Source organism: Spermophilus citellus (assembly GCF_964194105.1).
Source record: "Spermophilus citellus genome assembly, chromosome: 1".
Lineage (NCBI taxonomy): Eukaryota > Metazoa > Chordata > Mammalia > Rodentia > Sciuridae > Spermophilus > Spermophilus citellus.
Genome location: NC_138182.1, coordinates 124,819,403 through 124,963,581, shown reverse-complemented (window position 1 = coordinate 124,963,581; position 144,179 = coordinate 124,819,403). Strand labels below are relative to the sequence as shown.

General features: G+C 38.6%; 1 long non-coding RNA gene across 1 annotated transcript; it reads left to right on the top strand.

Moving 5' to 3' along the window:
- Positions 1 to 42,228: 42,228 nt before the first annotated feature.
- Positions 42,229 to 117,925, top strand: LOC308647982. Its single transcript, XR_014021753.1, has 4 exons — positions 42,229 to 42,353; positions 50,018 to 50,058; positions 50,584 to 50,671; positions 117,807 to 117,925. It is a non-coding gene; the product is annotated as an uncharacterized lncRNA (long non-coding RNA).
- The last annotated feature ends 26,254 nt before the right edge of the window (positions 117,926 to 144,179 follow it).

Below are 144,179 nucleotides of genomic sequence, written 5' to 3'. Positions count from 1 at the left end.
GAAGACCAGCTTCTGAAAGTCATTGTCTTTATACCCAGCAAGTGCTGTAACACCTCGTAAGCTGGCTGCTGACACTGCTCATTGAGAAGAACGGACTGCACTTTAATCCAATGGCTTTTATCTATGGCTGCATGTTGCAAACACTCAGGGAGGGTTAAAAACCTACCCCTGAGTCTGATTTAATTGGTTTGAGGGACAGGCTGCACATAGTGTGTCTCACAGGCTCCAGAGGTGATCTTAACATGCCATCAGGGCTGAAAACCACTTTCTCCACATTCCCAACTCTCTATGTATACATTATATAAACACGGTCTTCAGTTTTCTCCTCTACATAATGAGATAATCATGATTATTATTGTTTGGGCGAGTATCAAGTCAGTTAATAAATATAAAACATTTAGCAATGTGCCAAGCATCTAGTAAATGTTGTTGGCTGTGTTGTCATGATTGCCGCTGTAGTTAGCATCTTTCCTCTATCCATTTTTTTTTATCTGTGTGTTCTCATTATCATGGACTCTTTTACATATAGGCAGGATTTTAAGTCTTTTCTACACTGGACTATATTAAAGCCTCCCGAATTGAATAGTGCCGTGTGTCCCCTTCAGCCCCATCTATCACATATTCCTTTTCCCCAACCCAAAAGAGGCTACTCTCTTCTTTCTGTCAATGTTGTTTAGTGTTAAGAACACTGTACTGGAGTCAGAAGATGTGGAATTTTCTTTAGGATATAAATTCCAAAGCACCCTTGTTAAAAATCAATTGACCATAAATGTGATAGTTTTATTTTGGGACTCTCAATCCTATTCCTTTAAGTTATATATCTATCCTTATGTCAGTGCCACACTTTCTCAAGTAATGTAGCTTAGAGTAAGTTATAAAATAAAAAGTGTGAGCCCTACAACATTCTTTTTCAAGATTGTTTTGGCTAGTCTAGTTCCTTTATACTTCCATATAATTTTTAGAATCAGCTTGTCAATTTCTGGAAAGAGGCATCCTTGGATTTTGACAGTGATTGCATTGAATCTGTGGATCAATTTGGGAAGTCAGTAATTATACTTCCCTAATCATCTCATGGCTTTCATGAAGAAATGTCTCAAAGGCTATAAGAAAGTATGGAACTTCTTTTTTTATCTTTCTCCCCAGTTCTCCCCCCACCCCCCTTGACTTAGTTTTTTCCTAGCCAATTAAGGTTTCCCCATTCTACTTAACTTTATATTTTCACAATGAAAACACTTGTATATTCTGCAAGGATGTTTCAATCGCAAAGTACCTGGATATTATCTGATTGGTTTCAGTTAAATATGTCCATTAAGACAGTATGATTGGTCACATAGTACAAACATATCCACCCCTGGATCAAGGTAGGGAGAGTTCTTAGAGAAGAAGTATCTGGGTTGGTTAGATAGATGCAACAAAATATTAGTTATGGTATCTGCACTGCCATGTCAACCATGGCTTTAAACTCCCATTTTTGTGCACTGAAAAATTAACTCTCTCACCTCTCAAATGAGTTTTTCCTTCACATCAGACTGCCAATTGGACTTCCCTTGGAAATCCTAGATCTCAATACATCACAGGTTGGATTCATCATCTTACCTCCCAAACCTGATCCTCCCTCTTTATTCCCCACTGCAGTGAAAGGAAACTTAATCATTCAGTGAACCAACTGAAAAATATGAGAATTGCCCTAGACTCCTCCCTCCACCAAAATCCCTTTCTTCCCATCTCATCACTTTTGTCTTGAAGGCCACTAATTCAACCACCTGTAGTATCATTTGCCTTTGCCCCTCTGCTCCATTTCCACTAATGGCCACTGCTTTAGACAGTATTCACGCCTTCCAGACTTCATTACTGCCACGCCTCCTACCTGTTCTCTCCTAGTTTCAGAATGTGTCTTCTGCAATTTATCCTCCACACCTCTCATCAGAGCCCCCTTTCTAAAACAATGTTATAACCATTTCACTTGGCTGATTAAAATCTTTCAATGGGTCACTGTAGCTTTCAGGATAAGAGTTCAGACTCCCTATCTTAGCACTGTGGTTTTTCACCATCTGGCTGCTGCCCACCTCTCCAGCTTAGCCCCATCTCTCTCTCACAGTCAGCGTATTATCTGGTCATCCAGAGGCATTTGCAGTTTCCCAAATTTGACAAGTTATTTCATGCTTCTCTGCCTCCGTTCCCTCTGCTCTTTCCACTATCTGGCATGCTTTATTTCCCCTTGCCAGTCTTTTTCTTCCAGCCAATATCTAGTGCTGCTTCAAAACTCTACTCAACACCACCTTCTGTGAAAAATTTCCTAGGAACATGTTGAGCTTCCCTTTGCAGCTCCAGCTTAGACCCAGTGCCTGGTATAGAATAAGTGCTCGATATATGCTTGTAACACACATAAACTGAAGAACCAGTTAAGTCTTTGGGCAAAAGTGCCTGGGCTTATTTCAGCTGAAATTTGTAGACATACTGGGCAATGCAACCCATCAGCTCCTCAGTCATTATAAGATTCCTCACAGGCTTCTCCGAGGGTTTCTCTTAGTTCATTGTGTGTCAGAGCACTGACCAGAAGCTGGCAGGAGTGAACCAGATAGCCCAAGAATCAGCTTGGCTCCTGGGCACCAATGCACACAGAGGGGGGATTTTGCAGGCATGGGAGAGGGAAGACAGACTCCCAGGAGCACCAAGAGTGCTCAGTTATGGAAAGTTCACAATCAGAGACCTTGATCTCCTGGGGTTTGGAGTTAACAGTCCTTATCATGGGGCCTTCACTGATATCTGTAGCCCACATTGACCAAGTTTGTTTGTGTCTGCCATTCCTTTTAATACCTGACTACACTTTATACAGTTGTCTGGTTACTGTCTACTTTCTCTCAGTCTCACATAGCATTTTATAGGTTAAAAAAAAAAAATCATTGTCACCTTTCTTGATGGAGGAAGTGCCAGAAACCTGGGAAAGGATAAATATTTTGACTTTTTTGAAGAAAAAAAATGCTTCCAGATACAAACTTAACATGCTTAAAGTTAAACTTGGCAAACAGATTTAAAGGTGACTTTTTAAGTGTATTGAAAAGAAAGGTGAATTTGTAGTTACTAAGTGGGTTTACTGAGGACAAATCACATACATAATGAACCTAATTTTCTTTTTTAGTAGAATTTCTTAGTGGTAAATTAAATCATAATAACAGTTCATATCAACCCAAATTTTTATGATACAAAGTGTTTTTCACATATATTATCTCAGCAAGGTAGTCTTTAAAAAAAAAATCTTTATTTATTTGTTTTTATGTGGTGCTGAGGATCGAACCCAGTGCCTCATGCATGCGAGGCAAGCGCTTTATGACTGAGCTGCAGCCCCAGCCCCTATCTTTTTTCTTTTTTAGTCTAGTTGTTGAAATAAAATAATATCTGTAACTATTACAATTTCCATTCTTAACCTTCTCAATAAATGAGGAATAATGTACTAGTGTTGTCTTTTTTGAACTTGAGCAAAGAAATAATTTTCCACAAAGCATATAGCAAGTGCACCCAGGTGTGGTGATGCATGCCTGAAATCCCAGCAGCTTGGGAGCCTGAGGTGGGAGGATCGAGAATTCAAAGCCAGCCTCAGCAAAAGCGGAGAACAAAGCACCTCAGTGAGACCCTGTCTCTAAATAAAATACAAAACAGGGCTGGGGATGTGGCTCTGTGGTACAGTGCCCCTGAGTTCAATACCTGGTACAAAAAAAAAAAAAAAAAAAAGAAAGAAAGAAATCAAAGAAAAGAAAAAGAACTGAGATTCAAATACTTGTTCTCTGCTATATTCTTTCCCCTGTGACATGATGGAATGAGATCACCTCCTCATTTCCTCGTTGTTCAAGCAATGAGTATGTGAAACTGTAAAGAACTGTAAGCTGGATGGTATTTCAGTGTGGAGTTTGCAGCCATGTGACCAGATCCCCATAATGTTGGTCAAAATCCATCTAGATTTCCCCCCATGGAGATTTGACTTGGTCTGTTCTCTTTAATAAGTTATTTACTTTAAATTAATAAGTTAATTTATGTGAACAGAGATAGTAACAGATCATATGTTGAATATCAAATATAGATTTATTTTTAAAGGAATCAGACAAAAATGGGTCAAATTAATAAGAATGATTTTTATCAGAGGAAAAGAAAAAATACAATCTACAGCACAGTGACTGTAGTTAAGAACAACATACTATCCACCTGACATTTGCAAAAGTAGTACATCTAAGTATTCCTAGCACACACATGCAAAGGCAACCTTGTGAGGTGATAGATGTTAATTAGCTTGATTGTGGTGATCAGTCCATAATGTGTGCATATCAAAACACTATGTTGCATATTTTGAATGTATACAATTTTATTTGTCATTTATACTTCCATAAAGCTGAAAATAAAAAAACAAAAATTGTCCTATGCACATGATTAAAAACAAATTTCATGAGTCTGGAGCTGGGAGGCATGGCTTACCAGCAATCAATGTGAAAACGGCTGTAGGGTTCAAGGTGATTGTGGGTGCGACATGGATGAACACCATGGCAAGGCTTCTTTGGCTGCTTTCAAAAGGTCTCAGTGTCACATTCGATGAGAGTGATAGTCTCCAAGCACTCTGCAGACCAATTTTCACATGGAGTTGCAAATTTAAATCTGACAATCACATTGTCAAAGGAACATTGAGAATCTGAAGGCCAGCTAGGGAACATTCCCAGGGTAAGAAAAGGTCTTCAAAGCCCCATGTGAGAAATGCCTTGGATACATGGGCAGGTCCACAGCACCGGAGGGAAGAGCTATGGGAGATGTTGCAATGAAGTATCTACCCGAAATAAAGGTTTGACTTTGTAGATCTAAAATGTGGACAAAATTCTTTGCCAAGGAGGCATCCAACAAAGTCGACCATGTACCCAGCTCAGGCACAGAGCCCAGTTCTGAGCTCATATGTATCTTCTGTATTTAATTCTTGCAACAACCTTTTAAGAAGCAACCACCACCCACTCAATAATGATGTAGGCATTATTTCCATTATTTCATTTCCAAAATAGCCTGAAGCCACTAAATTTGGTAAAGGTAAAAGGAGACTCCAGGGAAGAATTGGCTTAATAAGCACTAAGTTTGTGCTAGTACATGGACAATAAATTTCAAAAGCATACTTTTAATACAACAGTCATTTGTGTGATGAGTTTAATTTTCTTTTCATATGATTAAAAAAATGGAGACAGAGCTAAAGCAACGATCTCAAGATTACACATATAGTGACTGAGGTAGGACTGAAACTCAGGATTGTGTGGCTTAACCATCTTGCTATGCTGTCTGTTTCAGAGAGCAGAAAGAATTTTGTATGAACAAAAGTTGTCTTTTTTTTTTTTTTTTAAGTGCCTCCGGAGGTGTCAACTCTTCATCACTGTAGTGCTCTAAGCAGAGACTGAAAATCCTTGCATGAGGGTACAATTATGAACCGAGATGCTTGCAAATTCCAAGCCTTTATGATTTTGTCAATTAGCTTTTCAGAATTCATTATACACAGGTGTGCTAAGCACCAAGTAGATGCTTAGGGAGTAACTACTGACTGAATAGAAGTCCATGTTCTAGAAGGAGACCAACTCAGAGCCCTGCTGTGGGAGTGTGGGCTTTGCAAGTGAGCTTTCTAGCTATTTGTGTCGAAGCTAAATTAGAGGGAGGCGAGCAACCCAGCAAAACTAGCAATTAAAGTCCAACCCACAAATTCACACACCAGACTGGCTTCTGGTATGGGAAGGACAGGGAAGGAGGCGCCCTCAAGGGGCAGTGGAATAAAGTAAGGGCAGCCATGGGCAGCAGCAGTGGGAGCAGTGGCCACAAGAACAGCCTCAGTCTTGATTTGGATTACAATGTTTATTCTGCTCTGCCTCCCAGGCCTCTCCCTTCCTGTCCTAAGGGCTGTCCACTCAAGTGACTGGCAAGGTGATTAACTGGATATAGACTCTTAGACTCAGGCAGTAAGCATTCTTGGGCTGAGATGCACACAGCGGGTTAGAAGTACCCTCCCTGCAGTACTATATAGAGATCCCTACCCCCTGCCAGTGCCCATTCCTGTAGGCCAAAGGTCATGATCCATGAAATCATTTGACTCAAATGCACACTGCACTGAGCTGATGCCTGGGCACCAGAATGAACTGAGGCAGTGAAAATGGTGACACAGAGAGGACACAGAACTCAATTCTTGACTGCAGGCTTCCTGGAAACCAATGTTCTCAGAAGAACAGGCAGAGGGTGTTCATTTGCTTTTTGGAGGGAGCATATAAAGTCCTCTTGGTCAATACCCACCCCACTGGTTTATAAAAAAACACCCAAATAATCACTTCCTCTAATTAAACAGTGGTTTCAAACATTTGGTTCTCAAATCTCCTTTACAGTTTTAAGAATAATCAAAGACCCCAAAGAGACTTTATGTGTGTGACTTAGATCTCTCAATATTTGTCATCTTTATAACTAAGGCTGACACTATTTAAAAAGAATAATTTGTTAATTCCTTAAATAATTCATTATTACATGTAAACCTAGGTTATTTTTTTCAGAAAAATAAACATTTTCAAAACAAAAAATATTTGGTGAGAAGACTGGCATTGTTTAACATCTTTGAAAAGCTCTTTAATGTCTGTTTTAATAAAAAGCAGCTGGATTCTAGCATCTGCCTCTGCTTTCAATCTGTTGAGATATGTTGTTTGGGTTGAAGGTGATGAAGAAAGTCCAGCCTCACACAAAATGTAATTGGAAGCGGGAGGAGTGCTCCACTAGTCTTTTAAGATAACTGAGGAGGCTATTTTTTTTCCTTTTTAACAACACTGAAGCAGATTAGTTGTGCTGTGGAATCTGTATCCACATCTGTGAACTTTTCATACTCTATTTCTTTAAAATCCATTTAATTGTCTTGAATTTTGAATGGATCTTTTTACCCAGGCATGATTTTCTAACATCACACTTGATCATTTGGAAAGTATGATTTATGCAGATCTTCTGAATATTGACATATTTTATTAGACAAAATATAAAATATTACAACCATTGATATCACCACTGATCCTATCAAAAAATCTTGAATTATTTGGATCCAAGCTTACTTTGGCAGATACAAATTTTTCAATATTCTAATTTTTGCTTCAACATTCAAATTTTATCATTGACATCAAGTTCTGTCAGTTGTTTTCCTTGAAATGACAGGCTTACTTTGTTCACTTTTTTTTTTTCTTTTTTGGGAAATGTCTGCCAAGTCTGAATAACCAGTTTGTCTGTCAGTCATTTTTTTTCAAGAGAAAAAAATGTATTCCATGACAAAAATGGCTGGTTCAGCTCACAGCTCAAGCAATTGCACAAATGCATTTCCTGGGAGAAATCAATATGCTGCAAAGTGATTTATGTGTGGTTTCCATTTCATCACAGAAAATATTTTGGAAGTCTGTACACTCAGGGTTCAAAATTCAACAAAATTAACAATACTTACTGCTTCTTCACAAGTAATCTTAAGAAAACATCCCCATGAGCGCAGTGTTGAAGTCTGCAATGACAGTTGATTACTGTTGCCTTAATTTATTCTCAAGTGCCAGCAGTTAGATCCACCATTGCTTTTGCAGCATCAGTGCAAATGTTAACTTAGTGAAAATGGCCAATAATATCCTAGTATTATTATGAAGATACTTTTGACTTTGAAGACCTCCTGAAAAGTTTGTAGGGCCCCAGAGGCCCATGGATGACACTTGGAGAACCATTGAACTAAAGTGTTGAAGGATCTTATTAAAATGCAAATGTCATCTGGGAGGGATGGGTAAAAAAGTAAGCTCTTGGAAGTCACCCTCAGCTTTTTGAGAAGCAGGAGAGCTCAGCACTGTGACCCTCACCTTTAGAAGTAAGATAAATCTGGGATGGAATGCCAGATCCCACACTCAACTAGCTCTGTCAGTCATGTTATTCTTGAGGGCTTATTTCTTTTCATTTGTAAATGAAACCTTTAAATTTTCTATAAGGATTTTATATGATAAATAAGTACCTAATGGATCATATATACTCAAAAACTAACTGGATTTAAAATTTATGTTGCTATAATCTAGTAAGAGTGGAATGAAAGGTGGCTATATTTCTGTGGGTTTGGGACATCAGAAGCTGTCCGGAGGCCACAGAATAGGTGAGCTATTTCCTGAGTATCAACCAATATTAGTCATCTTGAGGGTAAATAGAAAAACAGATTAAAAGGGGACCAGAGACAGCCTTCACTTTTTCAATCATTCATTCAAAAGCCATTTGATTATTACCTATTGCATGTCAGACTTCAATATTGTACTAAGAAAGCCACAAGGCAATGACAGTAACCAGTACCACAGACAGGAAGTGAGATTCCAATTAGGGCATCTAGATTTTGGTTCTAATTTTGTACTGGCTATGTCACCTGGGACATGCCCTTTAAATTATCTGAAATTTGGTTTCCTTGTTTGCAAAATGAGAAAGTAGTAAATACTGTGATATTTTAAAAAAAACATAAAAATGTGGTTGAAGCAGTATTTAATTATTTTGGTGCCTGTGGTCCTTGAAGTGACTCCCTTCTTAATGTCTTAGAAAGTGGCATTACATAGAGGAAGGAATTCCTTCCGACCCTTGGTCTCTTGTACTCTAAATTAGAATTACACATGCTTTTAGAATTTTGGGACATACTATGTCACTATAGTTAATAATCAACACAGTAAGTGCTCAAAAGAAGACAGCCATGATTTAGGATGTTGTTGTGGAGTGGATGTACTTCCCATGAAAGCTAGAGGAGCAGCACATCACATTCTGTGGAAGTGAATGGGAGGGAAAGCCTTTCAGACACCAGAAGCCTATAGCTAAACCCCAGGCCCTTAGAGGAACCAATGCTGATGAGCAAGCAGAGAGGACTTCTCCACTCTGCCACAGGGTAGAGGATGCAGAAGACAGAAAATGTTACAAGACTTGAAGATATGATACTTTCTTGTTTCCACAGGAGCATGGTGGGCTGGCACATCATCCATTTGGTTTTTGTCTTCATTTTATGACATTTTAAAACAAATATTCATACAGTATTTGTGAAATTCCAGGAGATACTTTATTCCCTTACACATTAATGCTTTTAATCCCCTAACAACACTGTGACATGGATGATGTACCCATTTTATAGACAGAGAAACGGATGCAAATTAACTGATCAAAGTCATTTCATTCATAAGGGTAAAGATTTTCAGGAGCCAGGAAATCAATATCCTGTATTCAAAGGCCTAACCATTTGGTTCTATCATCAAAAAAGGAGCAAATGACTTTGGTGCTGGTAACCATGATTGGTGGGGCTATGTTGATACTAAGGGGTAGGATGGTCCCATTGTCAATGTAATCTTTCAACAAAGTAAGACTCATGGACCGGAAACACAACTGCTGTTTTCATTCTTCAAACTGAAAAGCAGTTCATTTCAACTCCCAGTTTCATGTGCTGAGGGACAAGGGTCCACTCATGAAGTAAGAAAGTGAGAGAGCTTAGTAACAGCCTCTTTTCCTATTCAGTTCTTATCCTTAAATCCTCACCCCACCCCCCCAAATCCCTGTAGGACTTAATGAGGCTTACAAACTTGCTGCCAAAGAAGCCTCTAAGGCTGGATGGGATCTCATCCTTCGGGAACCACCCATGTCCTATTTTTTTTTCTGTTTTTTTTTATTTGTTCTAATTAGTTAAACATAACAGTAGAAGATACTTATGAACTTTGATATATCATACACAAATGCAGTACTGTTTTCTTGATTTTACACCCATGTCCTATTAAAGACGAAATTGCTGAGGATTGGCGAATGAGAGCTGTGAACTGCATTTACCTGGGGGTGGCTCAGCACAAAATGAATTCTTGAAATAGATCTGAAAATATCATTCACATGATCCTGTGCAAGAAAATAACCTCCAGAAAACCTTCCTTATTGTGGCTGCCTCTCAAAATAGTCTCTCATCCAAGTGACCACTCATATTCCAATCAGCCAGCACTGAAACTCTTGTTCACCTGACCTAGGGGCTTAAAGAGAGAGAAAAAGCTCAAGAGGATCCTCTTTATTGGAGCCAGCAAATCTTTCCAATCCTTGGAGAAGAAAATCTCTTTTGGAACATATGTAAAAAAATATACCAGTACACCTGGAGCTGATTTTACCACAGTCCAGTTCAATGAGACTCCCTATGGGTAGGGCCTCACCAGCATTCTTTTCTAAAAACTCTCTATGTGATTCTTTTATAATGCAAGGTCAACAGTTACTGCTATACAAGTTCAAAAATTCTCCTGCATGGCCAGGACCTTCATGTAGTTTTCAGATTCCTGAAAGCTTCCCAGTAGAAGGGGACATATCGTCTCACAGTAGCATGAAAAGAGCCAGGCTTTGCAGTTCTGAGTTCAAGTTATTATTCAAATAGTTCCCAACACTGTATTACTTAAGGTAGTATGTTTGTCAGGTACTGAGAAGCATGGCAGATATAAATCCAACATGGAGTCTGCCTTGAAATGAAGAACACTGTGATGGAGCCTAGGTTCCATCAGTCACTAGTTGGGTGATCCCACACCTGTATCTTTCCATCTGCAGAATGGGTATATTACTGCCTCCTGTGCAGGAGGCTGGGGTTTGAGATGATAAAACTTATCACTAAATCACATAGTATAAGGCTGGGCACCTTAGGATCTCTTACATATCCTCCCCACCACAGTCTGATACCAATATTAAGCCAAACCGCCTGTGAGGGCTGCAGTTTCTTAGAGGCTGGGCTAGGCAGGGGCTAGATGTGAGTTAGATTGAGTAGATCACTGGAATCACTGTGAACATTATGATAATTTATGCAAATGAACAATAGCTCAATTTATCTTTCAGAAAGACCACTGAGGCAGATGTGTGAAGTGCAGGCTGGAAATGAAAAGAGTGGGAGCCAGGAGACTCTTTAGAAAACATTACAGTAGTGCTGAGGAAAGATGACAAGGTTGGAGGACAGCAGTGGCAGGACTGCAGAGAGACCAGGAAACAAAACTCAGTTCTCCTACTAGTCTCTGCAACACAGAATGCTTCTGTGATCCCAAACTTTGTGGGGATTTCTCACCTCCAACAAACAATCTATTCTGCATGGGACTCCAGGTAGCATTCTTTAATAAGGATCATTTCGGATACGACCTACCTGGAGATAACATCAGATCCCACGAGGTGAGGGCTCAGTCCCACAGGGAAGAGCCCCAGGGATGATGCCAGTCACAAGCCACAAGTTGTTTTACCTGTGCTTTTTTTTTAAATGACAGGCTATGAATCAGGGTTCTTCACCCCATTTCTTGGATTAAATTAATTTGTTGGAGTGGTTCACAGAACTCTGAGAAACATTTACTTATTTTTTGTGGTTTATTGTAAAAAATATTAAAACAGATAAGGATGAAGATCAGGTTAAAAATGCGCAGGGCAATGTATGGGGGAAGGATGTGGAGCTTTTATGCCCTCGTTGGGTGAGCCATCCTCCAGGAGTCTCCATATGATTAGTTATCTAGAAGTTCTCAGAATCCTCTTCATTTGATTTTCTTAATGGAGACTTCATTTCATAAACATGGTTGATCAAATTATTGGCCATTAGTGATCAACTAAATCTTCAGACCCTCTCCCCTTCCTGGGGGTTGGAGGATTGGGTTACAAGTCCCAACTTGTAGTCCAACAACCAGCCCTCAACCTGGGGACCATCAGGTATCAGTCAACTCATTTCTTACGCAAAGACCTTTATTGCTTTGAAGATTCCAAGGATTTTAGGAGTAGTATTACAGGAAATGGGGGTGGGGATGAAGAGGTTGGAGTCAAGGCCAAATATGTATTTCACAATATCACAGAGACATAATTCAATGAAATGATCTCTGTAAGTAGCATGATGAGAGCTTGTGGATTCATTGTAGGTAAGAAGGAAAAAGGAGTTCAGTGCCCCTGGTTTCTGATTTGGATTCCCAGGTAAATGGAATATGGGCCCATTTACAAAGATTGGGGAAAGATTTGTGAGAACAATTGAGAGTTGAGTTTTGGACATGTGAACACGGTAATTTGTGTGAATCATTTAAGATAAGAAAATATTATAGACAGGCATATGGGTGTGAAACTCTGAAGAGAGGGACTGGACAGGGGATAGATATTTGAGAATCATATTCATAGAAGTGGTGTAAATACATAAGCATGGCCAGGCTCACATATGTGAGAATGTAAACGGAAAATAGAGAGGTAAAGGGACTCAGGATGTATCTGTGCACAACACCAAAGGAAGTCTACTCTGTTTCCTACCAGAGTGCCAATTTCTCATGGGCAAGGACTGTGTCTTACATACTCCTGGGGTCTTCATGACTGATACACAGTAGGCATTTGCTAGATTATTGAATGAATGAATCAGTTAATGTAGCAATGAAGCAGGTAAAATCCCAAGCATCTCTGATTCAGATAATCTATTCTGTGAGTGTGTATGTGTGTGTTTGTACTTTGGGTGACATGGGAGTAGAGTGTTGGAAGGAAGACTAAGCCCTTGGGGAAATATGAGGACTGAGAAATCATTCAGAAAATTCTTACTACTGCAGCTCTTGCTTCTTTTGCCTAAGGAAGTTATTTGATGGTCAGGCCTCCACACAAATAGGTATTTAAGGCATTAAGGAGAACAAAAATGGTTTAGCTTAATTACATGCTTTCAACCATTGGTTCTATTTAATGAGATTCATCTCCTGAGACACTTTAATCAAGATGCAAAATTATCCTGTTTGAAAAGGACTGACATTTCTGCAGAGACCAAGATGGAAGCCAGTTCATTTCTGATAGCTGTGACCTCCTACAACTCTCTGGTAACCTCTTCATGCCCTCTCTGAGCCATGGCCTCTCTCCTCTTTAAAATTCAATGAACTCTGCTATAACTTCTTGTGCAGCCCTGGCTCCAAGGGAAAAACGAAGAAAGAATTCCCCTCCCATGTGCTCTTTAAAAAATTGACCAGCCACCTGGTTTTGATTTGCCAATAATGGTATGTTAGAGACCCAAAAGGAGACTGTTCAGACACCCTGAAAAAAAAAATAAAAATTATAAGGAAGAACGTTCCAGCTTTTTTCTTTCCTCCTGCTTCCCTGGGTAGGATAGATGGAAGGATATTGCAGTGGTTAGGGGTGCTGACTTCCAAGTCAGACTGAGTGGCTCTATGCTCTCTTGTTTCTTAGATGTGGTACCTTGAGCACATTGTTTCATCTTCCCATGCCCAAGTTTCCTCATCTATAAAATGAGGAGAATAAAGAGACCTCTAAGCTTTAGGAAAGAGGAAATAAGATAATGCATATAATGTATTATTAATTAATTAATATAGTACTTGGCCTTAAATGAGTGCTTAGAAAATATACACTAGCATGACTTAAAGTATCTCAGGTTCCTTTATCCATTAAGCTGCTAATTTTTTAATACAAACTTGACTTAGCATTCTAGGTATCTCCAAAGCTGAGACACAGTGACTGGAGGACCCAAACTGGGCTTTTACAAACTGGTTAGTATCACTCTATATCTCTCGATTGCTTTCCTATGCTTTTAAAAGTCCAGCACACATTTGACATACATAAGCAATCAAGCATATATTAAAAAGTATGCATTTGACATTAATAGAACTCAACCCAGCTACATACAGATTAAAAACACACGTTCATCACTCAGAATGGGAATCATGCACCCAAGGTGTCTGCATCCTGTCCCTGGTGCAGAATATTTGTAACAACTAAGAAGTCTCCTGGCGCATACATATTAAATTAAACCTCTAGCTGCCTGAAACACCTTGAGGGAGAAGAAATCCCAGACACCATGTTACTCATGTCTGGCATTTATATTATATGCAGGGTCCTATCTGGGTACCATTTTGAAACTCTATCAGGTATATTTTACATTACTAAAGCTGTTTTCTCAGCCTTCAATATGTTCCTTCTGGGAGATCTATGCCAAAAGAGACATTAGCAACAATTTTTAAAAAGACATATTTAATAAGGACATCCAGAGGAAAGAAGAATTGAAATCACATTATAAGTATGTGGCAGGGGGGCTGTTAGAAAGGTAATTTTGTTATTTAGGAAAATATTTTGATAAATAGTTTTGCCATGGAAGAAAAGACTTTGTGAGCATGAGTTCGCAGAAGAGAAATTTATGTAAGGAATAAGCAGGTATTTGAATGTCATTAGAGAAAAGAGTAGGAAATAGGTAGATCAATGAAGAGAAACAGTGGTGGCAACATGCTAAAAGACATCATCTAAGGAGAAAGATGACAACAAATTCCCAGTTGCAGAATGAATAGTGTTAAATATTTTGTTTTCAATTTGTTTGTGTATGGCAGGAGAAACTGCCTCTGTTAACACCATTGGTAAACTCTGCCATGCACCCAAATGTTGTGTGTGAGCGGTTTAGAGGATTCGAGGCAATGAGTGCCATATCAAGACAATCACATGAAGGGTCAAGAAGATCCAAGGCAAAAGAGCATGTGTGCAGCAGAGTGCTACAGAATTAGGACCCTAAAACCAAAGGTCACCTTAAAACAAATCCCTAGGAATTCACAAAGAAGAATTGAAATCACATTATGGGTTGGGCATTGGATTTCCCACAGGATGTGGGATAAGAGGCTCTAGCCAATTTTATTTAAATCTCAAAGAGCAGAGTGTCCTCAGCTGACATCTGGTTTACATGAGAGTAATAGAAGCTGCTGAGTATATCTGGCCTGAAAAGGAAGGTGCTAAGTGAAGCTGTAGTGCAATATATGAAGGCCGACTCAGGAAGGAAGGAAGGAAGGAAGGGAGGGAGGGAGGGAGGGAGGAAAGAAGGAAGGAAGGAAGGAAGGAAGGAAGGAAGGAAGGAAGGAAGTTTATTTCATGCACTTCCAGAGGACAAAATCAGAGCTAATACCCTCATCTTACAGATCATTTATTTTCATAAATATAAAGAATGATTTTTCTAAGATTAGAATTCTCTAATCAAGTTCTCTATCAAAAGAATGGGTTGCTGTTATTGTGTGGGTCTGGAATGTCCCCCAAAGGCTCATGTGTTGAAAGCATGGTCCCCAAGGCAGCAAGATTCAGAGGCAGTGCTTTTCGGCAAAGATTGGATCGTGAAGCTCTAACCTCATCAGCGGATTACTCCCAGGGGACTCCCAGTGGAGGTGAGACTTGGTTGGAAGAAGCAAGTCACTGGAGGTTTGCCCTGGAAGGGTTTACTTCTCCCCAGTTCTTTCCTGCCCCACTCTGCTTCCTTGCTGCCACGTGCTGAGCACTTTTCCTCCGATGCGCCCTTCGACCATGATGTTTCTGCCTTATAGTCACCATGGACTGAATTTTCCAAAACCATGAACCAAAATAATTCTTTCTTCCTCTAAGTAGCTCTTCAGGTATTTTGGTTGTAGTGATGGAAAATTGACTAACACAATTGCCTTATGAAAATGGTGTACTAACTGCCTGCCCTCCCTCTTCAGAGATCCCCTGAAAAAGAATTCCTTCACTAAATCATGCTGCATTGATATCTTCCACTGTTCTTATTTTACTCTAAGATTTAGGTGATTACATTTTGTCAAATACTTACTGGGCACCATTACTTTCTCTGGCACTGTGCTAGGCACTGAAATACTACAATGATCAAGATAACCCACCTGAAGAAGAAATATTCTAGTGGACTCTACCATTCTGTGACATGTCTATGTAAGCAACCCAAAATACTGAATGCTAATTACACACAAGGCATATTATCCAATCATCCCATCAAAGCTAATCACTATTTACCATTTTACAGGTGGAAAATATAAATTTAGAAAGGTTAGTGAGAACTTACTAAATGTGTGAATTTGGATAACTGATTAAAATTTTGTTGCATTTATTTCTTCATGGGTATAATCATAATTTCCAAAGTCTAGATTACTTAAATGATGATCACAGTGAGTTAAAATATGCAATGTGCTTAGTCATTGATGCCAGTGATTATAATAATAATTTTTATTACCGTTGTTATTGCATAGCTTTCAGTACAAGATCTAGAAGTGGAAAACAAGTATGTTCCTTTCATAATGATTTGGTCTCACGCTGAATGTGGCAGGATTTGCATTGAAGGGCACATGATGCCCTTTATTTCTCTTGAACAGGAAAGCAAAAGCCATTAGAGCTATTGGTTATGGGAGGAGAGGTATCTAAATCTCCAAACTGATATAGTCTCATTTCAAGTGTCACTAAAGTTGGCAGTCACTCCTGCCAGTAGGGAACTCTTTACAGAAAGACAAAGGAGGAAATTAAAGTGCCCTATAGACTTCATGACCTTTAGTTCATTCCATATTTTAGGAAATTAATGCACTGTGTTGCCTTTCCTATAGGCCATATAATCTGGGAAAATGTTAAGTAGATGGAGACCAGAAAGGACAATGGTATTTATTTTCCAGAAAGAAATAGAAATTAAAATACAAACATGATTTTTAAAAAAAGAACAGATATCCATCCATCTCTTTTATAATTAATGGGCAATTGGCTGAAACTTCTAAGAAGAAGAGTTCTAACCATTATTTGTCTTCCCCTCAATCCTTTTCTAATCTTTTCAGTAACAGAAGTATGCTTAAGTAGGAAATGTTTTCTTTCCATTTATATACCTTGAAGTTCTCAATGAGGTGCTAATTATATAATTACCCAGAGAAATTTAATAATTGCTGCACAGATATAATAATTGGTAAGACTCAGTACTTCCTAATAAAATAAATGATAATTATTATTATTATTGTTATTTTTAATCAAGAGTTCACTATGTACTATGCATTTTTGTTTACATATTTGAGTCTCATAACAAACAAGATCAATTTTTATGAATGCTATTTTACCATATGATAGTGGATTAGGGGATCATACTGTTGAGAATCAAAGGTATAAAAGCTATACTGATTCATTCTCCTTCCCCAAAGTTCAGTTACTGGGTATGGTGGCATACACATGTAATCCAGGCAGCTTGAAAAACTGAGTCAGGAGTATCACAAGCTCAAGGTCAACCTTAGCAACTTAGCAAGACCCTAACCATCTTAGCAAGACCCTTTCTCTCAAAATAAGAAACAAAAGGGGCTTAGCAAGATCCTGTCTCAGAATAAGAAATGAAAAGGGCTTGAGATATGATCCAGTGGTTGAGTGCCCCTGGGCTCAATCCCTGGTATCAAATGATAGCAAAAGGAAAACCCTGGTATCAAATGATAGCAAAAGGAAAAAGGAAAAAAAGAAAAAAAAGTTCAATTATGCTAATTTTAAAATTCTAGAAGAATTATGGAAATCATTACCATCTGAAGGCATTAAAGAGCAATCAAGTTAAAATGGAATCATTAAGCAAATAACTAAGAGAAAATAGACATCCAGAAAAGTCTATATATGGATATTTACTAATGCAACAAAAGGGGCCAAGAGGTTGAGCAGAACTTTTTATATATCAAATAGGTTTGGGAAGACAATGGTTAATGTCTAAGGCTTGCCTAAGTTAAGGTTCTAATAAAGTATACTACACTAGTGTTGGGGTGGAGGCTCAGACCCCGAAAACAGATTCAGGATTGCAGCAGGTGAAAGACAATGTGAGGCACAGTTGGGATAGACATTCTTTATTCAGAAGCAGCAGCATTCCCTACCCTCCAGTTTCAGACTATTTTCACCCCAGTCAGTTCTATTTAGTCCCCAACTAGTTTCATTTAGCCCCCCTAATCCATATCCATAGGCCTTTTCTTATATGCAGGCCAGACAAAGAAGACCCATTGCCAATAGGTTGCATAAGTGGGCACATGCTCGCTAGCAAATATTTATGACCTTAAGTAAGGAGCTGAATCAGAGTGTTCATGACCTTGGTTACATATTAAAAACATAGCCTGCCAGAAGCCTCAGTGAGACAATCTAAATATAGCCATCTTGGGCCTGCTCTACAACTAGACATTGGTACCTGGAAAGACTAGATCCTAGAATTAATAATGAAATCACATGCATAAGGAATGCAGTTTGGTTTTAAGTCCTCTGAATGACCCAGAAAATCTCCAACCCTAAAGTTAGATTGAGACAATCTTATATTACTAGTTCCCCCAGGCACCTGGAAAGGGCAATTGAGAATCATCTTAGTTTAAAAATAACAACACAGTAGTCATCCAATTATTTTTACAAATTAATTCCCACATACAAAGCCAACACACAATCAATAATAACTAAATGAAGTAGAGATTAAAGTTCAACATAAAAGAAAACCAGAAAGCACAAATAAAATAGATCACAAGTACTTTGAGTAGTGCAATTTCCAGACATGGATTGTAAAAACAATTACCCTACTACTTCCATAGATATAAAAGTCAGGCTTAATATTTTCAGCAAAGAACTAAGAATTATAAGTGCTGAATTTGCAGATTTAGACAATAACTAGAAATTATAGGATTTTTAATAAGTATGAATTAGTTGGATTCAACAGTCCATTAAGTACAGATGGAGAGAGAAAAGTAAAATGGATTTAAAGAAACTATTCAGGAAATAGCACAATGAGAAAGACATAGATAAATGAAAGTAAAGCAGGTAGGATCCCAGAGGATACAATAAGGAGGTCTAATATACAGAAACTGAAAACCCAGAGGGATTTCAAAGAAGAAAAGAAAAAATGGGAGGAAGAGATGATGGTTGACAATGGTCCAAAAGGCTTTAGATACCCAAACAGATTTTACGTTTAAGTCAATTGCAAATCACATCATATTGAACTTTTTAAAAAGGAAATGTTCTTTGAAGTGCCAAAAGAATACGCAGATAACCTTAAAGAATAGCAACAAGAGTGACAGGTAATTTTCATCAGTGATAGTGGTGGTATCAAAGCAAGACTGGAAAATTAAGAGACAAAGTACAATACCTAAAACAAAAATGAAGAATAAGATGCCCCCTTCTACTCAAACCACAATGCTTTCAATGAATGGCTACTGGACATACAAAGTGCAGCACATATGTGAGAAAAAGCAGAGGGAAGCAACTGAGGGTAGCCCTTAAAAGATAGACCCCAAATCTCCAATAGTTATTCTCTGAAAAATATTAAAGCCTTATTTGAAACTTAGAGGCTTCACAGGGAGGAATTTCTTACAAGATGACTTAACAGTTGAGGGCAAGAATCTGTGGTAAAGTTGAATTGGCTGGAGGAGCATGGGCCCTACAAATTCTCAAAACTAAGCAGCTCAACTTTCCTTCCAGGATGAAACCCCACAGTGGAGAAGAACTGCTAGAAAACTAATTCAAATTGAGTAGGACAGAGTCCCTAGGGGTAGAGAAAAGAGAAGAGCCAGATGAAAGTGGGGAAGAGAAGAAAATCCAGGAGTTCTCAGAAAAAAAGAAGAAATATTTTTTTAATACTTTACAAAAACAGGAGGAGGAGCTCTTGAGAGGCAAAGGTAGAAATACTAGACTGATGGATTCTTTCTAAAAGTTCTATCAGACTAATTTCATATAAAAAGAAAAGAGACAGAATAGATCTGGACCACTATCCTATAGGTTATGATTTATACAAAAGAAAAAAACAGCAGAGAGCATTCCTTGATACAATGAAGTTTTACCAGAAAGATATGGCCACACACAGAGCTGATAACCTAATTCATTAAACCAGATTAAAAGGCCTTTTTAAAAAAGATATAAAAGAATGGCATATATAAGACATTGAGGGGCTGGAGATGTGGCTCAAGTGGTAGCGCGCTCGCCTGGCATGCGTGCGACCCAGGTTCGATCCTCAGCACCACATACCAACAAAGATGTTGTGTCCGCCGAGAACTAAAAAATAAATATTAAAAATTCTCTCTCTCTCTCTCCTCTCTCACTCTCTCTTTAAAAAAAAAAACAGTTAAAAAAAGACATTGAAAATTCAGAAATAAGTGATATAATTCAAAAAAGAAAAGGAAAACAAAAGTATTTCATAAATAAAAATTAAACTAAGAAGAACGAAAGAGTAAACAAAACAGATAATAAGAGCTAGAAGAAGAAGAGTAAAAAAAATAAAAATCAAACTGAAATGAAAAGATTAAAATATTTGAGAGAAAATAAAAGATAGAAAAGGTAGGTAAAGAACAATGAATGTATATTAAGAGACTCTAAAGAAATAAGATAGAAATCCAAGGTAAGGACAAAACAAATATTAAATAATACTTAGCTAGAATAATCAACCTGGAACAATTAGTAACAAATATATTCTAGAGAAACAATAGGAATTTATAAAAGTAGCAAAAATCTTTTGAACATCCAGAAAAAATTACCAAGTCACTTATAAAGAAAAAAATTATATAGTTATCTGGCTTTTAAATAACTATGATTTATTCCAGAAGACAATGATGTAACATATCAAAAATTTCTAGGGAGGAAAATATGAGCTGATTAATTACTCAAACTATCTTTCAAGGATAAAGGCTGCAAACAAACCATAAATGTGTAAGACTATTATTTTTCTTACCACTTCTTGAAGAAAGTACTAGATGAAAAGCTTCAAACAACCAAATTGAATAGAGAGCAATTGATATAAAAAGGATAAAGTTGATTATCAGTAACTGTTATCATAAGAAAAAAGAGGCAGATATTATGTGTCTTCTTATGGGAGAACTCAATATCACATATGAATCCTTTTACCAAATAAATGAATCTCCATCAGTAAATCCTTCAACTATCAATTTGTGGAAAGTAAAGAAGAGAGAGAAACACTTTTGGGGGCACACTAGAGTTGACATCAGCAAAACTAAGTTTATGGGAAACTCCCCAGGACAAATGATAGTAGCTGCAAAAAAAAAAAAAAAAAAAAAAAAAAAAAAAAAAAGAAAGAAAAAAAATGAAGAGAAAGTTATAGGTTAAGAGAATTAAAAGTCTTAACAAGAATTTGCTATTGGTAGACTTTATCAGAATCCTGATTCAAACAAATGAGTTGGAAAATGTAAAGACAAAACACAGACATTGTCACACCAATAAAAGCCAAGAGAATTTGCTGCCATTGCACTAAATGAAATGCAAAAGAAAAAAAATTAAATTGGTTAATATGTCAGATGACCTAAATATAATAACTAAACATAATAAAACTAAAAATGTCAATATATTTAGATATAATATATATCAATTGCATTTGTAAATTCAAGTGGCAGTTTGAAAATGAGTTTTATAAAAGAATACCATTCACAATAGTTTAAAAATATCAAGTTGATACAAATGAATCTATCAAAACCTGTGCAAAACCCACTCACACAATATTATGAAATATAATTAGAGAAAATTTTAAAGTACTAAATAAAGGTATATGTCTTGGTAATAAATTATAAGACTTATTACTACAAAAATATTTAATTCTTCCCAGACTAATTTTGCTTTAAAATAAATCCCAAAATGTTTTTGTAGGAATTTTCAATATGACTTTAAAACAGAAATAGAAATTCAAAGAGATATGAATAACAAATACAGCTTAAAGAAAAAAAAAACAAGGTAAGAACACTTTTTTTAAAGACACAGTTATTAAGATGATATTTTATTCACACCAGTTTAGACAAATAGACCAATGACTCATAATAGAAACATATCTATACAATGTAAGGACGTTTGGTTCAGGATAAGTGTCATTACAGAGCAGTGGGGGAAAGATGGCCTTTTCATTAAGTAATATTGTGATAATCAGGTATGCATATGGCAAAAATGAGTTTGAGTCCTATGTTAACACTGTAAATAAACAAACACACACCTCCCCAGATCAAAAAAAAAAAAAAAATTCTAGGTGGATCATGTACCTAAGTATGCAAAGAAAGCAATAACGTTTCAGAACAAAATAAAAGAGACTAAGAATTTGGTTTAAGTTAAAATTTTGTAAACATGACAATAAAAAGCAACAAGTTGATAAATTTGACCACATTAAGAACTTCATTTCCTCAAGATGTACCAGTAAGCAAATGAAAAGGCACGTAACAGAGTGTGAATAGATATTAATACAACTTTACTCACAAAGGGCTCATAACCAGGACATGTAAGGAATTCTTACAAATCAATACAAATAAGACATATAATTCAGCAGAAAAAGAGACATGGAAATGAAAGTAAATTAGAAAAGAAAACTGCAGAAGAGACTTTAACAGTTCTTCTACAAAAGGAAGGCCCAAGCAGATAATCTGTAAACATATGGAAAGGTACACAATCTATCAGTAATCAATGCAAATTAAAATCCGCCAAATAGAATGTCTTAAAGTTAAAAGATGGACCATATGAAGGGTCATGAAAATGAAAATTACTAGGAATTATTACATACTGTTAGTAGAATTATAAACTGGCACACTTTTGGAACACTTTGCATTCTCTATGCATTTGAAGTTAATTAATGCCTATGGCTAAACAGTTCCATGCACAGGAGGAAATCTGCACCCCGGGATAAAATCCATGACCTCAAAATGGAAACAACCCCAATATGTAGCCAGTAGACTGGCTATATATAAATTGAGGTATGTTGATACAATGAAATACTATACAATGATGAAAACGAATGAATTACAACTATGTATAATAAAGTGCCTGAATCACACAAATACAAAATTGAGGAAATGAGCCCATGCAAAAAAGAATGCATACTACAGAATCACACTGTAACAATATTCTAAAAAGGTATACTAAACTACAATACTTAAGGATATTTAGGTGAGAAAACAAACAAAAATAATTTTAAAAATAATTGCCATATAATTCAGAATTACAGCTACATCCAGGTAAGAGGGATGAAATGTCATGACAAAGGGCATAATGAGGTCTCCTTAGGTCCTAGTAAAGTTCATTTTCGTGCCCTGGTAGGAAGTGACACATTCACTCATAAGGACTCATCAAGCTGTACATGTATGTCTTATGCATTTTCTTTTTGTGTCTACTAAGTATTATACAATTTTAAAAGGGCCTTTAAATGAAGATAGAAAAACAACATTCAGAGATTTAATTGAGTTTTTCAAAGTGAAAGACTCATTACCTGAAGTCAGTTCTCCTTGAGCTCAAAGGCTGTGTTCTCAAGTCCTATCTATAAGTTAGTCATGGGATAATAGCTTTATCTATAATGCAAAAAGAAAAAATAGGCAAAGATATGAAAGAGGAAGAGAGAAACTCAAACCAAGGAGAAGAGCATGTCAATCCTGATTGTGGAGCAGGCTTTATGGAAATGATATTGCCTGAAGTAAGTCCAAAAGACATGGTTTTTGGGTTTATCAAAGTTTCTGGGCCTAAGTGATATGATCCTTCTGACTTAGAAAGACCGATAAGGTGCAGTATCATATCTGGTACCTGGTGACACAGCCAATCAGACCTTCCTGAGATAAAGAAAACTTCAATTCTGGAACAAGATGCCTGAAGAACAACTCATCTTGGACCTGAGTGCTCATGTTCTGCACAAACTGGAAATGGTGGCTGCCAGGAGTGAACTCTGGAGGATTTATAGCCATAAAGTTGTTCTCCTTAAACAACAGCCTAATGAGTTTAATGAACAAGACACATGGATTATATTTCTCCTCCAAGTATATACCTGGATTCAAAGAGCTAAGAGGGAAAGCATAAGAATAACCATTTCTAGAGAACTGGTCAAACCTTGTGGGACTAGAGAGAGGAGACTGAAAGCTTAATTCTATTTAAAAACTAATACAGATGTCGCCAGTTCTGCTTTCCTCCCCTCCCCACTCTCAGCTAATGCCCCACCCAGCCTCACGTTTCTTCACAGGCAGCCAGGAGCCTCTGCATCTTCCATCTGGTGCACAGAGAAGTGACTCAGAGCAATAAATACCAAGAGGAAAGGAGCCCTTCATAAATAAAAGCGAATGAACAAGACTGGCACAAAGCACCCAATTCTCCTTTCAATAAAGCAAATAAATAAAGCAATGCCAGCAACTTAAAAGATATGTGCCTTCTTTCCATGATCCCTGTCACATGCCCAAGTGTCTTCACTGCATCTGACAACATAACAAGGCAGGAAACTCACTACTTCCTGTCATTCTGGGCACAGAGATGTGGTGTAATTTGATGAAATCTCCTTAAGTCCCCAAACCTAGCAGAGTTGGCCCAGCTTCTGTGAAAAGAAACACTGTCAATAAGCAGCACAGTGAAGCCAGATTGCAGGGTTCCATCTTGATTTTCTTTTTTTTTTTATTGTTGGTCATTCAAAACATTACATAGTTCTTAATATATCATGTTTCACAGTTTGATTCAAGTGGGTTATGAACTCCCATTTTTACCCTGTATACAGATTGCTGTATCACATCAGTTACACTTCCATTGATTTACATATTGCCATTCTAGTGTCCGATGTATTCTGCTATCTATCCTATTCTCTACTATCCCCCCTCCCCTCCCCACCCCTCCCCTCCCCTCTTCTCTCTCTACCCCCTCTAATGTAAATCATTTCTTCCACTTGTATTATTCTTCTCTTACCCCTCATTTCCTCTTATATGTAATTTTGTATAACCCTGAGGATCACCTTCCATTTCCATGTAATTTCCCTTCTCTCTCCCTTTCCCTCCCACCTCTCATCCCTGTTTAATGTTGATCTTCTTCTCAAGCTCTTCGTCCCTACCCTGTCCTTGGTTACTCCCCTTATATCAAAGAAGTCATTTGGCATTTGTTTTTTAAGGATTGGCTAGCTTCACTTAGCATAATCTGCTCTAATGCCATCCATTTCCCTCCAAATTCTATGATTTTGTCATTTTTTAATGCAGAGTAATACTCCATTGTGTATAAATGCCACATTTTTTTAATCCATTCATCTATTGAAGGGCATCTAGGTTGGTTCCATAATCTTGCTATCGTGAATTGTGGTGCTATGAACATCGATGTAGCAGTGTCCCTGTAGCATGCTCTTATTAGGTCTTTAGGGAATAGACCGAGAAGGGGAATAGCTGGGTCAAATGGTGGTTCCATTCCCAGCTTTCCAAGAAATCTCCATACTGCTTTCCAAATTGGCTGCACCAATTTGCAGTCCCACCAACAATGAACAAGTGTACCCTTTTCCCCGCATCCTCTCCAGCACTTGTTGTTGTTGGACTTCCTAATGGCTGCCAATCTTACTGGAGTGAGATGGTATCTTAGGGTGGTTTTGATTTGCATTTCTCTGAATGCTAGCGATGTTGAGCATTTTTTCATGTACTTATTGATTGATTGTATGTCCTCCTCTGAGAAGTGTCGGTTCAGATCCTTGGCCCATTTGTTGATTGGGTTATTTGTTATCTTACTGTCTAATTTTTTGAGTTCTTTGTATACTCTTGATATTAGGGCTCTATCTGAAGTGTGTGGAGTAAAGATTTGTTCCCAGGATGTAGGCTCCCTGTTTAACTCTCTTATTGTTTCTTTTCCTGAGAAAAAACTTTTTAGTTTGAGTAAGTACCAATTGTTGATTCTAGTTGTTAACTCTTGCGCTATGGGTGTCCTATTGAGGAATTTGGAGCCCGACCCCACAGTATGTAGATCATAGCCAACTTTTTCTTCTATCAGATGCCGTGTCTCTGATTTAATATCAAGGTCCTTGATCCATTTTGAGTTAACTTTTGTGCCTGGCGAGAGAAAGGGATTCAGTTTCATTTTGATGCAAATGGATTTCCAATTTTCCCAGCACCATTTGTTGAAGATGCTATCCTTCCTCCATTGCATGCTTTTAGCCCCTTTATCAAATATAAGATAGTTGTAGTTTTGGGGATTGGTTACTGTGTCCTCTATTCTGTACCATTGGTCCACCCACCTGTTTTGGTACCAGTACCATGCTGTTTTTGTTACTATTGCTCTGTAGTATAGTTTGAAGTCTGGTATCGCTATACCGCCTGATTCACACTTCCTGCTTAGCATTGTTTTTGCTATTCTGGGTCTTTTATTATTCCATATAAATTTCATGATTGTTTTATCTATTTCTACAAGAAATGCTGTTGGTATTTTGATTGGCATTGCATTGAACTTATAGAGAACTTTTGGTAATATCGCAATTTTGATGATGTTAGTTCTGCCTATCCATGAACAGGGTATATTTTTCCATCTTCTAAGGTCTTCTTCTATATCTCTCTTTAGGGTTCTGTAGTTTTTATTGTATAAGTCTTTCACCTCTTTTGTTAGGTTGATTCCCAAGTATTTTATTTTTTTTTTTTGAGGATATTGTGAATGGAGTAGTTGTCCTCATTTCTGTTTCAGAGGATTTGTTGCTGATATACAGGAATGCATTTGATTTATGCATGTTGATTTTATATCCTGCCACTTTGCTGAATTCATTTATTAGCTCTAATAGTTTCTTTGTAGACCCTTTTGGGTCTGCTAGGTATAAAATCATGTCATCTGCAAATAGTGATAATTTAAGTTCTTCTTTTCCTATTTTTATGCCTTTAATTTCTTTCGTCTGTCTAATTGCTCTGGCCAGTGTTTCGAGGACTATGTTGAATAGAAGTGGTGAGAGAGGGCATCCCTGTCTTGTTCCAGATTTTAGAGGGAATGCCTTCAATTTTTCTCCATTCAGAATGATGCTGGCCTGTGGCTTATCATAGATTACTTTTACAATGTTGAGGTATGATCCTGTTATCCCTAATTTTTCTAGAGTTTTGAACATTAAGGGATGTTGTACTTTGTCGAATGCTTTTCTGCATCTATCGAGATGATCATATGGTTCTTATTTTTAAGTCTATTGATGTGGTGAATAGCATTTATTGATTTCCGTATATTGAACCAGCCTTGCATCCCAGGGATGAATCCTACTTGATCATGATTTATAATTTTTTGATATGTTTTTGAATCCGATTCGCCAGAATTTTATTGAGGATTTTTGCATCTAGGTTCATTAGAGATATTGGTCTGTAGTTTTCTTTCTTTGAAGTGTCTTTGTCTGGTTTAGGTATCAGGGTGATGTTGGCCTCGTAGAATGTATTTGGAAGTTCTCCCTCTTTTTCTATTTCCTGAAATAGCTTGAAAAGCATTGGTGTTAGTTCCTCTTTAAAGGTTTTGTAAAACTCTGCTGTATACCCATCCGGTCCTGGGCTTTTCTTAGTTGGTAGTCTTTTGATGGTTTCTTCTATTTCCTCTATTGTTATTGGTCTGTTTAGGTTGTCTATATCCTCCTGACTCAATCTGGGAAGATCATATGACTTAAGAAATTTATCGATGCCTTCACTATCTTCTATTTTATTGGAGTATAAGGATTCAAAATAATTTCTAATTATCTTCTGTATTTCTGAAGTGTCTGTTGTGATATTGCCTTTTTCTTCCCGTATGCTAGTAATTTGAGTTCTCTCTCTTCTTCTCTTCGTTAGCATGGCTAAGGGTCTGTCTATTTTATTTATTTTTTCAAAGAACCAACTTTTAGTTTTGTCAATTTTTTCAATTGTTTCTTTTGTTTCGATTTCATTAATTTCAGCTCTGATTTTAATTATTTCTTGCCTTCTACTTCTTTTGCTGTTGTTTTGCTCTTCTTTTTCTAGGATTTTGAGATGAAGTATGAGATCATTTATTTGTTGGTTTTTTGTTTTTTTAAGGAATGAACTCCAAGCAATGAATTTTCCTCTTAGAACTGCTTTCAATGTGTCCCATAGATTCCGATATGTTGTGTCTGTGTTTTCATTTATCTCTAAGAATTTTTTAATTTCCTCCTTGATGTCTTCTATAACCCATTGACCATTCAGTAACCTATTGTTCATTCTCCAAGTGATGCATGATTTTTCCTTCCTTCTTTTATCGTTGATTTTCAGTTTCATTCCATTATGATCAGATAAGATGCATGGTATTATCTCTACTCCTTTATATTGTCTAAGAGTTGCCCTGTGACATAATATATGATCTATTTTTGAGAAGGATCCATGTGCTACTGAGAAAAAAAGTGTAACTGCTTGATGTTGGGTGGTATATTCTTTATATGTCAATTAAGTCTAGGTTATTAATTGTGTTATTGAGTTCTATAGTTTCCTTATTTAACTTTTGTTTGGAAGATCTGTCCAGTGGTGAGAGAGGTGTGTTGAAGTCTCCCATGATTATTGTATGGTGGTCTATTAGACTCTTGAACTTGAGAAGAGTTTGCTTGATGAACATAGCTGCTCCATTGTTTGGGGCATATATATTTATGATTGTTATGTCTTGTTGGTATATGGTTCCCTTGAGCAGTATGTAGTGTCCCTCTTTATCCCTTTTGATTAACTTTGGCTTGAAATCTATTTTATTAGATATGAGTATGGACACTCCTGCTTGTTTCTGTAGTCCATATGAGTGATATGATTTTTCCCAACCTTTCACCTTCAGTCTATGTATATCTTTTCCTATCAAATGCGTCTCCTGTAGGCAGCATATTGTTGGGTCTTGTTTTGTGATCCATTCAACTAGCCTGTGTCTCTTAATTGGTGAGTTTAAGCCATTAACATTTAGGGTTATTATTGAGATATGGTTTGTTTTTCCAGCCATATTTGTTTATTAATGTTACTAAACCTGATTTGTTTTTCTCTTTGATTACTTTCCCCCCTTTACTGTCCTACCTCCCACTGTTGGTTTTCATTGTTATTTTCCATTTCCTCTTCCTGTAATATTTTGCCAAGGATTTTTTGAAGAGATGGTTTTCTAGCTGCAAATTCTTTTAACTTTTGTTTATCGTGGAAGGTTTTAATTTTATCTTCCATCCCGAAGCTTAATTTTCCCGGATACACGATTCTTGGTTGGAACCCATTTTCTTTCAGTGTTTGAAATATGTTATTCCAGGATCTTCTAGCTTTCAGAGTCTGTGTTGAGAGATCAGCTGTTATCCTGATTGGTTTACCCTAAATGTAATCTGCTTCCTTTCTCTTGTAGCTTTTAAAATTCTCTCCTTATTTTGTATGTTGGGCATCTTCATTATAATGTGTCTAGGTGTGGATCTCTTATGATTTTGCACATTCGGCGTCCTGTAGGCTTCTAGGATTTGGGATTCTGTCTCATTCTTCAAGTCTGGGAAGTTTTCTCGTATTATTTCATTGAATAGATTGTTTATTCCTTTGGTTTGGAGCTCTGTGCCTTCCTGTATCCCAATGACTCTTAAGTTTGGTCTTTTAATGTTAACCCATATTTCTTGGATGTTCTGCTCATGGTTTTTTAGCAGTCTTGCTGAGCTGTCTATGTTCTTTTCAAGTTGAAATACTTTGTCTTCATTGTCTGATGTTCTATCTTCTAAGTGATCTACTCTGCTGATAGTATTCTCAATTGAGTTTTTAAGTTGGTTTATTGCTTCCTGCATTTCTAGGATTTCTATTTGTTTGTTTTTTATTACCTCTATCTCCCTGTGTAATTGATCTTTTTCTTCCTGGATTTGTTTATGTAGTTCCTTGTCAAAGTGATCTTTCATTGTCTGATTTTGCTGTCTCATGTCTTCATTGAGACTCCAGATCATCTGAAGCATGTATATCCTGAACTCTTTATCTGACATTCCATCTGTTGCAGCTATTACCTCTTCTAAAGTTGAGTTGACCTGCATTGCTTGTGGTCCTTTCTTTCCTTGTCTTTTCATACTGCTGCGTTTCTTTCTGCTTGGTGAAACTGTTGTGTTTTTGAAATTTTCCCCCTATTTATTTATATTGGTCTTGTATAGTTGGAAAATCTCCCTTGCAGGGAGGGTAGTGGCTGTGCTCCTCCTCTAATTAGGGTGATCTGTCTACCACGCTGGTCGGTCGCAGGTCTGCCCACCCTGCGGGCACGGGTGGCAGCTCTGCTCTGCCCCCACTCCAATTGTGGTGACGTAACTACCACGCCCTCAGGTCATTGGTCCTGATCCGGATGTGGGCGGCGGCTCTGCTCGGCCCCTACTCCAATTGGTGTGATGTGTCTACCACGCTGGCAGGCCTCTAGTCCTGTTCCGCCGGTGGGTCGCAGGTCTGCCTACCTTGTGGGCTCGGGTGGCAGTTCTGCTCACCCCCACTCCAAATGGGGCTACCTGACTGCCTCTCCAACGGGTTGCTGGGCCTTTTCTGGACACGGGCTGCGGCTCTGCTCCACCCCCACTCCAACCAGTGTGATGTGGCTGCCTCGGTGCTACGTGTCCACCACGCTGGCAGGCTACCGGGCCTGTCCTGCCAGTGGGTCGCAGGTCTGCCTACCTTGCAGGCTCAGACAGCAGTTCTACACAGCCCCTACTCCAAATGGGGTGACTTGGCTACCGCGCCATCGGGTCGCTGGTCCTGTTCCAGGCGTAGGCGTCTACTCTCTTCGGCCCCAGCTGCAGTTGGGGTGTCGTGATACCACGTCGGCGGGTCAGTTGGCCTGTTCTGGGCGCAGGCGGCAGCTCCACTCTGCCCCTCTGGCCCCCACTGCACCCAGCAGGACCCAGACCGAGAAGCAGTTACCGCGGGGTCCCCGTCCCTGTACCAAAGCCGCTCCGGGATCCAGAACCCGGCCTCTCTGAGCCCGGTGCATGCTCCGCTAGGAGCAGGCTCCAAGGAGCGATCTCCGCGGGTTCCCCAGCCCTAGGCCAAAGCAGCTCCGGGAGCCAGAGCCCGGCCGCTCCAAGCTCTCTGAGCTCGGTGCACGCTCTGCTGGGAGCAGGCTCAAAGACGCAGTCCCCGCGTGTTCCCCAGCCCTGGGCCAAAACTGTTCCGGGGGTCAGAACCCAGCCGCTTCGAGCTCGATGCACGCTCCACTAGGAGCTGGCTTCAATACGCAGTCTCCGGGGGTTCCCCAGCCCTGGGCCAAAGCAGCTGCGGGAACCAGAACCCGGCCGCTCAGAGCTCGGTGCACGCTTTGCTAGGAGCGAGCCCCAAGGAGTATTCTCCACAGGTTCTCTAGCCCTGAGCCTGAGCGATCTGTCTGCGAGACGCAGGCAAATGCCAGCCCGAAATCACCTGTTCCGTAGCTGAATGAGCTGAGATCAGTAGAAAACAGGGATGGTTCCATCAGCTCTCCAAGATGGCGGCCGCTGTCCTCCTCCGTGGTCCGACCAGTGTCGAGAACCGAACTGGACCGCTTCTCTCCTCCGTCTCAAAGCCAGAACTCAGCACTAAGCACGGCCATTGCACCGCTGGCAGGAGCCCCCAGAATCCGCATCGCTGCACCCCCGCTCAGGCACCTCACCGCTTCCCAGCGGCGCCGCAGACTCCAGCCGCGGGGCGATCCGCCGATCAGGCAATGCGACCCTCCGTGCGGAGAAATCGCCGGTGTCCGAGCCCCCGCAGCCGAACCTCGCGCGATGGAAATCCCTCTACTAGATTCTGGAGCACCTCAATTTCGCTGGAATTTCCCAACAAGACAGCCTTCAGCTGTTTCACCTCGTCTTTCTCCCGCACAGTGACGCGGCGCACAGGGGTGATGCACTCCCTTCGCCGCCATCTTCCCCTCCCTCTCCATCTTGATTTTCTTCTAGCAATTAGACCTTCGGGTTCTTCCAGGTTCTGTTTGTCTGGTAGGCATCCTTTTCAGTTCTTTTAAAATTATAGAGCATTTTAAAAGGGCCAGTTCTGTCAGCTTGTCTGATAGGTGGTGTAGAAAAGAGGTAACCCTTTGTACACACTCTCAGTAATCTCAGTGTAGCAGGACAGATGGGCACTTTAACATATGAATGCCTCTTAGAGGGACTAGTATTACAACAGAAAAAGATTGAAAAGGTACTAGGAGGATAGATACATTTGATCTGGGAGAACAGTGAAGGTATCCTGGGAGAAAAGTAATTTGAACGGGATACTGAAGGATGATTTAGTGTCAACCAAATATACCAGGAAGGGCCAATACAGATGTTGACATAGAATATGTAAAGACATGGGTATCAATATTGATATGCATCCTAATTTTAATCCAATGAGATAATGCTCATGCTAATATGAATGGTCCATTTTTTTAAGGATTATTTTGAGTTAGGTCATGTACCAAGCTCTTTATACTACTTGCTCTATTTAAATCCCACAAAGATCTTATAGTATAGAAAGTGTTATTGTCTTCCCCACTTGGAGAAGTCAGACTGCTGGTAGGTGAGGGAACCTGGTCAGGCAGACACTGAAGCACACATTGTGCATGAGGTTATGCTATCACTGGGATGTAGGCATCCCCACTGAGATTCAGTAAGGAAGAAAATCTAACATGAAGAGACTTTCCACTTCTCAGATTAGAAGAGAGGGAATGTATGAGTAGCTCTTTCAACAAGCATCTGTGGTTGTGAAGTAATTTTTCCTTGTCAGAAAAAAAAAACAGTGTATAAAATCATGCTGGGCATGGATAGATTGAACAGAGAGAAGTTTATACAGTCTTGGAGAAGGGGACTTCCAGATTAGCAGCCATTGAAATGCTACTGAACAAAGCAGGCACTAACCTTCCTTGATTCATTTGCTTCTGAAAAGAGAAAATACTCTAGAAACAATTTAAGTAAACTCCTGCATGAAAATCAGTATGTTTGGGATCCAGAGTTAAAATCACTAACGTCCATTTCTATTTGGACCCCAGCTGTCCTGGTTCCTACTGCCCTGTCTTACAGCCATGAAGAAATGAGAGACTGGGTAAGGCAGGCTCCAGAGAATTTCAAAGGATAAAATTGTGTCTTTGATTTAGGATATTTATAAACATCACTTGTTAACACTTAATGACCATAACAACAGTAACCATACTAGCAATTGCTTACTGGGAGGTGACAACATATGGAGCCCAGCCCTTACCTTATTGCTCACTGATCCTCAGCAATTTTAAGGGGTACATTGCCAATGTGAGTGGAGGATAGGCAGGTCAAGCCCCTGGGTCCAAGGCCCACTGTCTTAATCTGGGTGTTAAAGGGAAAGTGTGATAATAGAAAGTGGGTCCTGGAGATAATCAACTGTATTGGCCTACATGGATTCTAGGAAGCAAAGTGGACCCGATGGCGGCCCTCCACAGATGCAAACCACATCTGTCACTTTGCAGGTATCAGAACAGAGAGCATATTTTTCAGTATACAGTCCATGGGGAGAGTTGAATGAAATTCCTCAGAGCATTCCCACTCCATCTCCAAAGCATCTTGAAACAAGAAGAGATGCTCCAGAGTGCTTGTAGGCCTGAGATCTCCCAGGGGTATGGAACTGATCTACTCAGATTGGATCCAGTCAGATTGAACATCTGTAGGAGGCAGATGCTCACACATTTGTCATTAGTCAGGGAGTAGCCAGAATCACTCATGAAACACTGTTTTTCTGTAACCAAGCCTGGCAAAAAGAGAAGATCTAGTTTTGGACAATTAACAAAGGGACATTGAATTACACCCAGAAGTGTTTTTAAGGAAGAGTAGCACTGGTCCTTTGGCCCTGTCTCTTGGCCCATCTCAAGAATAAGAGGAGTGAGAATAAGGCCAGGGGTCTTAGAGGACACCCAGAATCCCCTGATCTTGTAGCAGGATTAAGGGAAGACTGTTTGCTATAGTGACTAGCTCTTGCTGCTCCTAAACAGAGGCTTAGGCAGGTTGTGACCCCTGGAATACTCTGAAAGGATCTCCTGAACCCTTGTGGTCTGCACACCCAGAGATACCAACACTGATCTCCATGTCTATATTGCTCAGAGGGTTGGCCATTAATCAGACTGTTGGGTTCAAATCCCAGCTCTGACATTGCTGACCGTGATACCTTGGAGAAGTTGTTTAGTTATGCTCTGCCTCATGTTCCTCATCTGTAAAATGGAGACACTAAAAGCATGCACCTTTGAAGGGCTGCTGAAAGAATTAAATCAGACAATACATGTAAAGTGCTTTCATCAACATGTGCACATCGATGCTCAATGACTATCCACTGCTGATATTTCTTGCTACTTGTTACTCTATGTTTAGGTACCTCTCTTTCCTATTAATCTTTGACCATCTGTCTTCTAGTCCTGTGTCACCATCTAGCCATAGCATTTAGCTTATGACAGACATTCAGTAAGTTTTGTTGAATTGAGGAAGCTTCATGTATGCCTGTTTTTATGCATGTATGGGTATATTCATTCATTCATTCTTAGTGAAATACAATGATTCCAAATTTATTCAAGAGATTTCTAAGATATGGGGCCTCAATTATATGGCCCCCAAATGATAATAAGATAGCAACCTAGGACATAAGACATTCCCTTCTCTCTCCCTCAATAGGACGACTGGAATGAGAGAAATTATTTCACTTGATAACATCAAAACTATCATACTATTGCCAACCTGTAATTAACCCAGATCCAGGTTTTGATTCTATAAGATTGTTTCTATACAGAAGAAATCCTCTTTGTAGATCTTTCCTATTCCTAGTACTCCTACACTACTCCATACAATAGATACCACCCCTTTTCCAAACTATTTGAAAGGTATTTCCTGACTTTTCATATCCACTTGCCAAGAATAAAGGATCTGATTTTTGAGATGAAAAACCAGATCAGATCATGCAGCCTGGGCCCATCAGGTTTACCCTCTGGGACCTGCCCACGAAGTGTGAGTGCTCTTCTCTACTCCCCTTATAGACCTGTGGAAGGCAAACTCACCTAAGCAGAGCTTCTCCATCTTGCAATTAGGCACATTACTCTAATTATAGGTGGGAATGGGGAAACCCATTCTCAATACCCAATAAGCTTGAAGCCTTGGTGTGTCACTGCTCTATTTCCCAATTGGCTGCAGAATTAATGGGGGGAACTTCAGACCAACTTTTCCAAAATGCTAACATTCTCCCTTGGGGAGACCTCATGTCTACCATTCAGTAGTCTAAAGATGATGGCTGGGGAAATACAAGGAATACTAGAGCTTCTTAATGCTAAAAAGCATATTTTCAAGATAGATCTTCTTTGAAAAGCAAATAGTAACATAATGCACAAAAATCACCTTCTACTAACACCAATTTTTCCCCAACTAGCCCTGGAGCACACTAAAAGGAGCTAAGAAATCCCTATTGACAAAAAATATAGTCAACCATCACTTAGAGATGGAATATATTAATAAAAAAATGTCATTAGGCCATTTCTTCATTGTGTAAGAATTGTGGAGTGCATTTTCACAAACCAAGATGATGCAGACCAGTCACACCATGTGGCCTCTTGATGTCATCAATAGACACAGCAAACATGAGACAATGAGACTGCGGCTGGCACAACACCACATACTAGTTAACCATGAGCCTTTCATTTTTATAAGTAGAAGGAAAATGCTCTAAAATAACAATAAAAAGTAAAGTGTAGTAAATATGTAGCTAGTAACATAGCCCTTTATTATCATTATCAAGTATCATGTATTCTACATAATCATACATGGTACATTTTTATATGACTGGTAGCACAGTGGGTTTGTTTACACCAGTGTCACCACAAACACATGAAAAATGCATTGGTCAATGATGTCACCAGTTGATAGGAATTTTTCAGCTCCATTATAATCTCGTGAGACAATGATTATATGTTCAGTTCATCCTTGACTGAAAATCTTGTAAAGCTGTGGGTGGAGTGGAGGGGAGTGACCCTATGCCACCTACTTCTCGTCTGTCTTTCACTCCTTTTCTCTCCCAAAATCTGGGATAAATCTGGTAAACAGTACTAGAAAATGTATTGTGGGCAGCTTGTCCCTTTAATAGAGATATTTAGATCTGGAAAACAGACCCTGAGTTCATTTACTTGACAGCTGTACAGCTAAGGGCATCAAGCCTGTCTTCAAAAAGCCTGATTCTCTGAGAGGAGCACAGGAAGCCAACTGAAGGAAGACAGATCCTGGTGCCTGATGCAGGTGACAGGCCACCAGCACCAGGAGGCCAATAAATGCTCACCCCTTTGAGTTAGCAGCACTTCCCTGAGGGAATGCGCAGTGCAGTAGGGGTGGAAGTACAGGATTTCCCTCCCTCTGGACTTGGGCAGAATTGGGGGAAGAAAGGCATGAAATTTCCCTTCTCTGACTAGAGGTCTTCTCTCAGATTAGAAAGTCCCGAACAAGCATCCTCCATCTGAGAATGACCTAATCTGGAAATTATCTTCACCAAAATGAAGACTGAGTCTGGACCCCATTAAGGCACACCTGCACCTACCCAACTAGAAAGAATCCTGTCAGAGAGAGTCTAGTCTCCATTCCTTGTACTTACAGCAGCACATGGTGGAACTGTGAAGGAAGAGAAACTTCAAGCCCAGTCATTACAATGCCATACAGCTCAGCAATTCCTTCCTGTCCCCTGAGGAAAGAACTTAAACTTGCCTCCCTATCTCAGCCATGTATCCCTTCATCTGGATCTCCAGGGGAAATTACATCACAGCATCATTACAAACTCCCTTCAACATCCTGAGAGGAATTTCCTCCAGTTGTCCTCCTACAAATGGGAACTCATTTCTTTTTGCATAGGTTTTTGCTAGAAAGAGTGGTCAGGCTTTACTAAACCATTATTCAGCTTTGACTTTGGTCACAAGGTAATCAAAGTCCAGTCAGCATTTCTTCACATCCTGCCAGTCAATAATTAATCCACCCCTCATGAGGGCTCTGAGAACTTTTAATGTCTTAAGTGACACTATGCAGAGTCCATCCCATCTGATAATCAAGTCTGAGGCTGGTCTAGACTCCTCTGCATCTTGAGAAGCTTCCCCCAAGGAAGTATACAAATGTGAAGTAGTCTTTCTCACTAAAAATATCAAGAAATCCATGTTTTAGATTGATTATTCACTCTGCTATCCCAGCACTAACCTGTAACATGTAGAACCATTTGTGACTGGTGACAATTTGGTTCCTTCCATCTGACCATATAGAGAGATGTTCAGACCACTTAAGTGGAGTCTTGTGGCAATTTGGCTGTTGCAAACAAAATATTGACTCACTACCATACATTCAGGCATCATATCACAATTTGAAAATGGCATAGTACATTTGATGTAGGAGATAGACTCCTATAAAACCAGGGATGTACAACATTTTAGAAACTAGAATTAACTTCCCATGTGGATTGGCAACCACGAGATCCTTAATTTCTGAGTCATTGTAATAAATTTTGGGTTTATCTCCAAATTCCTACCTTATCCTGTCAAATAGCTAATTTTATGGGGAAAAAAGCAATGAAAATCCAAACTTTAGAGAACTGATGGTAATCTCTATTAAAAGCAGATTATTTTCATAAAAGAGACTTCAGGCATAAGAGATGAAAATAGGTACTGCCTTTTACAGCAATATCCACACTTTCAGATTGTATGAATAGTAAAATGGCCCAAAATATTTTAGGAATGACAGAGAATTGTCAACATTTTATCTTACCAAGTTGGGGTATTATTTTTAAGTGTATAAATAAATAAATACTATTTTCAGTCATCATATTTTTCAAAATAGTAGGGATATTATAACACCAAAATGCAAGAAGGGTATAATCTCACAATGAATTAAGAAATGACACACATCAGATAGAGCACTAATCTCTAGGTATATAAAGAACTCAAAAAGCTAAGCACCAAAAAAACCCAAATAACTCAATCAACAAATGGGCCAAGGATCTGAACAGATATACAATCAATCAACAAATATATGAAAAAATGTTCATCATCTCTAGCAATTAGAGAAATGCAAATCAAAACTACTCTAAGATATCATCTCACTCCAGTCAGAATGGCAGCTATTATGAAGACAAACAACAATAAGTGTTGGTGAGGATGTGGGGAAAAAGGTACACTCAAACATTGCTGGTGAGACTGCAAATTGGTGCAGCCAATATGGAAAGCAGTATGGAGATTCCTTGGAAGTCTGGGAATAGAACCACCATTTGACTCAGCTATCCCTCTCCTTGGTCTATACCCAAAGGACATAAAAACAGCATACTACAGGGACACAGCCACATCAATGTTTAGAGCAGTACAATTCATAATAACTAAACTGTGGAATCAACCTAGATGCCCTTCAGTGGATGAATGGATTTAAAAAAATGTGGCATATATACACAACAGAATTTTACTCAGCAATAAAAGAGAACAAAATCATGGCATTTGCAGGTAAATGGATGGCGTTGGAGAAGATGATGCTAAGTAAAGTTAGTCAATTCCAAAAAAACAAATGCTGAATGTTTTCTCTGATATAAGGAGGCTGACTCATAGTGGGGTAGGGAGGAGGAGCATGGGAGGAATAGATGAATTCTAGATAGGGCAGACGGGTAGGAGGTAAAGGGAGGGGGCAGGGGATTAGCAGGGATGGTGGAATGTGATAGACATCATTATCCAAAGTACATGTATGAAAACATGAATTGGTGTCAACATACTTTATATACAACCAGAGATAAGAAAATATGTGCTGTATAAGTGTAATAAGAATTGTAATGCATTCTGCTGTCATTTATTTTTTTTAATTAATAAAAAAAGAAATGACAGTTGGCATTAGTGCACTGCTTTTAAATAGAGATTCAAGAACTTCTTAAATGTTAAAATATTGCAAGATATATTTTAATTTGTTATTTTATTTTTCATGTAACTTATTTTTTTGTACAAGTGTGATAAAGTTAGGGATACACATTTATTAGAAGTATACAAATAGAAATTCAAACATTCAATATTTGTTTTTATCTTGTACTTTATTTTAAATACAAATTTTCATAGGTATATGGACCTAAATGGAAGCAATATATCTAATAATACTGCTACTTCAATAAAGTTGAGAGTTGAATGGTATCTCCCAAAGAGACATATTTAAGTCCTTTCCAAGTCAAATGCATTTTTGTTTGGAAGTAGAGTCCTTGCAATTGTAATCAGATCAAGATGAGACCAGACTGTATTAGGGTATGCCGTGGTGTGCTTATAAGAGAAAGGAACAGGGCACAGAGAAACATGCAGGCAGAGAACAGCATGTGAAGACAGAGGGGACTGACTACGGGTCTAGGAATGCCAACATTTCCAGGCAACTCCCAGAAGCTAAGAGGTAAAGAAGGATGCTGGGGGCTGGGGATGTGGCTCAAGCTGTAGTGCGCTCGCCTGGCATGCGTGTGGCCCGGGTTCAATCCTCAGCACCACATACCAACAAAGATGTTGTGTCCGCCGAGAACTAAAAAATAAATATTAAAAATTCTCTCTCTCTCTCTCTCTCTCTCTCTCTCTCTCTCTCTCTCTCTCTCTCTCCCCCCTCTCTCACTCTCTCTTTAAAAAAAAAAAAAAAAAAAAAGAAGGATGCTTTCATGAGGCTTCAGAGGTGGCTTGGCCCTGTCAACACGTTGATATTAGATGTTTTCCCTCCAGAAATAAGACAAAAAAATGATGTTTTAGCCACCTAGTTTATTATACTCTTCCCCCTTATCTGCAGGAAATTTGTTCTAAGAATCCTGAGGAATACACTATGTCTTTTCCTATACATACATGCATATGATAAAGTTTAATTTATAAATTAGGCAGGGTAAGAAATTAGCAATAATAAATGATAATAAAATAGAACAATATATAACATTGTAGTGCAATAAATGTTTCTCTTTCTGGAATTTTTCACTTAATATTTTCAAACTTGGATTGACCACAAGTGCCTGAAACCACAGAAAGTGAAACCTTTGACAAAGGAAGTTCTGTGCTTTGTTGCAGCAGCCCTAGGAAACAAAGTTGAGTGGGGTAGACTGAAAGAAATCAAGACCCTTTGGCCTCTGTGTTGTGTCCCTTGCTATATGACTAACGAAACAACTGGGCAGGCAAACCAGGGCTCCCAACATTGGAGGTTGAGGGAAATGGAGAATGTACCCCATTTGGCAGCAGCTCATGTGAGGGCAGGGTACTCAGGGCCCTGATCACTCATAAGACATAGAAATTTACATAAAAGAATTCCCACAAATTCTGTTACAAATCAGTGTTATCATCAGAGTTTTCCAAATTGATGGAAAAAATTAATGCTGCACTCATGACAAAATAGTATTTATAAGTTCTCATTTTCACATAATACCTTCTCCAGAAGGTAGGTGCCCTTGAACTCAAGCACCCCATTGATTAAAAAAACTTCTTTGGAAACCTAGACCCAAATGGCCAAAACCAAGGAGAAGACTCCAGGACCTGTGGCCTGAGTGAAGAATCATCTTCCTCTGTGTTAGCACTTCAGCTTCTAAGTCCATTAATCCAGAGCTCCCTGCAGGGCCCTGTCATCCTGGGGGCCCATGGGGCAGCGGTCTCTGGGGGCAGAACTACTCAGTTCACCTGGTGCCCTTGGACCTGTCAGAGTTTCCATCTGTGTTTGTACTCGTCCACTCTGTGCTCAAGCCTGGGGAGGGGGGCATCCTTCCAATGGCTCCTGGGCTATGGAATGTATTTAAGAGCCTTGTTCAGAACCCTTGTCCACCTCTCTCAAATTTGACAACTGTTTAAGCATTATTGCTTGAATGGATGCAGATGTTCAGTTCATCTCTCACTGGGAGGAGCACTTCTTTAGAAGAAGGAGAAAAACTGGCTTTTTTCTTCTTTTTTTTTCTTTTCGTAGACACATATTTTATCTTTATATTTGTATCAAGAGCTGCCAAGAGATGCATCTGGTCCCCAAATCAAGAATCTCACACTCCTCCTCCCAACTCACAGCTTTCCAAGCGCCTCTCTTTGTGATCTCTGCCCAAACAAGCTGTCAGCCGAGCTCAACGGACAGATGACCAACACCTCGTGGAGGAAAAGGGTCCTTTTCTCATGGATGCCAGGAAGAATGGCACCAATGGCATTTTTAACGTCATCTGCTGCCTTTTACTTTTTTCCATACAGCTCATTTTCTGATTAATATTTTCAGCAGCTAGAGCAAATGCCAGTTTAATTAAATTTCCACACCATCCCCCCTTTATCCAATTAGCGGGTTCACTGGCTCCTCAACAACCTCCAGTGTCTGCATTTGTAGTGAATGCTCAGTTGCTTCTGGCTTTGCCAAAAAAAATCTGTTACATATTAAGTTATAATAAGATATAGGCAATTATAGTAGCAGCAGGACAAATAGATTTGTATGGTTCATTACAACGGATTTCTGGAACATACATAGTGTAAATAACCAGTTTCTAGGGCAGAGTGTATTTTGAAGAAATGTTTTTAAAAGTTGGGTGGGGGGGAATGGTGGGAAGAGGCCATGACTAGATACTATAAGGAAGGAAACCCTACCACTCGTAGTTCTCTGTTATTTAGATGAGCAACATTTCAACACATAAACCACAAATAGAAGTGAAAGATGAAGAAACATTCCATGGAAAATGGGTGGCAACCTGTTTTTCATTTCTAGAATGAGAGTAATACCAGTGTCATTATATTTGAAAAAACTGGGTAAGCAAGGAGAAGGATCAAACCACAGAAAAGTCTCTGATGTGTGACCAGTCATGTACATACCCTCTGCACACTGTCCGTAATATCTCATTAAAACCTCATGATACTGGACTGAGATACTAAAATGACAATGTCACAGAGTTCACTCTAATAGCTACTGTTTCCCAAGAGAGAAAAGGGAGGCTTAAGAAGAGGCTTAACTGTTCAAGGTCACCCAGCTAGGAAGTACCAGAGTCAGAAACAGTGTGAGTCTTTCTGACTCTAAAACCTGCACTCTTTCCATGACACTATTCTAGGCAAAGAGGTCTGGGTCAATGTAAAAATAGAGTAGAAGAAATCCTTTCTGCCGGCAAAGGTTTCAGAAATGCCAGAGGAGCTTCTTCTCTTAAATTAATATAATAATTAGCTCAAGACACATCAGGCTAGTTGGATGCCAGCAGGTCTTGATAATGGAGTGAAGGAATGGTATCCCATTGAGTGGTCAGAAAGGGCTTCTGTGATAGAAATGAACATGGAGCAGGGGAAACAAGATTGGGTGAATTTATTACTTAAATTTATTACTTAAATTTAAGTCCCTGATACAGCTCTACCTCAGGGACTTAAAATCCCCAATTGTGAAATATAGTATCATCTTCCTCACTATATTTAAGAAAAATACTACAATATCCTGAGAACTGCACCTAGACAGAGCCTTCGGAAATCTTGTGCCTCCTGCCACCCAACTTATCCCTAAGTCATAAGCATTATTGTTTTATCTTAAAATCCTTCCAGGAAGGTGGTTCTCCAGCACTCTTCTATGTTCCATATGGAGAACTATTTTTTAACCAATACCACACTGCAGAATCCATTTTATGACTCCCAGGATAAATTCAAGGCATTTTGCCTAATTCTTCAGCCCAGATTGGAAGTAGAGTTGAAAAATTCCATATAAGTAAATACTCTATGAGTTTATACAGGCTGAAGTTACTGAGCCCAGAATATTATCAAGTTCCCCAGAGAACCTACAGCAAGCAACATGTGAAAATGTCTTTAAAGAGATGTGCCAAAGTGCTAACCTCTCCCACTTTGAGAAACAAGGGTAGGAAGGGAAGATTTGAGCTCCTTGGGATGGGTGCAGAGCTGGGTGAGCAGATCGTACATTTGATCAGAGTGAGGGTCCCATGCAGAAGCTAGCAGCCAACCAAAGAAGAGAAACCTGACTGCTAAACTGGGAGAACAGGAGCAGCATTTCTGTTTGAGTAAGGTTTGGTGGTGTTCACAAGAGTCTATCTGTTACCTTTTATGTTCTGTGTGTCCACTTTTGTTGGTTCCAAGTTGCCTGTGTTGAAGTGGAAAGTTCAGGATTTGAAGTCCTGGGAAATATGTTTGGTCTATCTTTGTCTTTATGTACTTGTGAAATTTTAATCAATCCAATACTAAAGTCTCTTATATCTGAAAGAGTGGTCTAAAATTCATGACCCCATGGTCTTTTCTAGTACTAAGACACATGAGTCTTGAACAATAAAGATCAAAGTTGAGTTAATTGAGTCTCACACCTAGTGAAATACACAGCAGAATTTAAAACCTACAATGAAATATCAAACATGATAAGAGCAAGGGGTTGAAACTGATCTCTCTGGACTCTTAGTCCCTTTATAGCTAAAACTTATTATCAAATCCCAAGGACAAGAACAAATTCAAAATAATTTGTATCAGACTTGTCTTCCAGAGGGACAACCCTACCCATGACCCTAATAACAGGGGTCAGAACACCCAGCCTAGGTGCACTGTTCAGTGTTCTTGTGCCCCACCCTAAAGAATGAGGATAGAATAAGTAGTATCCAGAGGAAGTGTGAGCCAAGCAGAGTCCTCTACGGAGAAACTGAAATTTGTGAACTGAATGATGAGGGGACAGAAACTGAAGGTTGTTGTTATATACGTGTCTAAAGAGGACAGCAGTCAGGGTGGACCACAAGAAAACCAAAGCTACAGGGCAGCAGGAACCAAAGTGAATGAGGAATGATCCTACGGTGCAGGTGCATGTTCTTCAGAAATAGTCTTCCCATCCACCTATCCACCTAGTACACATACCTCTACTAGTCCTCTGCCCCTAAATCAGACTGATACTGTGACCAGTTAAATATGGTCGAAGGACCAGTGTGGCCTCCAAGGATAGGCCATGAGGAGCTTTGCAGTTTCCACTGGGACTCTTGAGATGCTCTCTCTTACAACTCAGCTGCCTTGCTAAGAGATAGCCATGTCACAGAGAGAGGTCGCATATAGGGATTCCAGTCAAAGCTCCCGCTGAGCTCCCTGTCCATAGCCAGTGTCAAATGCTGGCCCTGGGAGTGACCCACTTCAGAAATTCAGCCCAGGTGAGCTTCAAGATGGCTCCAACTCTAGCTGCCATCTCCCTGTACGTCCATGAAACACCTCGAGTAGGTGTGGAATGTTGTCAACTCACAGAACTATGAGAGTTAGTGATCATTTATATTTCGAGGCACTATATTTTGGAGTAGTCTGATGTGTACTAACAGATAACCAGAACAGGTCCATAGAGAAGGGAGCAGATGGACAGAGAAAATCATCTACAAGAGAGATAGATACTGGTTCTGAGAAATAGTGAACCCAACAGAGCTTCATCTATCTTTAAAATACCAGTCTTTCATTTGGATAAATTTAAGAAAGTGTCTTCTCCTTATAGTTAAAAAAAAAAACAACTAAAATCCAACTAGAAAAAGAGTGAAATAGACAGATACCTAGTGGTAGACCGGGACTGTAGGTTTCCAAAAGCTATCTCAGATAAATACTTGCCCTAACAAGATTTTCACACCTCTGTCATGTAATGAGAAACACAAAACTGTTAGAATTTTTGTTCATGAATCCAAATTTATTAAACTGATGAAGGCAGCTTATGAAATTATCTATTCTTAGAATTTCAAATGTGAAGCAGAGTAGTATGGAATCCCTACTACCCAAGTGTCAGTCATTGAATTCTAGGTCATCAGGAAATGGGGCATTCATGTCTCCTCTGCCTCTCCTCTTCTCCCTTTTCTCTCATAAGCCCCAGGGCTGAAATAGTTGGCAATTGCTTTTTCCCCTTCCTGGTTAGCCAGTCCTTCCTATATGGTAGAATTACCACTTTCTCTGTGTCCTACCTATTCTTTTTCTTCCTTACCCTGGAATGAGGGCTAAGCCTCAGTGGCAGATGGCATAAAAGGGGCTATAGGAAGTAAAAACTTTTGGAAAGTGGGAGATTGGGTGTAGCTTTCATCAGATTCAATAAAAGAAGACCCTACAACAGGAAAAAGGTCTATTATCTCTCTCAATGCTTTGAGTTTGCTCTAAACTTAGCTACTTAGCCTATGCTTGAGCAAATCCAAGTAAATAAAATATTTTAAGCAAGATCACCTTTTCTCCATAGCCCCTCCAGTGCTCCCATGGTGTTAATTATCAGCTCTTAGATCGTTTAATGATGGCTGTTAGAAATTGAAGAAAAGGAAAATCCTCTCCCAGACTCCTTGCCCAAGGTCACTGAGAATCAGTGGGTGAACAAGGACTAAGATCCATGGCATTCCCTACCAGCCTTCTTTTGAGCCAGGAGATCAAACCCTGTGCAGACAGCCTGCTGGCCCTGATTTGCATTGTGAAAGTCACCTGTCTAGCTCTGCCCCCAAGGCAAAAAGATCAAAGCTGGGAGGGTAGCCCGGGGCAGGGAGGAAATACAGTATTGATGCAATGAGATGCACAGTAATTCTCCTCCATCCACTTTTTCAATAATGAAAGTGAGCCTGGGAAGTGACCAGTAACCATCTCCTTCCAAGAGCTCACATCAGGACTCACACTGGTCCTGCCAAACATGCCTCATGCAGTTTTTTCCAGAAAAGAAAAGCAGCAAGGAAAAGGAGATACAGCCAGCTATGTTGCCAGCTCTGAGGGTTCTCAGGCTCCTTTTCCACCTCTGTGGAAGTACTCTGTGGGGAGATGGGTTTTAAACTCTTTCAGTCTCACAGTTCAGAAATAATTACATGCAGACGTTAAAAATCTAAAACAGTTAAAAGAGTATCCATGGTCCTTAAAATGAGGTGGGGGACAGTCAGAACCACTGTTATCAAAAATGCTAAAAATAGCAAATGCTGGTGAGGATGTGGAGACAGGTACCAGTTCGGGGCTAGTTGGAGTGTAAATTAGTATACCCATTGTGAAGAAGAGTATGGAGGTTCCACCAAATACTAAAAATAGATCTCTGTGGAGAAGATAGTTGGAGAGTAACTTCTCGCTATGGGATGTCTGTCACTGGAATGCCCTGATGACTACCATGCTGAGCTGAGCTTAGATGAAAAGAGGAGGAGGCTGTGAGGCAGATAAGAGGTAGGAATGTCAAGTTTGGTGACAAGCTGAGATATCAGAGCCACACATAAAACCCAAGGATTAGACATATTTTACATTAGGGAAGATAACAGGGGCAAAATATATACTGACTTTGAGGTCCTTGGAGATTTCTCTGTCTGAAACTCCTGCTGAAGATGACATCACTAACCTTCAGCAGAAGCCAGGCTCCTGGGAGCCACGGCTCACCACAGAAGCAGCTAGAGTTTCTGTATAAGAGAAGCCCAGGCCCCTATGGCCCTGGCTACAGAGTGTGGGCGGTAAAGGAAGATTTAAGGATTAAATGGTGAAAATACTAAGTGAACATGAGTTCCTTATTTGTGATCTGGATATTAAAATTTTTCAGCTTCCACATTTCAAATGTTCAAGAAGGATCATTTATATATTTATTCCCCCTATTTCTAAAAAGATGACAAAAGCTGTTTAAAAAAAAAAAAGCTGTCCCCTCTCCTCACAGTAAGCACTCATGTGTGCTATTTGCAACCTGGTTAATCTGGTTTCCAGTTGAATCTTTTCATTTGCCTCAGCCAGTGAGCTTTTCTACCTCTTCCCCAACCATGTCCTGTTGGTTCTAAGCGTGCATATTTCTCCTACACCCAGAGGGCAACTTTCTACTGTTTCTACAGATAAGTCCTATCACCAGGAGCATGGAAGTTTAGGATTCTGGGTGCCAATTCTGACTTTGCTACTTACTGCCCATGCCTCACCAGCATTTGCTTTTTTAGCATGTTTTATAACAACCATTGTATAAAAGTCATTGAAACTCTCTGAGCCTTACTTCCACATTTGCCAAACAAGGCAAAGATGAAAAGAAGTAACAGACACACAGCACACTCTACACCTGGCATATAGCAGGTACTCCTAGAGAGCAGCTATTACCTGTCTACTTCACCTCCGTTCTTCCATATGTCACTCTGGGGAAGCAAGATTGACCAGGAGCTGGCTGGGCACAGTGGTGCATACCCACAATCCCAGAAGCTCAGGAGGCTGAAGCAGGAGGATCATGAGTTCAAAGCCAGCCTCAGCAAAAGCAAGGAGCTAAGCAACTCAGTGAGACCCTGTTTCTAAATAAAATACAAAATAGGGCTGGGGATAGGGCTCAGTGACTGAGTGCCCCTGAATCTAAGCATGCATATTGGTCCTACTACCTTAATATGCCTGACTCCCTTCCAGCTGATGGACTCACAGGAGAGCCAGGAGGATGAAATGTGCCTTTTTTGGTTTTCACTTGAGTTCAAATAGAGGAAGAGAAAGTCTCCAAAGATCTCCTTTCCCCCTGTCTCTGAATTCAACCTGTTCATCTCCACTAACACATCAGCCCAATGATTTTCAAGTCCAATTATTTCTAACATCTTTAACATAGTCCCAAATGTCCTTTCTTTGCCAGCAACCAACCCAAAGCATCAAAACCTCTGGATGTAAATGAGGTATATCAGAGGGTAGAATCTCACTTTAAAGAGTGGGAGAAATACCCTTAGATATACCTACCGAAGATGGGCTGTGATACACAGGCTTGAAGAGCAATAATTGTGGGGCTTCAAGTAATGAGGTAGAAAGTTCTGGGGTCCAGAAAATGGACAGAAGGAGAGTTGGGATCTGCAACATTGAAGGCATCTGTCCACAAACACAAATTCAACACAAAGGGAGGATCTGGAATCTCCATGGTATCAGGCCAGACAAGGAAAGAGATTCAGTGTAGGTGGCCCTGAAACTACTTCTCAGTACAAGCAAGTTTCTTGGCTACTACTGCTGCTCTTGAGAGCCCCCTACTGGAATGAAGGCATATTCAGCATTTTCAGTGAGGCATCAGCCTGAAGACACCTGGACCACACCGGGACATCATTGGTTCGTTCACAAGTACATATGGCAGGTTTAGTGCTTCCCACACTGTTCTAAGCCCTGCAGATACAGCTAAGAAGAAGGCTAACTGCTACCTTTGTGGACCTTATATGCTAGTGATGCATTCTTGTCTGGATAACACAAGATACAACATGGACCCTCAAAGCCAGTATTCACACACCCAATATGTCCATGGGCCGGAAATAACAGCCATGAACAGAGTAATCCAGTTGTAAAACAGTACAGATGATGGGGACTGTGGAGACTATAGAGATCTTCTGCCACACCCAAAGAAGGAAGCCATTTATTGGTTCCAGACAATTGTTCCCACACAAGACTGTAATTTCATTGTTTCCAGATCATTCTGGTTTGTCAGTAAAAACCAGAAAGTATCCAATTATTCAATCTGAAAACAATCAAACTAAACTCATCTGATGGCAAGGTCCTGTCTGAGAGACATCTCTTTGTGACTCCTGCTTCCGATGTTCAGTGAGGATTGACAGAAATTGAGGGGTCAAGTCGATCAACAATTCTAATGTTCTAGCACAGTAGGGTAACTATTACTGGCCACATTAGTTCTATATTTTAAAATAGCTAGTAGAAAGGATTTTGAATGTTTCTAACAGAAAGAAATGATAAACATTTGAGGTGATGGATCTGCCAATTACCCTGATCTGATCATTACACATTGAAGTATCACATTGTACCCCATAAATATGTACAATTATCATATGTCAATTAAATTGTGTGTGTATATGTGTGTATTTAAACTCAAAATCAGAAATACATAGTCTCAAATTGGCTTCATAATTTGTTGACAGGGTAGTAAGGTCACTTTTTAAAGGCAGATTACATCTGCAAAACAGGAACAATATCATAAAACATTGACATTAGCCAACAAATGATAGATGTATAGAACCCCTACCTGACATGTGGATAAACCACATGTGCATTATACACACACACACACACACACACACACACACACACACACAGAGTCAATTGTTATAAGTGCTGGGTGTTGGAATCCTGGCAGGAAACATGGGCATTCAAAGGTTTTAACTGAAGGGGTTTAGTTGTTCTGCTTACAGAGGCATGGAAAGGGCACAGGGGTTGGTGGGGAATGCAAACAGAGGATGAGGCAACAAGGACTAGAAATATCAGGGAGTCATTACCACCCCTGGTATGCAGGAACAACGGGAGGGAAAAAGTTCTGAGATTCTGAGGGAGATGGAGCTGTGGATGAAGGATACTTGACAGGTGTGATGGTCCTAAAGAAAACTGACCCAACAGATTGCTTCTACACCACAGGCTTTTCTAATCTCCTGCTGCTGCCTCCCATTGCCCAAACCAATCTAGAAGCCAGATGGCAAGACAGCCTTGTGGCAAAATCTGCAGAGATCTGTCTCACAGGGAAAGGCAAGGATGGAAAGAACAGAGCATGTATCAACGGACCTGGAAGAAGGCACAGCTGTCCTACTTTTCTCCTGTCTATTGAGTATGCACCAGCCCCTTTCTTACACTGTACCCTATGGGCAAATATGCTTGAGGAATCCTCTTCACTCCTCCTCAAAATGCTTTTTAACTCTGAACTTGTCAAGCCAACCAAGAAATACTCAAAAGTTATTTTCTAGGAAAGGCTCAGGCATCGCATAGAATTCTGCATGGAAGGAACAGTGGAGTATATAAGACTCAGCAGCTCTGTGGACAGAGCTAATATCAGGGTTGGTCTGAGATCTAAATGATCAGGTCTCCTCTGCATTACAGGTTACTGGGGTGGGAGGTTTGCTGAAAGAGAAAGGAGTGAAGGAAAGAGCAAAGTCCAGTTGAGGAAGAAAAGAGAAGACAGGGGATTAGCAGGAGCCAGGGTGACCTTACTGTCACATTGGTCTAGCAATGTATGTTGGGAGGAAGGGGTGAGTAGGAAAAGGAATGATCAGGAAAAGTCAAACCTCAAGCAATGACTTAAAATTGATCAGCCAGCATATGTTAGGCTATAACAGAAAGCCTAGTCATGTTATGACTTGGCTATGAGATGTCCCTCCAGAAGCTCTTGTGTTAATGCAGGAGGATTTAGAGGTGAAGTGATTAGATCATGAGAGCTGTGACTAATCCATTGACATAAATGAATTAGTCCATTGACAGATTCATAATTTGAATGAACTAGGTGGTAACTATGGGCAGGATGGACGTGGTGAAGGAGTAGGTCACTAGGGCATGCCCTTGAGGAACTATATTTTGTTCCTGCCTCCTTGCAATGTCCTCTCTCGCTCCCTCCCTCCCTCTCTCTGCTTCCTGACTTTCCTCTACCACACTCTTCTGCCAATTTTCTGTCTCACCTTATGCCCAGAGTAATGCAGTTGGCCAGTTACAGACTGAACTTCTGAAATTGTGAGCCTAAAATAAACTTCCCCCTCCACTTTAAATTGTTCTTATCAGGCATCCTGCTCAGAGTGATGAAAAACTGACTAACACAGTCTTATAACCAAACAAGTTTAGAGGTTAGGGCAACAATTAGGACAGCTTGAGCAAATCTGTGGAACAATGATCTGGATCTAGCCTGTTTCTACAGGGTGGTTTCCTTCTCTGGCCAGGGATTGCAAGGCTGCCACAGCATCAAAACTCACTGCCAAGCATGAGAACATCTGGCTTCTGGCAGCTCAGCTAGAAAATAATATTCTTTTTTCTTTTTCAGATGCATCCAATAAACTTCTCATTACACTTCCTGAACCTCAAGTGAGTCACACACTCATCCTTGAATGAATTCCTATGTCCAAGGAAATAGCACATGACGACTGGTGTAGGGCTGGCTCTCCAGAAACAACTTCTATGACAACAGGGACAGGCAGGATTACTCTGACCAAGTAATGATGATCTCAATTATCCCTTGGCTGGTACATAACTAGTACCATTTAGATGTCTATGAGAGGAGACACCTCATGACAATGAATGTCTTGGGCATGATATAATGGGCATTTGAGGGCATTAGGTTTCGTTCTCCTGATGAATCCCAGAAAAAAAAAATCCTCAATTTTCAATGACTTTTATAAACAAAGTTGTATTTTTCATTTATGTGACATGCACAATGAAGGGTTGTCTTGGAGCTTTCTTTGCTCCCTGTCTCCTCTCTCAGAGACCCAGGCAAATAGAGCTTCCACCATTAGGAATGCCCGTGATTGCCATGACAGGGAAAAAACTGATTTTTACTCTGCCTTTAAGTGTCCACCTGGAAGTGACATGTCAATTCCACTTGCATTTCAGTGTCCAAAGCAGGTCACACAGCAACTTCCACCTTGAAGGCACTAGAGAAGTGCATTGTGAAGAGATGAATGAAAGTGCCCATGAGCAGGTAAGACAGACATTCCAGGAGAAAGCATATTGTTGATGCAGAAGAAGGATATAAAGGAATGCTTTAAAAATAATTTTTATTATAACTATGAGTGCATATTGTACAAAATAATGAATTTTACAGTGACACTTTCATAATGCATGTAATATGCTTTGTTCCTACAGCCTCCCTATTATCCTTACCTACTCTCCTTCCCCTCCAGGGCATTTTCCCTTCCCCAAAGAATCCCCTAAGGGGATGTATATACTCTTCTTCACATAACCCTTTAGGGAGTAGGAACTCAGACAATAGCTGTATGAATAGTTGTGTACACATGCATGTTGAAGTGCTGCAAATGTGACAAATAACAAGTGAAAAAAAAACCTCAGCATAACCAGAATGTTCACAGCAGTGTAATGGTTCAAAAAAACCAAACTATGATGGATAATTCTGTGACATTGTGTTTTTTAACTGGTGTGTAATAATTTTACATAATAATGGGATTTATTATGCCATATCTGTATAGGCACAAAACATAATTTGATCAATCTCATTCTCCACTGCCTTCTCTTTCATTCCCCTCCTCCTCCCACTAATCTGCTTGCTTTACTTTACTGATCCCTTGTTATTATTATTAATTTAATTAGTGAGCTGTATATATATGAAAGTGGGATTCACTGTGGATTATTTGCACATGGATATAGCATAACTTGATAGATTTAATTCCCCAGGACTTCCCCAAGACCTCCCCCTTCTTCCTCCCCCTCAGACCTCTTCCTCTACTCTATCTCTAGAATTTTAAAAAGTTGCTTTGAAGAGCGTTTAATGATATGGAAAAATTTTAATGATAAATAAAAACTAAGTGAAGAAAAAAGAATTATATTGTATTATTAATATAAATTGCACACTCAAGGAAGAAGACAAAGGAAATATTGATGATGGCTACCTCTGGTGAATGTTACTATCTTCTTTGTGTTTTTCTGTATTTAGTTTTTTATATGGATACGTAAATCTTAGAAAATAATAAGGTAAAAATATAATTTAAAAATAGGAATATAAGGATATTTATTATAGCAATTTTGTAGCAGAAAATTTAAAACATCTAATCTCCATAATAGGAGGTTGGTTAAATGAATTGTAGGTCATAATAGGTTATGATGAAACATTAAGATCCATTAGATCTGCTTTGAATATTTGCTAAGATATAGTAAGTAAAAAAAAAGTTACGGGGAAGTGGGTATTGTATACTGCCATTGTTTAAACTCATGCACACATACACACATTTTTTTTCAAAGAATGCACAAAATTTTGTTAACAGTGGTTGCCACTAGGTAGGGAAATCTAGGAGACCACAGAACAGATTTATAGCTATGGATAGGGACTTTCAACTCTATGTTCTTTACATTGTTTTGATTTTTTTAACCCTGTATGTACATTATTTATTTGGAGTCATATTTTACAAATAAATGATACAAAATAAATAAGTCAGCTGCTGACTCCAGTAGACACATTGTAATTACCAGATCCTTTCACTGCCCTTTTGGCTTCAGGCCATCATTCAGTGCCTTCAGACCCAGCTTGGGCTCTAGCCACAGCTTAGTGAGGCTTACAGGTTGAACATGGATTTCATTGATCTGTCTGCCATTGTAAGCACAAATAACAGAGGGTCCCCCAAGGCTGCTGGACTCAGACTTGGGGAATACAAGTCATCTTTTCACCTGGGCTACAGATATCTGGCATCCTTCCCAGGGACCTGTCTGTTCAATACACAAAGTCCTCCACTCAGCTGATTTTGAAAATTTCCTGTAAATAATTGACATCTTGAGCCCATGCCTTTTTTGTCTGCCCAGGGCCATTTAATTCTTGGGAATTACTTATATTCATACTGAGCAGGACTAACTACTGTAGATAATTTCAGGGTCAAACTTTTTGAAGAAAAAGAGATCAAATGCACAGCCTGCAAATTCAGCACTCAGTCCCCCAAAGTAAAGTGTTAGAGTATGGCTAATTGTAGTTTATATCCCAGGACAAACTTGGTGAGAATATAGTTGATAACAGAAGAGATTTTGTTCCTTAACTTTATCCTGAAATTGGGCTCTATGGTTCACTAAGCTTTGATCTCGCCATACCTTCTCCCAGCACCTCCAACAGCATATGTTCGCCTATTCCCAGCTCTGCAGGGAATAGCCCGTGATAAATGTTACTTATTCACACAGCAAATTCCCAGTGCAGGTGTCAGGCTTACAGTGATAAAGGGAACCCAAAAGAGAATAACTGCTGCTCTCATGGAGTTTATATTCAAGTAGATAGGCAGAAATTCTAAAATTTAAAAAGTAAGATATATAATATGGTATAAATACTAAGAAGTGAGAAAAAAAAAGCCCAGGCATGGATAGACAGTACCAGAGAGAGAACTCACACAAAAGGTGAAGCTGGAAGACCTGAAGGCAACAGAGCAGGGACCATGTGGCTATTGAGGGAAGTGTGCTTTGTGAGAAGAAGCCAAGTTTACCTCCAGTTCAGCAGAAGGCAGAAATAGATGGTCCACTGAGATTTTGAAATGATGTTTTAAAATTTCTGCAATAAAACATTTAAAAATTTATTTCCAAGTTCTGAACAGTTATAAGAAATAAAACAAGTGTACAAAATTGGTTATATCATGGTATAACCATAAAGAGAACTATAATCTAGTCCTTAACAGCCATGGATTTGGAAGAATATTTAATACGGTGGGAAAACTCATGCGAAATAAAATGTAAAGTAGGAAAAGTAGAATGCAAAATTATAATCTAGTTTGTCTTGTTCATGATGTTAACCAGGCTTAACACTCAAACAGCATACAGTCAATTGTAATCATGATTAAATTGTCTAATTTAAACATGATGGGAAAATATATCAGATCATCAGTGAGGTTGACCTTCAGTGATGGAATGCTTCATAATTTCAGCAGTATATTTCAAAGGTTCCAGGATTATTTCAACACACATCTAGGGCTAAAAATGTCTGTTTTATATTTGTACGACTTTATTCATCATTGAGAATTGGAAGGGCCAATGTGCCCAAGGACATAAGTAGGAGCACAGGTGGTTTAACCCCAGGCCTGATGGAAGTAACTTTGCATAGAGTTGAAAATACCCCAAGAAGGAACCAGAAGTAGCAACCCCAAGGCACAGGCTGGTTACTTGTAAGTCAATACTCAACTTGAGGTTTCTGTACCCTATATGGAACTTTTTCCAGCTACCTCAGCCTGCTGAGAAGGAGGTTAACAGATGACACCCATACATACAAATGCTAGTGAGTTCCACCTGTGACTCAGGTTCATTAAGAATTCCAGGTTGTTCCTGTACAGTCTGACCTTGGGGAGAATGTAGGGATTCTGTCATGTGCCAGCACTTGGCTTGGTGCCGGAGAATCTTGATAGTCTACTAAATGAGGGTTACCTGCATGGGATCATTGGATAAGGGTATCATAAGCCCAATCATTACTGAACTCTTGGGGACCTTCTGGCTGATGATGAGTCCTCCTCACTGGATAGCAGTGAAAAAGGTGAATGGGTGCTACCTTAGCTGCCAGGTGGCTCTCCTGATGGATGGCTTCTGCTGTGTTGGAAGCTCCTAGTTCATCTGCCTCTCACTGCTGGGTCTTTCTCCTTTTTCCTCAATTCAACTGCTTTATTTTTAGTCATAAGGTGGGAAAACGGATCTTCAGGTATCCACTAGCATCTCTTCTTAGCTCATCTTTTGGAAATGGACAGTATGGGTTTGTGGCCTTTTCTTGTTTCTATAGTAGGTGACTCATGCCTAGTGCAGGGAATGAGGTAGAGGAGAGAGGAGTCTTTGGGTTTTACTCATTCTATTGATTCAAAGTACAGGCCAAATATAAAGAGGAAACCAACATGACTGAAAGCCATGCTTCTCTGTGACATGGATGACAGGCTATAAACCTCAGTGTATCCCCTGAAAGTGAACTGGGTGCTATTATTATTACTGCAACTGTTATTTCAGCTTTATTCTACCTACACTAAAGCCTAAAAGAAATCTTCTGGCTCTACGCCTTCCCCCTCTGACAATTATTTCCTTTTCAGGCAGGCCAAAGAATTCCCCTGGAAGGCTGCATAAACCACCAAGTACTCTGGGCCAGATGGAACACACTGGCAAAAATGCAATGGGTTCACCTCTGACCTTGACCAAGCTGGTGAATGCTAATGAGCTCCCTGAAACCTCAGCTGATGCAAATTGGGTGGCAAACTTCACTACCAAGCCCAGGCCTCACATCTCTGCAACCAATACTGATCCATATAGAAAGGGTTTGCCCCACTGGGAGGCCCCTTCAGAACTGTTCTCCCCAGAACCTGTCTTCCACACAACACTAGGGCTGGGCAGGCCCTTATGTAAACTACCATTTCTCCTGCATATAACCATTTACAGATCATGGGTTTCCCTCCCTGACATTAGGAAAAACAATACCAGGGAGGCTGGTGAAACTGCAGAATCATGGAATACAGTTCTCTATGCCCCTTCTAGAGGTATACCCTCTCAAACCCAAGCGGGAGCCAAATTCCTCACTGTTCTCAGGGATTTTTGCCCAGAAGAAAACTTCAGAGAAAGAAGATCTGCATATCAGTGGGTCCAGAGAGCACTCTGAGAATCTCATTGGAGTGAGGGACCCAACACACCCCAGACAGTCACTTCTCCACTTCATTCTCACTGCATTGCCTATATAAGTTGAGAACTTGGCCTTCTACCAAAATGCCCCCTTCCCGGGAAAGGCTCTGCACTGACTCGGGGGTAGCATTGCTTTGGGCATCTGTAGTGTGGAAATATTGCCTGAATTCAAATCCATTTCCAGCACTTGCTTAAACTTAAACACATCCACTTTACTTTCTTCAGCCTCAGTTTTCTTAGTAATAAACTGGAAGTTTGTTATAATATCCATCTCATAGAGTGTTGTGTAGTGCTTAGAACAGTGGTTGGCACATGGTTAGTGCTCAGTGAATTACCAAATTATTTCCTAAAAGTAGACTTTGGGAGGAGAGGTACTTGGAAAGAAATAAGAAAGGGACATGCACATCTTGAAACTGTGCCCATGGTATTTCCAGCAGACGTGTGCATAGGCCTAGGTAGAGACAGGATAGGGCACCAGCATGAGGGGGATGGTGCTCTGTTAGTGTGCTAACAGAAGAGTGAGAGGCACTCTTCAGTTGTGGGGGAAGGTGGGTAAAATCTATATTGAAATAAGTGATATAATGAATGTTTCTGTGAAAATTTGGGGAGCATACAATACAGTTTAAATCAATAGTTCTACTATCCTCTGACCATTATAATACATTTCATTCCAGTTTATTTTGCCATGCACAACTTATAGACATAATATTTATTTTGTTCCACTTTATATCCAATTTTAACTATATTGAGGTCACATTTTAAACTACTTTTACCTACTTAATTCAGCTTGAACACTTTCCCCTCATTAAAGATGGTTTTTAAGGACTACATTATATTTCATCATATGGATTCATTTATCCAATTCACTATAAACATTTAAGCTGTTTCTAATTTTTGGTTATTATAAATCATGCAGCAATGGACATCCATGTCCATAAATCTTTATGTGCATGTCTGGTAACTTCCTCAGAATAAATTCCTAGAAGTGGAATTATTGGATCAAGAGTTGGGTTCATTTTGAAGGACTTAGATACATATTGCTCTTTTTCTTTCTATGAAAGCACATACAGAGAAGAGAAGCAGCCATAATTCAAGCAGCCTTTTCCCCTTCCTCTACTGTCTTGGCTAAATACTTTTCATTCTTCCACACACTGCTAAGCATCAACTTCCCCAGGAAGCCCTCTTTAGTTTCCCACCCTTGTCTCAGTGCCTCTCATTTATACAGTTGTTCCCTGCTTTCCATGAGGGATTGGTTCCAGACCCCTGTGGGTACCAGAATATGCAGATGCTCAAGCCCCTTGTATAGGATGGTGTAGTATTTATAACATATGCATACTCTCACATAGTTCAAATCATCTCTACAATATTTATAATGCATAGTCTAAGTGCTACATAAATAGTTGTTATACTGTAGCATTTAGGGATTAATGATAAGAACAAAAATCTTTACATGCTTAATACAGATGCCATTTTTTTCTGAAAATTTTCAATGCACAATTTGTTGAGTGCACAGATGCAGAACCCATGGATATGGAGGGCCAGTGATACTCTTACAGTCCTCGCCCTTCTCTTACACAGCCTTTGGTATGCTAAATTGTATTTAATGATTTACACGTATATCTAGCTAAACTAGGAACACCTTAAAGGCAGAATAATCTCCACAGTTCTGGCATGTGCACCTAATAGATACTCAATAGATTAATGAAGTGAAAACAGAGCAAGTATGTGGGTGGGCTCATGCCATGCGGCAGCACATACAGTGCCTTCTCTGCTCACACTGGCCTCCCACACCATATCCTCGCCAGGGAGTGTGCTCCAGGGAACATCACTAATTCTTCCACTGTTCTCTGAGCTGGCCCAGAGACAATTACTTCTTGTGTGACATACACACAAGATCAGCGTATAACAACCTACAGACCTGTTTAGTGGAAGCAAAGACTCTGGATAACATGACCTCTGGTCAGAGGTACCAACACACAGCCCAGGCCAGAATCTGGGGTGCCAGATTCTTAAATTTGGCAGGAAATCAAGAGATTGTACAGCTCAACATGCCAAGGTCTAGGGAAGCACAGATATAACACATATGCCATCCTGTTGCTCTAGGGATTGAAACAGCAGCAAATATGGGGTTGGGGTTATGGCTCAAGTGGTAGACTGCTCACCTAGCACGTGCCAGGTACTGGGTTTGATCCTCAGCATCACATAAAAATAAAATAAAGATATTATTTCTACCTAAAACTAAAAATTTATTTTTTAGAAAGAACAGCAAATGTTAAGTACCTATAAATATCTGCCTTATCATATTTGCTCAACCAATGGGATTCATTCATTCATGTGATTATTTGTTCGGCTAATATGTACTGAGTGCCTCTTTCATGCCATAGTCTAATGGCTAATGTGTAAAAGTGATCCCCTTCAGTATAACTTGCATTAAAAATTTATTTTTAAAAAAGATACCTGAGATAAAATGGGACAACATCCTTTGAAACACTGCAGGATTTCTATATTCTTATTATGCAAGAATGGTTCCCTGTTCCCTGCTCATACAGTCTATAAGTGGCCACCTATTCAACATTATTACCCAGTTCTACAATAGCCCCCCAAAAAATAGGCACTTATGAGTCACATAGACCTGAATCTAAATCTTAGACCCATTACTTACTAGCACTGTGACTATGAGAAAGTCGCTTTGCCTCTCTCAGTCCCGGTTTCCTCATCTATCGAATGGGACTGCTTGTGTCTACCTTTGTGGTAAGCAGAATAATATCCCTAAATATGTCCCCACTGCAATGTCTAGAGCTGGTGAATATGGCATCCTACATGGCAAAAGGGATTTTGCAAATGCTATCAAGGTTAAAAAGCTTGAGATGAAGAGATATCCTGCACTATCCAGGTAAGCCTATCTAATTATAAGAATCCTTAAGAGCTGAGAATCTTTGCTAACTTCACTTTGGTGCAAAGTGAGGCAATGGAAGTATGTGTAGTGAGAAAGCAGCAGGAAGACCTAACGCATCATATATGGCTTTGAAGTTGGAAGAAGAGCTATCCTAAAGTGATCAGGCTGTCTCCAAGAGCTGCAGAAGACAGGAAGCCACATTCTCACCAAGCCCTCCAGAAAGCAGCATGACCCTACTGACATGCTAATCTCCCCAGAGAAACCTGTGGTATACTTCTGACCATTTTACATCAGAAGATAAAGCCACTGTACTTGTGGTTATTTGTTACAGCAACTATAGGAAGCTCATACAACTTTATGCTCTTGCTAAGAGGCCCATATGCATGTTCATTTATAGTTAACTTATGTGTCAATGAGGATCAAAGCCAATCATGAAATAACCAGACAACTTCTTAAGAGGGTTATTACCTCTCTGCTCCTTGTCCACTCTACCCAGAACCAGGGCTTCTTGAAACAGGGAAGGAGATCATTATTGGCAAAAAAATGCTGTTTAAAAAAATATTCAAATATCTCATAATAAAGGAAGCAAAGGAGTAGGTAAACCAGAGTCTTTAATTACAAATGATGGAAGTGTGTTTGCCATCCTCTCTCTACCTTCCTTTTCTCCCATGGACCTCAATTAGCAGCTGCCAGTCAATAAGAGCACCTCTCTCAAAGGCCAACAAAGGGCCTGCCTGACAGCCCTACTCTCCAACCTTCTCTGGAGACCCACCCAGTCCACAACAGGGCAGGATTTCTCATACTTCAGCATACATTTGGCCCAGTCACCTAATCCTGGGTTCAAACTCTGATGCTGCTGTTTTTCTGGCTGTATAACTGTGGGCAATCATTGCACCTCTCTGAGTCCTGGATTTCTCTTTAGAGAATTAAGTTTCATTCCTACTATATATGGTTGGTAGTACATGAAAACTAGCAAGATTGATAATGGCATCATATAGCGCCTTTCACATAGAAGGCACCAATAAGTGGATATATTCTTCAAAACTATAACAAGAGCACTAAACAAATAAATATGTGTGTAAACACACATGAAAGAAATTCATATTACATATTACATATACTATACTTAAAATATACACATATGTAAACTGAATATGTACATGTGTATTAAATACATGTACACACACAAAAACAAGAAATACGACCTAGGGCTTATCTTTAAATTTTAACAGTCCAATGGGAACAAGACAGGCAATATACGAAATCATAATATAATGCAGTGAGTGCTCTAATAGGAGAAAGTGCCTCGGATTACAAGCTCAGGAAAGAGAAACAACCTGGTTTGAGTAATCAATTTTAGTGAAGTTGCGTGTGTGTGTGTGTGTGTGTGTGTGTGTGTGTGTGTGTGAGATACTGGAGATTTACACCAGGCCTCACACATGCTAGCCAAGATCTCTACTACTCTATCACTGAGTCACACCCCTAGACATGAAGTCACTTCTAAATTGAATTTTTAGGATTAACAAGAATTCACTGGATGAAAAATATAAGAAATAAACAATATATGCAAGGAAATAGACAATGGAATGGCCTACAGCACGGAAGAAAAAATATAAAAACAAAAATCCTAAGTCAAGAAATGAGCATAATTTAATATTACAGAGTTGATAAGGGGAGGAAGTATGGAGATTATTTATTGATGTAATTGTTGTGTATGGGTATGACTATATTGTTGATTATTGTTAGATGCATTAGGTTAAACATATCTTTGCATTAATGCATAGTACATTTCCCTCCCCTAACAACTGTTATGGTTTTGATATGAAGTGTCCCCCAAAAGCTCATGTGTGATATAATGCAAGAAGGTTTAGAGATGAAATGATTGAGTTATGAGGCCCTTAACCTAACCTAATCAGTGCATTAATCCACTGATAGGTAGTAATTGTAGGCAGGTAGGGTGTGGCTGGAGGAGGTGGTGCATTGGGGGATGTCTTTGGGGTATATATATTTCCCTGGAAAAAATATATATTTTCTTTCTCCTCTGCTTCCTGGTGCCATGTCCTGGGCCACTTTCCTTCACCACACCCCTCTGCCATGGTATTCTGCCTCACCTCAGGCCCTGAGGAATGAAGTCCATCTATGGACTGAGAACTCTGAAACCATGAGCTCCCAAATAAACTTTTCCTCCTCTATGTTATTCTGGTCTTTTTGTCACCGAGGAGAAAAAAATGACTAAAATATCTGCTAGGGAAAATTCTGTTTTCCACCCAACCCTGAAGCTTTCCTTTACTTCCTGAGACTTACTGGGAAGATTGCTGCTGTTGGTAAACTAGAGACATGCTGAGAAACTTAGATAATTGTCCCCCAAAAGACAGGAGAACCTGAGAGGAAGATTGGCAATGAGGGCAAAAGGTCTCCAGCATTTGTGTTTTGTTAAGAAGCTGTCGTAAAGGTTTAAATTAATTTCAATTTTTTTCCAACTATTAGTTCTTTAAATTTGCTTTAATGCCAAGAGAGGACTTTCTGGGGCCTGGTTTTAAATGTATTTCACATCTATACATAAATCCAAGCTTTCTCTAGCCAGACTATTTTATTACTGTTTTATTTATTGTTTCTTCCAAGTTCCTATCTCTATCCCTTTACTTATGCAGTATGTCCTGCTTGGAATGCTTTCCTTACTTATCTAAATCCCTTCCATTCTTCAAGACGCAGCAATATACTCCATATGTTCCATAAAACCTGCTGCTTTGATGCATTTTATGCATTTGTCTGTATCATGAACTTGGTACTTATCTTCCAGAAAAATCTTCACAATATCAAAGGAAAATGCAGAGGAAAACTTATCACTCTTTAAGACTACTGCTATAAAAGAACAATTACTTAAAATAATCCCTTCCAATCCTTAACTATGGAGTGTGGCTAATCCATAACATTGTAACCACAGTAGGGACTTTTATTTCATCTTCTAAACTTCTGCCTTACAAAGTTAGTGACCTTTTTATGTCTACAGTGTATGTCCCTCCTATATTTTTGGCTTTTATACGCAGTGAGGTCTTACAAGGTTATAATCTTAAATCCTTAGTAGAGAGCAGTGTCTCAAATAGAGAAGATGCTCAATAAATGTTCATTACTCCCTTAAGTAGCTTAAAGCTCCCTGAAGAATGCCTGTTTCTTCCTTTTAATCTCCACAACAGCTTTACAAAGATCACCAGCTAAAACACCTCTAGGAAAGAAGCAAATTTTGTAAATGAATACAACAGGTTAGGTGTCAGATAGTACAGACAGGCTTAGTAATGTGCTGAAGTGGCTGTTTCCATCTCATGAGAGCCAATTGTTATATGTTAAAGATTTTGTGAGTCAGTTTAAACAAAGCTTATATTAATTTATTATTAAATAGATTATATCAAAACAAAGGTAATAAATACTAAAAAATTATCACTTCCTAATTATTTTACAAAATGCTGCCTTCATTATGCCCTTGAGGCTAGAGCCATTTATTATATTTGTATGGTGAGAATGCTATACAATGCTAGATAATTAACAACTCACTGAATGATGTCAACTTGAAAGACTAAAGTTGTCTGTAGTGAGAGTACGTACTTATGGAAATTAGCAAATACTTCAAATCAGGGTTATAGTTTTGTTGATTTTCTGTACTTAAGAAAGTGATATATTGTTAGTGAAGATAAAACTTAAGATTACCTTATGTTATAGTCATTACATTCTGAACAACACAAAAAATAAGAAAATATTTCAGTATTCAAAACTTAGCATGATTCGTCAAAGAAGTCATATCAATGAAGTTTTTCAATGCTAGATAAAATAATACAAGATACCCAGTTAAATTCAAATTTCAAATACAGTAGTCTTCCCCTTGCCCAAGTTTTCACTTTCCATCATTTCAATTACTTGTGGTCAATGACATTCTAAAAATATTACATGGAAAACTCCAGAAATAAACTATTAACAAGTTTGAAATTGCATGCCACTCTGAGTAGCTTGAAGAAAACTTGCATTATGCTGGGCATGAACTGTCCCCTTATGCTGTAGCATGGTCAGTGTAGCCATGTTTATTTGCTATCCTCCTATTAGTCATTTGGTAACCTTCTTGATTATCTGATCTACTGTCATGCTATTGCAGTGCTTATGTTCAAGTAATCCTTATTTAACTTAATGATGACCCAAAAGCACAAGGGTAGTGATGTTGGCAATTTGGATATGCCAAAGAAAAGCCATAAAGTGTTTGTTTTAAGCATAAAGTGTTTGTATAGACAGTTGATCCTCATGGGACAATTTTACATTATTCCAAGAAGAAGGATGAGTAAAAAAGAATAAGATATTTTGAAAGGGAGTGGAAAGGGAGAAGGAGAGAGAAAGACCACATTCATATAACTTTTATTAGAGTATGTTTTTCCATTAGTTACTGTTATTAATTTCTTTAAAAAATTTTTTAGTTGTAGATGGACACAATAGCTTTATTTTATTTACTTATTTTTATATGGTGCTGAGGATTAAACTCAGTACCACATATATACGAGTGAAGCACTCTGCCACTAAGCCACAATACCAGCCCCTGTTATTAATTTCTTACTTGCCTAATTTATAAAGTGAACTTTATTGTAGGTGTGTACACATGCAGGGTTTGGTAAGATATCCAGTTTCTGGCATCCACTGGAGGTTTTGGAGCATTTCCCCCTCAGATAAGGAGGGAATTCCATAACCAACGAATATTTTAGCACAATTATATACCAAATACTATACAGATCACATGCATATTAAAACTTTATTTGCTCTTCTTTTGTAATTAAAATTTAACAGAGCTTCTTGTATTTTTGTTTACTAAAGCTGGCAACCCTAAACATACATCTTCATTGTTTCATTTTTATCTTATTTGCTTACATAAATAAAAACATCAATAAACAGTCACACTGGAAATACACTTGCTTGTTAGTCATAACCAGAGGTTGGCTGTGGATGTAGGAGTTTGATTTAAAAAAAAAATCACAGATGGACATGGTAATGCACAACTATAATCCCAGCTACTGGGGAGGCTCAGGCAGGAGGATCACAATGACGCCTGGGCTGCTTAGGGATCAATATGGGGATGTAGCTCAGTGGTAGAGCATTTGCCTGGCATGTGGGAGGCCCTAGGTTCAATTCCCAGTATTTCAAAAAAGAAAAAAAAAATCAACAAAATTGTCCCATGAGGATCAACTGTGTATACAAAATCTGCAAAAAAGGCTTTGGTATATTTTATTATTATTGTCTATAAATTTATGCTACATATACACATTATTATATCAGTCAAATGTCTATTAAATACAGACTTTATTAATTTTTGGAAAGCTGGTTGTTTAATATTCATCAACAAGGCCCTGGAGACCTTGAGAGAGGAGTGGACCACCCACTGAGAACACATTCTAGGTCACTTCTTAAGACAGTGTCCCTCCAAGGAAGTCTCTTCACCAGCCCTCCTTCAGCTGTCATTCTGTCCTGTCAGAGGCCAGGTCCAGGCCAGAGCCCTGCTGAGCAATAACAACAGAGCTCAACCAGTCTTCTGGAGCATCTAAACACAGCAACTGAAGTTAAGTTCTTTCCCTACTTCAAGACTAAAGATTAAAAAATACTTAGAGGAGAATCATTCCTCCCTAATCCTGACCACCAGCTCAGTGAGCCCCAATCCAATCACCTAGGCTCCCCCCATTCATTCCCATCTCACCAAATCCCCATCCTAGCCAAGAAGCATCTTTGGAGCCATCAGGCTCTGCCATATGGGACCAAAAGCAGATGGCTTCCCCATCTGGCCAGAGTGTTAATGTTACAGAAAGACTGATGCAGCTGGCAGGCTGGGGCTCAGGCTTCTACCCCTATTCTTTCTTATCAGAGAGGTCACATGAACCACACTCAGGGCAGCCTCAGGGGAAAGAGGTCCTGGAATGAGAGTCCTTCCAAATCAACACCATTAAAGACAGGAAGAGCAGGAAGCACATCAACAAGGAGACACCTCTAGGCTGTCCCATCCCCAGAGGAGCAGATTGGCAAGGACAGAACTGAAGACAAGCTGAGCCTCTGTTCCAGATGCTTGGAAAGAGCCAGAGGCTCCATGCAGACCGGGTTTCCACATTCCAGGCCGTAGCTGCGCTGCACTGTATTCTCATGCCACACACTTGCTTTGTGTTAGTAAGTAAAAGAATCAGGAAACTTTAGAGCAATAAAGACTGTTTCTTATTTTATGTTCTCTCTTTCTTCCCCTCTCTTCAGAATGAGCAGACATAATAGAAAAAAAATGTAAGAACAAAATCTGAAGTTTTAAGTAGGGGAAAGAAATTAGTAGAAGCTTGGCCCCAAATGCAGAATATTAAATGACTTACTTGGGTGTAACTGTAGTATTATACTTAGTATTTAACACCCTGTGAATACATTCCCAACTCTAGATCTGTGCCCCAGACCATTGTTTCGCAAGGCATGTTCAGATAGCTGTTTTGGCATATTTTATGGAAAAAATAGGGGGAAGGGAGTTCAATGGTTAAATAAGTTTGAGATATTTAAGGTTTAATATTTTAATTTTTAAACTACAAGACTTCTCAGAAACTTTAATAGAGTATTTTGGGAGTGTTTTCACTGGAGTAAAGATCACCATGTTTTCCAAATTTATTTGAGTCCAGAACCCATTTTTTTTTCTTCATGGAATATCTTGCAGAGATAGTACTCTGTGAAGAAACATTGCAAAACTCTCACTCAGGCTCTATTTTCTTTAGTTTCTCATTAATCAGCAACAGATTGGCACTCAAATGTCCCTGGCTTCATTTACTTCTCTCTCCCTTACCTTTCCTCTCCTTCCTCATGACCCTCGGGGTGCTCTCCCCTTTCTTGGCTCACAGACTTTCTTGGTACCATATCTTTGCCAGGATCACAAGCTTCTGGAAGGCAGAGGAGCTTGGAGGGAAGAGCCTGAACAAGAAGCCACATGACCTGGAGCCAAAGTCTAGCCCCAAGTGAATCTCAGATTCCTTCCATGTAAAACGGCAGCATAGTACTTGTCACAGACCAATTGTGAGGATCCCATGAACGGGTTTCATGAAAGTGCTTTGTTATCTTAGAGTGAAACTTAAAAATGATCACCAACCCCATTTCTCCTAAATTTATCATATCATAAGAATCATCTGGGACACATTAAAACTGAACTCCTCTGAGAAGTCTGTGGGTGGGACCTGGAATCTGTAATTTTAACAAGCATTCCAGTTGAATTTTACCATCAAGAGAATTTAGAAGATACCAAATTATTTGTGAGAAATAGGAATAGATGATGAATTTAACAGAAAAAGCTACAGACAAATGAGAGATATTTGGCTAGGGGTTGGGGAGTCAGGAGAAGCAAAACTGCAGGTCTCACTCTGTAACACCAAGGTGGGCCATGCTATCCTCACTGAGAGGTGCTGGGCTGGGTACTGGACCTGTGCATAGTAATTCTCAAAGTATACTCTCCTAAAACTATATTGCTAGGTACCTCACTGATCATGGTTTATCCAAAACAGTCCTGATTATGTCTTTATTTGAATCTTAGATACTTTTAAAAAATTAATTATAGCCTTGAAGATCATGGTTAATAGAGATCTTCATTTACTAATCAAGGATTTGTTGAGCCCAAGAGAAAGATAAAGAAAACAAAACAGAATATCTCTATACCTTTTGGTGTCACATTTGGCTTTTATAACTTTTTATGTGATTGCTGAGGAGCATATAAATGACAAAGAAAATGTGACTCTGTCTCTGAAATGACCTGTTTGTAAGTAATATTTATGCTGCCTGCATATAGGAACAGGAATGATTTGGGGATTTTATTTCTTCAATAGAGGAGCAGTGGAACAAAACTGATATTTACTTTATTAAAAATAAAATACCTCAAACAAAAAATCATTATCTCTAGAAAACCTTTCATGTTCAACCTCCAAGGAATCCTCACTGAAACTGATTTCTTGAAGAAGTCCAAATAAAAGCCAGGAAAAATCTTGTAGCCATTAGACTGAATCTCTATGAATCATCCATTTGTTTTTCATGACTTCTTCTGCATTCCTTCTCTATTTTGTAGTTTATTTTGTTCTATGTTTTCAGCAACAGTTTTGCCAAGCCCAGCATCTAGAGATCATCCAAGCAGTGTGTGTTCCACTCTGTAAGCAGCTTGCCCAAGGAACGAGTGAACATCTGCCTTCCTGTCCACCCCATTCTTCTGTCTGGGACAGGAATGGGCAGAAGAAAACCAGGCCTGGAAAAAGGACTAAAACAGGCAAGGATGTCACAGGGAAACTCTAAGCACCAAGGCCCTGCCATTCCCAGTTACTCCTAGTGCATCTTGAAGAGACTGAGGCCTTTAAGAAAAAAAAAAAAAAAAAAGAACCACAGTGTGATGGTTGGCAGCAGCCACCCTGTGGCTTAGTTACTGCAATAAATAGTTTACTTTAACTTAGCTTACCAAGTCGCTCCCTTTCCTACTCTATACACAAACAATCCACTTTTTATTTGCAAATATTACACATCTGCTTGTGAAACCACACTCTCTTGTTAAATAGATATTTGTTTCTCTTTCTCCCCAAGATGGGGAATTAGTTTCAAAGTCAGTTAACCAGATCAACCTCCTTTGCTTCACTAAATAGGTTGGTGTTTGTGGATTTATCCTGATGGTGACAGCAGGATGAGTATCTAATCTATTCATTCAATCATCATTTATTAATCCATTCATACTTATTTATTAAGTATCATTAAGTATGTATTCCATGGGGCACAGGCTTTGGGAGCACTGGATGTGATGGGAAATAAGTAAATAGAATCCCTGACTTGGTGGGACTATATGATCTAATGGAAGATATGCACACTAAGCAAAGGATTGCATATATTTAAAATTTTTAATTCAAATAAGGCCATAAGAAGCAGCAAAGTGAGCTGTGAACTATAATAAAAAGAGAACTAAGAACCACATACTGTAAGATCCCTTTATAAGAAGTGTCAAGAATAGGCAAATTGGACCAAAAGAAAAAGTAGATTAGCATTGCCTAGGGCCATGAAAGGGGCTGGGTCTATGGCTAGGGGAAACAATGGTTATCAGATGAAAATAGGTGGGATTGCAAAACCACTGCTGCCCACCCAGGTCCCATTGGTTTCCTTGTATGATCTTGAAATTGAGGTTTTGTCTTGAGGGACCATGGCCCTTCAGGACACAGCCTTGCTGTATTTCGACCTTTGTATACATTCTGTAATTGCTAAAACATTCAAAGTGTCAAACAGAGACTCTTCGAAATACACAACTCTTAATGGATTCCATTGATTAGATAAAAAAGGAACAATAACAACAAAGCAGTCATTAGCTGTGAAGAGTTTTGAAAAGTTAATAAATTGGCTTATTAAACATATTTACTCCATAACAAAAACACTAATTGCAATGTGGGTTTGAGGGGTGATTTTCCGATGGGGAGAGAGGGTGGGATATTTGGTTTGTTTTGCTTCCTATCTGTACATTTTAGCTTCTGGGAATCCTAAAGTTTCAAGTGATATGTATGTAATAAAATGTAGTTGAGTAAGTTACATCTTGAGATAGTTCTACTAACAAACATACAGAAATTACAGACAACACACTTATCTGCTAATTACTGTCATGAAATTTGCTTTTCTGGCAGGAAAGTGTAATCACACAATAATGGCCAACTCATGGCAGGCAGCTCCTACTCTCTTCTCACATGCAAACATCATGACTCAATCATGGAGCTCTTTCCATTGTTATCAGATGTGACCTCAGAATTCTCCTCAACACAATGCTCTGGGGACCTACCACCAATCAAGCGGAGCTGGAGGCCAGGATGGGCTGTTTGCATTTGGCAAACTTTACCTGGCAAACCTTAGTTAACTTGCATGTACTTGTAAAATATACTGTGCTCGATAGAAGGTAGTTTTAATTAAAATTTGTTTTATTATCATTGTTTTCTAATTCTATTCAAATGGATTTCCCTCTGCAGTTTCTCTCCATGGGTTAGCAATGAGGAGGGCAGCACAAGTGATTCTGCTTTTGGGTTATTTCAGCCTCTTCTGTTCCCTAGAAAAGAGGGTTCCTTGTTACTAAAATGTATGTGCTGTGCTTCCTGAAGGGTTGAGATGAGAACATCAGATGGAAAACTGTACTGTTAGGTAAGAAACCATGGAAGGAGATGTGTCCATTCTGTCCCTCAGTGTCCTTTAACAATGACTCATATGATAAATGCCTAAGTTTGATTCCAGGAAAAAGTTTGTCTCTACAGAAAAAAATTCTATGTTTTCCATTGTCAGAAAACCAAAATTAAGTAACCCAACATGTTTCCACTTTTCCTTCATTGCCAGGAAGCTTCTGCCAAATATGTTTTACCAAGTGTTGTAATTAGTCCATATCAGGTGCCCGAAGCCACAGGTTCCTCACTTGTCCTTCAGACACTCCCAGTTTCCTTTGATGGCTGAATAGTTTATTTTATATTGATTGGATCTGTGAGTTTCTTTCAATCTCTTGGAGAGCTGGAGCACCTGACCTTTTAAGATCATCTTAAACTCGAAAATTCTATGAAATTTTCAATAAACTGAATCATTAAAGAAAAAGTATTAGTTTTAAGAAGACCTAAACCCTCTGGCATATCGAAAATAGGGGAGAGATGAAAGGATTTAAGTGTACTAAGAACCTAGTATAAACTGGGCATGGTGGCACACACTCAATCCAGCGACTCTGGAGATTGAGGCAGGAGGATCTCAAGTTTCAGGCCAACCTGGGCAACTTCACAAGACCCTGTCTCAAAATTGAAAAAAAAAAAAAAACAAGGTTGAAGATCCAGCTCAATAGAAGAGCTCCTGTGGGTTCAATTCCTAGAATTACAAAGAAAAAAGAAAATGAAAAGCAAAAAGAACCTTCTGCCTTCTGTCATCTAACCAAGCATGTCCCCATCCAGCCTGGCCCTGCTGTTCCTCCACTAGGCTCTGACCTATCTGGAGTGATGTCTTCTAGAAAAGTGCGAACCTTGAACACCACAGAGACACCCACATGTTACTACATGCTCCCTGTCCCTGTGTCAGATGCTGTGAAGCAATGGGGAAAACCATTTCCCTCTAACTTTCCTGGAATAGAAAGGGGCATAGCAGGGCTGGGATCATCCAGGGAAAGGATCAAGCGGGTGGCCATCATTTCTAGGTCCACATCTGGCACAAAGGAGACTGGAGAGAAGGGGCCAGAAAGGCAAGAATAAAATGCAAGAGAGGAAGATGTGGTTTAAAACCCCAGGAGAAAAAAAACCACTTTGTGCATCACCAAACTTCACAGCCCCATGAGGAAGATGTCATTGCTCCAGTTAAAGACAAAGGCTCTAGACTCAGGCAAATGGATGTGTTGTGCCCAAACACACAAAGCCAGTTACTATGGCACAGGGACTTGAAGCAAGTCTGCTGGGCTCTTTCTATGACACACCTGTGTGAAATGGATGTTGGACATAGTTTTCCTGTTTCTTTCATTTGTCAATACTTATTTCCTGAAATTACAATAGGCTGTGTTTCCATTATAATGCTTCCAAAATCAACTTCTTCCTCTGACAGATGCCAGTACAGCAACTGAATGGCTTAAAAACTCCTACTGTCTTATCCAGGCCACAACAACAAGGAGGGTAGCATTCACAGGGCTGATTTGAAAGTGAAATTGTGTCCAGAGGTTTCACCTTTCATTTTATTTCCTATCAATATTCAAATAGATATAAGCATACTTCAAAAAAATTAGAAAGCGTTTATGTGTATTTACATATACAGGGTTATCAGCTATGTTGGAGAAGGGAAGATTTCTGGGAATTCAGTTTGCTTATGCCAGCTCCAAGCCTACATCAATATGCAACACAAATCGACACTCCCTCTTTACTGAGCGAAGTCTTCCATTGGTGTTATCTGTGTGATTGACATTTTACAGGTGGAATGGATTAAAATGGCTAGAAGTATCCTGAGATTATGAGATAAAATACTTCTTAAGGGGAAAGATGGTACCTGAATTGTGTCAGGTTCAGGCTATCTGTTACCACAGCCCCTTAACTCTTTTTAAAAATGCTTTTATTAGTGCATTAGAGTTATAATAGTATTGTTCACTTTGACATAATCATACAAGCAGGGAATATAATTTGCTCCATTTCAGTCCTCAGGGCTTCCACTTTCCCTCCCTCCCTCCCTCCCCTTGTTCCTCTTCCTCTACCGGTCTTCCTTCTATGTATTTCTTCTTGTTTTAATTAGTGCTTTACACATATACATAAAGGTGAAATTCACTGTAGTATATCTATGTATGTACATAGCATGATTTTAGAAAAGGGCCTGCAATACAGTCAAGCTCCTAGGTGCAAGCTGGAGAGAAGGTCTGCATGCCCATATGTGCCCTCTTGGCCTGATGTATAGGCTTTCCTTTCCTCTTCTCTGACAAGTGTTTAAAAAAACAAGAAGTCACCAATATTCAAAACTAAAGGGTTTTGCATTTTACACTCAGGATTTCTTGCCTGTCTTGAAAATCCAGAAACCTGTGCTACCTTTTGGCAGGGCAACACTCCATCAGAGGTGGGACTCAGCTTCTCCTTTGCAGGGGGTGTAAAAATTTGAGAGTGACATGGGGCCAAAACCTGCCTATCACATTCATTAACTACCATACTTGATCAGATGGGGAAAGTCCTTATTTAGCACAAAGATGACAGATTTAGCGTCAACTCAGACATCTGGTCTCAACATAAAACTCTGGCTTCCCTGTTCAAAACTGTATCATAGAGGTCAGACCCCAGAACCTAAATTTTTCCTATTAAAGTATTTTAATTCTTACTACAGTGCTGGGCACATCAGAGGAACTATATCTGTGTCATGGGTCACAAATGGGTGAGGGATGCACGACAGCACATAGAGGCCAATGAGAAGGAGGCAGAGCCCCATCTCTCTTCCTCACCAGCAGCACATCTCCAAAGAGCTTCACAGGAAGGGCAGGAGTCCTTGTGGACCTCTCTTCAGAGAGAGTCTAATTCAACTGTTTTACCATGATCTGAAGCTATCCACAGAGGGAAGAAGCGCTCCACCTCTCCTTTTATGTATCAACCAGCACCAAGGTCACACCGCTCAGATTCTGGACCTGAAGAGAACAAGTCAACCCATGTCCAAAATAGATGCATTGGCAACTCAGAGCATTTTCAAAAGAAGAAAGCTCTGAGGGATCGATGGGGCCATTGTCATGCAACCTAGATCCCAAGACACAGCTCTGTGCAGATCACTCACTGTTGGCTGGCAGGGTTCGGTTTTAAGCCTTAATTATTTTTCATCTATACTTGCACTCTCAGAGCCTTGTTATTAAAGTACTTTCAAATGTTTGGGAAGTCAGTCATGTTTAAGTTTATCCTCTTACTGTTTGGATAACAGTAACTATTTGTAAATGGAGCACCCTGCCAGTTACCAGCATTTATTTGCAGTTATATCACAAATGTTTTTGAAACTTGTGTTTATCTATAATTTGACACATCAAGAGGACTTTTGCTCTTGGCCTGAGATTCTGCCAAAGCAAATGGTTGTGTGTTAAAGTTGCTTTCATCAGAACTTCGCAGACCTCATGGCTGATTCTCTCATCTTCCTCACATCAGGGTTACCCAAACTGATGTTAAGAAAGCAATTGAACACACATGTGACAAGCTGCAGAGTCCAAGTAAGAGAGGGCAGGGAGTGGAGGGCAAGCTCCACTCGAAGTCATGTTTTAAACATAGAACTGTTTGCAGAGAAGCTGACTCTTACATTCACAAAGGCAACTTGGCAGAAGACCTAGCTGTTCTCTCACCCACCTCTGCACTGATTATGATGATTGCTCTTTGCTCTGTTGCTAAACTCAGAGGAAGATGTGTCAGCACCCGAAGGCATCTGTTTTACTCTGCTTGCTTATCCACCATTTCTCTTAAGCTCTGAGAAATCCTATCTTGGCGGAGATGTGGAGAAAATCTCTCAGTTGGAAAGACAAATGCTTTTTGAGATGGATTTTGAAAATCATAGTACTTCATAGCTGGAAGGAGTCCCTCAGAGGTGATCTAGTCCAAACCCCAGCTTATCTAATTTGTGTATTCATTCAACAAATATTTGCCAAACTCCTTCCACATGCCAGGCACCATTCAACATGATGGGGAAATCCTGGGAACAGAACAGACAAGGAGCCTCTTTTCATGGGGCAAGTAAAGAAATAGCATGACTCCAGGAAGAGCAAAGAGGATAATGTGCTAACAAGTGACTGGTGAAGTGCTTCTTCAGACAGAGGGACCCTGAGAGGAGGCAATGTTAGACCTGAGACAAAAGGCTAAGAAAGCAGCCAAGCAAAGGTCTCTAGGAAGGCAGGCTGAGAAAGGAGCAAGTGCAATTGAGATAGGACACAGAAAACTGGCCATGAACCTGGAGCCAGTAAGGAGAAGTTGGAGAGGAGCAGAGACCATGATGTAGGGGCCTGAGGACAGAGATGAAGGATCTTCCCCTAACCCAAGTGGAAGCAAGAACAGGAACAAGACATCATTAATTGCTGCCATTCATCATGGGCAACCCAGGTTTCCCTACCCCTACGCAAGATTTTCAACAGCCAAGGTTGTCTCTAAAACAAAAGCTATCATCCTTTCTTTTCTATTTTCCCACACAATCTGTACTCTGGGAGGCACAAGAAAACATGCCTTGGCACAACAGAGAAATTAATCCAGGAATATATTATTTTCATAATGAAAAACCACTCTTGATTAAAATGACCTCAAATCCTGCATTGCTTCCTGGATCTCTCTCCACATGCTTTCCAATATTTCCATCCCTCCTTATTCAGGGGAACATGAGAAGAGAATTATATCCAGCAGCTCCCAAACTTCACTACGTGTGGATCATTTTCAGGGCTATTGCCATACCTATAACCCACCTCTGCTAATTTTTATTTAGTATTTTTATTTGAACTAATATTATTTTAAAATTCTTTTTATCTGTTCCAATTGTTAACATTCACAAAATTATTATGATTTTGATGAGCTGGCTAGGTTATCTTTAACTTAAAAACATATATAATGTTAAAGTTAAAATTTTTCAAACATTGTATCACCTCAAGTCATATTCTAGGGTCAGTCATCATTTGGGGGGAAAACCCAACTTCCTGTATCAAAGAGAACATGCTGTCTTGGCAGGTTAGGGATAGGAGCATTCCCTTTATCTTTATTTTTTATTTTTGATCCCAATATAAACATTTATGCAAACCTGTAACTGCTGTTCTTATTTCAAGTACAGAGTAAACAGAATTGCCAGGATATCCTTACATTTTTTTTCTTTCCCTCATTCCTTCCTTCCTTTTTCACTCAGTCTCTCTATTTTAATTGACATATAATGATTGTGCATGCGTGTGTGTGGTACAGTGTCACATTCCAAAGTACATATTTAACGTACTGGGATCAGATCAAAAAAGCTGGCATGTCTATAACTTTAGACATTTGTTTTGGGAAGGAACATTCAAAATCATCCCTACTAGCTTTTTTTTGAAATATGCAATAAATTGTTGTTGACCATACTTACCCTCACTGTGCTGAAGACAGTGGAATCTATTCCCCTGTCTAGCTGCGCCCTGTACCTGTGAATCACCTTCCTTCCAACTCTTCCTTCCCAGGCTTTGGTAACCACTGCTCTATAGAAAATCTTATTTCTGAAAAGCTTATGATCCCTAAATGGACAATCACCAACTTTTCTCAGCTGCTTTGGAAAGGGGCACCTGTAGGTGACTACTATAGGAAAAACTAGGGAAGACTAGATATTTCTCTCTGAAGAGCCACCGTCACGTGGCAAAGGCACCTATGTGCCACTGAGCAAGGATAACAAGATACACTAACAGCCAGTATTTGTCAAACACAAGCACATTTTAAAACTCACTAGTGTGAAAACTCAAACATTTACCAAACCAAAGAGAACAGTGTAATGAAGACTCAGATACCATCACCCACATTACAAATTATCTACTTGTGGCCATCTTGTGTTATCTATACTCACAGCCATTTCACCTCCCCAGTGAATAATGAGATACTACTCCCAAACATGGTTTCATTTTATCTGTAAATATATCAGCATGTGTCTTTAGAAGAGTCTTACTTTGACTGTAATCACAAACTAGTATCATGCAATGAAATTAATAATTTTATATTAAAAATGTAATCTTTATATTGTTTTGTTCAGATCAAAACCCAACTAGAGCCCAAATAATCCATTTGGTTAATATACATCATAAATCAATCTTAATTCATAGCTCCTCTCCCCACCTTTTTCTTATAACTAAAGTAAAAGAAACCTGGTCATTGTCCTGAAGAATTTCCCATGTAATTGATGTTTTCTGATTGCATCTTTCTACTGTGTGTTTAACAGATTCCTTTGTTCTTTAAGCATTTAATCCTATAGCTGTTCTGTTTAATATGGGGTCACTGGCCTATGTGCCTATCAAGCTTACAAACTGTGACTAGTCTGTACTGGGATGTGCTATAAGTGTAAAATACACACCAGATTTCATAGACATGATAAAAGATTTGTTTAAAAACTCAATAATTTTTATAGTGATTACAGGTGGAAATAACATTTTACTTATGTTGGTTTGAATAAAATATATTTATATTAGTCTACATTTTTTCATTTCTTTATGTTCTTTTAAGATATACATGACAGTACAGTATATTGGGGCATATTATACATATATGGAGTATAACTTATTCTATTTAAGATCCCATTCTTGTGGTTGTGCATGATGTGGAGTTACACTGGTTGTGTGTTTATAAATGAACATAGGAAAGTTATGTCCAATTCATTTTACTCTTTCCTAGTTTCCTCCCTGCTTAGTACACTTTTCATTACTACAGTGAAATACCTGAGCAGACTACTTATAAAGAAAAAAAGAAAAGAACTTTATTTAATAATCTCACGGTTTTGGAGGGCATGGTGCCTACATCAACTCATTTCTGGCGAGGGCCTTCTTGGCTGTCACATTATCGTGAAACACCTATGGATAGAGTGTGTGCAAGAGGGAGAGATCACAGTGCTCAACAGAAAGCCAGAGAGAGGGAAGGAGCCAGGCTCACTCTCTTTATAACCATCTTTCCAAAGAACTAGCCAGAATCTCAGGAGAAATATCTCAATCCTTTATAGGGACAATGCTCCCAGTGCCTCCCACTTCTTCAAGGTCCCACTACCTTTCATACTACTTCACTAAGGACCAAACTTCTAACAGGGATCCCTTGGAGGACAAACCATATCCAAACCATAGCAATACTAAAATGAAATTCTTTCTGCATCTTTTTATTTTTTTAATGTGGTTAGGAGAGAATTTATGATAAAATATGTGGCTCACATATTTCTATTGACCAGCATTGCACTAGAAGTTGAGATCTGCTGTTTTTGTGAAATATTTTATATGTAGCCCTTACTACATTACAGACCCAAAATTGTGTATCCTCTTTTGCATGTGTGTGTGTGTGTGGGGGGGGTGTTGCTAAAAATGAGCAAGGGTTTGGATGTTGTCAGCCTGATTGATCCATCCTAATGTCTCATGTAGCAGTTTTGGTGCCATTAATGACTAATTGAACCAACCAGGTTCTTCAGCTTTAGCACTATTGATATGGGGGACAAGATGACTCTCTGTGATAGGACTTTCCTGAGCACTGTAAGATGTAAGACATTCAGCAGTTTCCCTTGCCTCTTCTCACCGATGCCAGTAGCACTTCCCCTGCCTCTACTTTGAAAAAAAAGTCCCTAGACATTGCCAAATATGCAAGCTCACTTCCCTCCCCAGCTTCCTTCCCAGTTTGGGAATCGCTAGTCTAGAGCCCTTTCTGGGAAGGTCTAATAAAAGTTTAACTTCTTCAATTAAGTCTCCCTAAAGACACCACATGCAACCACATTCCATGTGGGGGCTTCTCTTGCACTTTGTTGCTCTCAGCATTTACTGCATTATGTCACAAGTCTTTAGGTCTGTTTCCCTCATTGGGATGTGAATCCCTCCAGGGCATCTCCATATCTTTATTCTGGTTGGTGCCTGAATGGGTCTCAATGGCTGATGCACCGAATAAAAAAAAAAAAAAAAAAAAAGAGGCAAGATCTCTAAGGAGTTCCCTGGTCCCACCCAGTGGGAAATCTTGAATGTCTTTCTGGGTGCGCAATAGCAATTTCTACACCTTGCCCATAGAGGGCCCTTATTTATGATGTACTGCTTGTGAGAAGAGAACTTGAGTCAATTTATCACTGGACTTGGGAATGTGCTCATGTTCCAGTTTGCAGCATATACTGAACACCATGATTAGATGAACCTCCCAGTGTTGGACAACACTTCTCAATCCCTGAGGCATAGTGAAGAATAAGCCAGAGAAGTCACCTCTAAAGAAGATGCATGTCTGATAGCAGGCACATGACCTAGAAGGTCAGAGAGCAAACATACAAAAAATATTACATAAATATGCAAGATCATTTCAACTTGGGGCACAAGTGCACAAAGAAAACAAACAACATGATATGACAATTTGTCACTGGTGTGGGAAGGGGAACACTTGCTGTAGACAGAAAGAATGAGATGGAGAAACCACAGGCAAACAGGGGAAGGACTTTCCAGGCAGAAAAAAGAAAAATGACCAGACTCTGCAGTTGAGAAGAACTAGATGCATTCAAAGCATAGATGGTAGGTGAGGGTGACTAGACACACCGAGGAAGAGAATACCAAGCAAGACAGGGCAGTGTGGCCATGGTCAGGCCTTGGACTTTAAGAGCAAGGAGAACCTATTGAACAGCTTAAAGTACAGATGAGAGAAGATATGATTTTTTTTCTAAATAACAGGTTGTGTTTTGTTCTGTTTTGCTTTGGCTGGGGATTGAACCCAGGGCCTTGTGCATGTGAGGCAAGCACTCCACCAACTGAGCTGTATCCCCAGCCCCTCTAAATAACAGTTTTATTGATATATATTCACCTACAATGAATTCATCTTTTTAAAATGTACAGTTTGGTGGTTTTTAATATGTTCATAGAGTTATACAAGCATTACCTCTGTCTACTCTGGAACATTTTCATCAGCTTAAATAGATACCCCACGCCCACTAGCCACTCCTGCTATTCTTTCCTAGCCCAGGATCCTGGCAACTACTAACACAATTCCTTTCTTTATGGGTTTTCCGTTTCTGAATATTTTTATAAAGGGAATCATATAATATGTGTCTTCTTGTGTATGGTTTCTTTCATTTAGCATAAAGTTTTCAGGTTTCATCTAGGTTATAGCATGTTTCCGGACTTTTCTCTTAATGGCTGAATATTAATGTATTATATAGATATACCACTTTTATTTATCCACTTATCTGTTGATGAGCATTTGTGTTGTTTCCATTTTTGGCTATTATGGAAAGGAGTGTGATAAATAAATATATATATGTGTGTGTATATATATATATATATATATATATATATATACATACATACATACACACACACACACACACACACACATACACACAAGTTTTTGGTGAACATATGTTTTCATTTCTCTTGTGCATATGTCTAGGAATGAAATTGTTGACTTGTGTGATAACTCTACAATAATTTGCAAAACCATTTTCCAAAATAGCTGTATAATTTTACAGTCCTACCAGTAACACAGCCTCACTGAAACCAGTTATCATCTGTCTTTTTAAAAAATTATTATATTGAAGTCTTCTGAGTAGGTGTGAAGTACTAATCTCATTGAAATTCTGACTTGCATTTCCATACTGAATGATATTGAACATCTTTCCATACATTTCTTGGTGATTTTTACATTTTCTTAGGAAAAAAAAGCTCATTCAAGTTATTTGCTCCCTTTTTATTGGACTATTTGTCTTTATGTTTTTGAATTGGAAAAGTTCTTTATATTTCCCAAATAAAGTCCTTTATCTGATAAATAATTTGCAAATATTTCTCCAATTCTGGGGATTTCTTTCACTTACTTGATAGCATCATTTGATGCACAGTTTTTAATTTTGATAAAATCCAATTCACTTATTTTTCTTTTGTCTTTGTGCTTTTGATGTCACAGGTAAAGAGTTTGCCTAAGCCAAGATTGCAAAGATAAACTTCTGTATTTTCTGCTAAGAGCATTGTAATTTTAGTCCTTATATTAGATCTATGATATATTTGAATTCATTTTTGTATGTGGTGTGAGAGAGATCCAACTTCATCATTTGCATATAGATATCTAGTCCTGGCTCCATTTGTTGAAAAAGATTATTATTTACCCATGAATATTCTTGGCAACCATACAGAAATCAATTGTCCATAAATGTGAGAATGTATTGATGGGGTCACAATTCTAACTACATTTCCTAAGTCTGTACCATTCTGCTACCAAACAGTCCGGATAGTTAAATTCGTAGTAAATGTTGAAAAATATGAGATTCCCAATTCTTTCCTTTTTCAATTTTTTTGGGCTATTTTGGTTACCTTATACTTCCACAAAAATTTTAGATTCAATTTGTCAACTTCTGGGAAAAAAAGCCACCCTAGGATTTTGTTGGAAATTGTCTTGAATGTGTAGATAAATGGGTAGTATTGCCATCTTAACTTTTCCAAACCACGAAAAAAACCCTACTTTTCCATTTGTGTCTTCTTTAATTTTTTCAATTTTTAAAATATTTTTCAGTATGCACATCTTGCACTCTTTTGTTAAGATTATTCCTAAATTTTTCTTTTATTTTTTTATTTTATTGCAAGTGAAATTTTTAAATTTCATTTTGGATTATTTATCAGCATTGTACAGATATGATTGTTTTTTGTATATCACATAACCTGCAACCTTGGTGACCTCATTTAATGGTTCCAATAGTGTGTATGTGCACATGTATATATGTGTGTTCCTTTGGGTTTTCTGAATAAAGATCATGTTATCTATGAATAAAGATAGTTTTACTTTTTAATAAGCATCTAACTACCTATTTTTATCTTTCTAATTGCCCTTTTTAGAAGTTCTAGAACAGTGTTGAACAAATAGGGTAAGAATGGACTGTCCTATCTTGTGTCTAGTCTTAGGAATAAGGTTTTCAGTCTTTCAACTTTAAGTGCTATGTTAGAAGTATGTATCTTTATAGATGTTCTTAATCAGGTTGAGAAAGTTCCAATCTTCCTAGTTTTTCAGGTATTTTTAACATGAAAGGATAAGTACTTTGCCAATGCCTTTTCTGAATCAATGTAATAAATTACCATATTTTTTGCTATTTATTCTATTAATATGGTATATTTTATTGATTGATTTTCATAGAATAAGCCAACTTTACATTCTTGGGATAAGTCCTACTCAATTATGGTTTGTAATTATGCAAATATGTTACTGGATTCAGTTTGCTAGTATTTGTTGCAATTTTTTGGATTTAAATTTATAAAGGATATCATTCTGTAGATTTCTTGTGATGTTTCTATCTGGTTTGGCTATCAGAACAATACTGGCTTCAAAGAATGTGTCAGAAAGTGTTTCCTCCTCATTTACATTTTGGGAGAATTGGAAAAGGATTGATATTGATTGATTTTAGACATTGAGTAGTATCAAACAGTGAAACCAGCTGGGCCCAGGCTTTTATTTTTATTTTATTTTAAAAATTACTATTAGTAATTATTTCATTTATTTCATATAGGTCTATTCAGTTTGTCTATTGCTTTTTGAATCAGTTTTAGTGGCTTGTGTTTTTCTGGATATTTTTCAAGTTCATCTATGTTACCTGGTTTGCTGGCATACCGTTGTTCATCATATTATTTAAGGAAACTTTGTTTCTTTAATTTCAGTAGTGATATCCCTTTCTTTTCTGAATGTATCAATTTGAGCCTTCTCCTTCCTTTTTTATCTTAAGTCTAAATAAAAAAATTTCAATTTTATTAATCTTCTCAAATAAGCAATCCTTGGTTTCAATGATTCTTTATTGTTTTTGTAATTCTGTTATTTTCTTCATCAATTTATACTCTGTTATTTTCTTCTTTCTGCTAGCTTTGAATTCAGTTTGCTATTTTGATAATTTCTATTTTTTAGTGCATTATAGTTATACATATGAGTGAGGTTCATGTGGACATATTCATAAATGCATATAATGTAGTTTTCTCATTTTCAATCCTAGGTGCTATTCCTTTCTCCCTTCCTCCTTTCCCTGATCTTCTTCCACTATTTTGTTTCTCTTCTATTTATTTGTCAATTGATGCATTATATACATAATATATTATTATTAATAATATTATTAATATTAATTATATAATTATTATTAATTATATATTATTAATTAGATATATTATTATTGTTAATATATTAATACAGGCATGTAGCATATTTGGTCAATTATTTTCTAGTTTCTTAAAGTGACTTGAGATTTTTGTTTTTAATATATGCATTTACAGGTAAAATTTCCCTCTAGGATCTGCTTCACTGTGTCACATAATTTTTGGTATGGTGTATTTTAATTTTCATTCATCTCACAGTTCTTTCTAATTTCCTTTGTAATTAATCTTTGCCCTTTTAGCCAACATACTTATTTAGGAATGTGTTGTCTACTTTCCATGTATTTGTGAAATTCTCGAATTTCTTTCTATTATTGATTTCTAATTTCATTTCATCATAGAGAACAGATTTTGTAGATCTTCAATCTTAAATTTGGGGTGTTTGTTTTATGTCTTAAAGTATTGTCTGTTTTGGAGAAGAATTCATGTGTACATTAGAAGAACGTCTATTCTTTGAAATCAGATATTGTGATATCTCTACTATGGCTCTTCTTGCTCGGTATCACTTTGGCCATTCTGGGTCTTTTATTCTTTCACATGAATTTTATTACTATTTTTTTCTAGTTCTGTGAAAAATGTCATTGGCACATTGATAGGGATTGCATTGAATCTGCTTAATGCTTTTGATAATATGGCCATTTTGACAATATTAATTCTGCCTATCAAAGAACACAGGACATCTTTCTATCTTCTATTGCCTTCTTCAATTTCTTTCTTCAGTATTCTATAGTTTTCATTGTAGAGGTCCTTCGCCTCCTTGGTTAGATTTATTCTTAAGTATTTGGGGGATGGGGTGGGTTTAGGTCATTAAGAATGGGTTAGTTTTCCTGACTTCTTTCTCAGCAGTTTTATTATTGGAATATAGGAAAACTATTGACTTATACTTGATATTAAATTAACCACAGAAGTATAGAAACAAACAAACCAAAATGCATGGTGGGATGGGACTAGGCATACAGCTCAGTGCTATAGTGTCTGCCTTGCATGCCTGAGGTGCTGGGTTTAGTCCCTAGTACCCAAATATAACAAAACAGCATATATTGGCACAAAAACAAACATGAAGACCAGTGGAATAGAATAGAGGAGACAACTTACATAGTTTCAGTCATTTGTTATTAGACAAAGACGCCAAAAATCTATGTTGGAGAAAAGTGTAATGCTTTAAACAAACGGTGCTGGGAAAATTAGAAGTCCATATGTAGAAGAATAAAACTATATCCCTACCTCTAACCCTGCACAAAAGGCAACTTAAAGTGGATCAAAGACCTAAAAATTAGGCCAGAAACTTTGCAACTTTTTGAAGGAACCATAGAGTCAACACTCCAAGATAATTTTGCAGGCATTGACTTCCTTAATAATACACTTAAAGCTAAAGACATAAAACCAAGAACCAATATGTGGGACAACATCAAATTAAAAAGCTTCTACAGAGCAAAGGAAACAAGGTTTGAAGAGGGAGCCTACAGAATGGGAAATATCTGCCAGCTACTCCTCTGATGGGGAAGTAATATCCAGAATATATAAAGAACTCAAAAAAACTCAACATAAAAAAACCAAAATGCCCAAATAAAAATGGGAAAAATAATTAAACAGATATTTCTCAAAAGAAAAAAACACAAATTCTGAGTAAATATGAAAAAATGCTCAACACCTCGAGCAATGAGGGGAATGCAAATCAAAACTAGGTTGAAATTTCATCTTCTAATGCAATCATCAAGAATACAAATAATAATAAATACTGGTGAAGATGTAGGGAAATATGTACACTCATACATTGTAGGTAGAACTGAAATCAGTACAACCACTTTGGAAAGCAGTATGGAGAGTCTTCAAAAGACCAGAAATGGAATCACCATGACCCAGCTATCTCAGTCCTTGGCATTGATTTTTTATATCCAAAAGAACAAAAATCATCATATTATAGTAATATAGACACATCAATGTTTATAGCAGTGTAATTCACAATAGCCAAATTATGGAACTAGCCCAGGTGCTGGTAAACAGACAAATGAATAAAGAAAAAGTGATATATATATACACAAAATGGAGTTATTTAAAAATATTTAAGTTGTAGATGGACACAATACCTTTATTTTATTTGTTTATTTTTATGTGGTGCCAGCATTAGAACCCAGTGGCTCACACATGTTAGGCAAGTGCTCTACCACTGAGCCACAACCCCAGCCCCCACAACAGAGTTTTATTCAGCCATAAATAAGATTTAAATTATGGAATTTGCTGGTAAATGGATGAAATGGGAGAACATCATGCTAAGTGAAATAAGCCAGACTCACAAAGTCAAGGTTTGAGTGTTTTCTCATATGTATAAGCTAGAGCAAAATAAGGATGAACAGAGGGTGGATCCTATGAAAACAGGAGAGAAGCTTAAGACTTCCATTTCATTTTGATTTTCATACAGTTGTTTCATAATTACTGACTGGGTATTGAAAACTCCAAATACGGGAAACTGCTTCTTGGAGCCTACTTCTGTCAGAACATACACCAAGCCCGGAGCGGCCGAATTCCAGCTCCCGGAACTGCTCTGGCCCAGGGCTAAAGAACCTGCGGAAACTGCTTTTCTGTCCGGGTCCTGCTGAATACTGTGGAGGTAAATACCAACCGAGCCTTCATAGGCAGTGGCAACAGGATTGAGACGGGGCTTGTGAGTGCCGGTCAGGACTCACCCATTGCTTTGGTCACCCAGCAAAGGGAACGAAATGCTGCCATTTGCATGGGATACCAACATGGCAGAGATCTGATGTCATCAGAAAGTGGTGGAGGAGATAACTTCATCGATACCAGTGGCAACAGAAACAGTTGGTCTCCTGGTAAAGAAAGTGAGTCACATACACCCGAGTCTCTCTCATTTTGACATCAAGCCAGAAGGGCAGAGCAGAGCCGCCACCTGCGCCCGGAAAAGGCCCAGCGACCCGCCAGCGTGGCCGTCACGTCACCCCATTTGGAGTAGGGGCCGAGCAGAGCCGACGCCCGCATCCGGAACAGGCCCAACGACCCGCTGGCGAGGTAGTCACGTCACCCCAATTGGAGTAGGGGCAAAGCAGAGCCACCGCCCGGGCCCGCAAGGTAGGCAGACCTGCTACCGATCTGCGGAACAGGCCCAGCGGCCTGCCGGCATGGGAGACACTTCAACCCAATTGGAGTAGGGGCAGAGCAGAGCCGCCGCCCGCGCATGCAAGGTAGGCAGACCTGCGACCGACCAGCAGAACAGGCCCAGGAGTCCGTGGGTGGGGTAGACAGATCATCACAATTGGAGGAGGAGCACAGCCACCGCCCGCCCCTGCAAGGCAGACTTTTCAACTATACAAGAGCAATATAAATATATAGGGGGAAAATTTCAAAAACAAAACAGTTTCACCAAGCAGAAAGAAACGTGAGCAGTATGAAAAGACAAGGAAAGAAAGGACCACAAGCAATGCAGGTCAACTCAACTTTAGAAGAGGTAATAGCTGCAGCAGATGGAATGTCAGATAAAGAATTCAGGATATACATGCTTCAGATGATCTGGAGCCTCAAGGAAGACATTAGACAGCAAAATCAGACAATGAAAGATCACTTCGACAATGAATTACATAAACAAATCCAAGAAGCCAAAGATCAACTATACAGGGAAATAGAGGTTATAAAAAAACAAACAGAAATCCTAGAAATGCAGGAAGCAATAAACCAACTTAAAAATTCAATTGAGAATACTACCAGCAGAGTAGAACACTTAGAAGATAGAACATCAGACAATGAAGACAAAGTATTTCAACTTGAAAAGAACATAGACAGCTCAGCAAGACTATTAAGAAACCATGAGCAGAACATCCAAGAAATATGGGATAACATAAAGAGAACAAACTTAAGAGTCATTGGGATACAGGAAGGTATAGAGGTCCAAACCAAAGGAATGAGCAATCTGTTCAACGAAATAATATGAGAAAACTTCCCAGACTTGAAGAATGAGACAGAATCCCAAATCCTAGAAGCCTACAGGATGCCGAATGTGCAAAATCATAAGAGATCCACACCTAGACACATTATAATGAAGATGCCCAACATACAGAATAAGGAGAGAATTTTAAAAGCTACAAGAGAAAGGAAGCAGATTACACTTAGGGGTAAACCAATCAGGATAACAGCTGATCTTTCAACACAGACTCTGAAAGCTAGAAGATCCTGGAATAACATATTTAAAACACTGAAAGAAAATGGGTTCCAACCAAGAATCATGTATCCAGCGAAATTAAGCTTCAGGATGGAAGATGAAATTAAAACCTTCCATGATAAACAAAAGTTAAAAGAATTTGCAGCTAGAAAACCATCTCTTCAAAACATCCTCAGCAAAACATTACAGGAAGAGGAAATAGAAAATAACAATGAAAACCAACAGTGGGAGGTAGGACAGTAAAGGGGGGAAAATAATCAAAGAGGAAAACAAACCATGCTTAGTAATATAAATAAACAAATATGGCTGGAAGAACAACCCATATCTCAATAATAACCCTAAATGTAAATGGCTTCAACTCACCAATTAAGAGACACAGGCTAGTAGAATGGATCACAAAACAAGACCCAACAATATGCTGCCTACAGGAGACGCATTTGATAGGAAAAGACATACATAGACTGAAGGTGAAAGGTTGGGAAAAATCATATCACTCATATAGACTGCAGAAACAAGCAGGAGTGTCCATACTCATATCAAATAAAATAGATTTCAAGCCAAAGTTATTCAAAAGGGATAAAGAGGGACACTACATACTGCTCAAGGGAACCATACATCAACAAGACATAACAACCATAAATATATGTGCCCCAAACAATGGTGCAGCTATGTTCATCAAGCAAACTCTTCTCAAGTTCAAGAGTCTAATAGACCACCATACAGTAATCATGGGAGACTTCAACACACCTCTCTCACCACTGGACAGATCTTCCAAACAAAAATTGAATAAGGAAACTATAGAACTCAATAACACAATTAATAACCTAGACTTAATTGACATATATAGAATATACAACCCAACATCAAGCAGTTACACTTTTTTTCTCAGCAGCACATGGATCCTTCTCAAAAATAGATCATATATTATGTCACAGGGCAACTCTTAGACAATATAAAGGAGTAGAGATAATACCATGCATCTTATCTGATCATAATGGAATGAAACTGAAAATCAATGATAAAAGAAGGAAGGAAAAATCATGCATCACTTGGAGAATGAACAATAGGTTACTGAATGATCAATGGGTTATAGAAGACATCAAGGAGGAAATTAAAAAATTCTTAGAGATAAATGAAAACACAGACACAACATATCGGAATCTATGGGACACATTGAAAGCAGTTCTAAGAGGAAAATTCATTGCTTGGAGTTCATTCCTTAAAAAAACAAAAAAACCAACAAATAAATGATCTCATACTTCATCTCAAAATCCTAGAAAAAGAAGAGCAAAACAACAGCAAAAGAAGTAGAAGGCAAGAAATAATTAAAATCAGAGCTGAAATTAATGAAATCGAAACAAAAGAAACAATTGAAAAAATTGACAAAACTAAAAGTTGGTTCTTTGAAAAAATAAATAAAATTGACAGACCCTTAGCCATGCTAATGAAGAGAAGAAGAGAGACAACTCCAATTACTAGCACACGGGATGAAAAAGGCAATATCACAACAGACACTTCAGAAATACAGAAGATAATCAGAAATTATTTTGAATCCTTATACTCCAATAAAATAGAAGATAGTGAAGGCATCGATAAATTTCTTAAGTCATATGATCTTCCCAGATTGAGTCAGGAGGATATAGACAACCTAAACAGACCAATATCAATTGAGGAAATAGAAGAAGCCATCAAAAGACTACCAACTAAGAAAAGCCCAGGATCGGATGGGTATATAGCAGAGTTTTACAAAACCTTTAAAGAGGAAATAACACCAATACTTTTCAAGCTATTCCAGGAAATAGAAAAAGAGGGAGAACTTCCAAATTCATTCTACAAGGCCAAATCACCCTGATTCCTAAACCAGACAAAGACACTTCAAAGAAAGAAAACTACAGACCAATATCTCTAATGAATCTAGATGCAAAAATCCTCAATAAAATTCTGGGCGAATCGGATACAAAAACACATCCAAAAAATTGTGCACCATGATCAAGTAGGATTCATCCCTGGGATGCAAGGCTGGTTCAATATTCAGAAATCAATAAATGTTATTCACCACATCAATAGACTTAAAGATAAGAACCATATGATCATCTCGATAGATGCAGAAAAAAAGCATTCAACAAAGTACAGCATCCCTTTATGTTCAAAACTCTAGAAAAACTAGGGATAACGGGAACATACCTCAATATTGTAAAAGCTATCTATGCTAAGCCTCAGGCTAGCATCATTCTGAACGGAGAAAAATTGAAGGCATTCCCTCTAAAATCTGGAACAAGACAGGGATGCCCTTTCTCACCACTTCTGTTCAACATAGTTCTCGAAACACTGGCCAGAGCAACCAGACAGACGAAAGAAATTAAAGGCATAAAAATAGGAAAAGAAGAACTTAAATTATCACTATTTGCAGATGACATGATTCTATACCTAGCAGACCCAAAAGGGTCTACAAAGAAACTATTAGAGCTAATAAATGAATTTAGCAAAGTGGCAGGATATAAAATCAACACTCATTAATCAGTGACAAATCCTCTGAAATGGAAATGAGGACAACCACTCCATTCAAAATATCCTCAAAAAAATAAAATAAAATACTTTAGAATCAACCTAACAAAAGAGGTGAAAGACTTACACAATGAAAACTACAGAACCCTAAAGAGAGAAATAGAAGAAGATCTTAGAAGATGGAAAAATATACCCTGTTCATGGATAGGCAGAACTAACATCATCAAAATGGTGATATTACCAAAAGTTCTCTATAGGTTTAATGCAATGCCAATCAAAATCCCAACAGCATTTCTTGTAGAAATAGAGAAAGCAATCATGAAATTCATATGGAAAAATAAAAGACCCAGAATAGCAAAAACAATGCTAAGCAGGAAGTGTGAATCAGGTGGTATAGGGATACCAGACTTCAAACTATACTACAGAGCAATAGTAACAAAAACAGCATGGTACTGGTACCAAAACAGGCGGGTTACCAATGGTACAGAATAGAGGACACAGAAACCAATCCACAATATTACAACTATCTTATATTTGATAAAGGGGCTAAAAGCATGCAATGGAGGAAGGATAGCATCTTCAACAAATGGTGTTGGGAAAACTGGAAATCCATATGCAACAAAATGAAACTGAATCCCTTTCTCTCACCATGCACAAAAGTTAAGTCAAAATGGATCAAGGAGCTTGATATCAAATCAGAGACATGGCGTCTGATAGAAGAAAAAGTTGGCTACGATCTACATACTGTGGGGTTGGGCTCCAAATTCCTCAATAGAACACCCATAGCACAAGAGTTAATAACTAGAATCAACAAATGGGACTCACTCAAACTAAAAATTTTTTTCTCAGCAAAAGAAACAACAAGAGAGGTAAATAGGGAGCCTACATCCTGGGAACAAATCTTTACTCCTCACACTTCAGATAGAGCTCTAATATCCAGAGTATACAGAGAACTCAAAAAATTAGACAATAAGATAACAAATAACCCAATCAACAAATGGGCCAAGGACCTGAACAGACACTTCTCAGAGGAGGACATACAATCAATCAGCAAGTACATGAAAAAATGCTCACCATCTCTAGCAGTCAGAGAAATGCAGATCAAAACCACCCTAATATACCATCTCACTCCAGTAGGATTGGCAGCCATTATGAAGTCAAACAACAACAAGTGCTGGCGAGGATGTGGGGAAAAGGGTACACTTGTACATTGCTGGTGGGACTGCAAATTGGTGCAGCCAATTTGGAAAGCAGTATGAAGATTTCTTGGAAAGCTGGGAATGGAACCACCATTTGACCCAGCTATTCCCCTTCTCGGTCTATTCCCTAAAGACCTAAAAAGAGCATACTACAGGGACACTGCTACATCGATGTTCATAGCAGCACAATTCACAATACCAAGACTGTGGAACCAACCTAGATGCCCTTCAATAGACGAATGGATAAAAAAATGTGGCATTTACACACAATGGAGTATTACTCTGCATTAAAAAATGACAAAATCATAGAATTTGGAGGGAAATGGATGGCATTAGAGCAGATTATGCTAAGTGAAGCTAGCCAATCCCTAAAAAACAAATGCCAAATATCTTCTTTGATATAAGGAGAGTAACTAAGAACAGAGTAGGGAGGAAGAGCATGAGAAGAAGATTAACATTAAACAGGGATGAGAGGTGGGAGGGAAAGGGAGAGAGAAGGGAAATTGCATGGAAATGGAAGGAGACCCTCAGGGTTATACAAAATTACATACAAGAGGAAGTGAGGGGAAAGGGAAAAATAATACAAGGGGGAGAAATGAATTACAGTAGATGGGGTAGAGAGAGAAGAGGGGAGGGGAGGGAAGGGGAGGGAGGATAGTAGAGGATAGGAAAGGCAGCAGAATACAACACACACGAGTATGGCAATATGTAAATCAATGGAAGTGTAACTGATGTGATTCTGCAATCTGTATACGGGATAAAAATGGGAGTTCATAACCCACTTGAATCAAAGTGTGAAATATGATATATCAAGAACTATGTAATGTTTTGAACAACCAACAATAAAAAAAAGAAAACTCCAAATACTATTGTTATCTGTTTCTTCTACCAACTCTGTCAGTTTTTGCTTCATTTACTTTGGGCTTTGTTGTTAGCTGCATATATGTTTGTAATTATCATATCTTCATTATAGATTGACACTTTTATCACTGCAAAATCTTCTTCTTTTAATCTAGTTACTCTTTGATCTGATTTTAGTGTAGTGCCTCTTTCCCAAGGTTACTGTTTGAATTTTATGTAATTTTATTTTCAACCTATTTATGTGTTTGAGTCTGAAGTGTATCATTGTTAGATCACATATAGTTAAACATTTTTTAAAAATTCATTTTGCCAGTCTCTGATTCTTGACTAACATGTCTAGTTAATTAACATTTAATGAAATACTGATAAGTAGGATTTGCATCTGTCATTTTCCCTTTTGTTTTCAATGTTTTATGCCTTGCTTGTTCCTCTCTTCTTCCATTAATATTTTCCTTTGTGATTAGCAGATATCTGCTAGCATACCATTTTAATTCCCTTGCTGTTTTACTTTGTTATTTATCTTTAAGTTAGTCTTGCTGATTGTCCCGGCCTCTTAAACAAATTAGTTCAGATTAATATCAACTTACTTTCAATCGTATAAAAAGCTCTTTCTTTAATAAAACTCTATTCCTTTTTCCTTCTTCATGCTATTTTCATTACATATTTATACAGTATAAGTCCATCAATTTAGCTTATAATTATTGTTTCATGCACTTGTTTTTTAAATCCGAAGAAAAGAAAGAGTAACTAACAAGAATTTATACCTTCTTTTATACTTACCTATGTAAGTGATGACTACAAAGTTCTCATTACTAGTACACTGTATATCTTCATGTGAATTCAAGTTACTGTTTAGGTTCCTTTTCTTTTCAGCCTGAAAGACTTCTTTTATCATTTTTAGGGAAGTTCTAAGAATGACAATTATCTGTTTCAATTTCTCTGAGAACGTATTTTTTGGACCTTTGTTTCTAAGGCTAATTTTTTTGTTATGGAATTCTTGGTTGGTAGTCTTTCTCTCAGCACTCTAAAAGTGTCAACCCTCTGCTTTCTGGTGTCCATAATTTTTGGAGAAATCAACTTTAAATATCCTTAAGGATCCCTTATACATGATGAGTTGCCTTTATCCAACTTCTCTCAAGATTTTCTCACAGTCTTTCAATAGTTTAACTAGTATATATTTAGGTATGAACTCTTTGAAAGTTTTACTTAGATTTGTTCAGCATTTGGATGTACATATTAATGCTGAAGTTGAGGAGTATTGATTATTATTTCTTCAAATATTCTGCTCCTTTCTCTTTCTCCTGTCTTTCTGGGATTTCTATTATGTGTACATTGGTAGCCTTAATGATTCCCACAAGTTTCTGAGACCCTGTCTAATTTCAAATTTTTTTTTCTCCTTCTCTTCCTAAAATAGTTAATGTCAATAGACTTAGCTTCCAGTTAGCCAATCATTTCTTTTGACAGCTTGAATATGCTTTTGTACTTCTCTGGTGAATTTTTCATTTCAATTATTATACTTTTTGACTCCAGAATGTCTGTTGTTTTAAAATAATTTCTGTCTCTTTACTGATATTCTCAACTTAGATATTCTCAACTTGAGATATCATTTTCATATTTTACTGTTTACATGGCTTCCTTTTTTGTATCTACTTACAATAGCTTGTTTAAAATCTTTAGTGAGTCCAATGTCTGAGATTACTCAATGAAAGTTTGTATTGACTACTTTTCTTCTTGTATATAAGCCATAAATTTTTATTTCTTTGCATATATCATTATTTTTTTGTTGTTGAAAACAGGGCATTTTCAATAACATTGCATAATAACTCTGGGATCAGATCCCACTTCCTTCCCAGAGTTTGTCACTGTTGCTGTTTGTTCTTTCTGGAACTCTTTCTATAATATCTGTATTATTTATTGTGCACAGATGCTGAAGTCTCTGCTTAGTTACTTTAATATTCAACTAATGATTGGACAGAGATTTCCTCAAAATCTTTGAACCAATTCCCTCTTCTATCACCAAGAGATTCTGTAGTGTGTTGGAACATGTTTTCAACACTCAAGTTGAAAAGTAGCATATAAACTCTGCCTTAGCCTTCACTACCAGATTGGGTGGATTATCAAGATGAGCCAGAGGTGTGAGATTAGGGCCCTTTTATGCCTTTCCTTGGCATGTGCATTGTACTTCACACTTCCATGGCCTTCCAAGTTCCCAGGAATATATCAGAACACTTCAAATTCCCCTACAGATCTCTCATTCCATTTTTCCTTTTAAGGTTTTTAGCAGCAGTAACTTAATAGCTACAATTGGTGTAACTAACCAGTGATGTTAAAATTGCCACTGTTTGTTTTTGACAAATTCCCCATGGATAGGGCTGTCCACACACAGCAGAGCCTGGAGTAGACAAGCAGAGACAAGTCCTAAAAATGAAGGTTTTATATCTCTAAAGTGATTTTTAGATGAAATTTGCTCTTTTTAAGGGTACAATTTGATGAGTTTTAAATATATATATATATATATATACACACACACACACACACACACACACACACACACTCATTTATAATCAATTTGACAATCAACTTACTGAACATTTTCATTGCCCTCACAAAAATTCCCTTTCTCACATGAAAGTTAACTACTTGTCCAAGGTCCAAGTTCTGTAAAACATTGGTTTTTTTTTCCTAGTTTTTCCTTTTCTATAAGGTCATATACATAGAATCATATAATAAGAAGCCCTTTGAGGAATGGTCATTTTAAAAGCAGTAAGCACAGTGAGAAAGCCTAGTCCAAGTATAAGCTGGTGGGAAATGAGGTCAGTGGTAAAAAAAAATATCATGCTTCCTATAGTGAGATCAAAATTGACAATTACACATATTCATCCTGTCTTCTGGGCATCCACAGTTCCCCATTCAATACCCATTGCTACAGGCACTCAAAAAAATGCCCATGAGACAGACAGCTGCACCATAGACTGTAGGTCTGTGGGAATAGTTCTCAGTATAGCTTCCATTTTCTTCCCTAGTACTGACATGTTGCATAGGAGATGTTCTGCTTTGCCAATCTTCCACTTACGATGCAACCTAATTAGGATCATCTTCTGTCTTTGATCAGAGAAGGTCTTTGGAAAATTTAATGGGTGGAATGAACTTTATTGCTAGACAGAAACCTGTGTGCCAAAAATAAAGCATTAGACAAAGCCAAGAAAAAACAGTGCTGGCTGAGGTAGCTTGGTATGGGGATCTAGGTATTTCAAACAGTGTGTTCGATGGAAGCAATTAGGAAGAGCAGTAATTGCCTGTTAGGCAACATTGCCATTTGCCAAGGACAGAGCTGATACATTTAGATACAAAACCTGCTGGTCCCGCCATTGCAGCCTTTCTGTTTTGGAGATCATCTTCTGGTTTCCATTATAGTGAAGCTCAAACTGCTGACCCCATTAAAATGTCAAGGTAGGAGGGAGAAGAAGGTCTTGAAATAGGTTTTCAAGGTTAAAGCTATGGTTGGTTTTATTAACAGTGCAGGGTTTCTTTAGACATTTATTTTATCTTTTCTTTTCCTTAAGTGATGAAAACACCAAGTCCCATAGCCCCATCACCAGGCACTGAGCAGCCAAATTTTATTCTCTGTACAGGGAACTGGGGGTAGATGCAGTCAAGTCCCTCTGCTCCTTTCTGCTCTTCTCCATACATAGCAGAGTGAGTTCAGGTGCTCCATAGGGATTTTTCTGCACAAATCCCTCAACAAGTGACTCACAACCCTTCACAGGGCTTTAAATACCTATTCCACAACTAGAAATGTGGTCACAATGTGGAATTTCCTTCCCCCTTCCTCCATAGTTTCATTATCAGCAACTGCTTTGCATCATTTCTTTTTTTTTCTTTTTTTTTATTGGTTGTTCACAATATTACAAAGCTCTTTTTTTTTAAAGAGAGAGTGAGAGAGGAGAGAGAGAGAGAATTTTTTTTAATATTTATTTTTTAGTTCTCAGTGGACACAACATCTTTGTTGGTATGTGGTGCTGAGGATCGAACCCGGGCCGCACGCATGCCAGGTGAGCGCGCTACCGCTTGAGCCACATGCCCAGCCCATATTACAAAGCTCTTGACATATCATATTTCATACATTAGATTGAAGTGGGTTATGAACTCCCAATTTTTACCCCAAATGCAGATTGCAGAATCACATCAGTTACACATCCACAATTTTACATAGTGCCCTATTAGTAACTGTTGTATTCTGCTACCTTTCCTATCCCCTACTATCCCCCCTCCCCTTCCGTCACATCTTCTCTCTCTACCCCATCTACTGTAATTCATTTCTCTCCTTGTTTATTTTCCCATTCCCCTCACAACCTCTTATATATAATTTTGTATAGCAATGAGGGTCTCCCTTCATTTCCATGCAATTTCCTTTTTCTCTCCCTTTCCCTCCCATCTCATGACTCTGTTTAATGTTAATCTTTTCTTCCTGCTCTTCCTCCCTGCTCTGTTCATAGTTGCTCTCATTATATCAAAGAAGACATTTTGGCATTTGCTTTTTAGGGATTGGCTAGCTTTACTAAGCATAATCTGCTCAAGTGCCATCCATTTCCCTGCAAATTCCATGATTTTGTCATTTTTTAATGCTGCATAATACTCCATAGTATATAAATGCCACATTTTTTTTATCCATTCATCTATTGAAGGGCATCTGGGTTGGTTCCACAGTCTTGCTATTGTGAATTGTGCTGCTATGAACATTGATGTGGCAATATCCCTGTAGTATGCTCTTTTAAGGTCTTCAGGGAATAGTCCCAGAAGGGCAATAGCTGGGTCAAATGGTGCTTCCATTCCCAGCTTTCCCAGGAATCTCCATACTGCTTTCCAAATTGGCCGCACCAATTTGCAGTCCCACCAGCAATGTACAAGCGTACCCTTTTCCCCACATCCTCGCCAGCACTTGTTGTTGTTTGACTTCATAGTGGCTGCCAATCCTACTGGAGTGAGATGGTATATTAGGGTGGTTTTGATCTGCATTTCTCTGACTGCTAGAGATGGTGAGCATTTTTTCATGTACTTGCTGATTGATTGTATGTCCTCCTCTGAGAAGTGTCTGTTCAGGTCCTTGGCCCATTTGTTGATTGGGTTATTTGTCATCTTATTGTCTAATTTTTTGAGTTCTTTGTATACTCTGGATATTAGGGCTCTATCTGAAGTGTGAGGAGTAAAAATTTGTTCCCAGGATGTAGGCTCCATATTTACCTCTCTTATTGTTTCTCTTGCTGAGAAAAAACTTTTAAGTTTAATTAAGTCCCATTTGTTGATTCTAGTTGTTAACTCTTGTGCTATGGGTGTCCTATTAAGGAATTTGGAGCCCGACCCCACAATATGTAGATCGGAGCCAACTTTTTCTTCTATCAGACGCAGAGTCTCTGATTTGATATCAAGGTCCTTGATCCGTTTTGAGTTAACTTTTGTGCATGGTGAGAGGAGGGGATTCAGTTTCATTTTGTTGCATATGGATTTCCAGTTTTCCCAACACCATTTGTTGAAGATGCTATCCTTCCTCCATTGCATGCTTTTAGCCCCTTTATCAAATATAAGATTTTAAACCCAACTTCAAGATCAAGGAAAAATGAGGAAGGGTGTCCAAAGGCCATGATGACATGTGTCAAGTATTTGTCAGGAAATATAAGTTCCCTAGCAAGGTATTTGCTGAGAGGCTGAGGCTGAAATGTATTCACAGGAAGCATAGCACAGGGTATTAAGAGACTCTCCATACTGAGAGGAGATATGATTGAAATAACCAATCCAGAAATACTGCCCTGGAGACTGGAGTTTCCTATTACTTGTCACTAACAAGCAGTGTGCCCCAACCCCAGTATAATTTGTACTCTACTTTTACTTAGAGCTGTCTACCTAGGGTCTAGCAGACTACCCAGAGTGTAGTAGATTCTCAGCAATTAATAGTTTCCTATTAAACTTTTTGAAACCTCAGTGTACAGGTCAGAATTACAGTAATTGTATAAGTTCCCAAAGTCATTAAGAATGAAATACCACAAAATAGATGGCTTGCAACAGTAGAAATCTGTTCCCTCACTGTTCTTGAGGATAGAAGTCCAAATTTAAGGTGTAAAGAGAATCATGGTGTCTCTAAAGTCTGTAGGAAAGCTGCTCAACTGACTCTTCCTAGCTTCCATGCTTGTCCTCAACTGCTGGCATCCTTTGGTGTACAGCTGCATTGTTCTAGTCTCTGCCTCTGTCACCACATGGCTTCTCCTTGTGTGTCTCCTCTCTTTTCCTTAAAAGGACACTAATTGTACTCAATCAAGAGTTTATGATGCTTCAGTATGATAAGTTCTTATGTAATTACATTTGCAACAAACCTATTTCCAAATCAGGTCACTTTATGAGGTAGTAGAGGATAGAACTTCAGCACAATTTGCTTTTTGAGAGGGGGATTCAATTGGCCCACAACAAGGATAACTTCAGACATCTAATCTATCTCATGATTTGTTAGGGGGATCTTTGGGGCTAATGTATGAAAAAGAAAAACTCTTTAGAAATGACAGATATTATTCACATGACTAGAAGAATTTCTTCTGACCATTTGCCGTGAGGTTTATAGTAATCTTTCATTAAACTTTAAATTGTCAACATGGGTACTTAAAAAAAGTTCAGAGCTTATTGATTGCATTAATATACAATCATGTACCACATAATAATGATAGATTGTATATGTGCTGATGGTACCTTAAGATCACAATAGAGACTAGGCAATGCTGAGCTGACGTGGATCTGGAGCGAACAGTCTGGGCCTCTCAGAACACACACTGAGCCCGGATCGGATGAATTCAAGCTCCCGTTCGCCTGCTTCCCGCAGACAAACAGCTGTGACTCAGCATCAATCCATCCGGCTGAAACAACTGGTCAGCCCTTCTCATCCTACGGAGGTAAATGCCTACCGAGCCTTCATAAGTAGTGGCCACAGGTTTGAAACGGAGCTTGGGAGAGACAGTAAGGTCCCACCCGTTGCATTGGTCACCCGGCAAAGGGAAACGAACTGTCACCATTTGCAAGAGACACCACTATGGCAGAGAACTGACGTCATCAGACTGCGGCAGAGGAGATAACTTCATTGAAACCTGCGGCTACAGGTGTGTAACCCCCTAGCCTTCCCTCTCTACACATCGGGGAAACCTTAAGGGCCCCTCCCAGCTCTCCCGTAAGGGCCCCTCCCAGCTCTCCCGTGAGTGCGACAGCCAGCCCGAGGAAATCAGAGGTGGCACGGGACCCGCGGCGCGGAACTACCGCTCCCACCAGGGCTGACTGCTGAGGTCTCTTGCACCAGCTACCGGGGGAGTGGCTACTGGAGGGCAAGTAAAATTCGCTGAGGATTCTCAGCCCCAAGCTCTACAAATTTAGGGTCTGGGGGAATGGCAAACTGGAAGAGTGGGCCCAGTCGTTCATGAAAACAGGGCTCCCGGGAGCAGCAGACCTGGTGTGTAGCCAGTATTGTGATGAGCGGCACCCGTGAGAGGGGCCTGGCTAGAGGAAAAGTGGGAAGTGACTAGACACAAGAGGAGGCCCTAGACACTCAGGATTGGAGACTCGCCCAGTCTGGGAGGAGCTGCTGCACAGTGATTGGTTCCTGCATATTGACAGGAGAAACTTGACCTGGTGGGCACAGCGCCACCTACTGGAAGAGAAGTTAATCAAACTCTAAGACTGCATTTATTAGTTTTTTTTTTCTTTCCTCTTTTTTTTTGATTTGGGTTTTTCTTTCATTTTCATTTTTCTTTCTTGTTGTTTTTCTAATTTTTTTACAATTTTTTTTAAAATTTTTTTCTTCTAATTTAATTTTTTTTAAATTTTTTTCTTTTTTTATTTCCTATTTTTTTCTTCTTTTGTCTTTTCATTTTTCTTATCCCCCTTCCTTGAATTCTACCTGCTTACTCTCATTCTCTTTAGTGACTTCTTCCCTTCCCTTCTAATACCTTTCCTCCCAAGCATCAAATAAATTTATAGGAGTAAACAGTAACTCAGCAGTCAAACAGAACAAGAAGTAACATGAGCAGCTTCAAAAAGCAAGGAAGAAAAGGAGTACAAACAATGCAGGACAGCCTAAATATTTAGGAGGACCTAGAGTCATCAGAAAAAATGGTCATATAAAGAACACAAGGAACACCTTAGACAGATGGAATGGAACCTTAAAGAGGATACAAGACAGCAAATTCAAGCAGCGAAAGAACACATTGAGAATGAATTACATAAACAGATAAAAGAAGAAGTTAAGCATCTTTATCAGGAGATAGAGATTATAAAAAATAATCAAACAATAATTCTAGAAATGAAGGAAACGATAAACCAAATTAAAAACTCAATTGAGAGTATCACTAACAGAGTGGAGCAAGTAGAAGCCAGAACGTCAGATAATGAAGACAAAATATATCATCTTGAAAAGAGTCTAGCCAACTCAGAAAGGCTGGTAAAAAATCACGAGAAAAACATCCAAGAGTTATGGGATAACATAAAAAAACCAAACTTACGAGTCATCGGGATAGAAGAAGGTACAGAGATTCAAACCAAGGGAATGAGTAACCTGCTGAATGAAATAATTACAGAAAACTTTCCAGAAATAAAAAAGGAAACAGATATACAAATTGAAGATGCATACAGGACACCGAGCACACAAAATCACAGTAGACCAACGCCAAGACACATTGTTATGAAGATATCCAATATACAGAACAAAGAGAAAATATTAAAAGCTACAAGAGAAAGGAGACAGATTACATTCAGGGGTAAACCAATAAGGTTAACAACGGATTTTTCATCACAGACACTGAAAGCAAGAAGGTCATGGAACAATGTATTTCAAACACTGAAAGACAATGGATGCCAACCAAGAATTCTGTATCCAGCAAAATTAAGCTTCAGGTATGACAACGAAATAAAAATCTTTCATGATAAACAAAAGTTAAAAGAATTTGCAGCCAGAAAACCAGCATTGCAAAGCATTTTGAGCAAAACTCTACACGAGGAAGAAATGAAAAACAATAACCAAAACCATCAGTGGGAAGTGCCTCAGTAAAGACAGAGAGCGAGGGGAAAGATAATCATGGAGAAACAAACTAAATTTTTTTTAAAAAAGGATAAACAATCAAACATGGATGGAAGTACAAACCATATATCAATAGTAACTCTGAATGTTAATGGCTTAAACTCTCCAATAAAGCGACATAGGCTGGTAACATGGATTAAAAAAACAAATCCAACAATATGCTGCCTCCAGGAGACACATCTGATTGGAAAAGACATATACAGGCTGAAGGTGAAAGGATGGGGAAAAATATACCATGCACATGGTCCTCGTAAGCAAGCAGGGGTGGCCATCCTCATATCGAATAAAATCGACTTCAAGACTAAGTTAATCAAAAGGGATAAGGAAGGTCATTATATACTGTTAAAAGGAACCATTCACCAACAAGACATAACAATTATCAATATTTATGCACCAAATAATGGTGCTACGACATTCATAAAACAAATTCTCCTAAAGTTTAAGAATCAAATAGACCACAACACAATAATTATGGGTGACTTCAACACACCTCTCTCACCATTGGACAGATCCTCCAAACAAAAGTTGAATAAAGAAACTATAGAACTCAATATCACAATCAATACCCTAGACTTAACTGACATATATAGAATATATCAACCATCATCAAATGGATATACTTTTTTCTCAGCAGCACAAGGATCCTTCTCAAAAATAGACCATATATTATGCCATAGGGCAACCCTCAGTAAATATAAAGGGGTGGAGATAATACCATGCATTTTATCTGATCATAATGGAATGAAACTGGAAATCAATGATAAAAGAAGGAAGGAAAAATCCTACATCACATGGAAAATGAACAATATGTTATTGAATGATCAATGGGTTACAGAAGACATAAAGGAGAAAATAAAAAAATTCTTAGAGATAAATGAAAATACAGACACAACATATCGGAATCTTTGGGACACAATGAAAGCAGTTTTAAGAGGGAAATTCATCGCCTGGTGGTCATTCCTCAAAAAAAGAAAAAAACAACAAATAAATGAGCTCACACTTCATCTCAAAACCCTAGAAAAGGAAGAGCAAAAGAACAGCAAATGTAGCAGAAGGCAAGAAATAATTAAAATCAGAGCGGAAATCAATGAAATTGAAACAAAAGAAACTATTGAAAAAATTAACAAAACTAAAAGTTGGTTCTTCGAAAAAATAAATAAGATCGTCAGACCTTTAGCCATGCTAACGAAGAGAAGAAGAGAGAGAACTCCAATTACTAACATACGGGATGAAAAAGGCAATATCACAACAGATGCTACAGAAATACAGAAGACAATTAGATATTATTTTGAAAACCTATATTCCAATAAAATAGAAGATAGTGAAGACATCGATAAATTTCTTAAGTCATATGATTTGCCCAGACTGAGTCAGGAGGATACACACAATTTGAACAGACCAATATCAATGGATGAAATTGAAGAAGCCATCAAAAGAATACCAACCAAGAAAAGCCCAGGACCGGATGGGTATACAGCGGAGTTTTACAAAACCTTTAAAGAAGAATTAATACCAATACTTTTCAAGTTATTTCAGGAAATAGAAAAAGAGGGAGCTCTGCCAAATTCATTCTATGAGGCCAACATCACCCTGATTCCGAAACCAGACAAAGACATCTCAAAGAAATAAAACTACAGACCAATATCTCTAATGAACCTAGATGCAAAAATCCTCAATAAAATTCTGGCAAATCAAATACAAAAACACATCAAAAAAATTGTGCACCATGATCAAGTAGGATTCATCCCTGGGATGCAAGGATGGTGCAACATACGGAAATCAATAAATGTTATTCACCACATCAATAGACTTAAAGATAAGAACCATATGATCATCTCGATAGATGCAGAGAAAGCATTCGACAAAGTACAGCATCCCTTTATGTTCAAAACATTAGAAAAACTAGGGATAACAGGAACTTACCTTGACATTGTAAAAGCTATCTATACTAAGCCTCAGGCTAGCATCATTCTGAATGGACAAAAGTTGAAGGCATTCCCTCTAAAATCTGGAACAAGACAGGGATGCCCTCTATCACCACTTCTATTCAATATAGTTCTCGAAACACTGGCCAGATCAATTAGACAGACGAAAGAAATTAAAGGCATAAAAATTGGAAAAGAAGAACTTAAATTATCACTATTTGCAGATGACATGATCCTATACCTAGAAGACCCAAAAGGGTCTACAAAGAAACTACTAGAACTAATAAATGAATTCAGCAAAGTGGCAGGATATAAAATCAACACGCATAAATCAAAGGCATTTCTGTATATCAGCGACAAAATTTCTGAAACAGAAATGAGGAAAAACACTCCATTCACAATATCCTCAAAAAAAAATTAAATACTTGGGAATCAACCTAATAAAAGAGGTGAAAGATTTATACAATGAAAACTACAGAACCCTAAAGAGAGAAGTAGAAGAAGATCTTAGAAGATGGAAAAATATACCATGTTCATGGAGAGGCAGAACTAACATCATCAAAATGGCGATATCACCAAAAGTTCTCTATAGGTTTAATGCAATGCCAATCAAAATCCCAACGGCATTTCTTGTAGAAATAGATAAAGCAATCATGAAATTCATATGGAAAAATAAAAGACCCAGAATAGCAAAAGCAATTCTAAGCAGGAAGTGTGAATCAGGCGGTATAGCGATACCAGATTTCAAACAATATTACAGAGCAATAGTGACAAAAACAGCATGGTACTGGTACCAAAACAGGTGGGTGGACCAATGGTATAGAATAGAGGACACAGAGACTAATCCACAAAGTTACAACTATCTTATATTTGATAAAGGGGCTAAAAGCATGCAATGGAGGAAGGATAGCATCTTCAACAAATGGTGTTGGGAAAACTGGAAATCCATATGCAACAAAATGAAACTGAATCCCTTTCTCTCGCCATGCACAAAAGTTAACTCAAAATGGATCAAGGACCTTGATATCAAATCAGAGACTCTGCGTCTGATAGAAGAAAAAGTTGGCTCCGATCTACATATTGTGGGGTCGGGCTCCAAATTCCTTAATAGGACACCCATAGCACAAGAGTTAACAACAAGAATCAACAAATGGGACTTAATTAAATTTAAAAGTTTTTTCTCAGCAAGAGAAACAATAAGAGAGGTAAATATGGAGCCTACATCCTGGGAACAAATTTTTACTCCTCACACTTCAGATAGAGCCCTAATATCCAGAGTATACAAAGAACTCAAAAAATTAGACAATAAGATGACAAATAACCCAATCAACAAATGGGCCAAGGACCTGAACAGACACTTCTCAGAGGAGGACATACAATCAATCAACAAGTACATGAAGAAATGCTCACCATCTCTAGCAGTCAGAGAAATGCAAATCAAAACCACCCTAAGATACCATCTCACTCCAGTAAGATTGGCAGCCATTATGAAGTCAAACAACAATAAGTGTTGGCGAGAATGTGGAGAAAAGGGTACACTTGTACATTGCTGGTGGGACTGCAAATTGGTGCGGCCAATTTGGAAAGCAGTTTGGAGATTGCTGGGAAAGATGGGAATGGAACCACCATTTGACCCTGCTATTGCCCTTCTTGGACTATTCCCTGAAGACCTTAAAAGAGCATGCTACAGGGATACTGCCACATCGATGTTCATAGCAGCACAATTCACAATAGCTAGACTGTGGAACCAACCCAGATGCCCTTCAATAGATGAATGGATAAAAAAAATGTGGCATCTATACACAATGGAGTACTATGCAGCAATAAAAAATGACAAAACCATAGAATTTGCAGGGAAATGGATGGCACTTGAGCAGATTATGCTTAGTGAAGCTAGCCAATCCCTAAAAAACAAATACCAAATGTCTTCTTTGATATAATGAGAGCAACTATGAACAGAGCATGGAGGAAGAGCAGGAAAAAAGATTAACATTGAACAGAGACATGAGATGGGAGGGAAAGGGAGAGAAAAGGGAAATTGCATGGAAATGAAGGGAGACCCTCATTGCTATACAAAATTACATATAAGAGGTTGTGAGTGGAATGGGAAAATAAACAAGGAGAGAAATGAATTACAGTAGATGGGGTAGAAAGAGAAGATGGGAGGGGAGGGGAGGGGGGATAGTAGGGGATAGGAAAGGTAGCAGAATACAACAATTACTAATAGGGCATTATGTAAAATTGTGGATGTGTAACCGACGTGATTCTGCAATCTGCATTTGGGGTAAAATTGGGGGTTCATAACCCACTTCAATCTAATGTATGAAATATGATATGTCAAGAGCTTTGTGATGTTGTGAGCAACCAATTAAAAAAAATAAAATTAAAAAAAAAAGATCACAATAGAGCTAAAAAATTCCTATAGACTAGTGACATCATGGCTGTCAAAATACTGTAGCCCATGGTATTGCTTACATGTCTGCAGTGTGGTGATGCTGGTGTTATCAGACCTACTGTGCTGCTAGTCACACAGAAGCATGGCACAGATAATGTCCAGAATTAATCCTGGTGATAATAAATGACCATGTTACCAGTTTATGTACTTACAATGCTACTTGTTTCATCATTATTGTAAAGTATACCCCTTCTACTTATGAAGAAAATTTACTGTAAGACAGTGTGCAGGCAGCAACCTCATATATCTTGTGTTTGCCACATATCCTTTTAAAAAATATTTTATTTGTTATATATGACAGCAGAATGCAGTATAATTCATTTCATATGTTGAGCACAATTTTTCATCTCTCTGCTTGTATACAAAGTACATTCACACCATTCCTGTCTTTTTCATATATGTACTTAGGGTAGTGATGTCCATCTCATTCCACCATCTTTTTTTACCTCCTTGCCCCCTCTCTCCTCCTCCTTCCCCTTTGCCCTATCTATGGTTTGTCTAATCTTCCCATGCCCCCCCTCCCAATACCACTATGAATCAGCCTCCTTATATCAGAGAAAACATTCAGCATTTGGATTTTGGGGATTTACTCACTTCACTTAGCATGATATTCTCCAACTTCATCCATTTACCTGCAAATGCCATGATTTTATTCTCTTTCATTGCTGAGTAATATTCCATTATGTATATACACCACATTTTCTTTATCCATTCATCCACTGAAGGGCATCTAGGTTGGTTCAACAGTTTAGCTATTGTGAATTGTGCTGCAATAAAAATCAATGTGGCTGTGTCCCTGTAGTATGCTTTGGAACTCAGGAGTGGAATAGCTGGGTCAAAAGGTGGTTCCATTCTCAGATTTCCAAGGCATCTCCATACTGCTTTCAATATTGGCTGCACCATTTTGTAGTCCTACCAGAAATGTGTGAGTGTGCCTTTTCCCCGACATCCTCTCCAACACTTATTGTTTGTCTTCATAATAGCTGCTTTTCTGACTGGAGTGAGATGATATCTTAGAGTAGTTTTGATTTGCATTTCTCTTATTGCTAGATATGTTGAACATTTTTTCATATATTTGTTGATTTATTGTATATCATCATCTGAGAAGTGTCTCTTCAGGTCCTTGGCCCATTTATTGATTGGGTTATTTGTTTTTTGGAGTTTATCTTTTTGAGTTCTTTATATACCCTAGAGATTAGTGCTCTATCTGATATGCAAGTGGTAAAAATTTTCTCCCAAGCTGTAGGCCCTCTATTCACCTCAGTGATTGCTCCTTTTGCTGAGAAAAAGCTTTTTAGTTTGAATCCATCCCATTTATTAATTCTTGATTTTAACTCTTACACTATAGGAGTCTTGTTAAGGAAGTAGGGGCTAATTCAATATTTGGGCCTCCTTTTTCTTCTAGTAGACTCAGGGTCTCTGGTTCAATTCCTAGGTCCTTGATACACTTTGAGTTGAGTTTTGTGCATGGTGAGAGATAGATAGGGTTTTAATTTCATTTTGTTGCATATGGATCTCTAGTTTTCCCAGCACCATTTGTTGAATGAGCTATCTTTTCTCCAATGTACATTTTTGGCACCTTTGTTTAATATAAGATAACTGTAATTATGTGGGTTAGTCTCTGTGTCCTCTCTATATATTAGTCTATTTTGATGCCAATACCATGCTGTTTTTGTTACTATTGCTCTGTAGTATAGTTTAAGGTCTGGTATAGTGATGCCACCTGCTTCACTCTTCTTGCTAAGGATTGCGTTAGCTATTCTGGGTCTCTTATTTTCTAGATGAACTTCATGACTGATTTTTCTATTTCTATGAGGAATGTCATTGGGATTTTGATCAGAATTGCATTAAATCTGTATAATGCTTTTGGTAGTATGGTCATTTTGACAATATTAATTCTGCCTATCCAGAACAAAGGAGACCTTTCCATCTTAAAAGGTCTTCTTTAATTTCTTTCTTTTAGCATTCTGTAGTTTTCATTGTAGAGGTCTTTTACCTCTTTTAAATAAAATACTTTCCCAAGTATTTTATTAATTTTTTTGAGGCTATTATAAATGGGGTAGTTTTCCTCATTTCCCTTTCAGAGGATTTGTCACTGATATATAGAAATGCCTTTGATTTAAGTATTCTGCTGTTGCTTTTCTATTCTGCTACTTTATTGAATTCATTTACTAGTTTTAGGCATTTTATGGTGGAATTTTTTGGGTCTTCTAGGTATAGAATCCTATGGTTGGCAAATAAGGCCAATTTGAGTTCTTCTTTTCCCATTTTTATCCCTTTAATTTCTTTCGTCTAATTGCTCTGGCCAGTTTTTCAAGAACTATGTTAAATAGAAGTGGTGAAAGAAGGCATCCCTGTCTTGTTCAAGTTTGTAGAGGGAATACTTTCAATTTTTCTCCATTTAGGATGATAGTGGCCTGGGGCTTAGCATAGATAGCTATTACAATGTTGAGATATGTTCCTGTTATCCCTAGTTTCTAGTGTTTTGAACATGAAGGGGTGCTGTATTTTGTCAAATGCTTTATATTGAGATGATCATATGGTCCCTGTCTTTTTTTAATATTTATTTTTTAGTTGTAGTTGAACACAATACCTTTATTTATTTATTTTTATGTGGTGGTGAGGATCAAACCCAGGGTCTCAAATGTGATAGGCAAGCACTCTACCGCTGAGCCACAACCCCAGCCCTGGTTCTTAGTCTTTCTCTATTGATGTGATGAATTACATTTATTGATTTCCTTATGTTGAACCAAACTTGCATCCCTGGGATGAACCCCACTTGATAGTGGTGCACTATCTTTTTGATACATTTTTGTATTTGATTTGCTAAGATTTTACTGAGAATTTTTGCATCTATGTTCATTAAAGATATTGGTCTGAAGTTTTCTTTCTTTGATGTGTCTTTGCCTGGTTTTAGAATCAGGGTGATATTGGCCTCATAGAATGAGTTTGGAAGTGCTCCCTCTTTTTCTCTTTCCTGAATTAAATTGAAGAGTACTGGTATAGGTTCTTCTTTAAAAGTCTTGTAGAACTTGGCTGTGTATCCATCCAGTCCTGAGCTTTTCTTGGTTGGTAGACTTCTGATAATGTCTTCTATTTCATCGCTTAAAATTGATGTTTAAATTGTGCATATCATTCTGATTCAATTTGGGCAAATCATATGACTCTAGTCATATGCCTTGTATATTTTCTATTTTTTTGGAATACAAGTTTTCAAAATAATTTATAACTATCTTCTGTATTTCTGTAGTGTCTGTTGTGATATTTACTTTTTTATCTTGTATTTTAGTAATTTGACTCTTCTCTCTCCTTCTCTTTGTTAGCAATGGCTAAGGGTTTGTCAATTTTATTTAGTTCTTCAAAGAACCAACTTTTTGTTTTGTCAGTTTTTTCAATTGTTTCTTTGTTTCAATTTTATTGATTTCAGCTCTGATTTTAATTATTTCCTGTCTTTTAATTATTTACTGCTTTTGGTATTGATTTGGTCTTATTTTTCTAGGGCTTTGAGACATAATGTTAAGTCATTTATTTGTTGACTTTTTCTTCTTTTAAGGAATGAACTCCATGCAATGAACTTTCCTCTTAGTATTGCCTTCATAGTGTTCCAGAAATTTCAATACATTGTTATCTATATCCCATTCACCTCTAATAATTTTTTAATATCCTCCTTGATGTCTTTTGCAACCCATTGTTCATTCAGTAGCATATTATTTAGTCTCCAGGTGTTGGAGTAGCTTTTATTTTCTATTTTATCACTGATTTCTAACTTTATTCCATTATGATCTGATAGAATGCAGGGTAGTAGCTCTATTTTTTAAATATTTTCTAAGAGTTGTTTTGTGGCATAATATGTGGTCTATTTTAGAGAAGGATCCACATGTTGCTGAGAAGAAAGTGTATTCATTCATTGAAGGATGAAATATTCTATATATGTCAGTTAAGTCTAATTTATTGATTGTATTATTGAGTTCTATAGTTTCTTTGTTCAGCTTTTGTTTGGATCATATATCCTGTAGTGAAAGAGGTGTTAAAGTCACCCAGAATTATTGTGTTGTGGTTTGTTTGACTCTTGAACTTGAGAAAAGTTTATCTGATGAACGTAGATGCTCCACTGTTTGGGGCATAGATATTTATGATTGTTATGTCTTGTTTATGAATGGTTCCCTTAAACAATATGAAATGTCCTTCTTTTTCCATTTTGATTAACTTTGGCTTGAAGTCTATTTTATTTGATATGAGGATGAAAACCCCTGTTTGCTTCCACAGTCCATGTGAGTGGTATGATTTTTCCCAACCTTTCACCTTCAGTCTGTGTATATCTTTTCCTATGAGATGAGTCTCTTGGAGGCAGCATATTGTTGAGTCTTTTTTAAAAAAATCCAATCTGCAAGTCTATGTCTTTTTATTGGTGTGTTTAGGCCATTGACATTTAGGGTTATTATTAGACATGATGTGTATTCCCAGCCATTTTTGTTTGTTTTTGGCATTGAACTTAACTTGGTTTCTTCTTTGATTAGTTTTTCCTTAAGTGTAATACCTTCCTTCACTGATTTTCATTGTTGTTTTTCAATTCCTCTCCATGGAATATTTTGCTGAGGATGTTGTATAGTGCAGACTTTTGAGTTGTATATTCTTTTAAATTTTGTTTATCATGGAACGTTTTATTTCATCATCAAATCTAAAGCTCAGTTTTGCTGGATATAAGATTCTTGGTTGGCATCCATTTTCTTTCAGAGCTTAATATATGTTGTTCCAGGATCTTCTAGCTTTCAGGGTCTGGGTTGAAAATCTGCACATAATCTAATTAGTTTCCCCCTATATGTAATTGATTCCTTTCTCTCATGGTTTTTAATATTCTCTCCTTATTCTGTATGTTAGGCATTTTCATTGTACTGTGCCTTGGTGTGGATGTTGTGATTTTGTACATTTGGCGTCCAATTAAATTTGAATTTGGTTTGAATTTGGTTTTCCAATTCCTTATTCATGTTTGGAAAATTTTCTGATATTATTTCATTGTATGGACTGCTCATTCCTTTGGTTTGGTACTCTATTCCTTCCTCTATCCCAATAACTCTTAAATTTGGTCTTTTAAATGTTATCCCATATTTCTTGAATGTTCTGCTCATGGTTTCTTACCATTTTCGCTGTGTTGTCTACATTCTTTTCAAGATTATATATTTTGTCTTCATTGTCTGAGGTCCTGTCTTCCAAGTGGTCTAATCTGTTGGTGATAATTTCAATTGAGCTTTTATTTTGGTTTTTTATTTCTTTCATTTCAAGGATTTCTGTTTGGGTTTTTTTTAAGAACCTCTGTCTCCCTATTGAAGTAATATTTTGCTTCCTGTATTTGTTTATGTAGCACTTTGTCGAAATGTTCTTTTGCTGCCTGTATTTACTCTTATATCATCCTTTAATTCACAGAACATTTTAACCATGTACATCCTGAACTCCTTCTCTGTCATTTCTCCTGCTATTCTTGACATAGATTCTAATAATGTGGTACCTTGATATGTTTGGGGCACTTTCTTCCCTTCTCTTTTCATATTGCTTGTGTGTCTTCCCTTCTAGCACTGTGGATTTGAGGTATTACTGTTTTTACCCAGCAGGGCTACAGTGCCCCTGTTGGGATTCAAGACCTATCCTGTGGGATGAAGGACAATGTTATCAGCTCCCAATGTAAACAGTATACACCCTAAGAAGAAATGTTTGCTATTAAGATGTTTACATTTTGGTCACAATGTAGAGAAATGGTGAATTCAATTACTATCTACAGTATACTCAGTAGGTTTGTAAAAGGGTTTACAGTTTTTGATGGTGGACAAAGAACCTGGGGTGAGGAGAAGGATAATACACTGAGAAGGTAAGAAGTGAAGATATAGATTTGTTGTAACTTAGGAAGTGTGAAATAGAAATCTAAAGAGGAAGGTTAGTAGCAGGAGAAGGGAGAGGAAATAATTTTGAATAGACAAGTAAGTGGGAAGATAGTAGAGTACATAGAACAAATACACATATAATATTGAGAAAAGTTAAAATAGTAAAAATTGGTGGGATAAAAGAAATTATATATATATAATTAATTCATATATATATATATATATATATATATATATATATATATATATCACAGCTATAATATCCTATTCAGATGTCCTAGTCCTCAAAATCCTACCTCATGCAAAGTACTTGGTTTCACATATGTAGTGGATGTGAGAGAAGGAGAATAGAGAGGGAGTGGGGGAAAAATTTTTTGAAGGGAGAAACAGGATTATTTTGGTTGGAAATCCATATCTTTCCTGCTTCCCTTCTCATCTAATAGGTGGGGTCCTCTGTTGTTAGCTGGTATCTCTGCCCTCAGGATGGTGAAGGTAATCAGGTGACACTGCATCAGGGTAACAGCTGCTAGGGAGAGGGGGGAATTAGAAACTGGGTACCTGGCCAGTGGGAGTTCCAAACTGGGTGTTGCCCCCCATTGAAGAGGGTAATGAAAGTAGCCCAAGATGGAGGGGCCTGCTTTCAGTGGTGGGCTGTCAGGTCATGTGGCAGGTGGGATTTCAAGTCACCTGGTGGGAACCAAGCGATGGCATTGGAGGATGGGTTCAGAGATGAGCTTGTGCAGTGTGTGGCTGTCAGCTGACTTTAGAGCCTGTGTAAAGTTCTTGGGTTCAGGCAGGCCACTGCACACAGTATCTACGTTGTTGCAGAGTCACAAGACGGAGGCTACTCTGATGCTTAGGCCTGGAGCCCTGAATGGCATGGTGGTGGTGATTCCCATGCAGGAACAGGAATATCACTGGTATTCTCACATTTTGAGTCCCAGTTCACAGAGCAACACAGAATGCTGCCTCCCTCTGGCCCACCATCTTGGATTCCTTTGCCACATCTCTTGATGGCATGATTGACCTAGACAATCTAGGTTTGTGTAAGTGCGTGCTATGATGTTCACACAAAGACAAAATTACCTACTGATGCACTTATCAGTATGTATCTCTAAATATGTAACAACAGATCCCATAATTATGTACAACTATAATCAACCAATAAAAATTTTGGGAAAAATATCCCTATTGTCAAATAATACACAATTACACATTATCCTTCTTTAGCCTTCAAGATGGACAGGGAAAGAGCTATCACTCCCCTTTTAGGGGTGAAAAGTAGAGGTATTAAATGGCATGATCAAATGCATACAAAATAATAATAGAAGCTCTGATACTGAATCTTGAATGCCACATTCCAACTTGTGACTCCTTAGCCATAAAGATGCTGAGATGATGATTTCTCCCTGCTAGGAGCCACAAGCAAATATACGATGTATGGCACCTTTGGTTGTAAAGTGACGCCAGCTAGCCACTGAGATATGATTATGTTAAGATTTACATTCATATAGAAATTGGACTCCCGCTGTTCACCTTGGCCTGCTACCGGACTCATGTTACGGGACTCATGGAGAGTTCCCATTGGTTGGGGAAGGATAGTAGGAGGGGATTCCGGGGGAGGTCCGGGGGACCCCCGGTTCCGGGAGACGCGCGGTTCCGGTGGAGGCGCGTGGGAGGACCGGGTTTGGCTTGCCGGCGCCTAGAGAGTATCGGCGGCTTTTTCAAAATAAAGTTTTGTTCCTGCTTGAGTGGCTCGTGATTCTGTGCCCAGCCAAAACTGCGGCATTTGGAGGCCCGTGCGGGGAACGCCTGAAACTTAGAGGTGAGTAAAATTGCTCGCCCCTGAGGGAAGGCGACAGAATGGGTGACCATTTAAAAAAACAATGTGTTCTTGTTTTGATTTATTTTGTTTTTATTTCAAGCTCCCTAGCCCTAGAATTTTCTCAGGCGAACTGGGAAAAATGGTTGGCTCAAGGTTTGAAGTTATTCGGCCCTGAGAAAGAGAAAATTGATACAACCATTCTCTGCTCTGTTTTTGTTTCATTCTGTTTCGGCTTTGTTTTATCCTATCTTATTGGGTTATGTTACCTTTATAGTAGATTAGAATCCAGTAAAAAACAAACCGAAAAACTGTTAAGTAAATTGTTAGAGGTCCAGACTATGGTAGAAAAAATGCTAGGTCAAGCAAAAGAGAAGGTCTCTCAAGCTAGTCAGACAGAGGAGAATTTAAAGAAAGCAAGCTTAGAGGAAAAGCAGCCATCAGGTGGAGAATTACAACAGGAGGTTGCTACTAACTCCGTTCTATCACCAGAGGGCGTAATTCAACCAACAGCTCCATCTACCGCTGAGCGGCCCTCAACTCCCGTAGTTGATGGACGGAATTCTGAGACAGAACCCCAAAGATTAGCATGCCCTGTACTTGAGCAGGCAGGAGGGCAACGAATTCACCGTGCTTTAGATTTCAAAACAATAAAGCAATTAAAGGAGGCTGTAACAACCTATGGGCCGCAAGCTCCCTTCACAATAAGCATGGTCGAATCTGTTACCAACTTGGACATGACACCAGCAGATTGGGCTAACATGTGTCGATCTGTGCTAAATGGAGGACAATATTTGTTATGGAAGGTTGCCAATGAGGAATTTTGCATGGAGACAGCTAGGCAAAATGCAGAAGCTGGTTACCCTCAAGGAAATATAGATATGCTATTGGGAAAGGGACCTTATGAGGGTCAAAGACAGCAAATTGAATATGACCCTGGCGTATACGCACAAATTGCTGTAGATGCAGTTAGGGCATGGGAAACTTTACAGGGGCATGGAGACTTACAAGGTCAATTATCTAAGGTAATACAAGGAACTAATGAACCTTACGCTGAATTTGTAGATAGACTTATTCAGTCAGCCTCTAGGATATTTGGTAATACAGAACAGGTAATGCCATTTATAAAACAACTGGCTTATGACCAAGCAAATCGTTGCTGCAGAGAGGTCATTAGACCATGGAGACATGAAGATTTAAACACATATATTAAATTATGTAGAGACATTAATGAACAAGGGCAAGTCTTAGCAGCAGTACAACAGGCTTTAGATGCCAGGCCAAAAACATGCTATAATTGTAATCAAACAGGACATTTTAAAAGGAGTTGCCCCATAAGAGGAGGGTTTAACAAAGCTGGGTATCAAAGGAATAGAATACCGGGTATTTGCCCACGATGCCATAGAGGGAAACATTGGGCTAATGAATGCCGTTCTCAAACCACCATAGAGGGTATTCCATTATCAAAAAACGGACAAGGACCAAGTGTTTACCCACGATATCATGGAGAAAGGTATCAGGCTCCATTGCCAAAAAACGGACTAGAGGGCCCAATGCCCCGGGGCCCAAAACCACAAATATATGGGGCAATGGAGGAACCCAACAGCACCATCAAGGTAGTGCCCAGGACGCATTATCCATTAAATCCCTCATCAGACAAACTAGAGGGAGCATAGGGCTGGACATCTGCTCCTCTGCCAGAGCAGTACTAACTCCAGAGATGGGAGTTCAAATCATTCCCACAGGAGTAAAAGGACCTCTTCCCCAGGGAACAGTAGGCTTATTATTGGGACGCAGTTCTTCTACACTAAAAGGACTTATGATAAGTCCTGTGGTAATTGATCCCGATTATGAGGGTGAAATAAAAATTATAGCTAGTTCTCCAAGAGGTATATCAGTAATTTCACCAGGAGATAGAATAGCACAGTTATTAATAATACCCAGCCTGCATGATAAATTTTCCAGTTGTAATGTAGAAAGAGGTTCCAAGGGATTAGGCTCCACAGGTGTAGATTGGGCTATGCTGTCTTTAAATTTAGATTCTCGCCCAATGCTAAAATTAAATATTCAAGGACATGACTTTAATGGGCTGCTGGACACAGGAGCTGACCTTAGTGTCATCTCTCGTCAAGAATGGCCAAAACATTGGCCATTACAACAAGCCACTCAAACGCTTCGAGGCCTAGGAGTGGCGACTAATCCCGATAGAAGCGCAATGGTATTAGATTGGCGGGATCCTGAAGGATGTGAAGGAACTATACAGCCCTATGTATTGGATCATCTTCCTGTAAATTTATGGGGACGAGATGTCCTAGATCAATTAGGATTGACATTAACAAATAACATCAATCCTAACGCACCCACTACTAGGGCTAAACAAGGCTTTAGGAAAGAAAAAAGATTAAGAGAACAAGAACAAGGTATGACAGCACCTATTCAAATAGATCAAGAAATAAATAGACATGAATTGGGTTTTCAGAAAGGGCCACTGAGACAATCAAAATTACTTGGAAATCAGAAAGACCAGTGTGGGTTCCTCAGTGGCCCCTGACTAAAGAAAAGATACAAGTAGCCCATGACTTGGTCAGACAACAATTAGCGGAAGGACATATACAACCTTCCATATCCCCCCATAATACTCCCATTTTTGTCATTAAAAAGAAATCTGGTAAATGGAGATTATTACAAGATTTAAGAGCCATTAATAATGAGATCGTTATTATGGGACCTGCTCAATCAGGGATTCCTCAATTGTCTGCTTTACCAAAAACCTGGCATGTTTTAGCTATAGATATTAAAGATTGCTTCTTTTCAATTCCAATTCATCCCGAGGATAGTCCACATTTTGCATTTACTATCCCTGCACTGAATCATGAAGGTCCTGATCAGAGATATGAATGGAAAGTACTCCCTCAAGGGATGGCTAACAGCCCAACTATGTGTCAAATTTATGTTAATAAAGCAATCCAGCCACTTAGAAATCAAAATCCTGAACTACAAATATTTCACTATATGGATGATGTGTTATTGGCACATAAAGATAAAAACACATTACTAGAATGTTATGCCACACTTACAAACTTATTGAAAAATTATAATCTAGAGATAGCAATAGATAAAGTACAATTAAATCTTCCAATTAATTATTTAGGAGTTTTATTATCCTCAACCATGGTCCGTCCACCAAAAATTCAAATACGAGTAGATCAACTCAAATCACTTAATGACTTTCAAAAGTTATTGGGAGACATAAATTGGATAAGGCCTTATCTAGGCATACCAACAGGAGAGTTAGGACCTTTATTTGATATTCTAAAAGGTCCATCAGATCCAAATTCACCCCGCATGTTAACGCCTGAAGCAAGAAAAACATTAAAAATCATTGAAACATATATGGAAAATATGCATTTGGATAGAATTGATATAAGTTTGCCTTTATTATTTATTGTACTACCAACAAAAAATATTCCTACAGGAGTATTTTGGCAGGAAGGTCCATCATTGTGGATACATTTATCTTATTCTCCTAACACTATTCTTACTAGATATCCTGAGGCTGTAGGACAATTAATACTCAAAGGAATAAAAGCAGCAAAGGGAGTGTTTGGGATTTCTCCCAATAAAATTATTACTCCATATACTATGGATCAAATTGATGAGTTAGCTAATGAGTTAAATACTTGGGCAATAATCATGTGTAAAACTAGTGTTTCATTTGATAATCACTTACCATCTAATCCTTTGTTGTCTTTTTGGTCTAAGCATCCTGTAGTTTTTCCAAAAATGACAAGAAAAACCCCTATCATAAATGCTCCAAATATATTCACTGATGGGTCAAACAATGGTACAGCAGCAGTAGTTACTCCTGATCAAACTTTTACATTTTTAGTACCCAAACAATCAGCTCAAAAGGTAGAGCTTAATGCAGTATTACAAGCTTTTATGATGTTTAAAGATTCTGTATTTAATTTATTTTCTGATAGTCAGTATGTAGTTAATGCTATAGTATCCCTTGAAGATGCTGGTAGGATTTCACCTTCTTCTACTGTTTTCTCTTTGTTTTCCGCTATACAAAGTCTAATCTGGGACCAAAAAGATCCATTCTTTATAGGTCATATCAGGGCACATACAGGATTGCCTGGAGCCCTTAGTATGGGCAATGAACTAGCAGATAAATCTACACATGACATACATATTTTCTCCACAGTAGAAGAAGCTATAAATTTTCATAAAAGATTCCATGTCAATGCTAATACTTTACAAAAGCGTTTTAAAATAACTAAAGAACAAGCCAGACATATAATAAAACAATGTCAAAATTGTGTGACATTTTTACCACAAGTTAATCTTGGAGTCAATCCTAGAGGACTGATACCTAACCATATTTGGCAGATGGATGTCACACACTTGCCAGAATTTGGAAAATTAAAATATTTACATGTTACAGTTGATACTTCTTCCAGATTTTTGATGGGCTCCCTTCATGCCGGAGAAAAAACTAAAGATGTTATAGCTCATTGCTTACAAAATTTTGCCACTGTGGGCGTTCCAAAACAGTTAAAAATGGACAATGGTCCTGGTTATACTTCCACCTCTTTTAAACAATTTTGCTCATCATTTGGCATTACTCACATAACAGGAATTCCATACAATCCACAAGGACAAGGCATAGTTGAAAGAGCTCATCAAACTATTAAAATGTACTTATTAAAACAAAAGGAGGGAATTGGAAAGGGGTATATATCCCCCAAAGATAAACTTAAAATAACCCTTTTTACTCTAAACTTTTTAAATTTGGATTCATCGGGACTTAGTGCTGCGGAAAGACATTTGTACCCAAAAAATGTACATAAGCCTAAGGTACTTTGGAAAGATATTCTAACAGGACAATGGAAAGGCCCGGATCCAGTGATAGTCTGGAATCGGGGTGCTATCTGTGTTTTCCCACAGGATGAACAGCAACCGATTTGGATTCCAGAGAGATTAACTAAAACAATTTCTACAGAAAAAGAAGATGATTTGACTCAAATCCATAACAGCTGACATCCAGAGCTCCAGCTTGGCTATTCTTACATCTGCGACAGTGATTAACCAAGGTGTTTTTTTTTTCAATATCTATTTTATTATTGCATTTTTCCCACATCATAAAGTTCTATTTTAATTTTGAGCTCATACAAACCTAGGTTAATGTTTTTCTGATCAGTTTTATTTTTTGACTGTGTTTTATTTTTTTGACTGTGGAGTTTTTAAACATTGCAATGGAGATTTCACCTAGGTATAGTTACAACGCCTTTATTTACTATTGTCTTATGTGTTGTATGTTGTGTGCACACTTCTGTTTTGTGTTGTATGTCTGTATGTGTGTATGTCCATATTTCCTATATGAGGAGCGCTCATGAAAAAATGGATCCGATTTTTTTCTTTATTCACATGATTTATATGGTTTAATTTAAATTAGGTGAACAGCTGTTAATGATTGTTTTTAAAGATGGTTAACAGATCTGTTTGTTTACTAATTTAAATTAGGTAAACAGCTGTTAAGGATTGTTTTTAAAGGAGTTTAACAGATCTGTTTGTTTACTTTCACCTTTCCTTTTCATTATATTTAATAATTCTGTTCAGGATAATGTCTCTTTAGCATCATTGCCAGAATTTCCATCTCCATCCCAATTCCGGTGAAGACTGAGATAAAACCAACCTACAGCTTCTATGATAGCTATCACAGTAAACTGTATAAACTGATGCATCAATGAATATAACTCAACAAGTAATGCTCAATCAAGGACTTGATTTACTTTGGGAGGAAATGGACATATTGATAGACTCCTCCAATTTGAACTGCTTGCAGAACTTGCCTGGACTATATATCAGTTACATACATTGTGAAATATCATCTGGTGCACCGAATTGTGGTACTGCTGGCATGTCTTTGCTGATGGTGTCACCAGTGATGCAATTTCCTTGCCAGCTCACCCCATGTTTATTGTGGTAATACTGGCATATCTTTGCTGATGGTGTCACCAGTGACGCAATTTTTCCAAAGGAGCCATCAATTGGCTTGGTGTCGTGGCATTTCTGTATCCTCCTCCCTTCTACTAGTGATGGTCTAAAATTTGGGGGCCAACAGAGGTGAGACAAAGAACCTCACCCCCCCACTGGCACCAAGGCTAAATTTGGGGGCCAACAGAGGTGAGGCAAGAACCTCACCCCCCCACTGGTGCATAAGCCTATCCACAAGCATGGCTGAATGCTGGACCGGTAGTCAGTGACGGGTTGATCTGATTACAGTGGATTCAACCTAAGACAGGAAGCTGATGCCTAAATGTCAGTTCTCCCATGACGGGTAAGAACCATATGTTAAATTGGACAACCTACCAGGCAGGTCCCTAGCCACATTGCTTGTTGCTTAATTTAACAGAAGGGGGCAGATGCTAGGAGCCACAAGCAAATATACGATGTATGGCACCTTTGGTTGTAAAGTGACGCCAGCTAGCCCCTGAGATATGATTATGTTAAGATTTACATTCATATGGAAATTGGACTCCCGCTGTTCACCTTGGCCTGCTACCAGACTCATGTTACGGGACTCATGGAGAGTTCCCATTGGTTGGGGAAGGATAGTAGGAGGGGATTCCGGGGGAGGTCCGGGGGACCCCCGGTTCCGGGAGACGTGCGGTTCCGGTGGAGGCACGTGGGAGGACCGGGTTTGGCTTGCCGGCGCCTAGAGAGTATCGGCGGCTTTTTCAAAATAAAGTTTTGTTCCTGCTTGAGTGGCTCGTGATTCTATGCCCAGCCAAAACTGCGGCATCTCCCCAGAGCCTCCTTTGCTTATTAGGTGGCCTGTTGCAGAGAGCCAGAAGTTTATCCCTGAGCCACAGAGACTTGCCATTTCTGAGAGACTTCTGTTCAACTGGCTCTAACTCTATGTGTGGTATGACAAGAAAGGAGGTGGTAAAAGTGGGTGAGAGTAAAGAACACTTCCAATGAGTAGGTGAACTCACAACTTAGTCAACAAGGCATGAATTGAGTGTGGCATACAGTATAAATAATAGTCATTTAGTGCAGAAAATTACTACCAGCTGTACAAAGCCCAAGAGTAAAGAGCTGATCAGTAAATGGTTATCTGAACAACTAGGGAGACAGCTCTAAAATAAAGCCATGTTCAAGGGCCTAAAGGCTATGTTTTATTATCCTTGCTCTGGGATGAATCCATTACACTTAATAATTGCTGTTACTCAAGTTTCTTGGCCTGGTTAACAGCCCCTAGGAATATTGGGTCAAGGGTCTGTGGGAAATCTGACCAACAAAGGAACAAATATGAATGTGAGAGACCCAATTGCTGGAACTGCTCCTCAGTGTGTACCTTCTGCTTTATTTTTTTGTAGCCTGGTTACCACCCTGTCCTTTGTCAATGCCCATTTCTTCAATAGATCCTCCTGCCTCCTCCTTAGGAGATTAACGAAAGCACTATCCCAAACAATCTGACATCACTCTTCAATTTAACACCCTATTGCAACTACTCCATGAGTCACCTGAGAATCTTCAGGAAAACAACAACAACAAAATAACAGGTAAAAAAAAATGTATGCAATGGGGGCTTGGGCTGGGGCTCAGTAGTAGAGCACTTGCCTAGCATGTGTGAGGCACTGGGTTCGATTCTCAGCACTGCATATAAATAAATGAATAAAATAAAGGTCCATCAACATCTAAAAAAACTTTTTTAAATTATGCAATGACACCAGCAAGTTCTGTCACCCTGAGAACAAAGGTACTGTCAAAGAGATGAGAGTCATATCAGAAAGTCAAGAATCAGAACAGGCCCAGAAGCCCGCCGGCAGGGTAGACACCTCACCCCAATTGGAGGAGGGGCAGAGCAGAGGCGCCACCCATGCCTGCAAGGTAGGCAGACCTGCACCGAACAGCAGATCAAGCCCAGCGGCCCGCCTGCGTGGTAGACACCTCATGCCAATTGGAGGAAGGGCAGAGCAGAGCCGCTGTCTGCGCCTGCAAGGTAGGCAGACCTGCAACCGAACAGCAGATCAAGCCCAGCGGCCCGCCGGCATGGTAGACACATCACCCCAATTGGAGGAAGGGCCCAGCTGCCGCCCGCAAGGTAGGCAGAATGCGCGTCTCGGGGAAGGGGCCAAGCAGGGCCTAGTTGAAAGATCAACCCAGTTGGAGGAGGGGCACAGCCGCCACCGGCGCCTGCAAGGTAGGCAGACCTGCAACCTGGAGAACAAGCCCAGTGGCCCGCCACCGTGGTAGACAGATCACCCCTATTGGAGGAGGAGCACAGCCACCGCCCAACCCTGCAAGGGAGACTTTGCAACTATACATGAGCAATATAACTATATAGGGGGAAAATTCAATAACAATAGTTTCACCAAGCAGAAAGAAATGCAAGCAGTATGAAAAGACAAGGAAAGAAAGGACCACAAGCAATGTAGTTCAACTCAACTTTAGAAGAGGTAATAGCTGCAGCAGATGGAATGTCAGATAAAGAATTCAGGATTTACATGCTTCAGATGATCTGGAGTCTCAAGGAAGACATTGGACAGCAAAATCAGACAATGGAAGATCACTTCGACAATGAATTACATAAACAAATCCAAGAAGCAAAAGATCAACTATACAGGGAAATAGAGGTTATAAAAAAAACAAACAGAAATCCTAGAAATGCAGGAAGCAATAAACCAACTTAAAAACTTAAATGAGAATACTACCAGCAGAGTAGAACACTTAGAAGATAGAACATCAGACAATGAAGACAAAGTATTTCAACTTGAAAAGAACATAGACAGCTCAGCAAGACTATTAAGAAACCATGAGCAGAACATCCAAGAAATATGGGATAACATAAAGAGAACAAACTTAAGAGTCATTGGGATACAGGAAGGTATAGAGGTCCAAACCAAAGGAATGAGCAATCTGTTCAATGAAATAATGTGAGAAAACTTCCCAGACTTGAAGAATGAGACAGAATCCCAAATCCTAGAAGCCTACAGGATGCCAAATGTGCAAAATCATAAGAGATCCACACCTAGACACATTATAATGAAGATGCCAACATACAGAATAAGGAGAGAATTTTAAAAGCTTTAAGAGAAAGGAAGCAGATTACATTTAGGGGTAAACCAATCAGGATAACAGCTGATCTTTCAACACAGACTCTGAAAGCTAGAAGATCCTGGAACAACATATTTCAAACGCTGAATGAAAATGGGTCCCAACCAAGAATTGTGTATCCAGCGAAATTAAGCTTCAAGATAGAAGATGAAATTAAAACCTTCCACGATAAACAAATCTAAAAAAATTTGCAGCTAGAAAACCATCTCTTCAAAACATCCTCGGCAAAACATTACAGGAAGAGGAAATGGAAAATAACAATGAAAACCAACAGTGGGAGGTAGTACAGTAAAGGGAAAAAATAATCAAAGAGGAAAAACAAACCATGTTAGGTAACATAAATAAACAAATATGGTTGGAAGAACAATCCATATCTCAATAATAACCCTAAATGTTAATGGCTTCAACTCACCAATTAAGAGACACAGGCTAGTGGAATGGATCAAAAAATAAGATCCAACAATATGCTGCCTACAGGAGACGCATTTGATAGAAAAGACATACATAGACTGAAGGTGAAAGGTTGGGAAAAATCATATCACTCATATGGACTTCTGAAACAAGCAGGAGTGTCCATACTCATATCAAATAAAATAGATTTCAAGCCAAAGTTAATCAAAAGGGATAAAGAGGGACACTACATACTGCTCAAGGGAACCATACATCAACAAGACATAACAATCATAAATATATATGCACCAAACAATGGTGCAGCTATGTTCATCAAGCAAACTCTTCTCAAGTTCAAGAGTCTAATAGACCACCATACAATAATCATGGGAGACTTCAACACACTTCTCTCACCACTGGACAGATCTTCCAAACAAAAGTTGAATAAGGAAACTATAGAACTCAATAACACAATTAATAACCTAGACTTAATTGACATATATAGAATATACCACCCAACATAAAGCAGTTACACTTTTTTTTCTCAGCAGCACATGGATCCTTCTCAAAAATAGATCATATATTATGTCACAGGACAACTCTTAGACATTATAAAGGAGAAGAGATAATACCATGCATCTTATCTGATCATAATGGAATGAAACTGAAAATCAATGATAAAAGAAGGAAGGAAAATCATGCATCACTTGGAGAATGAACAATAGGTTACTGAATGATCAATGGGTTATAGAAGACATCAAGGAGGAAATTAAAAAATTCTTAGAGATAAATGAAAACACAGACACAACATATCGGAATCTATGGGACACATTGAAAGCAGTTCTAAGAGGAAAATTCATTGCCTAGAGTTCATTCCTTAAAAAAGGAAAAACCAACAAATAAATGATCTCATACTTCATCTCAAAATCCTAGAAAAAGAAGAGCAAAACAACAGCAAAAGAAGTAGAAGGCAAGAAATAATTAAAATCAGAGCTGAAATTAATGAAATCGAAACAAAAGAAACAATTGAAAAAATTGACAAAACTAAAAGTTGGTTCTTTGAAAAAATAAATAAAATTGACAGACCCTTAGCCATGCTAACGAAGAGAAGAAGAGAGAGAACTCCAATTACTAGCATACAGGATGAAAAAGGCAATATCACAACAGACACTTCAGAAATACAGAAGATAATCAGAAATTATTTTGAATCCTTATACTCCAATAAAATAGAAGATAGTGAAGGCATCGATAAATTTCTTAAGTCATATGATCTTCCCAGATTGAGTCAGGAGGATATAGACAACCTAAACAGACCAATATCAATTGAAGAAATAGAAGAAGCCATCAAAAGACTACCAACTAAGAAAAGCCCAGGATTGGATGGGTATATAGCAGAGTTTTACAAAACCTTTAAAGAAGAACTAACACCAATACTTTTCAAGCTATTCCAGGAAATAGAAAAAGAGGGAGAACTTCCAAATTCATTCTACAAGGCCAACATCACCCTGATTCCTAAACCAGACAAAGACACTTCAAAGAAAGAAAACTACAGACCAATATCTCTAATGAATCTAGATGCAAAAATCCTCAATAAAATTCTGGGCGAATCGGATACAAAAACACATCCAAAAAATTGTGCACCATGATCAAGTAGGATTCATCCCTGGGATGCAAGGCTGGTTCAATATTCAGAAATCAATAAATGTTATTCACCACATCAATAGACTTATAGATAAGAACCATATGATCATCTCGATAGATGCAGAAAAAAGCATTCAACAAAGTACAGCATCCCTTTAAGTTCAAAACTCTAGAAAAACTAGGGATAACGGGAACATACCTCAATATTGTAAAAGCTATCTATGCTAAGCCTCAGGCTAGCATCATTCTGAACGGAGAAAAATTGAAGGCATTCCCTCTAAAATCTGGAACAAGACAGGGATGCCCTTTCTCACCACTTCTGTTCAACATAGTTCTCGAAACACTGGCCAGAGCAACTAGACAGACGAAAGAAATTAAAGGCATAAAAATAGGAAAAGAAGAACTTAAATTATCACTATTTGCAGATGACATTATTTTATACCTAGCAGACCCAAAAGGGTCTACAAAGAAACTATTAGAGCTAATAAATGAATTCAGCAAAGTGTCAGGATATAAAATCAACACTCATAAATCAAAGGCATTCCTGTATATCAGTGACAAATCCTCTGAAATGGAAATGAGGACAACCACTCCATTCACAATATCCTAAAAAAAAATACTTAGGAATCAACCTAACAAAAGAGGTGAAAGACTTACACAATGAAAACTACAGAACCCTAAAGAGAGAAATAGAAGAAGATCTTAGAAGATGGAAAAATATATCCTGTTCATGGATAGGCAGAACTAACATCATCAAAATGGTGATATTACCAAAAGTTCTCTATAGGTTTAATGCAATGCCAATCAAAATCCCAATGGCATTTCTTGTAGAAATAGAGAAAGCAATCATGAAATTCATATGGAAAAATAAAAGACCCAGAATAGCAAAAACAATGCTAAGCAGGAAGTGTGAATCAGGTGGTATAGGGATACCAGACTTCAAACTATACTACAGAGCAATAGTAACAAAAACAGCATGGTACTGGTACCAAAACAGGCGGGTTACCAATGGTACAGAATAGAGGACACAGAAACCAATCCACAATATTACAACTATCTTATATTTGATAAAGGGGCTAAAAGCGTGCAATGGAGGAAGGATAGCCTCTTCAACAAATGGTGTTGGGAAAACTGGAAATCCATATGCAACAAAATGAAACTGAATCCCTTTCTCTCGCCATGCACAAAAGTTAACTCAAAATGGATCAAGGACCTTGATATCAAATCAGAGACATGGTGTCTGATAGAAGAAAAAGTTGGCTATGATCTACATACAGTGGGGTCGGGCTCCAAATTCCTCAATAGGACACCCATAGCATAAGAGTTAATAACTAGAATCAACAAATGGGACTTACTCAAACAATAATTTGTTTCAGCAAAAGAAACAACAAGAGAGGTAAATAGGGAGCCTACATCCTGGGAACAAATTTTTACTCCTCACACTTCAGATAGAGCCCTAATATCCAGAGTATACAAAGAACTCAAAAAATTAAACAATAAGAAAACAAATAACCCAATCAACAAATGGGCCAAGGACCTGAACAGACACTTCTCAGAGGAGGACATACAATCAATCAACAAGTACATGAATAAATGCTCACCATCTCTAGCAGTCAGAGAAATGCAAATCAAAACCACCCTAAGATACCATCTCACTCTAGTAAGATTGGCAGCCATTATGAAGTCAAACAACAACAAGTGCTGGCGAGGATGTGGGGAAAAGGGTACACTTGTACATTGCTGGTGGGACTGCAAATTGGTGCAGCCAATTTGGAAAGCAGTATGAAGATTTCTTGGAAAGCTGGGAATGGAACCACCATTTGACCCAGCTATTCCCCTTCTCGGTCTATTCCCTAAAGACCTAAAAAGAGCATACTACAGGGACACTGCTACATCGATGTTCATAGCAGCACAATTCACAATAGCAAAACTGTGGAACCAACCTAGATGCCCTTCAATAGACGAATGGATAAAAAAATGTGGCATTTATACACAATGGAGTATTACTCTGCATTAAAAAAATGACAAAATCATAGAATTTGGAGGGAAATGGATGGCATTAGAGCAGATTATGCTAAGTGAAGCTAGCCAATCCCTAAAAAACAAATGCTAAATGTCTTCTTTGATATAAGGAGAGTAACTAAGAACAGAGTAGGGAGGAAGAGCATGAGAAGAAGATTAACATTAAACAGGGATGAGAGGTGGGAGGGAAAGGGAGAGAGAAGGGAAATTGCATGGAAATGGAAGGAGACCCTCAGGGTTATACAAAATTACATACAAGAGGAAGTGAGGGGAAAGGGAAAATAATCAAGGGGGAGAAATGAATTACAGTAGATGGGGTAGAGAGAGAAGAGGGGAGGGGAGGGGAGGGGAGTGGGGATAGTAGAGGATAGGAAAGGCAGCAGAATACAACAGACACGAGTATGGCAATATGTAAATCAGTGGATGTGTAACTGATGTGATTCTGCAATCTGTATATGGGGTAAAAATGGGAGTTCATAACCCACTTGAATCAAAGTGTGAAATATGATATGTCAAGAACTATGTAATATTTTGAACACCCAACAATAAAAATTAAAAAAAAAGAAAGTCAAGAATCAATTCAAAGAGGTTTTCACTGACTAAATTGGGGGCAATTTAGTGTTGATAGGAATAACAACATGCCAAGGCATTAAAACCTCTAATGTGTTAAAAATCCACAAGTTCTTAAACACATTGGAAATAATATTCAATGGCATCTTGGGAGCTTGCTGGAGGAACTTACACATTTTTCTGGAAACTGGTAAATAAAGGAAAGAATCAAGAATTCATTTGCTTTCCTGTAGGAATAATACCTCATATAAAACAGTTATTAGGGAATTTATTCCTCTTCAAAGGAGGGTTCTGAACAATAAGTGAAGAAGAAATGATATTTTCCTTTTGCAAATCCCTAAGCAAATAATGGTCAATGATCAATGATGGCCACTAACAACATTAAAACAGAGACAATGGCACATATATTTCTCTTGATAAAAGTACAAATCACTACCTTTAAAGGATCCAATAAAGTCCTTGTTATATCAGATTAAGCCTCAAGATCCAAACACCAACTTATAGAAAATACAAATAAAATGTCCAATTACACTATGGAATGCAATCAGAAGAAATCTAGAATGTCAGAAATTCCACAGGAGAAACTCTGGGGTTCTTCAACAAATGATGAGACAAACCAGGACAGAATGTGATCAACTGAATCACTGGCCTCCATTTTTCATCCCTGCCTACATCCACACCCATATCCTTGACTGTAGCAGAGAGACATTATAAAGTAACAGAAGAGGTTGGAAGTGAAAGTGCCGAATCTCTGAGTGGAAGCTCCCTTGCACACATGTCCTTTTCTTGAGATGCACTTCCTCTGGGTAGATGTTGATACTTCAGCCTGGACGTGAGCATCTTAGTGGCAGAAACAAAGGGCTGAAGACAGTAGGCCATAGCCCAGTATTCTGGGCAACACTTATGTTTTAGACTTAATATGTCCTCACAATTTGTCTATGTTAGAATCCTAAACCCTGGGGTGTTTACATCTGGGGTCTGTGGAAGGGACTTAATTGATAAGGTAGAGACCTCATGAATGGGATTATTGACCTTATAAGAAGAGGCAGCAGAGAGGTGGCTGCTTTGCCCTATGTTATGTGCTCAAGACAGCTGTATTTCAACCAAGAAAAGAGCCCTCACCAGACACTGGGACTACTGGCACCATGATCTTGGATTTCCCAGTCTCCAGACTGTGAAAAATAATGTTTGCTTCTTATGCCACTATCATATGGAATTGGTCATAGCAGCCTGAATGATTATAAAAATACGCAACTCTAAGAAAGGGAGTCTTCTTCCCATCTCAGTTCACCACCACCATCACCACTATCATCAAGACTATAATTGGCCCTTGAAAAACATGGGTTTGAACCATGTGGGTCCACATCTATGATTTTTTTTTTAAGATTTGTGACAATTTGAAAAAACTTGCATATGTGTTGTGTAACCTAGAAAGAAAAAAAACTAAGAAAAAGTATGTTGCATAAATTATGTCGATGATATAAATAATATACACAAATGTATTATAAAAAGTCAAAATTTATCAAAACTCACACATAAATACTTATAGACTGTGCATGGTACCATTTGTAGTGTACAGAAATATAAATAAACACAGTATTAAATTGTAGCTGCATAAAATTAACTGTAGTACATATTATATACTACTATGATAATTTTGAAGCCATCTCCCGTTGCTATTGAGGTGAGCTCAAGTGTTGCAAGCATCCACTTAAAACTGCGTGATGCTAATCATGGCAGGGTGAACAGTTCATCCCTCTAGTAAGTCTGGTATTGGAAGTAAAAAGTATCTTTCATATAATGCTCTCATTTTTCATCATATAATGCAGATAACATAAAACTACATGTTAATAGACCTTTTATGTTGTTGTAAGGCTTCTAGGAAGTTATTAGTAGTTAAGTTTTGGGGATGTCAAAAGTTACACTCAGATTTTGACTCTGTGCGTGTGTGTGTGTGTGTGTGTGTGTGTGTGTGTGTGTGTGTCCAGCATCCCTAACCCCCACATTGTTCAAGGGTCAATTGTACCTTGAAATTTCCTGAATTTCCTAAAGATAGGGTAAGACCATATGAGGTCAATTTTAAAACAAGAAGGAGCAACATATCTTATTCAACTCTACTCCAATCTTCAGTAGCTTGAGAATCAGAGAGTAAGACATATCATCTGGTCCCTAGAATGGAACTCTTTATTCTCACGGCAAAGAAAAATAGCATCTCAGCATCACCATTTTAAAGTCTTTATGCAGAATGATTCTGGGCAGAGATGGACATTGCTCTTTTGCAGGAGAAAGACTCCTTTTTTAAATTGGAGTACTTACCAGGTTCCAAGTCTGGGCTTCTTCCCTGAATGAATTCCTAAGGAAGCATATGGGTCCACATCATCAATATGGTAGGACCAGGGGATCCAAATGTTGTAATGTGGGGGATCACATGCACGTTTTTCAAAAATATAGAATATGTACTCAGTTGATCTTTCATTAAGGGAGGAAATTTATTTTGGAAGGTTACAGCCTAGAGCAAGGAAGGGAGCATGTGAGCAGATACTTTGCTGTAGGTCTTCACTAGCCAGAGAAAAATAATTGAGAGAAATCCAAAACATCAGGACCACACTCAGCCCTCAGCATAGATCATAAATAAAAGCCATCAACCCCCAAAGACCCAGAATCACGTCAATCAGCAATCAGTCCAGAAGTTGCAAGAATGTGATGATCTTTTCCATCCTAGGAATTTCAGAGCCTTAAGACTTAGGTTATACTTTTCAAAAATGGTTCCAGAAATATTTTTGGTCCCATGGGCTCTTCCAGCACCTTGTGTGTCCTCATCAAGAGGTGGAATTGATTTCTCCCCCCACCTTGAAACTGGGCAAAGTTTTGTGGCTAATGTTATGAGTGCAATGCAGTGGAAGCAACTGCATGACCTCTGAGGGTAATATCAAAGGATATCCCCCTTTAGATACTATGTTGGAGCCTGGCCACAATGCTGTGAGGAAGCCCAATCAAGTACAGACCCTTATGAGGCAATGGGGAGAGGAAAGGAGGCCTCTGGCCCATAGCCAGCATCAGCCAAAAAACATGAGGGAATAAGCCTTTAAGATTAATCCCCAGGCAGCCAGGACCAGAACAATCTACTCTTTTGGTGCCTTCCCCAAGTTCCCAATCAAATCTTCAAAAAGCAGAGAGTTAATATGTGGACTCATCTTCTGAATCTCAAGGATCTCAAGAGCCTAGAACTCCAGAACTCTGACACCACTTTGCTGGTTTCCTATTTTAGTCAGAATGACCTCAGTAATATGTGAATAAAATGGCCAGAATTATATTTCATGCATGTACAAATATATAATGATGAATTCCACTGTTACATATAATTATAATCAATCAATAAAAAGGAAAAAGTAAAATAAAATGACTAGAGGAGTTAGTTCGCGTTGGAAGAATATTATGGATGATTTTTCAAAGACTTGGAGGTCAGGCTTTGATGGATAAGATGTGGCTTCTTTAGAAGAAAATATTTAAGAGGCACAAACTAGGACAGACCACAGTGGAAGCAGGAAACAAGGTCACCTAGCATAGGGCACATGACAGTGGATTGGCAGAAGGCAGCAGAGAGAATCAGGTGACTACTTGAACAGGGTTCATAGTTATCTAACAAATTGTTTAAAATTCTAACCAGAGTAGGTTCGTATTCTCAAGAAGAATTTAAAAAAAAAAAACTCAAAAATAACTTTTCTCCAGGACTACAAAGTGCTCCAGATATTCATAAATATCATCTCAATTTAACTTTTCAACAACTTGTGTGAGGTATTTACCATTTCAATCACTATTTTCTCTTTTATTGTAAAAGAGATAAAGTGTCATAGTAGAAAAATAGAAGTATTAGAGTAAAAGTAAAACTCCATTTTATTTTATTATTTTATTATTCAGTAATTCTCCCCATCTCATAAGTATCTACCAGAACATCTCAAAGTACCAATTTGTATACTACATCTTTGTAAGTATGCCACTAGTGTTCTTAGAGCTTTTTCTTTGTGGTAGTATACTTCTATTATACTTCCATATTCATACACATTTATGTTTTAAGAACATAAATGGAATTGTTCTATTTTTTAAATTTTTTTGTTTGTTTTAATTAGTTACACAGGACAGAAGAATGCATTTATGCACTTTGATATATCACACATAGATGGGATATAATTTCTCATTTTTCTGAGTGTATATGTTGCAAAATCATATTAATTATGTAGTCACATATATACATTCAGTAATAATGTCTGTTTCATTCTAGTATCATTCCTATCCCCACATCCCCTCCACTCCCCTCTTATCACTTCCTTCTGCCTAATCTAAGGTAACACTATTCTTCCCTAGTGCCCCCCAGCTTATTGTGAATTAGCATCCGCATATTAGAGAAAACATTTGATCTTTGGTTTTGTGGGATTGGTTTATTTCACTTAGCATGATATTCTCCATGGAGTTGTTCTATTGTTATCATGCATGTTACTATTGCATTTGATAATCTATTGTATATTTCTCCCCACATCAGCACATATGGTGTATCACATTCCTTTTAAAAAATTTTCAGGCACTCTAAAGTCTGGATGCACCATAAATTATTTAGCTTTCCCCTCATTGATGAACCTGACTTTAGGCCGTTACACACAATACTACAACAATTTGATTTTTACATATATTGTTGGGCACATGGGAATACTTCGTCTATAGAATGAATTCCTTTAAGTACAATTCCTAGCCAAGGGCAAATGAACTTTAAATTTTGTATTTTCCTAACTTTTAATATGAGGAAACATTAAGAGGTTAAGAAATTTTTCCAAGGTTACACAATTGGAGAGTGGCAGAGCCAAGATCCATACTCAAAATATCTGATTCCAAGTCCCATGTGTTTGCTAATGTGTCATGCTGTCTAGGGAGAGCCAGAGTCAAAACCTAGCCAATGCCTATTAAATGAATCCCTGTATTTCCTTAAAGCTGCTGTCGATTCTTTGGGAAACAAAAAGGAATAACAAAGCCCTGGTTACTTCTTACATGACCTTTGAGCAAACACTTTGTATCAGGGTATATTAACTGCTATAACAAACAAGCCCCCAAATCTCAGCAGAAAACCCAAAAGAGGTTTATTTGTTGCTTATGTCACAGTTCAGAAGAGAATGCAGTGGAGAGAGGGGCTTTGCTCCACACAGACATTCAATGGCCCAGCCCCTTCCTCAAAGGTGCCCAAGGTTTGGGATCACTGAGGACAGAGAAAGTGCTCTGCCTTAATCACTTCAGCCTGCAGGGGTCATGCCAATTCTGTTCATATTTCATGGGCAGAACTCTGTCATGTTTTTGGACTAAACTGCAAGGAAGGTTGGCTATTAAGTCTACCTGTATATCCAACGGAAGAATAAAAGCATGGTGTCAGTGAACAAATAGCATTTTCTCCATCCCAGTGAGAAATTAAAACACATAGAAATGGAGCGGGTGTCTCATGATGCCTACATGCCAAGCCACACCCTGAGTGCCCTTTAGTGAAATATCGTTTAATCTTTATGACAACTCTGAGTCAGGACTCTTTCCTCTTTCACATTTTATAGATGAGAAAACTGAGGAAGGGAAATATTCAGTTACTTGCCTAATTTCACACAGCCAGTAAATGATGGTGCAGGGACTTGGATGGATGACTGACTCCAGGATTCTACTCTCTGGAGTTTGGTTACACGGCCTTTTTAGATCTCAAGTCAGCTTTTCTCATTTTGAAAACACCCCAGCAGCACTGCTTATATTACAAAACTGTTTTGCATTCAACTTTTTTTTTCATGTAAATGTATTTGAATTTTTTTTCTACCAAAGTTCTTTATTGCATCCTGGCCTTGACCCAGGACCTAATTAATCATTTCTTTGGGTCCCCATTATTCTCTGTGGCAGCAACAAATACCTCTCCAGAAAGAAAACCTTTGAGCCTTGCCGTAAGAGGAAGTCTGGGAGAGAAAAGTATGGGCCTTATTCCTGTTTGAGTCCATTTTTACTTAACCCAGTGGTTGAATGATAAACAGGCCTTTTGTTTCATTTTGTTTTAAGGCTGAAGAGAGAATTAAATTGTTTTAATATAATGACTAAGAAGAGAAAGAATGGGAGTTTGACCAGGACTCTGAATATGTGTGAAAAAAATATTATATATGCCCTTTTTCTAGCAAGTAAGAGGAAAAGGAGGTTGAAGGCTGAAAGAGGAAAAGGCGATGCTGATCAAGGAGAGGAGACAGAATGAGGAGCTTCAGGCACTTGCTGACTCTTTGAAGAGAAGATCAATGCTTGTTATGCTTGGAGATAAGCAAATGGGATGCTCAAGTGATGGTCTCAGCTAACCTAGTACTGAAGTACTAACAAACTAAAAATACTGAAATATTTGCAAACTGGTTAGTTAATGCCCATTACTAACAGCCCCAGTGCCCCACCATCACACTAGGTGCTTTGTCTGACCCTTGTGATCAAGACCACCACTTCCCCTGAAACAACAAAAACATTACTTGAGACTGCAGAAGCTTTCTGGGTCCAAGATGGCACCATCCCTCCAGATTGTTAAATATTTTGACTATGATCCCTGTGCAGAAATCCTTCTCTGGAGACTGGGAGATAGGCTGCTACTATTCTACGTATTCCTTGTTTTGTTCACCCCTGATTGACCCTGGCTGAGGATCTGATGCTCTGAGAATATGAGCCACGAAGGTCAGTCTAGAGTCAACAATTAACTTGCCTTTGGCTACCCACTCAAAACCATTGTACCTAGAGCTCTCATGTGCCATGTCTGAGCTGGAGGTGATAAAAATGGACAAGAGCTGGGAGTTGGGTAGGATCATGAGAGCTTTCAGGGTGTGAAGAGGCTTTATTGTTCACATAAAATATTCATACAATGACTGCCTGTTTGGGGTGCCATACAGTTTATATAATGGTACACAGTTTTTAAAACTCTTCAGCAAGCATCTTATCCTCATGCTGAATCTTTCAATAAGGCAGAGCATAAGTGATGTTCCAGTTACACAGAGCAGGAAATATAAGTTCAGAGATGTGACTTGCTGAGGTCCTAGAGCTAAGATTTGACCTGTGGCTACAGATGCCAAGTCCAGCCCTGTGGAGCCTGTGAGTAACAAGCCCTTGTTATGAAGTTCCACATTTCTCATTTCCCTATCTCCTCTTCCTGGTGGTTGTAAACTCCATAACCAGGCTGCATAGGGTCTCTGCTGCTTCTCTTTCATACCAGCAGCTCACAACTCCTCTATGTGCTTTCCTAGGGACTGGAGGGGGGCTTCCAAGTGGCAGTGGTCCAAGCCCTTGGGGATGTCCAAATGTCCTGGTCTTGACAGCCCACCTGCAGTCGGGACCCAAATGATTATAAAGCCCTGGGGAGGAAAGTAAGGATGGTCTGAAGTTCATAAGAAGAGCGATAAAGTTTGAGTCTGATAGCAGTCAGAATCCCCGGGTTTGTGTAGTGTATTACTCATTTTGATTGTATTTCAGCCTTATTCTTTCATGTGTTTTTCATAGTAATTATTTGAGGACATCAGAGGACACATTGCTTCCTACATTTTATACTGAGAAAATGAGATCTGAATGACTTTCAGTGACTGACAAGGTCATATACACAGTGGGTGATGGAAGGCCAGGCTGGGGCTCCTGTATTTTGGTATCCTGTCCAACTCTCATCACTGCCCCATACCACCTACTGTTGCACACGTGTCTCATGCCCTTCCAGGGAGGAAAGAGCCTGTTTGGGCCAGAAAACGCTGACTCATCAGCAGTGAATCTCCATCATCCCAAGGAGAGTGGGAATGCAGGAGATAGGTAGCATGGAACAAACCAAGGACTTATTTATGATTTGAGAACATATTCTCAGGTAAGAAATCACCACTTCCATCATGTTTTAATTTATTTTGAATAAAAAGTAGGAAAGGAGCCTGAAAAGTAATGAATATTTACCACTTCCACTACTTTACCTCATTTGCACATCATGACAACTGTTATGTAAGAGCAGTATTATCCATTCCAGATAGGTGAGAAGATGGGGTTTGAGGAATTACATAATTTTCTCAGTCTTACAGCTAGGAATTTGCCTTCCCCAATGCCAAGAACACAGTTTTGTCACTGCAGGTTTGTCACATGAGGCAGAATATGGATCTGGCTCTATCCCTTGGATTTTGTGGGATTCAGATCAGTTATTATTTTGGTTCCTATGACAAACTTTGATTCTAAAATGCAGATAATAAACCTAATTTTTATGAGAATACAAGGATTCATATTAATAACTAATATTTGTTGTTGGAGCAGGGGAGCATGCCTATGTTTCAGCTACTCAGAAGGGTGAGGCAGTAGGTTAGCCTCGGCAACTTAGTGAGACCTGTGTAAAAGTGAAAACCAAAAAGGAATAGGCATGTGGCTCAGTGGTAGAGTGCTCCTGAGTTTAATCCCCAGTACTCAAACAGAAACAAAAACTAAAACAAAAAACTGTTTGTTGAGCATTTGTTACATGCTAGTTACTGTTCTAAGCTCTTTCCACCTATTATCTCATTGACTGCTCCAAACATTTCTACTTTCTTAGCCTCACTTTCCAGGTGAAAAATGGGAAACAGAGAGCATTTGAGACATACATCTGAGTAAGGAGCCAGAAGGGCCAATATTTGAAGTCCATGCCCTTCATTACTCGACTGTGTCTCTGATTTAAAATGGCCAGCACATGCTAGGAACACACTGAACAGTGTTGCTTTACCATCATGGCTGGTAGCCTGGCAGCTGAAGAAAATTAAAGTGAACCTGGGCTGGGGAATTCCCCAAAACCAAACACAATACAGCTTCAATTGCCCACATAAGGGACATAAATGAAGGTGAGGTACCCATCCCCCACAGACAGAAGGTATGCAGCATTGACAGGTTCAAATGCCACAGAGAGGAAGGGAACCTAAGAGTCATTTGTTTCTTTTCCAAGCTTAGATGGAACTTAAGGAAAACAGTATAACTCCTGATATGTGTGAAACATTCAGAAGGCAGAAGAGTCTGTCATAAAGAGCAAAGTATTTGTAATAAATAAGGTGGATGTTAAAAGAACATATCCAGACTACACACATGCACACTTTTTATCCCATTTCTCACATACTTTGCAAACACTCTCTTCGGCAGCTGGTGAGCTGTTCCGTTTCCTCCCACTCAGCTGAATACCAGTTGTCCCACCATCCCAACCCAGCCCTCATGGTTTCTGCTTCCAAGAGACAGCTTGACTCAAAATGCCATCTAGCCCTGCTGTCAGAGGGAGGACTAGGACTTGTCCAGCAGGGAAGGACAGAAAACAACAGCCAGAGCCATCCTCCCAGGACAGCTCTGCAACATAAGCATCTGGGAAGTGTTGTGTTTTTGTCTTCAGGTGAGGCTGTGACCTCTGTAAATTGCCAGCCTATTAGAGCATATTTCACAGATCAGAGGGGTCTTCAGTATCAGTCTGTGGTCTCAGTTTTCCTTTCCAGGAGTTAAATATCTAAGAAAAATCATGCTTTTTAAATGACTTATCTGTAGTTGGTTATTCTTAGTTATTGATGCATCATAAATGCAGCATCCCCTCTGTATCTTCATGGGATTGATGCCAGAACCCCACCTCCACCCTTGGGGACACCAAAATCCACAGATGCCTAAGTCCCTTATGTAAAATGGTACACTATTTGTGTATAACATATGTACATCCTCCCATATACTTTAAATAATCTCTAGATTACTTCTAATACTTAATAAAAAGTAAATGCTATGTGGATAGGCAAGATAGTAGAATGAAACAGACATTATTACTGTATGTATATATGTGACTACATAACTAATACGATTCTGCAACATGTACACTCAGAAAAATGAGAAATTATATCCCATCTATGTATGATATATCAAAGTGCATAAACGCATTCTACTGTCATGTATAACTAATTAAAAGAAATAAAAAATTTTAAAGTAAATACTATGTAGATACTTGTTATACTGTTTTGTTGAGGGAATAATGACAAGAGTTTGTAAAGTCTGTCCATGTTCAGTATGGACTTAATTTCTTTTTAAATATTTTTTACTTGCAGGGGTTAAATGCATGGAGGCAGAACACACGGATACAGAGGGCTGACTGTACCTCATTTTGTCCCAATTTCGTTCATATTTAGCAAGAAAATTCCGAAACCCAAAGGACCGAATCTGATATTCTTAGGAGTTCGCTGACTTACTCATTCAATCTCCTTTTACCTGTCAATCTCCTGTAATGTGATCATGATAGTCTTTGGTGGAAAAGTCTATTCTGCCTCCTTTATCTGTGAAGAGACTGATCCCACCCATAGCCATGGAGATGTGTCCATGACCCACACTGGACAAATCAGAGCTCAGCGTCATCTGTCCATAGGGTGAAATCCAAGTGAAGCACATCTTCCACCCCAGCCAACCAGAACCCTTTTACTGCCATTTTTCAAACTAAAGTTGGAATTAAGAAGGCTCCTTATTACTGCAACAGGAGTCAAGCACTGTCTCTGGCCCCAGTGCCAATTCATTGAAAATGGAAAGAGAAAAAGCTGACTGGACTTCTGTGGATTCCTGGTTTCTACTTGCTGGTGGTATGACCTAATAAATCTCTTTTTTCCCCTAATACATGTTGTTTGAATTGAGCTTTTTTGACTAAAATAATGACTATGGTTTGGAGTAGAGTGATGTAGGGGAAGGAACTATTAAGTCATCTAACTCCTGAGACCTTTTAATAGTATAATAGTATTGCCACCAAAGAGGAACAGACTTTTAGAATTTATATCTTGGTCAGGACAATATATTACCAAGGTACAAAAAAATTATAATTTTAAATGGCCAAAAAAATAAATAAATAAAAGGCATGTATTGTGATTCATGCAGCTGAACAGTTCTGAAGTAGATCTCACACACAGAGACATTCAAAGCTGAACCCCAGAGCTCAAATACTGCCATCCACAGGGCAGGCCCTGTTCACCCCTCATTTTTGGCAAATGGAGTCAACTTCATCATGAGCTCTATTCAGGCCATAGGGGGGAAAATACTGTAAGGCAACATACATACTCCAATTATGTCACCTGAAGACTTATGTAGTAAAAAAAATGCAATCTGAAAATGTCAAGTATGGTAAAAATCGGAATTGAGCTTCCATTTCTGTGTAACAATCAAAAAATACTCTATCTCTACGAACATATGTGTATTTGCATGTACCTGCATGTATATACGACTGCAAAAGCACAAAAATGCATGAAAGGAGACATACCAGATTGTTAAAATTGTTTATGTGGGTGGGAAGTGGAGGCAAGGAAAGGAAAGTGGAAGACCAGCTCAGGGGGATGCTCTTGATGATGACAGTTGTCTACACTGTACATTCCTTTTTCATGGCTTTTCCAGCACCTAGAGGGTGCCCATGTTCCTTGTTGCATGGTCACGGTCCATCTTTAAAGCCAGCAATGACTACTTGACTTCTTTTACGTTGCATTACACTGACACTGACACTTTTTCCTCCCTTTTCCACATTTAAGGATGACTATGATTACACGGGGCCCACCTGGATGACCTAGAATGATCTCCCCACTTTAGGGACAGCTTGTCATCAGCCTTAACTCCATTGGTCACCTTAATGTCCTTCTGCCATGTGATAGAACGTAACCACAGGTTATGGGGATTCAAAAGTTGACCTACTTTGAGGACCCACTATTGTGCCTTCCACACATAATGATCCTTGGTAAAGATGTGGATGCACAGATAAAATGACAGCATGATAAAGTGGAAGATGGGTCACCAAAATGAATAGTGGTTATCATAGGCAGAAGTCAGTTCTCTTCACTTTTTTCCTCAAATGTTATGTAGTATTTGATCTTTTTGAACATTTATAAATCTGCATACAAAAGAAAACAATAAAGCTAGTTTCATTAGTAAAAATTATCAATGTTAGGGGGATGTGTGACCTGCTATCTCAAATATCTGAAGTACTGGACCTGAAAGGTGTCTGAGAGGTGGGGAAGAGCAGTTTCAGATAAGCCTTACCAATGGGATCTCCCTCCCACCAAACACCTTTCTTCTGTACACAACAGGAGACCTTGAGCCAAGGCAGTAGAAAAGCTCCCATCTGCTAATAATCCAATTAGAGAGACTGAAAGCCAAGTAGAATGTGCAGGCTGATGGATGTGCAGAAGCTTGGTTAGTAGTAGCTCCACATGGAGCTGGGGAAATTAGGGAATAAAAGCCCACTCTGAAGACCTCAGAATATACACCCCAAAGGAAATCACTTGCCCTACCACTTCCCTATAACCTACTCCAAAATGTTTACTCATTTCTGTCACCCTTCAGCTATCCCTCTCCACATCTCTGGTAACTCTCATGCACATCCCTTTCAACTTCTTCATTTCCTGGTGCCAGAGGGTCAGCATGACAGCAGCCCTCCAGGAGCACCCTCCTCCCATTAATTCCTGCTCTCCAGAAGACAATCTGTGACATCAGCATTTCCCCAGTCATGAGAGGTTTATTAAGTGTTCAGTGAAACATAGTATTCTGTGGTCAAAAACTTGGGAAGACAGCACTAACAAAATTAAATCCATTGTTTCTCTGCAGGATACCCCAGAGCCTGTGATATGTACTGCAATACCCAGGGAGGTGGCTGTCATAGGCAGTGAGCCCACCTAACTGTGGGGCATGTCATTGAAGGAGAACTGGTGACATCATTGTTCAATATGCTAGAAATGGTGTTAAAGGCCTGTGGATGATAGTGGGGCATGTGCAGTGCTTTATCTTGGAGCCTGAAAGAATTTTTTATTTTAAATCTGAAGAAAGGATGTGAAGAGACTTACCTGAAGTCACATAGCTTATTAATAGCAAAGGTAAGACTCCCTTTCCAGTTCTTTGCTTACTATTTTATGCCATCTCAAGTTATGTCACCTATACACTGAAAGGAGGTATGCCCCATAGGGCAGATACATGGGAAACCACAAATTATCCTTGGGTATTATAAGACTTTCTAAATTGGAATTCTGGCTCTGTTATCTTTTGAAGGCATATCAGATATCACAGTCAAAGGGATGGGTTGTTTTACTGGTTGTCAAACAGTGGGGCATATAAAACGCAATGTACCCAAAAACCTCTTCATCCAAAATTCCACCTGGGCCATTTATATGGAAATACAGAAAATCAACTATGGTTTTTAAGATTTGATGTACAATAAACTATGTATTATTAATAAACTACAAATTCAATAAGTTCAATGTGTGTAGACATTCATTAAACTATTCCCATAATTAAAATAATAAATTTATTCATTGCCCCCAATTATTTCTCCATGCCCAATTGTCATTCTGTCTTCTTGCCCCCCTAACTTTCCCTCCTCCCAAACAAATATCAATCTGCCTCTTATCACTATAGAGTAGTTTACATTTTCAGCTTTATATAAGTAGAAACAAAGTAATTTTTTAGTCTAGCTTTTTCTTCTTTCATTGAATATAATTATTCTGAAATTCATCAATATTATCATCTGTGTCAATAGTTTATTCACATTTATTGTTAAATACTCCATTGTATGCATATACCACAAATTGTTTATCTGTTCAACTGTTGAACTTAGGTTGTTTGTAGTTCGGGAACATGACAAATAAAGCTGCTATGAATGTCCCTCCCCAAACCTACATGTTGATATGTATTATCTTTTCTCTTATGTGAAAGGAACAGAATGGTTGGTGTTTTAGTCAGCTTTGCATTTCTGTGACCAAAAGACCTAACAAGAACAACTTAAAAGTAGGAAAATTTTATTTTGGCTCACAATTTCAGAGGTTTCAGTCCATAAATGGCTAACTGCATACCTCTGGGCCCTGAGCCCTGAGCCCTGAGGTCAGGCCAAATATCATGATGGAAGAGTTTGGCAGAGGAAAGCAGCTCAGGACATGGCAACCAGGAAGGAGAAAGAGAGAAAGAGAGAGAGAGTGAGTGAGCTAATGCTCTCTCTCTGTGCTCACCAAAGACAAAATATAAACTCCAAAACCATGCCCCCAGTGAACTACTTCCCTACCTGCCTACAGTTTCCACCTAGTTAATCCATACAAATAGATTAGTCCACTGATCAGGCTACAGCTCTCATAATTCAATCATTTCCCCTCTGAAAAATTTTGAATTGTTTCACACATGAGCTTTTGAAGGATACCTCCTAGCTAACCATAACAGCTGGATAGTATTTTATGCTTATACATATATTTTAAAGAATATGTCAAATGGTTTTCTAAAGCAATTGTACCATTCTACATTCCCAGTAGGAGTGTGTGAGAGTTCTATTTCCTCCATATCCTTACCAACACAGAACTAGAAAAAAAGTCCTAAAACTCATTTGAAAGAATAAAAGACCCAGAATAACCAAAGCAATTCTAAGCTAAAAAACAATGCTAAAGGCATCGCATCCCATGACTTCAAATTATACTACAGAGGTATAGTAACAAAAACTGCATGGTACTGGCCTAAAAATAGACACATAAACCAATGGTACAGAATAGAAGGCATAGAAACAAATCCACACAGCTACAGTCACCTCATCCTTGATAAAGGTGCCAAAAACTTACTTTGGAGAAAAGACAACCTCTTTAACAATAGTGCTGGGAAAACTGCTTATCCATATGTAGTTAGGTGAATGAGACTAGATCCTTATTGATTACCTTGCACAAAAATCAACTCAAAATGAATCAAAGACCCAGGAATTAGACCATAACTATTCAATTCCTAGAAGAAAACAAGAAGTCAACACTCCAGCACATAGGTACAGGCAAAGACTTTCCCTATAGGATTTCTAAAGCTCAGAAAATAATACCAAGAGTTAATAAATGAGATGGCATCAAATTAAAAAGCTTCTGCACAGCAAAGGAAACAATTAAAAATGTAAAGAAATAACCTACTTAATGGGAGAAAGTCTTTACCATTCACTCTTCTGACAAAGGATTAATATAAGAATATCTATAATATATAAAGGAACTCAAAAACCTCAACACCAAAAAAAAAAGAAGAAAAAAGAAATGGTAAATGAATTAAGCAGATACTTTTCAAAAGAAGAGATACACATGGCTAATAAATATACAAAAAATGTTCAATATCATTGGCAGTTAGTGAAATGCAAATTAAAACTATACTATTTCATCTTTCCCACCAGTCAGAATGGTCATCAAGAATATAAATAATAAATGCTGGAGAGCACATAGAGAAAAAAAAACACTTTTACACTGTTGGTAGGATTGTAAATTAGTACAACCACTATGGAAATTAGTAGGCACTTCCTCAAAAAACTAGGCATGGAATTATCATATGACCCATCTATACCACTCTTTAATATTTACCCTAAAAAATTAAAGTCATCATACTACAGAGATACATGCATACTCATGTTTATAGAGCACAATTCACAATAGCCAAACTATGGAACCAGCCTAGGTGTCTACCAACAGAGGAATGGATAAAGAAAATGTGGTACATATACACAATGGAACTTTATTCAGCCATAAAGAAAAATTAAATTATGTAATTTGAAGGAAAATGGATGAAACTCAAGGCCTTTATGTTAAGTAAAATGAACCAAACTCAAAGATCAAGGGTTACATGTTTTCTTTCATATGTGGAAGCTACAGATGAAAAAGAAAAAGAAAATTGGCAAGGGATCTAATGAAAAATCAAAGGTAGATCAGCAGAATACAGGAAAGGGACCAGGGGATGAGAAGAGGAGGGTTGGGGGAGTTCTGAGAAGTTGTACTGGCCAAATTATATTATTATATTGTATGCATATATGAATGTGTAACAAGAAATCCCATCAATATGTTTAACTATAATGTACCAATAAAAAAAAGTGTAAAAGAAAATGTATGTACAAGGTCCTGGCTTTGTTCTCCAGCAACACACACATATACACAGGAAAATATGCTTATGAGTCCTACGTTTAGAAGCTAAAGAAAGATAAGCATCATATGTAATATGAAAACATATTGTAGTACAAAGCCCACTGTTAAAGGAGACATATGTAAGAAAAATAGAAAAAATAAAAACTTATTAATATAATACTCCAAGCCATAAAGACAAACAATAAGAGAGAAAGAATAGAAACAAATGATATTCAAAACAAATAGAACAAATTTATTAAAATGATAATATCCAGTCCTTACAAATCTATAATAACCTTAAATATAAGAAGATTAAATTCCTAATTAAAGACACAGATGGGCTGAATAGATATAAAACGATATGCTACCTAAAAGAAATCTCTTCATTAGTGAAGACACATACAGACTAAAAGTAAAAGAATGTTCATTTATATATATATATATATATATATATATATATATATATATAACAAATGGAAACAAAAATCAAGCAGGAGTAGCTACTCTTAAATTAGACAAAATAGAATTATAGAAGTACTATTAAAAGAGACAAAGAATATTACTATATAATGATCAAGGGATCAATTCAAGCAGAAAATATAACAATTACAAATATATATGTACCCATTACCAGAGCACTCAATTTTATAAAAGAAACATTATTATATGTAATGGGAGAGGAAGAGCTCCAATACAATTGTAATGGGAGACTTCAACACCCCAGTTTAATAAGTAGACAGGTCATCTAGACCCAAACCAAAGAATAAACATCAGAGTTATATTATACTGTGGATCAGATAGACTCAACAGACATTTTCAGAATAATGCATCCATCAGCTAAAGAACACACATTCTTTTCTTTAGCACATAGAAAATTCTCTAAAATAAACCATATATTAGGGTCACAAAACAAGTCTCAACATATTTTAAAAAATCAAAATCATATCACATGTTTCTGACCACAGTGAAATGAAACTAGAAACTAACAACAGAAGAAACTTCAGAAAGCATTCAAATTCATGAAGGCTTAACATCATATTTCTAAATGAACCATGGGTCATTGAAGAAATAAAAAGAGAAATTTTAAAAGTTCTAGAAAGAAACAAAAATGGAAACATAAGATACCAAACTTATGAGAGACCGTCAGGGCAGTAGCAAGAGGGCAGTTTATAGTTCAGTGTGATATTATGTCTATTGATTTGCTTCTGAGTACTTCCCCTCACATCCACTTAACTATGAGGTTTTCTATTCTGTCTGGTGGTTCTGATACTAATCCCGGCCCTAGATAGATGAGCCGCAGGGGGTGTCTCCTTTATTAGTTTCAGATGATTCCTCGCTTAGGAATAGTTTAGATAATTTACTTACATGCATGCTTTGACTAGCATTCCTCTGACTACTCAAGGGGCACCTGCTTTGATCTGCACAGTTGTTTCTGCATAGTCCTCTCCCACTAGTGTTCTGTCCTGTACACCTTAGATGCCTTGTCTCCCAGACTTTCCACTTCATCTATGCAGTGTATCAAGTCCAGAGGACACTGCTAGGGCTCCTTCCTCTGGGCTGTCGTCTTTCTCAAGACTCACCTCATTTGTTTTCCATTCCACATGGATCAATGTCCTTTGTTGACTGATACCCAATATCTTAAAAAATAGTTTCAATTTTCTGTTTTTGCTGTCTTTATTTCAATGTTGTTGTTTAAGGTGGGGAGGTTAATTTGTTCATTTTTACTCTATTTAAGTGAACACAAAAGTTCCTGATTATAGAATTTTCATAAGGCTGACCCTCATCATTTTTTCACAGGTGTTGCTTCTTCTTTTTCTTCTTGTTTTTTTTCTTTTCTTTCCTTTCTTTCTTTTTTTCAGTTATAGGGATCAAACCCATAGTCTTGTGCATGCTAGGCAAGTGTTTTACCACTGAACTACACCCCCAGCTCAATGATGTTCCTTCTGTTCACTCTTTAAAATGGTTCCCCATGCAATTATTCTTCACCCATCCCTCTCTCCCCGAGAGATCTCATTCTGAAGTTTCAAGCAGAAATCATATGTTAAATCTCAAATTTCCAACATCATCTCAGTCTGTCTTTCTAATTCCTAGACTATTTATCCAATGATTTTCTAGTGATCTCTATACAAGATGTCCCATTAGCTTCTTAAACTCAACATGAATAGCCCCCTCCTACATATCTCTACCACTTCTTTATTTAAATCTCCCTGTAGCATTCATTGCACTATTCATAGCTAGTTTTTTTTTTGTTTCTTTCTTTTCATAGATTGTTAGGAGAGATTATATTGCTGTCATTGCTGGTTTTTTTAGCACCTAGTATAGTCCCAGAGATGAAAAGATTATCAATAAACATGGTGAATTATATTACATCACAGCTACAAGAGGAACTGTCAGAAAGAGGGGAGAGGGACAGTCTAAGCTAAGAGCTCTCTTACTGAAAAGGATCTGCTTTCTCCCTGAAAGGGTAAATGGGAAAGCAGAACCAGACTGGGATACCAGCTGATTTCCTACCTCTGGCCACTGTAACAGAGATGCCCAGAGATAAGCAAGAAGAGGAAATGAAGTGGAAATCATGGAAGAAAGCCAGTTGCCTGAGCTCCCAAATGCTAAACATTGCCTCTTAGAACTGTGTCTAAATTAACCACTCCTATTGCCTCCTTCTGTGCTGAATGTGCTTATACCAAATGCATTATACATTGCTTTTTGAAGTGTTTATGAGTCATTTTATGCAAAGATGTTCCTCTCATCAATCATATTATAAATTCCAACTAGATATAACAACGGCCATTTTATCAGTACTTTCAGGGAGGTAGGAGCAAGGACCCATGTCTTTCCTGTATGAAAGATTCTTCCTCCCATGAAGAGTGGTACACAAAATGTTGACCACTGTTATGATTTGGATGTAAGGTGTCCCTCAAAAGCTCATGTGTGAGATAATGCAAGAAGGTTCAGGGAAAAAATGATTGGGTTGTGAGAACCTTAACCCAATCACTGAATTAATCCCAGTTAATTCACTGAGTTAATAGGAATTAACTGAATGGTAACTGAAGGCTGGTTTGGTGTGGCTACAGGAGGTGGGACACTGGGGACATGGCTTTGGGGTATATATTTGGTATATGGCGAGCGGGTCTCTATGCTTACTGATCATGATGTGAGCTGCCTGCCATACTCTCCCACCATGGTTTTCTGCTTCACCTCAAGCCCCAAGGAATGGAGCTGGCCATCTATGAATTGAGACCTCTGAAACTGTGAGCCCCTAAATAAACCTTTCCTCCTCTACAGTTGATTTTGCCAGGTCATTTCATCACAGCGGCAAAAAAGCTGACTAAAACAACCACCTATGCTAGAAGTGAAGATGTAGGGCAGCGTGGGGTCTGCAGCCATATCTGGTCATAAGCCTCATTTCTGCCACACTCCCCAGGACACAAATAACCTGCTCCATTACACTGGGGAGCTGCGCTGCTTCACACTGGTAAGCCCCTTTTTTGTGCCCAAAGCTGTCCCCAAAAACATCCTGACCCAGGTGCAAACACCCTGGCAGAGGCTATCTGTCTTTGGGGAAAGCAGTCCACATACTCTGCTTCTGTTCACACCAGCTGTGGGAGCTGGAGTCCACAGGAGACTTGGAGAGTGTCCCAGCAGGTACCAGGGCTTCTTCTGGCAACCAAATACTAGAAAGCTTCTCCATCATCTTGTCTGATAACCAGTTCTGGTTCTGCTCAGGGAATAAGTGTGAAGGCTCAGCCTGCCATCTTCTAAAACTCACAGTTGTAGAGTGTGAAGTCATCAGACCTGGCTCTTAAGGCTAGTAGTTCTAAAGAAAGTCTGACTTAGCAACTTAGAGATTTAAATAAAGAAAGTCTGACTTAGCAGACTCACATCCTGAACTAATATAGTTTAATAAAATTTTCCAAATTAGAGATACAAGGCCAAAAGAGACTTAAAATTTACAGAGTGATTTTGGATGCATTGGAAAAACTATATTTGCTCAAACTGACAATTGTTTAAAACTGATAATATCCAGTGTTGGTTAAAAGGTATGAAAAAACAGCAATTCTCATATACTCTTGGTAGAAAGATAAACTGGGACATCATTTTGAAGGGTACATTAGAAGT